This window comes from Trematomus bernacchii, unplaced genomic scaffold, assembly GCF_902827165.1.
Source record: "Trematomus bernacchii unplaced genomic scaffold, fTreBer1.1, whole genome shotgun sequence".
Classification (NCBI taxonomy): domain Eukaryota; kingdom Metazoa; phylum Chordata; class Actinopteri; order Perciformes; family Nototheniidae; genus Trematomus; species Trematomus bernacchii.
Window position 1 is genome coordinate 14,129,142 of NW_022988043.1, and position 144,179 is coordinate 14,273,320.

The following is a 144,179-nucleotide window of genomic DNA, read 5'->3' on the forward strand; positions in this document are numbered from 1 at the left end:
ATCAATATAATATTGATATCTTGCCCAGCCCTAGGAGAGGTTATTCATCTTTTTGTTTCACATGCACGTGCCTGCTGTTTAAATAGTCAGCAGATCTGTTTCCTCTATTGAACATGAATGCTCAAATTGAATATGAGATTTTATTATTACATTCTCACACCAACACTGGGTATTAATATCGCTGTGTGCACTTGGCAATAGGAGAGAAAGTTTGATTACGCCTGAGTTGTTTTTGTTCCTCTTTAATGCCAAGTCCTGGAGAGGTGCCGCCTTCAGAAGAGCCTGTCATCGTTCCCTAGAGCGCCATGCTCAGATGTGGAGCGCAGTGCAGAAAGTGACACGGTCCTGCAGCCTGATGGAGAGCCAGAGGAAGAAGAGGACACGGCCAGCCAGAGTGTTGGCAGAGAAGAGCCTGTTAGAGAACAAGACCTGCAGGCGCAGGTGTGTGTACGACACAAACTACTGTGGTGAATCTGTGTTCTTGCCAGAAAAAGTTATTGGCATTAAATCACCCCAATGGGAGCCAAATGACCCCATTCCTGCATTATGCAGCAGCGTGCATTTTCGTTAGAACTGGTGATCGAAGTGCCAAATAATAAAATAAAGTGTTAATGTAAAAAACAAGGCCTCCTTTAAAATCATACATTTTCCGTTAGTGTGAAGTAGTTACAGGCAATATTTTTGCATGATGGTCATTGAGGTGTCACCCTTATGTGATAAAACTGAAAAAGTGGAAATTGAAGATGTTATTCGTTTATATATTAAAGCAGTTTCAAAGGGATAACCAAGTATATCAGTGTCAGTATTTTAGAAATGTTTTTTTATTTAAAAAAATCTAAACAAAATAACCATTATTTGGAGGTTAACACACATAGTGGTAACAAATGGTCACTGAGTTTTATCTGGGACAGGCAGGCGTTTTCGCATCATGATGAAAAACCTTCCAATAGCCGCTGAAAAATTCCTCAAGGTCTAGCAGAGTGGCATGGTGGAGGTGGCCGACAGCCAGACCATATGTCTCTCTGTACTCTCGGCCCGTCTTTGTGTTTAGAAAACCTCCAGCACCTGCCCCGCTCACATCTCACTCTTGGCCACATTTTGGAGTTAAGCTGTTCTCACACTCAAACTATGAACTACTTAAAGGGGAACTACGCCCATTTTTCAATCACTTTTTTATTCCAAAGGCCTAAGACACTCCAAAAATATAAATACACATGAGCAAGCTTCCCCATACACGATGAATTGTGAAAAGATGATATGAATAACACTAAGAGGACACAGGGGAATGTATGTAGACATTTTCTGTTCCAGAGCTGATAACACAACAATAGGAAACTGCTCAATTGGTTATAACAAGAAAAAAAAAACATTCTGTGGGTCTCCTGATGACATCACACGTTTCAGACTAACTTCACTGGTTTCTGGCTTACTCTCACAAACATTGATTTAACTTTCCTTGGCCATGAAATCAATGTAATGGAATTCTTATTTTTCATCATATTCTCCTTTTAAGTTTTCCAATGATATTCTTGGGATCATGATGCAAAATGGATGTATCCTACAAAACTTTCTGCCTGGCAAATTAGATAAACTAGAATCTCAATAATGTACTTGCATTTATTGGTGATCCTTGCAACATCATGTGGTAGCCCATAAACCAGCAAGGTCATGCAATAGAAAATATATGTTTCACTCCTCCCTACCTTTCTCATGTTTTGCGCCCCTAGCTGGACGCCATGATGACGGTGCTGAGCACGTCCGATGAGGTGGAGCAGCTGGTACTGAGGAACACAGACCTGACAGATGACCTTCTGCTGAGCCTGGCGGGCGCCCTGAAGAGCAGCCTGTCCGAGGTCACGCTGCTAAACCTCAATCTGAACCTTATCGGCCCATACGGGGCCCACATCCTGCTGGACGTTCTGAGAGTGAAGCCTCAGGTCAGAGGCTTACAGTAAGTCCCAGGCGCCACTGATCTGCGTTACACCAAAGTCTGAGAAAGAGTGACAATCTGGTCAGTTTTTCTGTATTCAAAAAGTACGCTGAATAACAAGCAGATTCAGTAACATAATTTAAAAAAAAAGAGTTCCAATGACTTTAGAAGAGCGGTATAAAACTGACAGTAAGAAGACACAGCTATAATCCAAGGACAGCCTCATCATTGCAGAATACAATCTCAGCCTTTCACTGTTGAATTACAGAATCCATCTCTTTTATGTGAATTAGAAATGCCTCCGGTGACTTACCTTTTTGAGTTAGTATAAAAAAACTGTGAATGAACAGGCAAGAGCTCGTTATCTGCCCATCAAATATAGAGCTGCAGGTAGTTAGCCTTGCTCAGCACAGCTCTGAGCAGTTGTCAGGCAAGCAACGCACACTCCAGGAAGTTACTAGTCTGAGCCAAATATTGTCTGGCAAATAACCTGGACTGTAGTTTATATCTTTTTTGATTAAATAAACAAAAAATGTACGGCGGTTCAAACATTTTCATGAAAGGAATGAAATAATTGACCGAACCATGATCAAAATGCACATATACATCTCAACAACCTAGAAGGATATTCTCAGTAGAGTGAAAATGTTCAATCTTTTAATTTAAAAAAAGAAAACCAAATAAACAAATTATCAATATCATTTCTGATGATCAGATATCATTTTCCAATTTGAACAACCTTTGTGGCAGCCCTAGAGGAACATGGTTTAAACATTTTCTTTGTTTTCCTGTGATCGGATTACATTTGTAAAGTAGTTTACGTCATTGGTTTAAAATAACAAATGTGGTTCAGATAACAAGTTTCTCTAAATATTAATATAACTAAATGTTCTCAAGATAACAACAGTATACATTTGAGAGCACAAGAAAACTAAATTAAACGTAATAGAGAACCGCAGTGACGCGTCCTAAAACCCGGAAGTAAGTTAGCATTTTTACCACATCCGGTTCCTTCGACAACAAGCAATGCAATTTCTCCATAGGATTTTGGAAAATAGCTCCAAATAAGGTCTGTGTTTGACACAAATTGAAGAGACAGATCACGTTTTGTTTTACGACATTAAATACATCAGCAGTGACCCCGCTGGTGATTTTTGAAGAGTTTACGTGTCTGAAAAACTTGTACCATTTAGAATCTGTATGTTTGAATATGGATCTTAAGTTTGCGTGACGTTGAAGCAGCGACCCTGCTGTGGTTCGTTTATAGCATAACGTTAGCATTTAGCTTCTGGCGACTAGATTTATGATTCTAAAATTTTAAAAGTAGGGTAGACATGTGGATATTATCCGGCTGAACCAAACGTGATCCGTCTCTTAAATGTGTGTCAACTACAGACCTTATTTCGAGCTATTTTCCAAAATCCTATGGAGAAATCGCATTGTGTTTTTGACGAAGGAACCGGAAGGAGTTTACTTCCGGGTTTTAGGACGCGTCACTGCGGTTCTCTATAGGTCTAGCTTTATATCCAGTTATTAAAAATGCTTGTTATTTCTAGAAAAATATATAAATAACTTGTAATCATGGGAATTCAGGGGTAATAAAATGTTTAAACCATGGCCGAGTAGGATTTCTGTAGTTCTTAAAGCTGTGAAACATACATAATAGTGATGTGACGTTCACGAACGATCCGATTATTTTGAACGGCTCTTTGGTACGAACGAAGGGAACCAAGTCCTACTTGGTGAGAGCCGTTCTTTTTATCGTTGGTTCACTGCCTGCCATAAATCCACTCGCCTTTAAAGGAACTTGCTTTCCTGAATGCAAATTTGCCATGGATGATGGCATAACGCATGCTGCTTGAGTAGTAGTTTGGCTGGCTGAGAGATGTAGCAAGTTATATATTTTCTGTGAGTAAAAGTATATTTCTGGCAATACAGTCAATCATTATCCTGGTGATTATTTCGCAGATAAACCTATTAACCCCGCCCCCTTAAAAAAAAACCCGGCTCTTTTGAACGGCTCTCGGAAAGGAACGGAGCCATAAGATCCGGCTCCCTTCAAAGAGCCATAATTCCCATCACTAATACATAAAAAAATCGATATGAAATTGTCATACAGGGGGAAAAATGATTTTGTATCAGGGTCCAAGGGCATACTGTTAAAAGAAATGGCTTCATGGAGGAATCCACATAAATCTCCATGGTTACCATTTTATTCTCTCTTTTGCAGCTTGTTTGGAAACAAACTGCGTGACCATGGAGTGCTGACCCTGTTGAATGGAATTGCTGAGCTGCAGGAGCAAACAGCAAGAGCTGCTGCTGCCATCCAGCAGGCCATGCTCTTCCCGTCCGAGCAGAATATGCTTCTTCAGCTCCCCACTGGGTGGAGCTCTTTCAGGGTCTTTACGCTTTTAGAACTGGATATTGGAGGAAATGGCTTGAGCAGCGACGGTGTGAAGGTGTTAGCATCATACATGAAGCACCACTCATGCCTTCAGTACTTGGGGCTTGCTCAAACCAGCGGTGCTGATCTGGCGGCGTGGAAGGAGCTTTTCGACAGCCTCAAAGGAAACAGCTCCCTGTCTCAAATCATCTTAGACGAGAACAACTTGGGAGACCCAGGGGTCAGGCTGCTGGCCGACACGCTGAAAGAGAACTTGAGTCTACGACAGGTGGATCTGGACAGGAACGGCATCAGTGACGTGGGAGGAAACGACATCATGGGGGCGTTGCTTTGCAGGATACAGTTCCCACTGAGCCATCTGAGCCTTCATGAGAATGACATCAGTGCAGGATTAATGAGTAGGATACAGGAGGAGGTAAAATGGAAATGAATGGAGTGGAGGAATGCACTTAAAAACTATGAAAACCTAATACCCCTTTTCCACCTTGGCAGTTCCATGGTGAGTTTAGAGCCAGAGCCCAATTGCGAAAAACATTTTTATGTTTCCACTGTGACGGCTCTTGGCCCCAAAAATTGGTTCAACTTCACCACCAACATTTTGCCTGGCACAAAGAGTCAAGTGCTTCATATGTAGGAAACTTAAGTCCGAGCCAGGGACGGGATTTACGTGAGCAACAACAGTTCATGGCGAGTACAACAAAGAGTAGAAAGGTGTTGCAAAAGTTGTGCTTGGTATTTAATGTGGCTTTGTAAGTAAAAGAGCAAAAATAATAAACAGCTCGGAAGTAGTTTGCAATGGTTGTTGGCTTTGCTGGGAGAGCAGCGACATAAGCGGTGACGTCAGGCTCTAAAGGAAAAGCATAATGGCTCTTAAGGTGGATTGCAAGTTGAACTACAAACGAAAAATTTGACTAATTGTGGAACTGGAAAAGAGGACATGATAAACAGGGAATAAAGAACTCATAAAATTCTTTGTTTACATTTTGAGGTCAGAAAGGAATAAAAAAAGCCTGACTCACTCGACATGTTTGACCTTCAAACACACACACAAAGCTCTCGTCCTTCCTACAAGTGGGTGGCCAACAATTGCTGCATCTTAGTTTAGCCCAGGCAGGTAGTGTGGGAGGCGTGTTTGCTTTAGAGCTGCACTGTGGTCTGGATGCATTTTCAAAGACATGAACTGAACCTTTCTTCTTTGTGGTGAGGTTTCATCTTTACCTTGAGTTCTTTTTCTTCTTCTTCCCACCAGCGTTATCACTCCTTACTTCACACCTCCTACTGATTCTAGCATAGGGCTCGCTGATCGCTGTGTCATTTTATTGAATAATTTACTGACAAAAAAGAAACCAGTGATTCATTCCACCCACACTTTTTACAGGTCATGGATGACTTACCCACAACGTTTTTCTCCCCTAGAACATTTCAGTACTCCTTTCTCCACTTCTACAAATCAAAAGAGTGTTATGTACAGCTAAGCTAACGTCAACTACCCTCATTTTGTCATTCCTGTCTCTTTATGTGCTATACAGAGCTTCAATTGAGAATCCAAGCATTGGGGGGGGACAAACTAGGGCAAATGTATCTGTATTTTCAAGGCTGTCATCTCATTGTTCTATCAACACAGACATTCTGAAAATAACTGTACCTGTGATCAAAGCTTGTCAAAGGGGTAATTATCTCCTCTTCTCAAGGCTGCCAGTAGTGACTCTGCTGAAACCAATCCCTCCGTGTTTCATCTGCAGTCTTTGCAAATTCCTTGCCGTGGAACTCCGATAAAGACGAAGCCCCGGGAGGATGACAGATAAATGAGAATGGTGCACCTGAAGATTACATCTGCAGAAGCTGTATCAGTCTGTAAAAGCTTTGTGGTGTTGTGGTGCCGTACATTCAAACTCTATAGATATAGTCTAGGTCTGGGTGTGTTATTTTGTCAAATTGATTATTTGCAACTTTAGTCATGGACACAGGAGACAGGTAAGATCTTGTTATCAGCACTAAAAGAGTCCAACTTTCTTTTCTGTTTGACTTCATCCTCTAAGATCTCAACAGCTACATTTGTAGTTGGTTGAACATAAATCTAAGTGGTACACCATCATGCCTGGCTGAGCACAGGCTGGCAAACAAGAGGCTCACTGTAATTCACAGACCTCTTTCGATAAGGCCTTGGTGCTTTCTCTGTTACAAGTAAAACTCGGATCAGTGACCCCTTTGTCTGTCTGCTCATGTTATCTGTGTTTGGCCTGAAACAAATCCTGCTGTGTTGCTAGCTTCTTTCAACTGCTCTTCCAAAACACAGCCTTCAATCACAGAAGCTCAATCTGTTAGGAATTTACAGGTTTGCTTGAGAAACAGTTTCTCCTTTCAGGCCCTTGTAGGTTACTGTATCGTATCTCCTGGAGCTTTAGCTTTACAGTGAGGCCTGGCTAGTGCTGCAGTATCCACTGACGTACAGGCCAGAAATAATCAGGTCCATTCATAGGTGTTTTAATGATAAGAACAATATGGCTTAAAGGTTAACTGTTACTTATCTTGACTTGTAAAACAAGGACTTTCTTCTTCTTACAGCTGCAAAGAAGCATAGATTCATCTGATACACAGAGGAAGTTTCAGACAAATGGTGCTGGGCAGTCGGGAAGACGGAGAGAGGAAATACAGTTTCTTGGCTTTGACTTAGAAGCAAGAACAAAACAAATGAAGTGAGCAATTGTTACTTACCTTCATGGGCACTTCAGTGATTCAGACATTCTTTAAGTTTCCAGGGCAGGGCGATGCAATTTATTTCTACTTACAGTCTACAAAGGGTCAGTATCTGTTTGCAGGGCCATTAGCTTTGGATGTCTTTGCAATAATGTTGCTTCAGAAACACACAGGTAGGGTAACACTTTTACACTTTACCACAGTAAGTGAATTTGTTTTATATTGGTTGAGCAGAGCGGCTGTGGCTTGCTTCTTAATCTTATTCTGTCTGAACTAAATATAAATGAAATGTAATAAAATATTGTATTATCGATGGCCATTATGAAAGGCTGTCCTCACCAAACGGGTACAAGGTTCAGCAAGGGAGCCATCAGGTAAAAAAAGATATTAGCCAGCAATAAGTAATCGTAATGGTATTTCTTTTTTTAAATTCTAGGCTATATTGTTGTTGTCTGAGAAAAGGCCTATAGCCAATGGACAATGTTTGATTTGAAATCAGCAGCAGCATGCTATAATCAATTGCTATGATGATCCATGTAATTCAAGTCTAATAACGGCTCTTATTTTATTAAGAGTTATAATGTAAAAGCATAAGTAGCCTACTTTGTAATAAAGAATACTATACTCCTTATAAACATGGCTTGAGGATGTCATGCCTATAAATAGTTTCTAAGCTCGATAAACACAGATGATATTTGACCAGTACTGGCAGGATAATTGAAACAAACTCCAAATGCTATCTGGATCAAAGCAGCCTTAATTGAGGCAGTTTAGAGAAGTAGTATTGAAACGCATTTCAAAATAAACAACGCAAGGACATTTATGCTTCTTTGCTTCTTCATTTCCACCACCAACAAAAAGAACATCAGTGTTCTGGGACTGACTGTATCGGATACTTTTGGAGGATAATCCTCTTTGAGGATCTGAGCCATGGAACAGTCTGAGTCAGCATACGACAAGAGGGAATAGACGGGCAGGGGTGTGTATTTTGTGTATTTTCAGCCCACATTTAGAAAGCCAGGTGGTGTTTATATGTTTACGGAAGCTTGGGGGCGTTGGAGCTCTGTCGGAACAGCAATCTCTCTGTTTGGACCTTTAAAAACAGCTCTGTACGGACTGCAGGCAAACGCTTACTTGTTTCTGTCAAAATCAGATGTCTTTTTAAAACGTTTTTTGTTAATCAAATACAATTGTGTACATGTTGTATGCCCTGAAAAAAAATCTTGGCTTTGTGGCTTGCTAAATGGAATCATTGCCATGTTTATGTCAATGCTAAGATAATCAGCTCTTGAGTATACAGCTCAGTAGATTTTCTACTGTCTTTATCTTCTCAACTGTTACAGTAAACAGTGAGAAGGGAGCAGGAAGTTGATGTTGGCTCTTAGTGCATGAAGTTTAGCAGAGGATGAATGTGGAGAGGCCTGGCTGAGGATGAGAGTGAAGGTTTATTGATTTATGAGATGTAGCACTGAAGCAGGATATCTTTGTGGGGTCTCTCCATACCAGAGCCCCTATTACTGTCTGGAATAGACTGCATTCTGCTGTGATGACGCATGCATAGCTAGTTTCATTATTAGTACAGTTAGGGTTGTATTTAATATGCCAACAGCATTTAAACCAATGTTTCCCAGCCACTTAATGGGTCAAAACACAAATGTAATGGGATGATTAATGGGATAGAGAATAGAAAATGTTTCATATATATACATTGCAATGTTATAGCTTCAGTTCAATGTTCCCTTCAGGTTTCTAAAAACAATTAGGGCAACTTAATGAACCTTATTTTTTGGATTATGCAGTGCCATAAAAGGACATACAAATCCACTTAAAATGCGGAATAATGACAGTGAAATTGTAATTAAAAACGTGTAGAGAGCAGACCTTTACCAAGGCCATGAACTACCTTGCAATGTTAACACAAATGTTTAATTATACATTTAGTTTCCCCTTAACCTTTTGACAAATAGACAAACCGAACTGATAACATGACCTCTTAAAGTTAAAGTAAATAATAAAGAGAGAAAAAGGGATAAAGGGCATAGTCAGTCCATTATAATGGCAGTGGAATACATGAGAATATAAATCTAATGCCACAGTCTTTGACCTCTTCAGATGACAAACATCTGTGTGTTCAGTTCACCCTGCATTGCCCTATTCACTGCAGTATGTGACACAGCATTGTGAGGATGATGAATGAAAAGTTGTAGGGTCTGCTTTTTGAACAATGGCTCCCGCTGCTGTTTGACATTTGGCAGAAAGAGAAGCTTTTCAATATGGATTATTCATCAGCGGTTTGATCCTCCACTCAAATGTCACCCCAACAATGCCTCTGGCTTGGCAGTCGGGTCTGTATCTCTGCAGCTCCGCGGGGTAGGATCTTGGCAATAATTACCACTTATAATGTGGCCTTCAGAAAGATTCAGACTCTGCTGCTTGTTAAATTATGATTATTAACATTTTATTAAGAAGTAAGGAAATAAATTAGAATCTTGGTTAACCACATGAGTGCAGTGTTGTGCTCTGCTCTAAACTATGTGTTTTAAATAAGTTGTAAGCCACAGATGCCTAATGGAAGAAATGTTTAACTGATGCAGCAAGCCGGTGCCTCAGATGACTGATTGATGTAACAGAGCTGGCCAAAAAGGAAATATCAAATGTGTTCACTTAAAGTGGACCTATCATGCTATATTTAAATGATATATTGTAGGGCCATACCTATATAAGGTATATTTATACGTTTCTGTTTTCAAAATACCAAACAGATCATGCATTTTAGCCATGCCTCATTTCGCTCTATGTGCTGTTTGCTGTCTATGGGTCTGATTCTGTCAGCTGCAGCTGACCACGCCCCCCTGCAGGAGAGGAGAGCCGTGCTCTGATCAAGTCAAGAGGGGGAGAAAAAAAGATCTCCGTCCTCCGTGTTTTATAGAGTCGTTATTCATTTGTTTTAAAGCTCAATAAATAACAAAGAAGACCTTTGACCGGCACTTTTCAAATTTTGTCCGGAAGATTTAAACTTTAACGGACATCTTGACCGGCGAAAGAAACTGAAACTGAAACTCTGCCGCACGGTCCCCTCGTTCCTTGGAAGAGGCGGAGAGGTGGGTGTTTGTCATCTGCTGGTGGACCAACCGGAGAGAATTACAGTGCTTGCCTCGACGGGGAGGGATTGCATTGAATTAAAGCAGCAGGAGCAAACGCTTGCCTTGGGGAGGGAGAAAAAAAGCCACAGCGGAGAATAAACAGAAGGGTAACCATGGTAACTATGGGCGGGAAGTCTTCTTCGCTGCTTTTGTGGCAGACTACAGCGCCACTTACAGGCCTGGCATATGTACTACAGCGTCTCCAGCGCTTTCGAGCGGCAATGGCCGGCCGTGGCCCAACCCCACATTCCCCTGATAGGTGGAGAGTTGGCCCAATAGCCGTAGCGCCACTTCTGTGACGTCAGTGAAGTGTTCAAATCTGGATCAGTTTTTATCAGATCCGTTGCAGCCCCGTTTTTAGAGATTTGGGTATGGAGGAAAATAGAGAGGGTTGTGTTTTCTGACACTTGGTGAGTTCCCTGGAACACCGGGGACACATATTCATGTATAAAAGACGTACAAAAGTGCATTTTGCATGATAGGTCCCCTTTAACATGGAGTCTGACCACAAAGACATAACCCAAAACACACATTTTTGCATGGACAATCTAATGAAACCTGATTTGAGCAGGAAAGCTTAACGGTTCTTTGAAAGCTTTTTCACATGCACTTAAAGGAGCAACCTTTTTCTGTTTTGTGCTAAGAAGCGATTTGTCTTTTTTCTGTAAAGGCAGCATTTGTCATTTAACCTGGATTCCTAAATTGTAGGACAATTACTCAAACATATGAAAACAAACACTTGATGTAAACTTATACATATTGAATTGTTATGGTGAATTTATTTGCGGAGGATGCAGATTGATACATTGGGAAAACACAAAGAAAATGTATTTTAGTCAAATATTCAGTGTTTATTTAAATCCACTTCTCAAGGAAAATATCGTTTTTTTCTAAAATAGCCCCCCGCTGAAGTGCCAGTCAAGGTGAGAGTAGTGAGATCGAACCAAGACTGTACATTTGTGGGTTGAGAACCAAAACAATGACCTTAAAGAAGCTAAACCGCTCCATAGAGCTGAGGGGAAAATCCCTTTGCTTCACTATTCGCAACCACTGTCACATTACACATAGACAGTTGTCATATGATAATAACAAAGTATTTGTAAGAGATGCCTTAAAGAAAAACTCAATTGTTGCAAATGTCCTAGTTGTATTTGTAATGTCTAAGTCTTAGTATGTAAATAATTGAAAATAAAGAAAAGATGCATATTTAAATAACCTAGAAGCATCACATTTCTTTTGCATTTGTGTGAGAAAAATTGAATGTTTGTTTCAGCTCTTATTTATTTGTGTTCATGGTTTGTCAGTGGAGATCAGTAACAGTTATGTAAGCATTAAACCTTATCAACACAATCCCATTAGTAGAAGTTATGCAGTTCCATCCTGAGGCAGCAACATATTAAAAACAGACAGATAGTGTTATATCACTCTTATTTGGACCTTTCTGAATAGAATGAATGGAACTGTTCTCTAAATGTCCTGTTGTAATGTATGGAATGGGTAAACACAGCACCGGGGCGCGCTCTTATTGGATCCAGCTGTGGATGGACAGACGCTGCTGCATTCAGCTGGCCCCGATTCCCCACGACATGGGAGTAAACAAAAGACTCTGTGTTGATCAGATAAGAGATCCCATCACTAGAGCAGGACAAGAAAAAGAACATGTGCTATTTTCAATGTTCATTAATTTGAGACTTGGTAGAAGAAAAAAGAAGGAGGAACAACCTACAGTTATCCTAATCCCCTCTGTCTTTTGATGTTTTACCAATCTTAGAAATGACAGTCACAGGCAATGGAATACATCGCAATACTTGGACTGCACACAACCAAATGTGGCTCATAAATGTTGTGACAGCTCTATTAACTAAAGATGATTAATTGTGTATTGGGTACCCATTTAGTTTGACAATGTCTGCAGAAAGATCCTCCAATTTCCTGCAGACACTGAACATCCAATATCCAGCGTAATGTCCGAGCATCAAGGCCAGCTGACTTCCATTACCCACCACCGCTCTGGAGTGAAAACAGTCACAGCGCCTATCCACACCTGTCAATGGTTATAGACTGGGTCCAGGATGGCACTCATATGTGATGAGTGGAAGACCATTACTTTATAAAACGCCAAAAGATAAACTTGCCCCCAGATATCTTTAAACAAATACATCTTTCCTCAAGAGCTCTTTCAGGTTTTCCATGCAACAAAGAGTTATATTCCATACTTAGCAGTGTCTTCTTCATTCAGTGTCTTCTTAATTCACATCAAGTTTTGCCACTTTAGCTTTTGTAAGTATTCAACAAAAGTGTAAATTATCTTAGAGGCTCCTTTGGACAGAGCCAGGCTAGCTGTTACCAGTGTTTATGCTAAGCTAATCTATGCATCTGCTGTTTTATCAGCAAAAGTTGTATCACCTTCAACAGAAAGTGATATAAATCCTTTTATTCAACTATTGCCAAAAAAAGAACATAAGCCTATTTCCCAAAAATATTTAACCATGCCTTTAAACTATCCCTCTATTTACTCGCCCACCCCTGGTGCCTTCCACGACACTTTGCAGTCCCTGGGCCACAGTCTGTAGACCACTTCCATAGGCTGCTGCAATAATCATTACAAACCCCATGAAACTTTACACCCCAGATTGGAGATCTTCCTCTGCGCTCTTCCACAGGCTGTGGGGACATTGCCCTCCTTGTCAGTGAACTAAAACTGGTGGTAACAAAAGCTGACATCCGACGCAGCTCAGACAGGTACATGGGAAGTTGCTCTTTCAAGGTGCTGAGCTGCCTTCCTTCCTGGCCCTGCAGGACGGGCTGAGAGGGGGCTCTGTGTGAGGAGGAGGGATCCAGTTGCAGGCAGCTGAATCGCTGCTCTGTTGGGTCTCCCCTGGACACTGTCATAGCGTGTTTGCTAAAGGCGGGTCAATGAGGACTTTCTTTGGCAGAAGAATTTCACAGCACACGACAGCACACACACTGGAACCAGTGAGGCCTCCTGCAACCCTGATCTCTGCTACTCGGGTGAGAACGGAAGTGGATGTTGGTGTAGCAGGAGGTGGAGTAAAGCTGTCACAAAAAGCTAGTCTATTGGCTTAGCTTTTAGGTTGATTAAAAGGAATTAGTAATTTGTTATAAGTGAAATATGTCCATTATATTTGAATGATGGTTTTACTGTAAACGCTATACCACCTCTCACACAGGAAATAAATACATTTCAAAAAGAGCCAGTGTATTTGTTAGATGACACAAAAGGTCTTCACATTTTGAATAAGTTGACTTTGGTTGTATGTTCTTTCCAAGGTCATGAATGAACTGTCATGCTCCTCTGAATAATTTCTGTATTAACTGTAAGTTTATATATGCTATTATTGGTCAAATGAACATGCTGTATAATTGTTTTAAATTATAATTGTATTGAGGCAAAGTAACCTACAGTAGACAACTATTAATGTGCAAATTATTAAAAATATCAGCCAAGAAACATCCTGTTTCAGTAGGAGCAGAAGTATATTGTACAACAACAAAAAAACAATAAGAATTTGAAAAATGTTCAAACTAGTAAGAAATTCACATCCCCAGTTTGGTGCAGCTTCAGTTCAAGTGCATAATAATGAACATGTTGCACAACCCGCTCTAGTTTTAGAGAATAAACCATGTAGCCTATTGGATAAGATGTTCAATTTCAATAGGCTAAAACTATATTTATTGCTTTAAGGGCAATAGTATTATATTGCCCTGTTTACATTATGAAGGCCAGGAAAATGTTACAGTAGACATTTTACACAGCAGACATTTTCAACTGCAGAAAGCACAGGTGTCACTAATAACATCACCAAAGGGGGCTTCGAGAGAGATTGGACTCATAGTCAAAATGCTGTTTGTAGCTTGCACACACATTAATGTATTACCATACATGAGAACCTACTGCATGTTTGACTTACCAACAACTGCTTCCTATGAGACCCCCCTTCAGCTGAAGAAGCTGAAGCTGCACCATCTCTGCTTAAATCTGTTTCTCTCTATGTCAGCTGAGGGCGACAGAGGGAGGTGTTCCCCCTTTCCCGGTTCTCAAGATTTTCCTCAGTCCACAATAAACTTTCATTTTGGGAAGTCCACACATACACACAGTGACAACGGCGGTCGTCATCTTGTCCTGCAACAGTTCCCCGGGAAAGCCGGACTAGATTTGACTGGACGTTCATTGTACTTTTCAAAACGCGCGAAAGGAAGAAGGAACACACATTTGAAGCGCACAGGTGGAGTTCTCCGGAGCGTCTTTTTGTCAATCTGGTGTCATCTTCTGAGACTTCAGGGACATACAGAGACAAGACAATGACAGAAAGCACCATTTCCACTGCAGGTTAATCCCGCGTTTGTTGTTTTGTTTGTTTCCTTGCACGTTCAATCCTCGCGCGAGCCTTTTGAAACACCTGGAATGGAAAAACTTTTTCTGCTTCGTCTGGACTGTGGTAAAAAAACTCCCAAGAAAGAATGAAGTAACCGCAATGGAGCCGGACAATGCCCCGTACTCCAAACTCAAATGCACTGGAGTCGGGGGGTAAGTCTACACCTTTTATATTTCAAAATGAAGTATCTTTTTTCTGACCTTCTTTTATCGGGTTCAATATGGAGTCATTCATGTGCTCTTGAACATCACCTGCGACTTGATTAGTGTGCATTTGACAGTGCTAGTCCTGAAAGGTTGCTAGGACCATTTATATAAGTTACGTGTTGCAAACGATATTCTGAGACAAAACACTTATTTAATGTTATTATTTATAGGCAGTTACAGACAGGTGGTTGCAGGATAGTTAATGGAAACATATTTGATCTGCTCTTTAGACAGTTCATTGGAAGCTAGTGCAGTCTGTTCAACTGTTCTTGAGCTTGTGTCTGTGCAGCTTGTACCAGAATGAGCTGCCAAACGATCTGGGACTCATTTGAGGGAGATGTATGAGAGGAGGAGACAACCCTCTCCTCCCCCCTTTTCTCTCTCCTCCCAGCTGTGCATCTCACTCAGCTGGTTGGCCCACTGTCCCAATGGGAGGGGAAGTACAAGTCAACATGTTGCATCATATAACCACCCCTGGACATATGAGAAACTTCACAAACTGAACCCCCTCCCCCTTTCCTTTGTGTTTCTGATAATGTCAGAGTGAGGCAGTGAGTAGGATTATTTTTTTAAAAGCTCCAACCAGCAGTCAGTGTGTCAGTGGTTGACCAGTGGTTGACCACCAGTGGCTTCCTGCGGCTCTCTGCGGAAAACCACTAGTGTGATAGATTTCCCGTAAGTTGGTTCTTTTATGTCACTGACCCCGGTTCACTTTGAACATCACTTGCCCCAGTCCAGTTTCACATACTAAACAACATAAATGATTAGCTCCTAGAGTGTCAAGACCCAACAGTAAGATGTGCTAATACATTCACACTTGTCAGCGCTTGTTCAACACATTGATGTGACATTTATTTTCTTTCAATTCAGTTTGGTGTGCCTGTTGGTTCCAAAACATCTCTCTACGTGTGAGCAATCGACACTCCTGTATCACCTTTCTTCTTGAGAAATAAATGTCACAGACAAATCAATGTGCAAAAAAGCTGTTTATTGGCTGACAAGATTATACATTTCACTGTTGTCATGTGAAAACATTTGGATCTAATTCCTGTTGAAGGATACCATTTAATTTTTTTGGGTGCGCTGAGTTGTGCTTTGATTTTCAGTGCCCTTTTACTAGTCCTTCAATCAATGCAACATAAAGGCAATCAGTAATCAATACAGCAAGACATACAACATTTAATTCTGAAATATCCAAATGAAATACTAAACTTTCAGTTATCAATGATGAGCAATTAAAATAAAATGGTGTTCAGTAGCATACTTTATTATATCTAAGTGACTACACACTTGTATTTTGTACCTGCATTGTGGCCAAACATTTCACAATAACAATACTATTGCAATATAAATCAGTCATTTTCATCTAAACTTGGTTTATTGTCCGTTAAGTTTCCTCTTTTGGGACTCAAATGACAAGGTGTAGCAAGGTGGAGAGAGAGCTTGTTACCATTAAGTGTACAAAAGCATATTTATGTGGCGCTGGATTATTTGCATGATAAATTGTGGCATGGGTCAATTAAATATGTTACCTTGTCCCAATCTTTCACTTTGAATTGTATGTTTTAAGGTGATACAGTGTATATATCCTTTTTTAGAGGTGCTCTCAGGCCGCCCTGCAGAGCAGTAGCTTATCTGGGTCAGGCAGACAGGAGATAAGACACAGCTTGTTGTCTGAAAACAGATGTTAGGCTCTTTGAACACAGCAGAGACGCTGCTGCTCCTCTGTTGCAGATCTGATCACTGTGGGAGGTGCAAGTACAGGAGTTAATGGCATATGTGGGTTAAGCATTTTACTGTGCCAGTTTAATCTTTGTATGTATTAACTTAGACTTGTTCTGCAATGAAGACTTCAATAAATGAATGAGCATAAACCATTGATTGTAACGCCGGATAAAATAATGCGTACAGTTTTAGGGGCTGTGGTTACATTGGATGGAAGTGTATCATTGCTTTTGACATTTTACAGACCAAACAATCAACACATTATTGAAAGATGTATCCAAAAGCTCTCTGTACTACCTGTCATAACACCTTGTTTTGTTGTCTTTCTCTTTAGGAGATTTCTGATTCTTTGGACTATACTCTGTTGCACCTGCTCTCTAAAGCTCGCACAAGCACAAGGTAAGCAACACGCAAGGCCAACGATGGGTTCATGTTTGTTTTCCTTTTCACACAAACACATTGTCGTGTAGGTAGTGTCACAAATGGGCCTTACAGACAGTGTTGGAAAAAGGAAAATTAAAAGTGATGAATGGGAGGTATGTCCTGTGCACTACACCTCTGTGAGACTTTTCAGCTAAACTAGGTAATAAGATCATTATATTATATAAGTTCAATGGCTATAAAACACAAAATGGAAAAATAAAAGTGAAAATAAACACTGTAAGCAATTGGAATCCCCAAACACGGCCCCCATGTGAAACATAACAAATAATCTTAAAGTAGGGCATTGTTTGTACTTACCTAATTGTAAATGGACCAATGAAAACAAGTAAAGCCCCCAAAAGCCACATATCCATAAATATACAAAATGTCATAAAAAACGTTTCCAAGGTGTCACATTACCTATCTTAGATGATTCCCAAAGTATTGTCTGCAAACAATGCCCTCTTTCTCACGTAGACACACTTGTAGCTGTGCCTTGATGCCTGATGCAGTCATCCTTCTGTTACACCATTTCAAGATCTGTATGTGCATGTCTGATTTAACTGTCAATCAAAGTCTGGCAGATTTATTTCAATATGCCTTTTGATAATGTGAGCCACTTAGCTTTGTGACAGCTGTTTTTGGCAACTTCTCTCTAATCCTGCCTTCATCAGGGTATGAACAATGTCCAGAGAGACATGCTTTATATGTATGGAGGAGGGATGTGTTTATTTGCGAACTCAGATGAAGGTTGGCCCTCAATATATCAACATGATTTGTCAGATAAATAGTCTGTTTTCTACACGTTTCAGTAGAAGCAGTCAAAGTCATGCAAATGGAAAGTGACTCCAATCACAGGCTATTGTATTCTAACTGTTTCAGTGCTGGTGAGCGTACTCCAGTGTATTTAAGGCCTGACCTAGTATTGGCACACTGCACCCTTTACTCTGCAGTCATTTCTAACACAAGGGCCGCAACTCCTACATTTTGACCTCGAGAAAACAAAAGCAAACTTAACTTTAAATATGCACAGGCCTTTATAATTAGGGAAAACACATGCATAAACTGCATACACATTTTATCAGAAGCGTCATCAAGGTCAGCCACATTGCATTGATAGATATGAGAACCCCCCCCCCCCTCCCTCTAACTCTACCTTTAGGTCATCTAGGCAGAATGCAAACCATTTGAATAACAATGATGATAGTAAATAATTCACTTGCATAAAGACAAATATCCTGTTAATGCACTCACTGATGTAAGAAATGGTAATGTCCCATTGCTCACTCTTTTTCCAAAACAAATATCATTAATTTGATTGTTAGTGAGACAACTTTGGACTGGGTGTCAGCATTTTGTAATATCTGCTGGCTAGTAGATGCAACAATGTGCTGAGTCAGAGGCGGGACACTCACTCCCTGTTTCTTGAGAAAAAGAATGAAGGATGCAGAGTTCTTTGTGTCGGGATGTATCTAGTTCTCTTAAATGTTCAGAACCTGTTGTTACTAGAAATGTTCCTTAATGAATAAAGTTAAAGTTAGCTGTACTAACTGCATTGAAGGCATACTCATATTGGAAATACATGAGTCTCTTCTTCCTTTCTGAGAACAGTTGTGTTGTCTGCTTCTTGGTCTCTGGCAGTGCTTTGTCTCTTAATCTCAGTTCTTAGATTTTTTCCCCCCAGCTCATCAGGAGGTCACAAAGAGCCTTAGGCAACTGGTCTACCCGCTAAGACTTAGATATGCTGCTAAGCCCTGAAAGTAGTTCAAAATCACACAATGAAAGAACAATTTTGCTTTCTTCATACCATATTAACAATTCAAATGAGTGCTATGAATTCAGCTGAAGAAAATCTCTTCTTTTTTTCAGTTTCTATTTGATGTTTTTCTTCCATGTGTGGGTTTTTCAATTGAGCGGACCTCCCACTGCCTGCACACACTGAGCAGGGTTTCCCTTCCTAACATGTCTACAGTCTATACTTGTTGCTGCTCTGCTGGGTTGTAATTCATCTTTTAGCAGTCTATTCCAGTCTTGCCCACGTTTGTTTTGTATTAGCCTGCAAGAGGACGGATATTTGAGCTATGTATGCTTTTAGTTTTGACATTGCACATACTGAGAGGATTAATGTACTGTACTCAGGACATACTGATTGACCAGGCTGATCAAATCTTCCTTTATTCCAACCTTAGTTAACTAAACAAAGCTTTTGTTTGACATTTCCCTATGACTTGTACTGCTGCATAACAAAAGACACCAGTATGATAATGGCAACACTTTCAAGTCTATTTTGATGTTTAAACCAAAAGCGGATTTGACTTTCTAAGCGTGCTTAATGTTTTGCTTGCAAAAGTAATACCCTGGCTTATATTAGCATAACCTTGGTGGTGTTGTATCAGTGGTTCTGGGTTTTGGGTTTAGGACCACCATGCTTTGTTTAGAAGTTGCGAAAGACAATAACATGCCTTTTCTCACTACTTTTAACTTCTATTGAAATACTAAATAGTGCAAATTCTGTATCAAAATCTATTCTTTCTCTACACGTACTACACACGTTTGATTAAGGCTGAAGAATATGCAGTTATCCTAAAGAATAATCTTGAAATAAAGGATGGCTACAGTGAAATGTGGATTTGATTAAACCCTTCCACAAAACTGTGGATCCAATTAGAAGCAATATATATTTCACACAAGACTGTAATGTGTGAAAATAAGCCACATGTGCCTCCCATGAGATGCAAGTAGCAATTAAAAAGTGCAGAAAACACTGCAGTACATTGAAGGAGCTCAGGCCCCTGTCAGAGCCATCATAATCGACAGATATCACAGGATAAAGTCTGGATGGTTTTTCTGTCTGCACTAAACGCCTCCTCAAACCCCGACTCTCCTCTCCAGGGACGCGTTCAGCCTGTGTTTCCTGACATCGCGCTAATGAAGACTGATGTAACGATTACATCATTTGTGGCAATATCCAAAACTGGATGTTGATGTGTGGCCCTATCGGAAATTCAATGCGGCAGTTTCTTAAATGGCTTTCACTGCAGGATTTCCATTAGCCTAACTTCAAACTTGTGAAATCACTCCCAGCTTGGCATCACATCATAATTATTACTTATAATATTGCACTTTAGTTTTTTCTGTTCGTGCTCTTTATGCAGATCAGTGCACTTAGATGGGAGGTTGTTAATTGGTGTGTGACTTGAAGTGATGCGCTATCTCCTTAAAAATCTGCTTATTAATTGCACATAGAGTGTGATGCAATTAATTTAACATTTCTATGTTATGGTTTTCTTTTTATACCCTTGTGTAAAACCCTCTGGGGTTTGTAACATTACCAAAGAGCTAAAGTAGAAAGTTATTAAGGGGGAAAAAGCCTGATCTTGTGAAAAGTTGTTGTTCAGCATCGTTTGGTGTTTTAAGTCTTCAAAGAATCACTGACATCTCTCTTGTTTCTTGAAGATGTGGATGTTCTGCAGCAGCTCGGTCTTTCTGGGCGGAGATCAGGTGTGTCGTCATCCTCAGGCGCTCGATCCATTCCTAATGGCATCATCCCCTTCAAGTCTGGAGTTATCCTCACCCCGAGGGCACGTATCCAGGTGCCTCTGCGCACTGTTATCCCAGCTTCCTACAGCTCCACCAATCTCTCGCTGATTCTCAGCCTGTCTGTTCATCGCGTCAACAGTGCCTTCCTCTTCTCAGTTCTGTCGAAGAAAAGGAAAGTCCAGCTTGGACTGCAGTTTGTCCCGGGGAAGGTCCTGGTACACGTGGGGCCGAGGAGCTCTGTGAGCTTCGACTATGATGTCCACGATGGCCAGTGGCACAGCCTGGCTTTGGATATCCAAGGCCAGCAGGTGTTCTTATACACTTCTTGTGGAAAGAGAAGTGTACGGGCAGATTTGCGTTCGAAAAAAGAGGAGGCTCTAGACGCAGAGGGCTCTTTCCTGCTGGGCAAAATGAACCACAACTCGGTGCCGTTTGAAGGCGCCATCTGTCAGTTTGACATTTATCCCTCTGCTGAGGCAGCTCATAACTATTGTGATTACATTAAGAAACATTGCAGAGAAGCCGACACATATCGGCCCGTGTTTGAACCCCTCCTACCTCTCATTTCCCCGGATCCAAATATTACTGTCACTCGTATAACTCCTCTGTCAGTGACGGAGAAATCCAAAAAGGCTCAGAGTCCTACTTTGGCCTTGACCGAGGAAAGCACCAGGACTAAGATTTTTGGTCCAATAGAGCGCTTGCTGATGCTGAACAAATCATCTGTGAATCAGACTGCAAACACACCTAACCCTGTCGCCGTGTCTGTATCTCTGCCGCCTCATCCAGGGTTGGAAAGTCCGTATCATTTTCCGACTCAAACCTCTTCTACACCTCTTAGGACCAGTTTGACACCACCAAACCCCAAACCAACCTCCCATGGCAGTGCCGGAAATAAAACAAAGCAAGGAGATACTAATTCTCAGGAACCTCCTGGAGAAAGAATGGATTTACCTGCCTCCATCCGACCATCGGAGATGAAGCCAAACCTCCACACCACAGCTGCTGTCAGGCAGGATTCTCCGTCAAATGGCGACCTTCATCCAATAAAGCATAAGACAACCGTAGCTCCAGAGAAATCTGAGCCAAAAGTGCCCAGTTTGCAGGATGTCCAACCCACCTCACTTATTCCAGTCACTCCAGCTGCAACAGATGGCTTCCAAACATTTGACCTGGACCCGACCCAATTCTCGCTGCTGGCTGGACCACCTGGACTGAAGGGGGAACCAGGACCACCGGTGAGTGTCCACCACAGCACACACCTGCCCCTGAAACACATGCATGGGTATATATATATATCAAACCTTTAAGTAGGGCTGGGCGGTCAAATCTAGAAAACAATTACGATCAAATGTTCTACAGCAACAATGATACATGTATAAGATGTATTTAATAGCTCGTTTTGAATACGTTTTCTTCTTGTTCTACTTGATTTGGATGATAAACATTTTTGGCCATATCGTCCATCCATACTATTAAGCCACAATAAGTGCTTCTTTGTGCATGCATCGCAGAGATATTGGTTTACCTTATGACTGGTACACGAATAGCGTTCATTTTTATACATTCATTACTCATTAAATATGGCATTTGAATCATAACTGCATCATTAAGCTCAGCTGCTATATGTCTCCGTTGGTTATATTTCCTAATACATAATTGAATCCTAATGATAAACCAGTTTGACAGCTTGTTATTTAAATGTCAGTTTGCCTTCTTTGACGTCCGGAACGGCTGCTGACGTGGAAGCTGACTTGTGGTTTTGTGAAATAACCATTCATCAAGCATTGCTTTTTTTATAATGTTTTATTCATGTTCATATATGGATTCTCTTTCCTACGTTTTTTTTTGGCTTGCATGTGATGTTAAAGACTTTTCACCGTTCAGTTGTTTCATATACTGTACATGTTTAATATGCTTTTAACAGCAGTGATAGAAATAGTCAGGTTCAAAGCAGCGAGTCTGAGCGGAGGGGCTGGCAGTGAGGTGTTAGATTCCTCTGAGAGGGAGTGTGACAGCTCAGAGAAGGAATACTTTTTAAAGTAGGGTCAAAGGTAAAAACGGATAAAGATCTTGTGCACAATTAACCATTTAGAATAAGCATATAAAGGGCTATACAATATAAATGCAGTGCTTTATCAACACTTCTGAGAGCTGTAGTATGTTTCCCATTTTAAGCACTACAGACCTGTTAGCATGACTACAACCACAGTCTTTTTTCCCTTTTGAAATATTGATTTTTTAAAAGAAAGTTGAACCAAATGTATAATTCCTTGAAAATATTCTCCTGAAACTTCATCAGGCTCAAGTGTTAACAAACTTAGTAATACATTTAAAAACACATTGTTCCAATGGTGAGTGAGGTTTTGCATGTCTGTAAAACAACACTAGACCAACGAAACCACTGCTCAACCTCACTCTACAAGCTTCACTGTTAAATACATAGAAGTGTACTAATGAAGATACATTCCCAAGATCATCTGAAGACTGCAGAGTAAGACAGACATTTCTAAGCTCAGAGCAAAGCGTGATGACTGAAGTCAGAGTGTTTCATCTTGTCCTTCATCAACCAGTGTTGACTGTAGATCAGGGCTGCTTGCAAAAATCATAATCTCCATTATTTGGGTCAATAATTGATATCACGATTATTAAAAACGATTATCCATTTACTTTGAAAACATCCATTTATTGAAAAAAAAAATGTGAACAGTATGTTTTTAACAGTTGATTACCCTGAACTTTAAGTATAATTCAACTGAAAAACCAATACAAAATAAAAAAAAAAAAATAATAATAAATAAATAAATAAAAATAAATAATAATAATAATCGTTTTATTTCGATTACGTTGTTTTCGTAATCGTTGCAAGCCAAAATCGTAATTGCGATTACAATACGATTAATTGAGCAGCCCTACTGTAGATTGTATACATTCATATTGACCATGTTGTCTTTTCTGGCACTAATCCTCAGTTGAACACAAAATGGTTAGCAACATTTTCCATTGTTAAAAGGACCTCTCTGTCTTCGGTCGTGTTTAACCAACAAGAATGTTTAAAGTAAAGCTCTGCTGCTTTGGCAACCAGAGAAACCACAGTCAGCTCTGCATGCCCCTAAAGGTCGTTTTTTACGAGAGAGAAGTACTGTAATCACGCATCAGTCCCTGGTGCGTGGTGAAGCTTACTTTTCATTGCTTGTTAAAGTTTTTAGTATAATGTCGAAACAGATTGCTGAGTCAGGTATGGATTCTGAATAATTTCAGGCCATTTTATAACATTGTCTTTAGGATGACTTTAGTGAGCTACAGGCCCATTGTTGAGGTTTGACCCCCTCCCTGGGATTGGAATTGATATTAGTGGGCGATGGTCTGTTAAAGAAGCCATCACTTTCAGCTGCTTACACAAGCAGTTAAGTCTTTAAAAGTAAACACAAGTGCTGATAAAACAGGCCTTACTGCAGAAGAAGGGGAGGGTCATAATTGATGACCGGTAACTCAGCAGCAGGATTTATTGTGAAGGAATGCAGAGGATATGATAGCTGGATCATAACTTCACCAACACTAATCTTAGTGACCCGATCTGTAAACCACGTTGACCAATCTACGAGTAAATTCAGTTTCTGTGTCATTGTAATATTCAGTGTTTACATTGCTCAGTCATGGCCGGCTTCTTTTGAGTTCCACAGCAATCCAAGTCCTCGTGTTACCTTAATGTGACACACGGCCTCAAGCAGTAAGGTATACACTATACAGGCTTTTAATACAGGCTTTAATGTGGCTAAAAGAGAGCAGGGTATTGCTACAATAATGCTATTGGTTAAATACGTTGTTTCTTCAAATAGCCCAATGTGAGGATGTGTTTTGTGAGTGGAAAAGTCAGTTTGCAGAAGAGTTATTCTGAAAGTTGTGGACCACTTGGACTTGACCTTTTTGCTGCATTCAGATCATTCGATCTTTAGTCTCGTTTGTAGGTATTTGTGCCGAAAAAATCTCCAATTACAACTTGAACCTATAGTTATTGTTTATAAAGTAGGTTCTTTAAAGACGTGACTTCCTGTCCTCCCCCCCCCCCCCCCTCCAGCAGGGACTGCAGCACAAACAGCTCATGATGTGTGGACAGCCTGATGGTTACAGTCTGAAAAATGTAAAGGTTGCTGAGAGCTTTTTGGCTTTTCAGAGTGCATGCTGTCGGAGGGAGCATATTTATAGCTGTGGGTCCGGCCCAAGTCAGACACAAGTGCTCTATATATTTCACATTATAACAGAAGCCCAGTTTCAGCTGGACTGCCTTGAGCTGTTATTTAAGACCATTTCCTTTTCCTCTTACTCGAACCTTCTGGAGCCATGGGAAAATAAGTAACAATCAAACATGTCAAACTCTTCAGAATGACCCCTCATTAGATTTGACCTTTCAGAGCTTTGCCAATCCATGTATGAAATTGTTTTAAAGCTAGCTGATGCCCATCATGAATGTGATTGGCTGGAACCAGTGCTGACCTCTCTGCCAGTTTAATGCGTCAGACTTAAAGTTTGTTTGCTGTCGCGGTTTGGGGCTCGAATAATTTGGCTGCAAAGGGACAGGGACTGCTGTAACAGGACATCCCCATGCCTGCCAGCATGTCCATCAGAAGGAGCTTAACATTTATTCACTGGTTGAAAATCTAGCTGTTGTGAAGATTTCATTTTTCCTTTACACTTAGAACTCTCTCTTTTACTTCCAAGGCTGTTCCAGGCTCAAGTAGAAAAGGGCAGCAACTCTTATTTGCTCCTTTTGTACTTTTGTCACTTTATCCTTGACACATTTTCTTTTGCTTTTTAGGGCCTTCAAGGACTTCCAGGGATGCAAGGAAAGCTAGGGAAGAGAGGCCCAAGGGTGAGTTCATCCTGACATGTGACAAGTTTCCCATTTAAGTTACATTACATTACCACCTTTCTCTGATCTATATTATTGTGAAATTACTCTTCAAGCACTGATACGAAAGGCCTTTGTGCTTTTTCCTCAAGCACTCTGTAACATCTATGGATTACAGAGCATTGTTCAGCCAGCCGTTAGTTTGCTTTGGCTCTGGGTTTGATCGAGCCATGCTTCTCTGCTGCCAAGCCCCATTTGTAAAGCTGGAGAGCAAACAACCATTCGCTACAAATCTGTGGGTTGCAAATGTAAGATTAATTGTATGCATATGGTAGGCATTATATTGACATAAAAAACAAGGACACTTTTGTTCGACTATACATATATATTTATATATTTGCAGAACAAGTACTTTCTATCCCATACATAAACAGTATAGGCACTTATATTAGGCATAGCTCCTATGTTAACATCAATGAATGATTCTAGTGTATTAGACTGAGTCCTCCTGAAATATCTCCTCCTCTTTTGGGCTCCATGTCGGTCTACAACTGTGAGCTGCTGATAGAACCGAACAAAGTGAAAGCAGATGTTATTTCAAGCTCATGTTTTCAGAAGAAATTGAAGAAGATAGAAAACGCCGGGGGATGATTTGTCTCAAGGGACAGTTTGTTGTTTCAATGTCTTTCTGAGACCAACTGATGGATGTATATGCAGTCGCTGCCCCTTCACCTCCCTCATATGAAAAGGAAGCAAGCAGAAGTTGAATTTGGCATCATGGCGAGTCCTAAGCTGAAATAAATATGCCAGATCTTAAGGCAGTGAAAACATGGGGAGATATGCTTCTTGGTTGCTCTTCTGCAGAGGCCCCTGCTGAAGTGCTCCTGCAGAGGACCTACTGAGGAGTGCACGTACCTGTCGCGGCCCGTGAGACTGCCCTGCGGTCAGGCCTCAGAGGGGTGGGCTGTGGGAACCCAATCTCTTTAAACAAGGAAGAAAGAGGGCTTTGTCCCCATCTTATTAAAGGCATTTAAGACCCTGTCTGGGGCTCAGAAGCTCTGTGCAGTAGTACACTAAACTCTATAGAGTTCATTCATCATCAAGCTCTTGAGACCTAACTGCAGGCCACACTGACTCGGAGAAAGAAAAAAAAGAACCTGAGGGTGCAGTTCAGGTTTTCACAGATTGTTTTCTTGAGTGTTCCTAGTTCACGTGATCAGGAAGAAATACCTCACAGCAACACACATGATCTACAGAAAGCTCCAAAGTGCACTCTGATCTGGGTTTGCTTGGACAACCCGAAGGTATCAAAGTGACATTCACTTTAGAAATGGGTTTAATATATATTTTAAACATACTTTCATATGCAGAAAGCTGATGAACAGTCACTTCCATATATAAACTGCTCAATACGGTTTTTTTCTAGCTGGATGATTTGTTTTAAAATGTCAAAGTAAATATCTTACATAATCAAAACTTAGTACACTGTTTTTGTCCATTTTAAAAATACATTTAAAACACTTGTAGAGATAAACCAAAGTTTGTTCAAAAGAGGACTGAATGTGACTGTAAATCCAACTGATGGTTAAACTTTGAACACTGAAAGCATCCAAGTTCCTTTCTGAGTGTGAGTTAAGGACAGTCAAACATTTCCTCTTAACATTACCCTTATATATATTATATATTATAATTACCGGTATATCATATTTGGTTGTTTTGTGAATTTAAAAAGCCTTCCCAAGAGAGCACATTTAAACACATCCTCCATTTCTTGATTTTGAAGTGAGCAACTCTAATCTAATGCCCTTTTCTTGTTTTTTTCACCTTTCAAATCAGATATAGAGAAAGTTCCAACAAGACATTCTTTAAAGGTCACCTATCATGCTATTTTTAGGCAATAGCATAGGTCTCAGATATATAAAAATATATAAAAAACATGTCTATGAAGTGTTTTGCTCAAAATACCAAACAGATCACCCATTCTAGCCATGCCTCATATCCCTCTACTGTATTTCACTTCCTGTTTCAAAAGTGCTGATTTGGGGTATAAAGCTTTAAAAAAAAAAGAAAAGGAGGGGGCTGAGCTCATGCGGGAGATTCTACCGGCAGATACTGCGGTGATGAAACGCCATATAATGGATTATCAAGGATTATTTCTGAAACAGTATGGAGCTCAAAGGCTTTCTCTCTTGCCGGTTATACCACAAGGTGAGTTCCTTTTTATTTCCTGCTTCTTCACACACATGCTCTCCAGTACAGGTTAGCTCTGAGTGTTAGCGATGCTAATGTAAACACCGTCCATATTACGTCCAAAACAGTCGGCATTGTTTCTGATAGCAACGTTTCTGATAGGGCCGTGGGTGTAAAGCCAGCCTACATTTCCGATATTACATCATATCGGACGCAAATCTGGATCAGCTCCGTTGTAGCCCCGTTTTTAGAGATTTGGGTACGGAGGAAAAGAGAGAGGGTTTTATTTTCTGACGCTGCGTGAGTTCCCTGACACACCGGGGACACATATTTATGTATAAAAGACATCAAAAAGTGCATTTTGCATGATAGGTCCCCTTTAAATATATTACTGTTGAACAAAATGTGTGAGAATGCAACCTGTGTGGGGCATTGTCCCTTATCACAAAAGTTTTACAGCACTTACGCAGCAATATGGCTGTACCTCTCTGACAGTGAGGTGTCATGTCTGAAAGTCTTAGTGATCCTACACTTACACGTGACAGTGTCCACGCTCCTGAACGCAGCCATAAGCCCAAAGAGTTTCCCCCGGCCTGAAGGAGAGGCTTGAGAGCGGATCAAAGAGGCCTTTGTGCAGAGACTTGCCAGTGAGCAGTCCTTATGTGGCGCTGCCTTTCTGTAAAACTCAAAACATTTTCATAATTGCTTTAACAATGGTTGACACTATTATGACATAAAAATAAAGAGTCGATGGAGAGCTCTTTTTTTTCCAATGGTTGATTGATGCAGAAAAGTAAACTGATTTGTAAAATGTAGATTGTTCTGAAATGAATTACATGTGTAGACACAAGTGAGCAGTCTCTCAGAGGCTTGATTCAGTTCTTCCCTGTCATTACGGCATGCTTACAGTTTCCACTGTTTCTTGCTCTAAACCTAATAAAGAGCACATTTAGGGAGTTAAAGTTAAGTAGCCGCAGGTTCACCGAAAATGCTACTGAGCTTTGGCCGTTAAACTGAGAGCATAGATAAATCCATTATTTTATAGACCTTTAATTTAAACCCTGTTAACGTGCTATAACAATACCGTTGTGATGATTGATGACTACATTTAAATGTGCTGCTCTCAGTATGTGGTATCATGTACCTACCAAACTTCAACTCTGGTGCCAAAGAGATTATACATTTTATATTTCCAGCTTTAGACACACTAATTTGTTGAAAATAAGTGCATTAAATAGAAAAGCTACAGAATATAAATGCTATTCAATCACAAAAAGCAAATACAAAGGTGGACAAACTTTATACTGAAACCTTCAGTCAACTAACTGATCTACAGAAGATGTTCTAACAATCTAACAATCTTGATATCAGTTCTTATATAAGGCACAAATTCCAGACATTTTGTTGTTGAAGCTTTTCAGTTACGAGCATTTGAATCCTTTTAAAGTTTGGACTAGGAATTGGGAATGGGAATTGATTAGATGTTATGGTACCAATTCCATCTTCGGTTTATTGGTACATTTTTGTATCGGTTCTTGATAAGCTGTTGGGTGAAGCAGGATGACTTTCCGGGATACTAGTGACGCGCTGAGCAGTTTTTCTCTCCGCCATGGCTCCGGTCCCTGACAAACAGAAACATTATTCAGAGGCCGCATTGCGCTACGTCATTTCAACTATCTGAAAGCATTAGATAAGAGAAATCATCAGTTACGCATTGTCAAGGAATCAGACCACCAGGAACTGGTTCTCTATTGGGAAACAATTACTTATTCCCATTCCTGTTTTGGACTGTTGTAATTTTCAACATTTTGTGACAATTATATAATTTATAATTAAAGGTGGGGTAGGTCATTTTGGAGAAATCAGCTCGAGTGCACTGGAATTTGAAAATACACAGCCGGAGAAAATCTGCCACTTCCTTACAGAGCCCCTCCTCCAACACACACAAACGCGCACATGACCAATGAGGGCACGAGATAAGTTTGTGCACAGATGGAAGGCTGACAGGCAGGTAGGCCATCCAGCCGGGCAGGCCATTTAGCCGGGCCGGCTAAAATGATTGGTCGTGCTTTTTACAGTACTACGGCTTCCACAGATTAAAAATTGTTATGGATTTTTTGTCAAAGCACTTAAGATATTCATTGCTATCGGGATGTCAAGAGCATTCCATGGAATATAACAAAAAGTGTATCTCGAGCCGGTTTCTCAAACTTACCTACCCCACCTTTAATAGTTCAAAAAAAGAAAGCAGCTATAGTTGCAACCTGTGTCGCATTACTGGCCACACACTCTGGAAAAAGTTGAGGGAAGCCATTGGCACTTAGTTGGCACCAAGAATGCTGCCAAAAATGTTTTAACAGGAATTAAGATCCTTTAATGTATATTCAATTGACTAATTATGAGGCTAAATACCTATTTCTAATCCCATGCAGTGTGGTGAAGGTGTTAGCAGGTCTGTTCAGGGTTAAAGGCCTGTAAAAACAGTAGCACTCCACGTGTCAGTCCTGTTATTCAGTTATTCACCCACATCGTAAACCTGCCCTCAGCTCTGGCATACAGGTGCCATTCATATGCAGACCTCAGGTGTGTGTGTGTGTGTGTGTGTGTGTGTGTGTGTGTGTGTGTGTGTGTGTGTGTGTGTGTGTGTGTGTGTGTGTGTGTGTGTGTGTGTGTGTGTGTGTGTGTGTGTGTGTGTGTGTGTGTGTGTGTGTGTGTGTGTGTGTGTGTGTGTGTGTGTGTGTGTGTGTGTGTGTGTGTGTGTGTGTCTGGATGGTGCATGCTGACCTGGGTTTACATTAGCACTGATGTGTGTTGGTTATTTTTCTAGTGGTCTCTAAATGCTCTTTTCACCGACATGAAGATTGATGGATAAAGTGACTCATTCTCCCCATTATTCTGGTCTCCATCGGGATCCCGCCGCCCACCCTGTCATCAGCACTGCATGCGCCTTCTCACCTTATGCATTGTAAGAGCCCAGACCTTCCTTTTTCCCTATCTCTGCCTCCTTTTGCTTCCTATCCGAAGATAACGACTCCCATACACTTTAATATTGAGCAAGTTTAAAGGGGAATGCTCTAAATAGAGAAAGAGGAGGAAATCTGTAGATGAGCTTCTTCTTAAGTGGCTCCATATGTCCAGCAGCCAGCGCCTGCGAGGGGGAGAGCTCTGACCAGTTTGAAGGGGAGGGGGGTTGCCCGGTGTGTTTGACTCGTCTCCACAGTCTGATAAATTAGCGCTGATAAATAACAAGAGACATGCTGGATCACCCAACCGTACACTTACACCTCTTGGCCTCCTCCATCTGTTTGACTCGGAGTAATCCTATCCCTCGCTTTCACCTCCAGCTCCGGGGATGCGGTCTCTCTGCTCAAGCCATGGAAATTCTGAAAAACTCAAAGAACGGGCAGAAGTTACAGTAGCTTCCTGTTCAGGCCATCTGAACATGTTTCATTGCTTTCAGTTTTGCTTGGGAAGATTTTTCCATGCTCAGCATTTCATTCCGCTCAACACAAGTGTGCATTTGAACTGAGGCCTCTTCACTTGGATGCCTCAGGAAGTTGTGGCTTTATTTTTCCAAACAACCGCTCTCGCTTCAATTTATTGTTCCTTCAACGCTCCCGTACATCCGCCCACCTGGCCTGACTCGCAGTAAACAGTCCATTTTGATAAAGCATTTGGCACAGATGGCTCAATGAATGATATGTTAGCAGGTTATATATTAAAGATTCCTACAGTTTGTGGCGCAAAGCCATTGGGGAATATGGTGTGATGGATGAACGGCCTTCACTTTGTGGGACCCCAGAAACCAGTGGAAAAGTGTAGAGATGAGGAAAATCACATCCATATGTCATAACTTGGAGGAGCAGGCAGACAGGCAAGGCAGGAGGAGAGGCAGTATGTCTCACAGAGCACCTATACACAAACACAGAGGGACCCCGGGGCACAGCTGACCTGTCCCATAACACAGACAGGCAGTGGAAAGGGAGCGATATGTGCATACATCTGTGCAAACCTCACATTTAGCACTAACTCAACCCGCCTGTTCAATGACCCCGATGATCACCTTTACTCAGTGGCTTCCTCAATCATGTGTGTCTCTGTTTTCAGGGTCCTCCCGGCCCTCATGGAAACCCTGGTCTTCCTGGACCTCCCGGAGTGAAGGTACAAATCAATAATGTCATGTTAAATGAAAACTATTTGAAAAAAGATGAAAGAAACGTAAGCTCCTCTTAATATGTTTAGGAACAAACTCTATCATTTAAAAAAATCGTCATCCATTACTCAATGATCACAGATAGTTCAGTTTCAATTACACACATGCCAAATACACCATAACATACAACCAAGAATGTTGCAGTTAACCTAAACATTGAACTACACTTCCATATATTGCTTTTGTCAGCAAACCCGATGAAAAAACCCACACATTTGATAAAAAACTGACACTAGGTTAAAGTTAGTCCATACCATATTCACCGTCCTGTTGCTTTGAACTGTTTGACAGGGACTAACAAAAGACCTTACGATGTCCGCTGTTTTATAAATGATATCATTGTGACCTGTTTTTAACTGAGTAGGGAATGCTGAAAGTATTGAGAAATTCACTTTTCCTACTTTGTTTAGTAAAGTAAGGAATACAGAATGACTAGTGGTATGTTTAAATCAAGAACATGGTAGGGTATTTTCAGTTACAATTAACTGACATAAAGAAAAAAAACGTTTTTGTTTCTTAACTGCATAAAATGTATATATAATCGCATTTCCCCATAATTAATACCATCAGAAAGTCTTGTTAGGGCCTTTTTAGGTAAGTTTAGCTACGAAGGGGCCCTATTCTGCTTTTTGGGGTCTTCCCTTTCCTGTAATGTGTTACTGTATATAGATTTTTGTGCATTTCAAATGGTCTGCAAAGACTTCAATCCCAAAGATCCCTCCAGATAGAGTTTCTTTCCTACAACTAACTATTCTTTTGTAGTTTTGTGTTTTTTCCATCCAATGTTTGTTTGTAATTTCACTTACTTTGGATGTCTGATGTCGGACCCTCTTGGCTCATAGTACTCCTTCTCTGGCCTCTCAAAAAGCCATTTGTTTCCCGTAAAGAGAGAACAGCAGTTAAAAGTCTTCTCGACACACTCATTTGCAAGTCCTTGACATCAGTCTGTGTTCCAGCTGATTTGAATTGTCAACAGAGAGGGTTGCTTAGCTCCATAATATGCCAGTTTAAAGCCACAAAGGAGTCTGTATGTTTGCTGGAATAAAACAAAAAAAGTGCTCATATTTCAGGCCTGCACTTAATCCATTCCAATGCATTGCATTTCAGGATTTTCCACACTGTCTTTATACATTAAAAACAACCTAATTGATACCATGCGTTGGCATGCTTTTGTTAAGGAAAAAAACACAACTCCTATATCGTGCATATGTGCTACTTACCAAACTTGGCCCAGCTCAGTTAGACCCCTTTTCACACAAACCCCAACAGCGCCAGCCTGGTCTGGCACAGTTCTCTGTTTAAGAAATAGGATCAAACCAGATAAAAACATGCTGTATTATAGCTGAATTTTATTTTCAATATGTTACTTTATCTGGATGTAAAGATGATACATCGAGACGCGATAATGATCCATTACCTTCTGCTGAAAGAAGCCTACAAGTAGACTTTAAAAAAGAAATGATGTAGCCCTCAAGTATGTGTAAATTCAGTGGAAAGTACTTACTCAATTACCTCATTGATCTTCACTTTGAATAAGAACTCTTCACATGATGTAGTTGAGGTGTAAACCTTTAGACAGGGAAAAATGCAGTGTTCACAGTATGTATGTAGCTTTTGGCGTGAGTTGGACTCTTGGCTCAGAAAATTCCCACAAAGCCTTTTTAATGCCAAGTTGTACCTCTCACGAACATGTAGCTTTAAAGAGCTGATATACAGTAAATGGGAACTTTTCATCGTCATTTCACCAGTTACCCAGTCAAATAAAACCCATTCCTTTTGAGGCAGTGCATGTCTTTCCACCGTTTTTGCACTTAGGCTGGGAAAAGAATAGACACCAATATTCAAAAAGAAAATAAGTTGTATTTTTAGTTTTTGCATTGCCCAAACTTACATTTGCTAAATGAAATGGTTGTTGGATACTTCAACAGATTCAACCAACTCAGTGCTGTTTCTCCATGTACTTGTTTTTTTAATATGATAAGCTCTCAGGAAATGATCTAGTTCTCCGTGAACCTCTTGCATTATAATTGGGTAGATTTCTTGGCTGCTCTTTCACCAGTGTTGAAAGCTGACCCAGAAAGCACTGACAGGATTCCCACTGCCCGAAAAGGGAGAAGAATGTACACGATCACTTCCCATCACTTCTCTCTGGCTTGGTGTAAACCGAGTCACCGGAGGGCATACATGGACTGCACGTTAGTGTAAATACTCCTGCTAGACCCACCAATAACTAGGATGAACTCATTACTCTTTCATAGTGTAAATGCAGACTCCCCTGCGCCTTGTCAAGTGGAATGCTTTGGCAATGCTGAAAGTATGCAGAGAACGTTGGTGCAGACTAGAATACATCTCAAACCCAGTCCTGGGAAAAGTTTCTTTATAAGTAAGAATAATATGTGTTTTTTCTGTTCTAGGGACAAAAAGGAGATTATGGACTGTCACCAGGTCAATCCCCAAAAGGACTGAAAGTATGCATATTACCATTCTTCCATTAATAGTACTGTTTGATTCTTAGACAACACAGCCATGAGAGTTCTGTTGGTGAATGTAACCCACTTTGTCCTTTTTTTAGGGAGAGCCTGGTGTCATGGGACCCCCTGGAATGCATGGCCATGATGGACGAAAGGTAGAAAACGTATTTGTCTCAAAAGCTGAAACATTGTGTTTTTATGTGTAAATCTACTTGGAAGTTACTAATATCTGTTAGGTATCGCTGGCCCTGTTCCATATGTGTGAAAGTTTACATTACACATGTGTCTGCTCCATTTCCGTTCTCAAAGTGTTTTAAATCAAGTACTTTAAATGAATGAGTGGAGTTCGGTATATCAAGGAACAGTAAATCAAACGCTTACCCTCCCAACCCTGACACCCCCTTGAGAGGGAAATCTGTGAAATTGCAATGTTTAAGAGACTCCAGCCAAACAGGGATGTTTCAGCTCTTGTTTGGATAGCAGCCTAACACAATGCAGGCTTCAAGGAGCACACCTGTGTTCTGGCTCCCATGTGGGTTCGAAATACTTAAAGGTTTGAATATTTGGGTCGTTACATCATCACTATCACAGGCCTCCAAAAGGATGAAGGCCATCAAGGGGAGCTAAAGTTAACTGAGTGGAACATAAGGTTTTACACTCTTCCGCTAAACACATGTTATGTAATCCCCTCTCTGGAGAACAGTTATTTTAAACGTAGGACAAGTTGTGATTGTAATCTGGTCCTGCTCGAGATTGTTTGTCCACGTTATTTGACTGCTTTGCATGAGCTGTGTTATCCTGACAGAGAGTGATGGTTAGCAGCAGAGCCTTTTCTCTGTGGCCTTGTGCATTTTATCCTTGGCCTTTTCCCAAACCCTGTTACCCCCCCCGCCACAGTAATTGCACATCTCAAGTGGGCCAGGGCCTGTTGGATTTCCTACTACGCAGTGTGCAAATCACTTTCTAACTGACTTTGTTTGTTCACATTGTTTTTTAAGAAAATCATTTTTTGCATTAGTTGTTTTTTCCAAATAACTTGTATTTTTTCCAAATTGTTTCCTCATATCTTGGTGGAGGATTGTAAAACCTATTAATTCCACTTAAGAACAATGTTGATGATATTTGATGTTTTGTTTATAGTCATCAAATCCCATGAAAATACCATATGCAGCCATGCCGTAGCCCGTCTTCTGACATTGAGGAGCCTATGGAAGATGCAAACTATTAAACAGCTCATGGAGATTTTTAAAGTTATTATAAGGGTACATAGCAAAGACAAACTTACTAGCTATGGAACATTAAGAACACTTATCAGCAGCGTTGCCTGGTTAACCACAAATACAACTTGACAAGACCAATGCTGTTTTAATGAACTGTTTCATAATAATCTCCTTAAACAATATTTGCCACATCTTTAACAGGAAAAGTTTGCCTCCTACTACTTTGCCTTTAACCATAATGATCAGATCTATACTGTGCTACTGAGAAGCGTTGATAGTGTTTGGTCGAGTCCGAGTAGCAATAAATGATGTTCCAAACAGAGCCAGTGGACTGGAAGGGATGTTTCCCACCATGTTTGTAGTTTCACTCCTATAATCTACACCGCAACTCTAGTATACGGTTTGCTAGCTGCCTGTATGAGTAATACCCATTTAGCAGGCCTCAAAAAGTATTCCACAACTCTGCCATCTCTGCTATCAATCACCACCCAACACCGCGCAGTTGATTTCATGGCCAAAACTTTCATAAATCCCCAGATTACCCCAGATTCATCTTGTTAGCAGGGGGAAAAAGGCATAAACAGCACTTACATCATTGTGTGACACATACACTCTTCACTGAAACCTAAATGTATGATTTAATTATCAGCTTTTCAAGATGGGAGACCCACCCTGCTAACTTAGTGCTAGGGAATCCCCAAGATTTAGAAGAGGAATTGAATTATTGTAGTCTTTATATAAATGTAAATATCTTTGCAGGTTGCATAATGTTTTCATATTGTGAATAATGAGAACTAAGAACAGAAGATTTACAAAGGCAAGGGAAACTCTTCTGAGTTACCTGACAGTCTGACAGTGCAGCAACATCTGTTTGGAAAAACAAAAGCTTGTGGAAAGAAAACCTCAGACAGGGCTTTCTTAAATGACACTCAGCAGTTTATCATCACACTACAACTTTTACTGTTTGCTGTCAGAAGTATACTCTGGAGAAATGTGTTCTCAGAACAATAAAGGGTCAACGTAAGGTCAGGTTTCTAATGCTAGAGGAATGCTAATTAGAAAACAACTGTCACACAGTATGAGAATAATTTGTAAGCAACTTTCCCTCTTAGACACGTTGACAAACTTCTGTCGTCATTTGGGACACAATACTTCAATAATGCCTTGGCGGGAGCTCCAACAATCTATTATGAAATTGGACATCGCTAACTGAAAAAACATCTGTTGCACTCAAGGATCCTCCGTTCAGTGTAGTAAGGGGGAGGCCTGAGCCCGAAGGAGGAAGACCTCTTCTCGCCTTGTGAGTCATGCAACGTGGAGTCATGGGAAAAAGCTGATAGCTCTCCTGCTGATTTATGGTAATTGAGGATCTTTGCTGGGTGTGGACAGGCGTCCTGGCTGAGTTGACGCGGTTGTAACAGATCCTTTTTTCCCGTTCTGATGATCAGGTCTTTGCTAACCTTAAAACACACTCTGCTGAAAGCCATGCAAAGTTTGATTATGTAGCTTGTATCCAACTCATAAAAGCAAGACAATCAGCTTGGCTCTTCTGAAAGCCACCAGACACCTCATTGCTTGCAGCTGTTCATAACTCCCTTCGATTTTTTTTTTATCGTACTCGGCACTGGGAGCCAAAACTCCTTACAGTGCACTTTTGTATTCAAATTACAGCGAAATTCCATGTGGCACAGACGTAGCTGAAGGTTTGTTCTCTTGTCGAATCAGCCAGTAAAGCCATTACCTGCCGCTGCTTTATGGACACTTTTCTCTGAGTTTTGTGCTCAGTCTTTGGCCCGCTGCCAGAGAAAGCCTTTCTCACTGTGGGAAATGTGTAGAGATGTAATGGGGAGGTTGCCTAGGAGTCAGTCAGAGGTCTGCACTGTAAAATAAGAAGAGACTCGTGTTTGCGTGTGTCATACTAAAACACTGCGACTAAAACACTGAGTATTACCAGCCCTGGACCAGTGTGCCTTTTACACAGCCAACTCGATCATGGCACGCTGGAATAGCACCTTCCTGCTCTTCAGCTTTGTAACATAACATTCTTTCACGGTACCTTTATTTGCTGAGTGTGATTTATCCAAGGAAGCACTGTAAGGCTTGCCAGGTGGGATTAAGTTTTTGGGTTGTAATAAAACAAATAATATATGGAAAGACATTTTTTTCCGCCTGTCATGAAGTCTGTTACTTATTCTGTAAGCGAGGGAGATGCTATCGCTGCTGCACTTTGCCTGTTGGCTGCAGGGTTGATCTGGTGTTAGTTACACTAATTGAAGATGTTTGTACTTCATAAAGAGGGAGAACTAATGGAGAATGTATTCCTTTGCCATCTGTGTGAAACACAATGGATTTAGAGAACTGGGAAAGTTGTCCAATTAGTTTGAGTCCATATATATGAAACACTTGAAGATGCATGCACGCACTTACTTCCTCTTACTTTACTGTACTCTGTTGTATTGGACTTGCTGGAAGGCTCAGGCACATTCTTTTGTCTTTTTTCTTTGTTATGGCTGCAGCAGGAGATTCGTCTACTCCCCAAACCCCTGTCAGATATTTCCAACTCAAAGCACAGTGCTGTCTGTCAGTAGATAAATAGACAAATAATCATTAATAAGGACTTTGACAGAAATGGAAAATAAAAGCGTCAACTCATAGAGTTACTGTGGCCCGTGGACCAGCATCTGGCTTTACTCTATCTCCAAACACTGCAGGAGATGCAACAGAGATGTGTCATCCTAAAAAATAGGTGCCTTTCAAAGTGTGTATATGTCTTTTTCCAGTCAGGTTTTTTTTATTGGACCCAGGAACAAGCTTTGGCTTTTTGTCATAGATTAACTCATGGGATTTTTCATCTCTCTGCTGCATACTTCTGTGCAGTTTAGCTTCCTGCTGATGGTCACAGCATCAGTTCTCACATCATCATGACATCAGAGGCCTCAATCTCAGATGATATGTATGTAACTGTCGGACAGATGGGATACCATCTCTGAAATGTTCCAATGGCACCTTGTTAATGTACTCTTTTAATATGAGATGATTCACCAGACCAATATTATTCTTTTGATCAACTTGGGATGTCAGTCTGCCAGGGTGATTTCCATTAACAGCTTCAGGCATGTCAGCCTCACTCTGCCTCATCCTCTGAACCCGGCCCGACCCGCCGGGGGGTCCTTCATTATGAACTCATGTTGTACAGCCAAATGATTTTCAAACGTGGTATTAAATTTGAATCAAGGGTCCATAGTTTCCAAAGAAAACAAACATGTCAGGATCCATTATTGAAAAATATGTGTTGAACGATTCAAAGAACATGCACTTTTTAGACTGAAGACAAGACCATGTTCTAAGGACTAGTACATTTGTATTAATATTTTGGGAAATATTCACTTTCTTTTTAAAGGTCCCATGTCATGGCCATTTCTACTGATCATAATTCCATTGTTGAGGTATACTAAAATAGATTTATATTGTGCAATTTTCCAAACTCACATTGGTTTCTCATACAGCATCTCTGTATAGTATGTGTATTCACTCTCTGTCCTAAACGGCTTGTTGGAGCTCCTGCCCCCCCCCTCCCTATGAGCCCACTGTGCTCTGATGGGTCAGCTCGCCCACTCTGTTCTGATGAGTCTACCACCGTTACAGTGGAACACCAGTGATTATGTGTTACAATGGCGTTAGCAACCAGAAAATGACACCAGTAAGCAGTGGCGGCTGGTGGAAAATATTTTAGGTGGGGCTGTGGAAATCAAGGTTCAAGGTTCTTTATTGTCAATCTGACATAGCTACAGTGGTGACCAAACAATACTAGGGGGGTCCGGGGGGATGCTACCCCGGAAAAAAAATTGAGAAATGACCCCTTAAATTATGACTTCTGCACAAACTGCAGAACACCGGGGCTTTGGGAACACTCAAATGATTTAATTCCCATTTAACCTGTTAAGGGGCTTTTTCCCCCCGTTTTTTTTCTCACGAAACTGTGTCTCAGGGCTTCTTAAAATGTAATAAACTATTCATGTGTCATACTCATTTAACGGGACGAAACTCAGCTAACTGATGATATGAACCATTTTTACCGAAATAAAACACAAGTCTCACAAGAAGCTAACCTTTTGCTAAATGAGCCCTGAGCGAAAAAATGCTAACGCACTCTAGGTATAAATCGATCGATATACTTATCGGATATGCACAAACAAGCTTATGCTAACAAGCTGAGATTCCACAGATTCTAGAAATATGCCTTGGGCCGGGCGCTGATATTGTAGCCCTTGGACCATCAGATCTGACGACGCTGATTGGCTGAAATTATGTTTCGGCGGCATAGTACTTTTCAGGTAGCAACAGTCAGCACTTGGTTGGCTGCTGCTGCACTTAGGGCTCTTTTCTTAGAGCCCAGACGAGAGAGGGTAATGGAAACACATGACTTATCAGTAACTTTAGACATCGTAACACAATTTTAAACAAGATTTTATTGTAGATTATACATTTTTCTGACATTTTTTTGACTATATAATATGTACCTTGTTTATTAAAAATAAAAATAAAAATCTTTTTTTTTTTTTTTTTTTAAATATATATATATATTTTTTAATGACAATCTGAAACGTGGGAAGAGGGGGGGCGCCGCCCCTAGCGCCCCTATGGGCCGGCCGCCACTGCCAGTAAGGACAAACAGATGAGAATGCTGCGTTGGGTCTGGGTGCTCCAGGCTCCACTAGCACCCCCCCCCCCCCAGCGCGTCACAGTTTCGCCGCTGACAGAGTGTGAGGCGAGGCGTTCTGGGGCAGCATAGACAGGTCTTTTCTGTGTTAGAGTTTTACTCGCTACATGGTGTACTTTGAGGGTTTGTGACTTTGCAGACCGTTTACATGCATAAAAACCTTCATAACACACAAGGGGACAGGTAATAACCGGAAAAGCATGACATAGGACCTTTAATTTAAACGGGAGAAATAGGAGAAATCAGTGCAACGAAAGGAAAATAAATAGTCTCACCCCATTGACAAAAATGTGACAAAAAGGTGCTGATATCTGGGGTTGTAAAACTCTGGAAACAGCCAAACTTGCTGTCTCCTCCAATTGTTGTGCTAAATTAAGCTACCAAGTCCTATTAACCTAGTGTGTAATATAAATCTAATCTAACGCAAGAAATTGTATACATTTATTTTCCAAAATGTCAAACTATTCCTTTCAAGGCAGGATCTAGATGTAAGAGGTTGCCGCCCACATTTTAGAGTATTAGCCAGAGGTAAAATTGCATTATGAATTAAGTTTCAGTGATTTTAGTACACTGACAAGTTAATTACTGAATATCAACACCAAATAGAAGCCAACTGTAAAAAAAACTATCTTTAAGTTGTTGTTTCCTTTCCCATCCCAGTCAACCAGGCTTGCATAAACTCAGTAGCCTTTCTAGTGGAGCCCTGCTTTCTATCAATACTACCAAATGTCTCTCAGGATGTTAGCAGAGAGATATTTTAATCCTCATGCACACAGTCTGCAGCAGGCTAGAGAGTGCTCGGTATAGGTCTCTTGGTGGTGACTTGTTTGTTTACACCAAGACTCATTTTCGGCCTCCTGCTGAAGCTGCACGCCTCTGGTTTAGTTATTCTGTTTCCGACAGGCCAACACAACTGACGGCTAATGACTTCACACATGAGGGGATAGACGTGTTCTTCCCTCAGAGATGACCGCACACGGCTGTATCTTCTCCGCTGTAGGCCTTGATTGTGAAAAGATTAATACATTTTGCAACCAGCTGCCATGCTCATTGGAGACCACAGGGCATGAAGGTGACCATTAATTACCCTGTTGGGTCTCACTTGTGCCTGTCTAATTGGTTTGCTAGTTTAATTAATGCAGGATTGTTCTGCATTGTTTTGCCTCAGTGCATCCGTGGCAAGGATCAGAAAACTCGTGGCCAAGCTGTCGGGCTGCAACAGTAAATAGAACCGTGATTGGTCTTGTGTAGGAATCTAATTTTATTCGGCGTTAACCAGCCAATGCTGCTATGCGGTCTATTGGTTTTACAGCTATTATGTTGCTCTTTGCTATTGACCCTATCTGTAAACCTTCCTGCTCTTTTATTAGGTGATTTTATTTTCTGAGGAAACAAAGTCAAGTCCTCCTTTAGGCAATAGGAAACTTCAATGTAATTTCAGCTCCTGTTGTGTTGATCAAGATGCTATTGAACACAAGGCGATACCATTTTCTAACTAAATTCAAGATAAATGATACCTTTTCAACCAATATGGACATAATCTCTTTCTCCAAAGTGCTTCATTTAGTAGTACTTGTGGCTTTGTGAGGAAATTAGATAAGATGCCGGGATAATTTTTACTTGTTGGATATGCAAATCTCTAACCAATTATTTTTCCATCAACAGGGACAAAAAGGTCATGCCGGTCCTTCTGGTCATCCCGCTGAGCCTGTGAGTACTTCAATACTCCGTAAACATGGCTACAGTGTAATTGATATCATACCATTTCTCCGTCTCCTCACCAGTGTACCTATCAAGTTGTAATGTTGCTTTTCTTTGGCTAAATCTGTAATAACATATCATTTAATCCAATTTTACAAAATTACTATGGTAGCAGATAAAATCTTGAATGGTTACAGTAGGTGAGATACATAGTTGATTAGCATTGTCTTAGGAGAGTGTTAATGTTATAACGAGGGATGGAAACAATCATGAGGCAATCGCAGTGCATTTTCTGAACAGCAAGCCTCTGAAAACAACAAAAATGTGATTTCTCTGCCTCCTTCGACACAATCCCTCCTCCGTCTCTTTGAAGTGTTATCATGCTGACTAAATCCACTGCATGCTGTTTGTCTGTCTGCTGGCTGCACTGTTAACTGTGTGTCAATGAATGTTTACTTATCTGAAAGTAGAGCCAAGAGGCCCCAGAAACATTTCCCATGAGACTCCAGCATGTCTCTCCATTTATAGTTACAAGGGAAAGTATTAACACCGACATGTTTGTGATATTAACAAAGAGATATGGGGTGGCGGGGACATTAGACATTAGACATTAGTTGTTCGGGAATCTTGTCTGGAATAGAGAAGGAGACATTTTTGGCCGAGGTACAAGTGGGCTAAATGGTTTGGACACCCCGAGGTCATTCCTCTCCCTTCTCCCCCTCCTTCCTGAGTCCAGATCCTGTGTACTATCTTTGAGAAGAATGTGCTGTGTCACAACTTTTCCTCTTCCAATCAGTTCTCTCTCGAGACAATATGCTATTTTTTGTGGAAAATCAAATACCACATGATTAGAGCCAGTTTATTTTGATGCGTTTTCTTCATAAATCTTTTGAAATAAAAAAACTAATTATTCTTAAAGCTACATTTCACTGGTGTCAATGTAAAATATGGAATATATAGTGCCTTTATCATTTCCAGAACACATACAATAAGACTTTCCATGGCATATACACCACCTTCTGCTTACAATCCCAAAATGCAATGAATTGTATAAAAATGCGAAAAATGACTCCTGTACAACTAAACATCTGTCAGTATTGAATTTCGATCTACGGCTCCCTATAAAGTAAACTATAAAGTGTCTGTTATATACAAAGTGAATGTGTAAACGAGGGAGTGATTTTGGACACAGCTCGTATTCACGGCGGTTGGCTTTCTTCCTCTCTACCTTTAACTTGTAACATTTCTACGTTTCTTTGCTCGCTACTGCCACCAACTGTCTAACAGCGGAACAGTGTGGTTTACATCCACAAAACATTTTCATCATCACCTTCTGCAGTCTGCAGGTTTGTGTATCAGCTATGTGGCTTTTTCAACACATAAGATGGGAACCAAACATATTTCTGCTTATCAAAAAAATAAATATGGTACTCATAAAACAAATTCATAAGCGCCCATTTTTATGTCAAATGATTAGACGTAAATGGTAAGCAGACTTTTAATAAACCAGATAATGTGTGGTTATTTGCCAGAGTCCTATATTACCCTCTCTGGGCTTATTAAGCAGAAATGACCTTGCTGTTTTACAATATTCTTTTTTATTGCAGCAGTTTTTACTACAGCTGATTCTCTGTGGCATTCTACAACATTTTCCACACCATTTTTAATAATACATTACTATTTTAATCTTGTATAACACATTAATTATCTGGTTTTTGGCAGACACATAACTGTCGCCAGTGTATAATGAATGTGGCGAGCCTCAGCATGCCTTCACTAACTAATCCTGTTTTACCCTTCCCATACATGTAGAATTAAACATTCCTCTCGGGGGGGATGCATGTGGTTCGGTCTCACCACAAGGAAGGAATGACTCATGTATTATTCTCTGCGTTGATGAGGATGAACATATTAAGGCAAAACTGCTTCACAGCATGTGACTCGACCAAATTATAATAGCTCATACTGTCGATTTAATTGGTGCTAAAAGTGCTAATGTCTACAGTCTCTTTCCTTAGGCCATACTGAGGCGACCAAACAAAAGGTCTTTAATGTAAAGCTGACGGATTTAATTCTTCTTTCGGACCAATTAACTACTGTTTACTACATCTTAATATTTCTTATACTTATACTTTTTGATTCCTATTATTGCAATCAGTGGGGCTCCAACTGAAACTATGTGTGTTCAAAAGAAACATTTTTTTCCTGTAGATTACCTTTTCCCTTCCTGCATCTTGCAATGCTTTCTCCCTTCCTTTTCCCTCTCTTAGTCTCCTTCCCTCCTCTGGTGCTGATTTCTCTCCTGTCGCTCTCTCCACAGGGTGAACGGGGAGATGATGGAAGCCCCGGGGCCAAAGGCTATCCTGGCAGGCAGGTGCAGTAAATCTAGTGTTGTGGTGCTGGTTGAGCAGGGCCACACACACACACACACACACACACACGCACACACACACACACACACACACACACACACACACACACACACACACACACACACACACACACACACACACACACACACACACACACACACAACATGGAGACACAGGGACACGCATAAAAGAAAAAAAATAATAAAAGGAAGCTAGGAAATCATATTGATGGTGAATTCAGGGTTTATTAGTTGGTCTTTTTAATAAATCAAATTCAGCTTGTAGGTTTTTTTTTACTGTCAGAATGATAAATAAAATGGGATTATTGGGGGAATCACCAAATCCTTGTATGTATTCCGTAGCTAGAAAAACAATCGAATTTAAAGATATTGAATGCCGGCAGGAAATCTCAGCAATCGGCCTTTCTGTCTCAGTCTCATAAAAATCTAATTTTCTAAATCCAAATAAAGAGTTGGCTGCGCCTGAATAAAAGAAAAAAAAGCCCCCTGAGCTGTGGAGAAGTACCTGTGGTGTAATTTCAGCAACGCATGCCCCCGGTCCAGCGAAGAAATACAATATCAAAGGTTTCCATAGTAAGCGCTGCTCTGAAGAAAGTAAAGGTAATAAAAGTGTGACTAATGCCACAGCTCACGGGGACAACTTGCTTCCTGTGTCTGTCTTAAATGTGAGATTCATTCTTTGGACCACTTCTAGGAGTAGTGTTTGAGTCAAAGCTAGATTGGCATTGGCTTTTCTCTGCATTAAAAATGGGTTTCCTCTCTGCTTTAGACAAATGTAAACTCTGAAAACAGCCAGACAACATCTTGCTCACTTGTCCACTGAATGTTTATCTTAGCGTCGAGTTCAGGCACGGGTGTTTGCCTCTGTGCTTTAGCGCACTTACTGTGATCCCTATAGGCACTTAGCTGTGTGTGATGGATTAGGTTTTAGCACCCCCTACCATCTGTGGGCTGTGAATCACTGGTGCTGTAAGTTTATGTCAAGGCGGTGTACTGCTGTGGGGAGTTCTCCTGAGCTGAGAGTTGATCTCTGAAGTTGCAGAGACAGATTTTCTGCACTGCTGGAGTATCTGAGAAATCAATGTGAATGCTGCTTTAAGTATAGACACAGAAAATGCCAGCCAAGAGGCTAATTAGAAATGTGCAAATGCAAAAGTCTGGGTAAAGTCGCTCAGCATCCAGGAGCGAAAATGAATTTGTTATCTTTTATATTTGAACTTTTAAATGTTTTGTTGTTACTCAAATGAAGTTCTGCCACCGTTTGTAACCACAGACATATGTTTTGTCGTGTATTACATTCAGGGTTTACCCGGGCCTGTAGGAAAAATGGGGCCAAAAGGAGTCAGGGTAAGTAGATGTTGGAAATATTACATATTTGGCATCAATCTGTGTTATTAAACTCTTTAAAGAAGTACTGTACATTTCAGAGTGTAAGGCTCAAAGTGTTAAAAGCACTGACTTTCTCTGTTTACTTATATGTCATGTTCTTGTCATGCATCCTCACTCAGCTGCCACTGAAAGCCACAGAGAAAAGAGGCACGACTCTCCTCTCTGTATTAAAGCTTCGGAACTTTCACTCCCTTAAACGAACTGTGAAATGCCTGCTAAATGAATTTCCTAACTAATGTGGGTACATAAAATGGCCAGTGTCGTAAACGCCACTCTTCTGCCCTTGTTAACTCCATGATGATAACGACAGATGGTTTTGTTAGTAAAGTACTGTAAGAGCACTTAACTCTAGCTTTTAAAAAATCCTTTCCATGCTTTCTGTCCTTGTTAGTGTTAGCCAAATATCATAAAAACTATATTGCTCACCCGCGGAGCATAACTGTAATGCATTCAGACGTTAGCGTCTCGTTAAATGTCATGGCTGTAATTTGTGCTTGTGCCCTTTTCGCCGCTTTTCTCCAGTTTTTCCTCCTAGCAGGTTTGGCAGAGAGTTCTTCAGAGATCCCTGATGTGAGGGTATGTGCCCTTGGACTACATCGTGGAAGCCAGCACCATGCAGTCCATGGGCATATACACTTTCCTCAAGGCTTGGCTCTACAACAACACTCCACCGTAGCAGATAGCCCTCAGTGCTGTAACAAATGAATACTGCACAGCTGACATCTTTGAAGAGAGTTTTTAATACGTTAGCGTTGTTGTCATCTACCAATTCTTAATCACGTCCATCATCTCTGCTCAGTCTCATTGTCAACCTTTTTTCTGCTTTTCCATCTATCTTTGCCACATCTGTACCCCCTCTCCATCTTTTATTCATCTCTCTAGGGTCACATTGGCATCCCTGGACTTCATGGCTTTCCTGGTTCTGATGGCGAGAGTGTGAGTATTAGTGGCTGTGAGAGTAAATGACCACTGGGCTGCATTATGACTGTCCATGGGAGAAATGATCAAATAGTTTTCATTCTGGAAGTATTGCAGGCACAGTTAATCAAATTATAATTTGTATGACGAGAGTGGCAAAGGCAGGCTCCCTTATACTGTATTGGATTACATCTGGGGGTAAAGACATCCACACCCCCCTCCCACCCCACCCCTACTGTCCAGCTGGAAGGTTAACATGCAGGAGTCGGGCACTTAAACCAAGCAAAGACAAACATTCCCATGAACCTCCAGGACAGTCTTTAGCATTGCTAGTGAAGAAGTGCATTTGTTCTTTGATTAAATCATACATCACACTGTGGAATAGATTTCAATGAAATGTGTTAAAAAAAAACGTATAGCATGGGCCTCAGGGGATCAATTGCTTTGGTAGCAATAATAACAGGTCACATTTCTACTATGACATGACAGTCCTTTAACTAATGAGGACATTCTGTCAGTCTCAGCTGCCCTTTAAGTTTAATACCGACATGACATGGTACCAATCTAACATGGCAAACAAGTCATAGCGTAAGTTCATTTGAGGCTTTGGCTGAATGTACAGTTCAATCTAATGAAGGTTGACCTTAAACCTGACAAGCTGAGCCTGAACTGTCCTAAAATGACTGTTCTGTGGAGGATGAACTATTCTGATCTAGTTGAGAAACTCTCAAATCAAAATCCATTTAACAGCTGATTTTTAGATTGTATGTGACGTATCATTGGGAACTGCTGTTGCAAAGGGTAAACAGGCCACAAATGATGATCTAAAGGGATGGAAACATATTTCTATGTTTCGATTTTCGATTGTTTTATCTTACATATGGAGCATCATAGCCTCAAAGGGCTGATAGTGTCTCTGAGGAAAATATATTCATATGTTTTTTACATTTTGCACTTCTATTGCTTATGTAGCTCCTTCTCTTTTCTGTTTCCAGGGAATTCCTGGCGTTCATGGGAAGAAGGGCAAGATGGGTAGGCCGGTAAAGTTTTCTCTCAACATACTTCTCAGAGAACATTTTTAATGCAGCCTCATGAAAGTGAGGGTGTTTTGTCTTGATCTATGGACTCTTACTTCACTGAATAGCTACTGTAAGGTGCATTCAATGAGCATCACTCTGACAAAGACTGTAGTTCAGTGTGAAGCCCCTTCTGGCCCTCGTTGTAAATCTGAGAAGAAACGTTGTGCTTCCATTTTGGCAAAGTGATGCCCGAGACTAAAGGTGGGGTAGGTAATTTCGGAGAAACCAGCTTGAGTGCGCTAGAATTTGAAAATACACAGCCGGAAAAAATCTGCCACTTCCTTACAGAGCCCCTCCTCCAACACACACGAACGCGCACTTGACCAATGAGGGCACGAGATAAGTTTGTGCACAGATGGAAGGCTGACAGGCAGGTAGGCCATCCAATCATTTTAGCCGGGCCGGCTAAAATGATTGGTCGTGCTTTTTACAGTACTACGGCTTCCACAGATGACATTTTTTCATGGATTTTTGTCAAAGCACTTAAGATATTCATTGCTATCGGGATGTTAAGAGCATTCCATGGAATATAACAAAAAGTGTATCTCGAGCCGGTTTCTCAAACTTACCTACCCCACCTTTAATATATGGATTGATAAAAGAAAATAAATATGCACTTTTAATAGTTCAACAGAATGTATTGGAAACATAAATGATCACGTGTCAGCAGATTTAAATTCACAGTTGGATCCCTTTTTAAATCAGTAAGATCCTGGCCTCATATTAAAGTCAGTGACCCCTTATCTATGAATCTTGTATGGCACATTTTCTCTTGCTGAAGTTGATTAGGAAACATTGAATGTTATGGAGTGTGCTCATTACTATGCTTGTTTTGCATGAGGCTGATATAATAATGCGATGTGTCAGTTGTGGGTTTGGCTCTTCCCACAGATCAGGGAAGTATATCTTCAATGGCGCCTGGAAGGACATTTCCCATCCTTCCAGGCTGACATGGAAAATACTTCATAACCACTCGTGTAAATCTGCTTTTTTCCCAGCCCGAGTCTGGTCGTACATGTTCTCTGATGTTATTATGCAGCAGCGGTCAGTGACATAGACTGGTTCCACAAAATACAATCATAATCGCAAAGTTCAGTGGAAAACAGTTATCTTCCTCTGTGGTGAAAAGTGGCAATGATTCAGACAAGAAGTTTCTTTTTCTGTCCGGAGTCAGCAGTAATGCCGCTTAACAAAATCTGGAACAGGCAGACAAAAGGAATAGCAAATTCTGCACTGTGTGTATTTTATTGTGTTTAAACAGCTCCCTCGCTCCTCTGTTAACCTTCTGAATGGAAAGTAGGAACGTCTTCCAGTTAAAGAAACAAATGATAAAACAAAAAATGATCAACGCTATTGTTTATACATAGCCCAGTGGCATCATTTCCATCCGACTGATCACATAATGAAGTGTCTCGCTTAAAGTTGCCGTCAGTTAGAGAACTAAGGCATGTGTTTCTGATCAAACCAAGTCAGCATTGAGATTTTTCCACATTTCCTGAGGCTTCATGTTGCACCAATTACTGCTCATTACTTTGTCCACATTTGCCTAATGTCCTAAATCAGCAGTCTGCCACACAAACAATCCCATCGTTACCATCTCCTGAGGTGGTTTTACTCGATACTTCTCCTCCTCTGTCTGCAGACAGACGACAAGATATCTCTCTGCTATCTGCCATTTCTCATTTGTCCAACCACGGCTCTCCTTCTGTAGGCGAGTGCTGAGCCGTGATGTGAGTTGGTTGCATGTTGACCTTGGCCTAGTGACAAGCACACGTCGAACATGTGGCCTCGCGGCTGCATCGAGCCTCTTGTTCTGCCTCTATAATGGAATTACAAGCGCAAAGCAAAAAAAAAGGACCCAGTCATCAGTTTCTGGGCCAAGCAGCTTTGTACGCCATTTAGGCGAGTCCTGGGGGTTTTGTGCGCGTGCTGCCGAGCGCGTGCTGCCCAGCGCGTGCTGCCCAGCGCGTGCACAAACAGAAGCTTGGTCGCTCGGAAACACTCAGCCGTGGAATTTCCTGCCGGTCTCCCAGGAATGAAGCGCTGGAAGTGTGTTTTAGAGGATTTGCTTGGCTTTGCTCTGAAAACTTCTGTTTTGGGAAAAGTTTTGTTGCTCCTCTGTGCATGCTGCAATAACATTACTGACAAATCATGGGATATCTTAAAAATGCAAGTGTTTTGACAGCATGAACATGATGAAGCCACTCAGTTACCCCTCTGGTTTCATGGCCCTGCTGTTTGTTTGTGTGCTCAGGGGTTTCCTGGTGACTTTGGAGAGAGGGGACCTCCTGGCCCTGATGGGAACCCAGTAAGTTGAATTATGTACATGAATGCACTCATTTATTACACCCTTTTGCCACAGTGCACGTCTTCACATGTGGTTCAAAAAGACTGACTGAGGTTTCACCATATTTTAGACATGGCACATTTTATTTAAAAGTTGCAGTACATAAATGAAAATAAAATGAAAATAAATGGAAAGTGCATTAAGGTACAAAAAGTGGAAACAGTACATTACTTGTTAGACGCTTTTATCCAAAGCGACTTACATACTGTGGGCAATCCCCACAGGAGCAATTTGGGGATGAAGTGTCTTGCCCAGTGACACAACGACATGCTGACTGCAGTGGGGTTTGAACCTGTGCTCCCCTGATCCGAACACCAACGCACTATTCCACTGCGCCACACGCCTCCACAGTACAAATAAATAACTCGGTCCTCACCTACTGGAGAACTGTTTTACAGAAAGAACATCATATTCTTGCTCCTGACTGTCCCCCAAGTCTTTGCAGTCATTCAGTAACTCCCCCATCATAATCCATGCAGATATCTTTCAGGGCAGCATCAGCAGTTTCTGTCTTCTTCCTTCAGTCTGACCCTTACTCCTCATGATTGACAGGCTCAGTGTTGGATTTTGATTGGCTGACCTCTGAGGGCCTCCTCTAGGTCTCATTTCCTCTGCCTCCAGAGAGAAGAGTTGATTTTCCATCAGGCTGAATTCATCTCCTTTCATTCATAGAGGAATAGTAGGAAGGCGACAGGAAAGCCACACTGGGCTGTGTGTCATCCCTCTCTCCTCTGGGTGTGTAGCTGGAGAGGATGTAGTCATGCGGCTGCAGGGTAGATCATTTGGAACAAGCCTCTCTGTGTTTTCGAGTGCCAAGGGCTCTCTCACTATGCTGAAATGAGTGAGGAAACTATACAAAGGCTATAAGTGGATCAAATATTGGAATGACCTTCAATCACGCCTTAAACTGAGGGCACTTGTCTCTATTTCATGTTTTAAATTGAAGTTGTCTGAAGTCCTCACCACCAGCTGCTCTTGCAGTAACAAGTAGTGTACTTTTTTTATTGTCCTAATGTGCACAATGTAGTGACTGCTTTTTCGTCTTTTGTTTTCTTTATGTTCTCTGTATTTTATATGTTTGTGTTATGTGTTATGTGTAACGTTGCTGCCTTCTTGGCCAGGTCAGCATTGAAAATGAGATTTTATCTCAATGTTTTTTATCTGGTTAAATAAAGGTTAAATAAAAAAATAAAATAAAAAAATAAATAGAAACATACCGTCAACTTCCATGTGTACACCTCTGCATGATTGTGCTTGTGTCGCCTCTTTTCTTCATCTCTCATTCTTTGTCCTCTGCTTCCTCTCAGGGTGACCTGGGGTCTCCTGGCCCATGTGGAGTCCATGGTCTCACTGTGAGTGTTCGGGGATCCTTCTTTTTGATTTAACAACTTCATGTTTTGTGATTTTTAAACACTTTGCTAACTTTTTTTAATGTTGTGTCTCGACGTTAAGCACATGAAGTACATGTTTCTTGTCTTTTACGAGCTCCCGCAATCACAAATGAATGCATCTGGACATTTTGCCTTTTTGTTGTTGTTGTTTTAGTTTAGTTTTATCGGTTTACACATACAATACCTTTACCAATGAATGTAAACATAAACAAAATAAAACTTAAAGGTAGGGTAGATAAGTTTGAGAAACCGGCTCGAGTGCGCTAGAATTTGAAAATACACAACCGGAGAAAATCTGCCACTTCCTTACAGAGCCCCTCCTCCAACACACACGAACGCGCACATGACCAATGAGGGCACGAGATAAGTTTGTGCACAGGCAGGCTGACAGGCAGGTAGGCCATCCAGTTATTTTAGCCGGGCCGGCTAAAATGATTGGTCGTGCTTTTTACAGTACTACGGCTTCCACAGATGACATTTTGTTATGGATTTTTTGTCAAAGCACTTGAGATATTCATTGCTATCGGGATGTTAAGAGCATTCCATGGAATATAACTAAAAGCGTATCTCGAGCCGGTTTCTCAAACATACCTACCCCACCTTTAATGGAGACGTTTTAAATATTGCATACCAGGATATACCTTAGTTCATTGGAAATATAAGAAAAATATTTTTAAAAGAATAGAGAAGAGGGGAGGACGAACAGTAGCAGGCATCTATATATTCAAGTACACACATTTGTATAAGAAAGGTTCAAATGACACACACAGTTTACACACATAAGCCATAAATATAAGGAGATTAAAAAAACTTAAATTGTGAAGACGCAGAGGGCTTTACATATGTGTGTTTTATGTGTTCATGTGTGCAGGGAGACATGGGCCCAGAGGGCATTATCGGCGTTCCAGGACCACCAGGACTGAAGGTAAATGATGTGGTGTTGTAGTTATGTCTCTGTCAGGTTTTGGTATGTATCCAATATAAAGTAAGTGGGATTTGATTGGTTAACCAGAAATGTCTCCCAGTTGCGGTTGAGCTCTCTTCGATGATCAGAAGTGACAAGTGGTTGATGATTAAATTATTCCACAGCCTGAGTATGTAATTCATGTTGAACGGGAATACGCCCAGCCTGCTCATTAATCATATTGAGTCATTAATCTTGTTTTTTCCCCGAGGGAGTACCTGGAAACCCAGGGGAACCAGGACTGAAAGGTGATAAGGTGATCTGCACACGTCTTTCTCAATACTCACCTGCTATGTACAAGAATGCTAAAGGCGTCAAATCACTTAAATGTATTTCAAAGTCCTCAGAAAGCTAACACCATAAGCCACGGCTTGTGTAACGCAGCATTTCTGTGGTGCGTGATAATCAAATAACTTTTGAATAACATTCATATTTTTATTTCATGTTCTTTTGTGTTTTTTCAGGGGGATGTTGGCTTACCGGGGGAGCAAGGGGAGTACGGATTCCAAGGGGACAAGGTAAGTGTGTGTTTGTATGCGCTCAGGTGGTATGGGGGCTATTTTGGAAAACATTTGATTGATGGTTTAATACCTGGTTTCTCCTATCTGCATGTCAAATTGTCCTTTGACTCCAGATGGCTTCATATGATTAGATATGTTTTCCAACCTCAATGTCTTTAGGCAGCATGTTCATGTGTGTTTTATTTATTTTGTATGTTCTTGTTTACACTGAGCTCCCTTTTTCCCCAGGGTATTCGTGGCTTGCCCGGTTTGCCAGGTCCTTGTGGGAAACCTGGTCCGCAGGTATTTTTCCATCCCACATTAAAAATAACCCAATGAGAATGAAACCAATTTGGTTGCTTGTATGTTTTCAGTGAGTCTTTAATACATGAACATAAAGTACTGTATCTAATGGAGCTCAAAGTAGACACAGCTTCTCTAAAATGTTTTTGTGAAGTCTATTTACTTGTTTTCCCTTTGCTGCTTCAGATAATAATTGTGTTGTGAAAGGATAGTGGTGTGCTCAAAGGGCAAAGTATTCTTAGGATTCCCCCAAGAAGAAATACTGGTGCTATTGAAGAATTTCTTTTGAGAACTTCAAATGTATACACAGCAAACTTCAGGCACATGTATGAGGGGAACTTTAATCTGAGAGATGTATGCAAATCAAGCTGTGGCATAAACAATTATGCAAATAGCAGAGCTCTGGCAAATTACCAGTGCATATGCTGCCTTAGTGTTGAAAGTAATCCACCAATGTTGGCACTTTGTCCTTACATGCAAAAATACATTTTGAGTGCTCTCTGATCTGATTTGAGATTCTAGTATGGAAAACCTGCTCTCTTAATGGCTATAGTCTTTTCTACCTATCCGAATCTCTCCCTCTTACAAACAACAAGGTTGCTTTGGCAGTGTAAATACTGTAGCTTTCAGGAAATTAGATTTCCATAACATGCATGTGCAATAAATGACCTAGAAATTCACAAACAAGGTGCATTTTTACAGATGCTGTAAGGCACATTTCTTGTCATTTTCAAGGTTGGCAAATCATTTTAGTTTTCTGATCTGTGTGATAACAGTAAGATCATTTGTTGAAGGTGAGGCTTATTTGAAACCAGTATTGTAGCACCTAAAACGGTTTGGCCTTCAAAGCTAATGCACTCGCAGATTTATTGTTTGTATCTTCATGGTTGATGACACTTATTGTAAGTAGCTTCAGACTACCAAATTAAAATGAAATGTAATGGACTTTTAGGGCAAGCCTGGTGAAAAGGGCCCGGATGGTTTACCTGGCCCTCTTGGCCTAGAGGTAGGATATATACTATTACATTTTGATGCATTATATATATATTATTCCTTGCTGATGCACGGTTGAGTGCCACTGTGTGCTGACAAAGCTAGGTTTCATTTCCTGTCATTTTCATAGGGTTTCCCAGGTGACATTGGCCCACCAGGAAAAAACAGCCCTGAAGGATCCAAGGTCAGAGTGACATTAGGTCTTTACGTATTAACTGTCAGTGAGTTGAAATGAAGTGAAAGTTCACGCTGTGTTTAATCCCCAGGGAAAACAAGGGACACAAGGTTTGCCAGGTCCAAGAGGAACACCTGGACTTCAGGTGGGATTGACTTATTTTGAAAATGAATAAAAGATCACTTCAATCCCTGACCTTAAATGACAATTCTTTTTTTTTCAGGGCGATGAGGGAAGAGTTGGGCCCACTGGACCCTCTGGACTCGAGGTGAGTGCTGATTGGATAAGCCCTGCCACTCAAGACCTGTTGGAAGATACAAAAACACATTTTATTGTGTTTTCATTTAGGATCCAAACTCAACACCACAACACTTACTATGCACACATGCACCACGTGCCTCTGCCTAAATGTAGCTTTGGAGCAATAACTCTGACCTGTTATGGTCGGTTAGTCTTTTGGCAGACCGACGTCTCTATTGTTCTGAAGCTGTTTTGAAAGACTTCCTATTGGACACACATTACCAGATTGGTCAGCAAATTACTATTCTCTCTTCTAACACCAAACCAACTAAATTACAAACAATAACAAACAGATCCATCTGTCTTCTAAATGTTCTTTCAAAATACAATTGTATAATATTATTTATTGTTTTGTTGTGTTTTTTTTCAATATTTTATATTATTACCGTCTCGACATATTGGATAAAGATTCCGTTCAAGACAAACTTAAGTTTTTAGAAGAGACAAATAGGATGGCTTTCCAATGCTCTGCAGTATGACCACCAATGACCACCTCGGTCTGAAAAAACTGTTTTTGTTTGGAGTCATCCCAGGCTAAACAATAGAGAAGAGCTTTCCAATCAAACTATATATTTTTGCAACGGTTGATTCCAGTCTGTCTTCCTCCAAAAGTTAAACCCACAAGTGATTACTGCAAACAAACACAAATGACCCAATGACTTCTGTGGGTAATAGGAAGCCTTTGATGCTGCTAACGGCGCTCTGTTTTATGGATCATTAAGTTTCTTAAAAGGGATGTTTTTGTTTCGGCATCAATTGTTGGTTTGTTTAGTGCCGCGGCCTCCGGAGGGACAGAAGACTCACACACTGCACCTTTTTAAAAGAGATATAGAGAGTTTGTTGTTTATCGTGTGGAGCCGCAGCGCACTTCTTTGTGTCATTTTCGCTTTCTGTTCAGGGCAGGCCGGGGAGGCAGGGATTCCCAGGACTGACAGGCCCAGATGGACTCAAGGTCAGACCTAACATTCACACATCCACCGCCGAACACTGTCATCCTTAACAGAACATTCTCTCCACGGCTTTCTCTTATGATAATGTTTCATCAGAATATGTGTAAATTAGATGTTAATTCTTCGTTACCACAGGGGAACGAGCCTCCGAGCACATTTCAACTGATTTGAACTAAAAAAGAAAGGCTTGAATACATTTGTGATATGCTAATTGGCTGCTTTGCTGTAGGGCGAGACCGGGATAACTGGCGAGGTTGGAAAGCTTGGCGAGAGGGTAAAGGCTTTTCTCTCCTCTTTCTGCTGATTTCTGTTTGATGCTCACTGTGTGTCTGTTTAGTTGGAGTCCTAAAGCTTTACAGACTATTATGATAACTTCACTAGAGCTCCGAATAAGAGAGAGTTCAAATCAAATTTGCTTTGGTCTTTAGGGATTGCTTGGTTTTGTCGGGCCTGTTGGAGAGACTGGCATCACAGGAGAAAAGGTGAGCATGCTCGCAATTTGTCACACTTTAGTATCAGAAAGTGTTGTCAATTAACCATCTGTTAGATTTCTCTCTGTTGATGTAGCATGTTACTAGTTCAGAAACTAAAGACTAAACATCAAAGTGTTGCTGGTAGCGGCCTCTCAATTGTGCAGATGTGCTCCTTTTTTACGTATTGGTCCATTTAATAACATACATTTATGCCTGTTGGTTAGATAAAACCAAAACAAACCTTGAGGCTCTGATAAATTGTGTTTATTTTTTTTTCTCAATATTTTTTTGACTGAACATTTAAACATTATCAATTCTAAATGAATGTTTTTCTAATTGTTTTTTTTTCTTTTCAGGGGGATCGAGGCAAAACAGGAGCTCCCGGGCCTCCAGGTGAAACGGGGCCGATGGTAAGGAGTAAGTCTGGATCCCATCTCGTACCAGGAGGCATTCAATTCTACATATGTGTATATATATATATGTTATATTCTATATAAGCTGTGACATGTTTATACAAACTCAGTATGCAGTATTAATTCAACTGTACAGTATTTATTTTTACATTCTGTTTATTTGATTCTATCTTATATGTACATATTTTTTATTATTATATTTATTTCCTACTTTATGTCTTTTTAAAATTTATTTTAAAGGGGACCTATCATGCAAAATGCACTTTTGTACGTCTTTTATACATGAATATGTGTCCCCGGTGTTCCAGGGAACTCACCAAGTGTCAGAAAACACAACCCTCTCTATTTTCCTCCATACCCAAATCTCTAAAAAAGGGGCTGCAACGGATCTGATCAAAACTGATCCAGATTTGAACACTGTCCTGACGTCAGGACGGTGGCGCTACGGCTATTGGGCCAACTCCACCAATCAGGAGGAGACAGCCACGGCCATTGCCGTTCGAAAGCGCTGGAGACGCTGTAGTACATATGCCAGGCCTGTAGGTGGTGCTGTTCTCACAGAATCAGCCCTTGCAAAAACAGAGCAAAAAAATGTCAAATTGAGCGAAATGAGGCATGGCTAAAATGCATGATCTGTTTGGTATTTTGAAAAAAAAGAAGTATAAATATGCCTTATATAGGTATGGTCCTACACTATATTATTCAAATATAGCATGATAGGTCCACTTTAAGTATTTTGTATGTTACATTGTTGGAGAAGCCTACAACTAACAACCACGCTGTAGCTTTATATGACATATTACTATATAAAAAATAAGGTTATTTAACAAAGCCGTCATACAGGCAGATAGTATAAGGTCATTTATTTGATCAAATCATGTAGATATAATTTGAGTAATGTTGTGTTCCCCAGGGTCACACCGGTATACCTGGAGAGCCGGGGCCACCTGGACTGCAAGGGATCCCAGTAAGTTAACTGTTATAATTGTCACTACTATATATTTACTGAATGTAAACCATGGACTACACTGGCCTGTTGGAGGTCTACATAAACCCAAGGACTGTAGCACTTCTCTCTATTGCAGCTTACATCGTTGTCATGTTGTACTGACACACCCTAAAGTTCATATCTACATCACTGCAGCAAAGTAAAACATTGAAGATCATTAAGAATAAGACTTTTAGCTACTGTTATTAACATATCCATTATTGAATCAATATATGAGTCCAACCTCTATGAAGGCAGTTTTAAAAAAGCAGCCTTCGATAGTAGAGTTTATATCAAAAGACTAAACTGCTGGATACAGGTTCAACTTACTACCTGCAATAATATTAAAAATGACACACAGGCAACGGTCCCTCGTATTAAGAGTCAAATGTTAACAATATTTTGTAATACTTTAAGGGGCCTTCTGGTTCACCAGGATCCATCGGCATCAGAGGACCCAAAGGCAGGAGGGTAAGTAACTGAAATCTGTGATTATATGAGGTGACGTGAAACTACTGTGTGTCACAAATGAATATAAAAAACATTACAATCTACGCCCAATTTAGCAGCTTCAGTTCAACACTCCCGACAACATTTAAATATGTGAAATGCTTTTGGATGGATCTACATTTTGACATTCATGGTTCCTCTTTTGTGTCTGTTGCTAAAAAATCTAATTTTAGCTTACAGGCTTAACTAACATGGTAAACGTTACGCCTGCTAAACTTAATCATGATAGCAATATCATGGTGAGCATGTTGCCTGGCTGTAGACTGTTTTCTGTTTTGTTTTTATATTTTATACCAAAACAAATGTTGCTCTATCAGAAATCTTTTTGCAACAATACTTTATTTCACCTAATGCTGAACTAGAGATAAGATTGCTTTAGGCTTTAGGAAACAAAGTTCTATGATTGTGTCTATACTTATATTAACATATAAGTTACTTCCATGCATTTTAAAATGCTTCCTACAGATCACCCTGGTGTTTCTGTACATGTGAATGAGTGCTGCGTCTGCCATGAGCTAAGGATTCCAGTGATTGCTGGCTTTTCCATAATTGGGTTTCTACCTTGGAAAAATAGCCCATGGTTGCACAGCAGGATCATTGGACTGAATGAATAATTGATCTAACATGAATAAGTGGTATAATTAAGGCATTTCGTTCTTATTGGTTTTTACATGGCTCCCTTGATATCACAAGCTGCCACAAATGTAATATTTAATAACTTTAATTGCTGATAATTACATCAATGCTTTGGAAAATGAAATACAAATCTGCATGTTAAACTCCAGTGTCCTTATTACACTGTCTGAACTCATTCCCAGCCACATGAATGGGGAAAAACCAGTAACAACCTTTTCCTGCAGCCACATTTTTGTAATTTAAAAAAAGGAGTATACTTTGGGAGACACATTTTAAGTACGGACAGCTTTTTGGAGGATGTATCCAATCATGTTACTTCTTCTTTCTCTAATATCTTCTTATAGTTATATATTTTCAGCTTGACAAGGTTCAGTCATACTTCAGCATCATGTTACCCTGTCAATTCAATTTTAAAATCTAAATCTCATGTTGTCATCCAAACTGAATCTTTTGAATTTAAGCTCATTTTCAATGTTCTCATGCTGCATGCGTTACATATGTAAATAAGTAATTACTGTTATTTTATCTTGGGGGTTATCACTGTACTCGGAAGGAACTCCTTAAATTGCTGCACTTAAAAAAAGCAAAGGGTAACGTTGTGAGTTTCCGGCTAACGCGCCTGTTGAGTGTTCTGAAAAACTGGAGTCCGGAGGGAGGGAAGTTGAAGTTATCAATCTCAATTTAATTTTGAATTTGATTGAATGTATCAGTGAAGATGCAATTTAACATAATTCCACTACAAAGTACAAAACTACTAAATATGTGTACAGCTCTGGTTTGCTTTTAAACAGCATTTAACTCTTTCATATCGGAAATGATTCGATTTGTGTTGGTTGCGTTGCAGATTTGACATCCTTTTTATCGAGAAAAAGGTTCCATATTTAAATATTTGATCTGGCTAGTGACTCTGTTACAGCCTTATTATGGGATATATCTCAAAAGAGGCTCTGGAGCAAGAGTGTAAATACATTTGAAAACTAATTTGAAAAAATACATTTAGTAAAGCTGTTGAAAAAAAAGCAGATTGTGTCTTTTTTATATGCGACAGTGAATCCAGCAGACAAGCTTTTTATTCGTCCTTTTCAGTGCCTCGTTGTATAAAGATGTGAGATGTTTGATTGAAGACGATGCTAAAAATGAGAGAAAATCATAGAAAGCATGAATAACTTATTTCTCAGTGGGTATGTAATGGATGATATCTATATAACAACAAAAGCCAGTGAAAACAGGCAGAAGAGGTCCGCTTTATTTATTAAATTATTCGATTTACCTTTTAGATTATCAAAAAGCATATTGAATTTAATTCATATTTTTTTACTTCATGTTTATAACTGTCATTGGATGTACGCAGCGACTATCAGAAAAACTAGAGTTTCCCTCTTAACTAAACACTTGAACTAATTTGTAGGCTAATACAAAGCAGCAATGGACATTTCAAGGCCTTGTTTTGGAAGGAGCTGTATTCTTCTCTGACTAAATCTCTTTTATATACGATGCCTACATAATAAAGCTTTATTTATATAGCAAAGTGCTTTACAGAATGATGCATCACAAGTTAAAAACAAACAACAAGAAATTCCCTTCAGATTATTTACAACATGACATCGGATCCAGCAAAATACCCTTTCATGTTTTCTGACAGGGAATAGTTTGGTTCAATTTCAGAGGCTAGGATTAATCAGCTGCAGGATTTGTGACCTTTTCCAAAGGCCTCTTTACAATCACCCTACTGTGCCACAGTGTGTCATCGTGGAAAGCTGGGGGCAAAGTGTACACTGTGTGGATTGGACTAATTTCCAGATGCCAAGCTTTTGCAAAACAGCCACAATCTTTGATGGTGTCACTCTGATGTGGGCTAACCCACAGTACACAATGAAACCAAGAGAACTGCCTCCCAGGATCCACTAAATAGACAAAGATGGGGATGAAGTTCCCTGATTCATTCACCCAATATGTTAAACAATGTGTGCATCTGTTAAAGACCACATTGTCCCAAGCTTTTCATCAGTGACAACTTTCATTTCTCTCTACAGGGTCTGCGGGGTCCTGATGGCCCAGTGGGGGAGAATGGGTCCGCTGGAGTGAAGGTGAGCACATGATCAGATGAAAACATTTTCAGAGATTCAGATTTAGTTGCCGTTTGTGGCTCACTGATATAGTTCAACTTGTAATGCCAAACTGCTTGAGAGAAAGGTTTAGCCTTGAACTTCCTAATTGCTCACATCAAATATATCCCACAGAAAGCTAGGATAAACAAACTGGCTCAAGTTTCTGAAAATAGGAACAATGAAGCAGCTTTGTTGAGCAGACCTTTGTTATTTACTATTTTTAACTTCTAAAGAATCTTTAGAGGACACTCTTTGTTAGCTGCAAAATTAGCAACAGAAGCTTAAATCAAAGAGCACTGAAATATTGATGGTGCTGGTTGGTGCTCGGCAGTCGGGAACATTTTGACTCTGGGGGATTTCAGAGAGCTCAGTAAACCGAGTGTAATGTTTTCTTTCTGCAGGGCATCGATGGTCCACCAGGAAGATTGGGCCTCTCTGGGGTGATGGTAAGAACAATTTGACTTATTTAATTTCCCCTCTGAACTGAAATGACATTGTTAGCATTAAAACACCTTTTTAATGCTGGCTACATGTGGCCTTTTGAAGTCCACATGGAATTAGTATCTGGGATAAATGATGCTGATACTTATATACTCGGGAAGAGTACAACTACATCTCATTAAAGCATGCACAGAGTTAAGCTTGATGTTACATTTATAACATGATCATCTTACTGTTATTTATTGTTGCCAAACTATTCTATGCATCATCGACTCAGTAGTGGGCTTCTAGAGATAATCAGTGCAAAATTAGTCAAGAAAGTATGTTAACTATAATTTCATAATATGAACAAGGTCTATGAAGTAAAAAGTACAAATATTATTGGCAAAATATGTACAAATAAAAGTACAACAAAAAACAAAAAAGGTATTTATTACACTTAAAGGTAGGGTAGGTAAGTTTGAGAAACCGGCTCGAGATACACTTTTTGTTATATTCCATGGAATGCTCTTAACATCCCGATAGCAATGAATATCTTAAGTGCTTTGACAATAAATCCATAAATAAATGTCATCTGTGGAAGCTGTAATACTGTAAAAAGCACGACCAATCATTTTAGCCGGGCCGGCTAAAATAACTGGATGGCCTACCTGCCTGTCAGCCTTCCATCTGTGCACAAACTTATCTCGTGCCCTCATTGGTCATGTGCGCGTTCGTGTGTGTTGGAGGAGGGGCTCTGTAAGGAAGTAGCAGATTTTCTCCGGTTGTGTATTTTCAAATTCTAGCGATCTCGAGCTGGTTTCTCCGAAATTACCTACCCCACCTTTAATGTTTATTATACTTATTATTATGATTCCTAATAATTGATTAAACCATATTATACTGTTTTTGCTGATTGAAGTGCTTATTAAATCTACTTTTACATATTGTTAGGTTGCTAGAACAATGCGTTCCCATTATAGCTGACAGACAAATCATACTACAGCATCTTCCTATTAAATGTATTTGGGTAGAAAAATACAAAGTGGCACACAAAGGAAACACTTAAGTATACATATTTTCAAACTGTTCCTAATAGAGCACTTACAATGTATGTAGTTACTTTTCACTACTGATCATTTACCTTATCATTCATTAAGTAAGATGGTTAACCTTTCATCACTTGGTTAGTATTTTAAATCTTAGGGTTGACAATAGAAAGGTAACTGAGCCCTATTGTTATTCCTCTTTACCTCTCCATTAGTTTGACATGTTTTAACTCACTGTTCTCCTCCTAGAGTCCAACTAATCATTCCATTTGTGTCGTTTTGCTGCAGGGAAAGCTTGGCGCGGCAGGTGAAGCCGGGCCTAAGGGATTTCCAGTAAGTGATTGGGGCTAACAGAGGTCTTTTTTAGGTCAGTCTTGATTTTTGGGGTAGGACTCATTTTGGGGGAACAGTGGTGGATGAGCAAGGCCTGAGTGGCACTCTGTTTAGTGGGTTTTGCTGCATTTCAACAAGTTATGATAGTAACAATAGTGTTTGTGTTATAAACACCTGTGTTATTTTCAGGGTGTTCAAGGACCCTCGGGTCCTCCAGGGGCCAAAGGAATTGCAGGAGAGCCAGTGAGTTTACTATTTGTTTGCATTCATTTGGCTTCCATATTTGAGAATCAACCCCGTTCTTAAAGACCTACTGTCTTGCTATGTTTTTTTGGTGTGTTTTCAAATTCATCTGGTGTAATTATATTACATTTTAAGTAAAAAGTCTCAGAATGTGTGACGAGGATACCGGCGGTATCTCATTATCTATAATAGCCTATGGCTTTCCATCACCTGCTGTGAACTCCTCTTCCTGCACTTTGCATAAAAACTCTGAATTTCCACAATTATACACCTTTTATTCAGTGACTCCTTGAAACCCTGTATCCTGGTCAAAAAGCCCAGAACAACCTATTCCTCTTCCTCCCATTCGGCCCCAGTCTCAGACACACAAAGAGAAAGTAGTGAGTCTGAGACAATTTGATTTACAGCACCCTCTTCCTGGAGGAGCAGCTTTATTGTAGCCTGAGTGTGTCTATAGCAGCAGGCCTGTTCCCATCACTTACAGAAGCTTTGGCTCAGTGTTTTGAAGGCCCTCCAGATTAACTTATCTCCACAAGTCCACACTTTCTGCCCGGTTCTTATTTCATTTCACACTTTTCCTCCTTTACTGTCACTTTGCAGAGGCATTTATCCGAGATAAGAAAGCAGTCTTAACCTTTTCATTGGTGCCTGTGTTTTGTCACCGCAGGGACCGGCTGGGCCACCAGGAACGATCGGGCCACTGGGGGAGATGGGGCTGAGGGTGAGTTTAATCACACAGCTGGTGTGGGGGCTCCCATTGACTGTTAAGATAACACTGAAAAACTAATGGCTGTTTTGACCAGGGGCCGCTGGGGAAAGCTGGAGAGAGAGGGCTGTCTGGTGAACCCGGAGAGAAGGTGACGATGACAATGTGCCTCTGACATTTGCGTTATTGGTATTTTGGGTTGGTTGATGTACATGGTTATTGCTTCCCACTGCATGGAATTATAATTGTGCCTCTTTCCTGAGAGCAACACAAAACAAGGTACTGCATGTGACAAAGAGTTTAAATGATATTATATTATAAACTGCTTTCAGTTGGCTGTGGTGTGCCTACTGTATATGCCTGCACTCTCTAAGAAATCACCTACTTCAGTTTTCCCATTCGCTGAAATATTGGCAATTTTAAACAGCTTATTCTTACATTTCTATGTGGATATCAAATAAATACATTCTTAGTCCTTGAATATTATTGAGTCTGTACCTTAAAGCAAAAGTCATACATCAAGAGATACAACACATCCCTGATGAAGTACCCATCATGCTTTTTCTCCTGACAGGGAGCCGTCGGTCTCCACGGCAACATCGGGGAGCAGGGTTTGATTGGCCAAAGAGTGAGTATCCTGTTTTTTTAACTTTTGAAAAGTCATAATGAGTAAAAAGTGCCCTGGATGTATTTAGGCAAAACAGCAGCATATTAAAAAGGAGACGCATCACTTGAGGTGTAGACTAAACCAAGTGATACATTTGTTTTCAATATGTACTCAAATACAGCCAACATTGGCTTGTGACATTGGCTTGTGTCTCTGCTTCCAGAATTCACTGTCCTGGTGACAATAAAACATACTGCAACCATAACGTTTTTACAATGTGTCTGTCAGGGTGAGCAAGGCATTGACGGGGAGGCTGGACCAAGTGGAACAGATGGAGCCAAGGCAAGTTCAAAATAAAAAATGATTTAAAGGCTACATAAAAAGGCCCACAGTAAATGGAAAAACATTGCCTCGGCCGGTAATCAGATTGTTGTCAATAACTGCAACACAGACTAATTCTTTCCTGATTCCTATTTGTCTGTGAACCCAGGGACCTCTCCGCTTTACTGTAGCAGCTTATTGTAATTAGGGCAAGTCCAATATTGTTTGTGAAATAATGGCCTGTGTACAGTTGGAGCTGCATTGTGTTGACGCTTATTGAAAACAGATAGCGGGGCTATTTTAAGTCTGGCAAGTATTGTGACAGAAAAAAAAAAAAAGATGGAATGCAAAAAAAGCTTGTCTATTCAGCAGAGCCTCGCTGCTGCAAGTATCGCTGACTGACCCACAAACAATGTTTGGCTTAGAGAAGGTGGTAAAATGTGAGTACAGAGAAGACTGAGGATAAGAATACATTTAACCTGATAATCTGTTTTGCTAAAAGTAAACTACTTTGAGGGATTCTTGGACACAGTGCAGCTCCTGGATGGAAAACAGCAGATCAAGAGGGGTTTGCAGCTTTTACCGTCAACTGTTAAGAGACTGAAAATCAGCACATTGTCATTATTAATTGTCATATTACTTTTCTGCAAAGAAATTGAGGCTGTTGACATATTTTGTTCCAGCAGTGTGTGGTAAACATTTTTGTTTTCCAATGTTGGGAGAGTATCAATTCAGTCATAATCGTCGTTCAGAGAGAAGCCATATTGGTATCCTACTAAATCTCCATTAGATTGATCAATGGTTGGCTAAAGAAAGCTAGCAATCGGGAGGGAAAACAATGAGTTTTACAAGGTGGATACACGATTGAAATACAGCGGAAGCTACTGAGAATTGAAGTCAAAACTAAACCCATATCTTGACTGAAGATCAAACTACATGTTTGTCAGTGTGTGGTAGACTTCATGCTGTCCATTAGAATATTCATTAGGCTGGACCTCATGGCTCTGGTTTTTTTATCCTGTCTACCCCACAGGTGTTTCTCAGTTTCCGTATGAAATGTTCTTCTCTTGCACTCCTTTTATCCATGTATTCATGTTGGTGAAAGGCTCAGTTCTTTGTCCAATCTTATTTTTTATTCACATATTTCGAACAGAACATTATCCTTTTCTAGTTTTGTTTCTTACAATTTGTAACACAGACAGCCCTTGCGGTGTGTTTCTCTGAAACTGCTCTTAGTCAGTTCGACTTTATAGCCGTCTACAAAACTGCCTGTCCGCTATGAGGGTTTTGTTAGTTAGTCTGAATAGTCTGCTAGTCTGAATAATATTTGAGATTTAATTTATAATCTGTAATGCTCCCAGACTCCTTACACTAAAGACAGATAGAGTGCAATCAATGGGATAAGGCCTTACTGATTAGTCTGCTGTCATTTTCAAGAATAGAGGTAACAGAGCTTTGTTGCTTGTGTTGTTGTGCCCCCCCTCCCCCCCAGGCTTTGCAATGGCCTTTCTACAGACATTTGGTCTGTTAATTATGTTGAATATCATAGAAACCTGTAAGCACTGACAGACCTTTCATTGACATATTTAATTAAGTGAAGGTAGTTTTTGCATTTATGTATTTATTAATTTAAGTTCAACTGTCGAAAAATGTTCTAGAAAATGAATACTAACTTTTCCTTTCTGAATATTTTATTCACATATTCTAACTACATAGGGCATATCCTGACTTATGTAACTGAAAAGCATTTCATTGGCCTTGTACAACTCTCCTCAGGGAGATAAAGGGGATGCTGGTCAAGAAGGCGCTGAAGGAGACAGGGGTGAAATCGGTCTGAAAGGAAAGCAAGGAACCCCTGGGCCTCCCGGATTGGTCGGTGTAAGGGTGAGCGTCTCAGCAGCCAACTCCATATTTCATTCAATTCCCATGAAAAGACGGCTCTTTTTGTCCACTCACAACCCCGTTCGATTTCTCTCTACCAGGGTCAGGAGGGTAAACCGGGCAAAATTGGTGAAAGAGGAAAGCCAGGAGAAAAGGTTTGTCAGTCTCCCTGCCTTGGGCTTTAACACACCTTTCATTCACTAGCACAAGCGGTTGAATAGCTCTCTGCTGTAGTGGTAAACGACTGGTAACAGGTCAGTGACCTCCCTAAGCATGTCAAACAGACTCTCAGTATTAAATGTTTGAATTGTCGAACCTGTCTGCAAAACTGTTCGGGGAAGTTTGTACTCTCAGTGCATACCTGCTCAATGATGGCCTCTCTCCAGGGGAGCAAGGGTCACCAAGGTCACCTGGGGGAGAGCGGCCCAGCGGGCGAGCAGGGAGAGGTGGGCTTTGTCGGACAGAAGGCAGCGAGAGGAACCATCGGGCCAGTGGTAAGACATCTCTAGGCGCTTTGAAGGACACGCTTTGTTGTGTTGTGGATGTGTGCTAAATAAATATATTTCCCCAGGGTGCTCCGGGGAGAATGGGCCAACAAGGAGAAACCGGCATATCTGGTTACGAGGTAAGCACAGTGATGGAATAACGATTTATATTGCAGCATGTTAGTCATTCATCTGTCATCAATTCATTAAATTAGTTAAAAACCTACATTATAAATCCTCTGGAAAAAAACCTTGTTCTATATATTAAAGCATATTGTTTTATGTAAATAGGCTAGAATATATACAATATTATATCAAGTGTGTGGGTAAACAGGAAAAACAAGTTGTTTGCCTTGTTGACAGGTACCTTACCTGATAAATGTTTAAACAGTAAGCCTGCCTTGGGTCCGTTCAGTGTGTGGATATTTCTGGATATTTTCTACATTTTTCACAATCAAACGCTATCCAGTTTTTCCTTAACAATCAAAAAGCATGAATTGATTTTTGCCAGGGGTTTTATCTCAGTGTATATTTCTCACAGAACAATATTGAATGATAGTATTGACGTGCGAGTAGATACTGCGCTTGTATTGTTTTGGTGTTGATGAATCACAGGCCGAATCTCTTTAGTTTCGTTCTCCCTCTCCATTACACAGTCGGGAATCTGCAGCTCGGATCTGTAATTTTATGGTTGAGTCATATCACTGGTCTATTTACTGAAGTTTTTCTTAAGGCGAGACACTACAGGTGAATAGGGTACTTTTTTAACTTAAGGATATCAGCTAGAAATTTCTCCAGTTAATTACTTACATTAAGACAATTGTTTTTTGTATTACAAGTTTTATGAAATAGCATGTTTAAATATGCAAATGATCCATAACCTCATTAAATATGCGCATATTTTTAATACATTTGAGGACACAAATCTGAACATTGGATAAAGCCAGGTTCAAAATTCTTGTTTCATTTTGTAGTCATATTAGAATCTAAAGTTTTTTTCTCTTTTTATCACTCCATAAATCAGAAAATACTGTCAACAGCCCTACAATATCAATTTTCGCCATGTTTTTAGGTATAACATGTTATATAATTCAGGCTATGAATGATATATGAACAAACCCTTCAGAATATTGATAGGACTATAACTGGAAGGTTTGGTGTATGTAAGTGCTACTGAAGTGGACATTTCGAACTCAGAGTAGGAGAAAAAACTCATTTTGAGAAAATGACCTTTAAAGATTGCTGTGTGGCACTACCAAACCCTCCTGTTCTCTGGATGACAGCTTGCGCCTCGACACACTCCGTGAAGGTATTTAATGGCCAGGTCATTCGTTTTTTGTCTAACCTTGCTTCGTGCAAATGACAATTGTTGTCGTCTTCTCTGTGAATGTTTTTTTCGCTGTTCTTTTGCCATTTTGAGAATTAAATGTCCAGCGGAAAGCTAAACCAGGAAGTGTTTTAGCACACCACGTGACGCATCTGAACGAATCACGTTGTCAGAAATTGACACCAGCCAATGAGATTTCGTTTTTTGGTTTAAGACCCCTTTGTACTTTCACGATTGGTTGCTGATACAAAGGAAATGACCATATGTGTGCAGGAGAGACGGAGCTTTCCAACGATACCTCTGATTACATGGTGCAATCAGCGGTCGCGGTACTTTATGTTACGTTAGAATGCTAACTTTTGGTGAATTTAGGAGAAATCTACAGACGCAAATAGACAAACTATAGTCAAATAAACACCTAAATGTGTATTTTGTACGTTTTCCTTCCAAAAGCCTGAAAGAAAACATGTTATGGAATCAAAATAGCACAAAATCTCAAAATTGACCAGTGCATGAAAAACGATGTTTTTGCCTGCCGTGTCTCGCCTTAAAGTTGACCACAAGAGGGCAGAAAGTAAATACATACATAAATACAAGCAAATAAAAAAAGAATTGCAAAAAGTTGTTTCCCTTTCTAGAATGCCATGTTTCCTTGCAGCTAGCTAAATGTATTCATCTTCCATTTTCAAACTATGAAAACATTTCATGCTTGCTAGTTCAATAACGGGGTGGACTTTTCATATAAGGTGTTTTTTATACCACTAACTTTCTCAATTTTTCTTGACTAGAAAAACAGGTGAAATTAGCACGATTCCTGGTCATTACCTCTGTTGGCACATAGTAAATCCAGAATAAACACTGCGTCCTTTAAGACCAGCGTATTTAACACTCATAACCTTGACTTGGCTAATGAATCAGAAAGAATGCATTCCTCATGGCGACCAAAGATGAAGTGATCACTTCGTTGAGTTCTCATTTTACATAATCTCGACCTCGCCTCCTTCTGCTTCTCTACATCATGAACATAATATTTCACACAGTAAATTGGGAGTGAAGGTTGGGAGGTGACAGTCACAAACTATTTTTTTTGTCATAGGGTCACATGGGACCGCCGGGCCCCCTGGGACCTCCTGGACCAAAAGGTGAAAAGGTACTAAACCACACTTACTTGCCGTCTGCACTGTGATTGTGTCTAATGAGCTCTGGAGTCCTGTAATGGTTGTGTTGCTCAACAATTTGTTAACCTGTCACGCAGGTCATTGTCTTTGAGTGGTCAGCTCTTTTGAATGCATTGGTACTTCAGTTGTCCCTAATCTGCTTCCTCTGTCTCTCATGTCCTTGCAATATTCCAAAAGTCCTCTCTAATTTGATCAATGATCTGATCTAGGACGCATCCGATTAACTCAGTGCTGTCAAATGTATATAATTAGACAAGCACCTGGTCTGCTCATGATTTTGGAGACATTAGCACTATCATTTGTGTTTATTTGACAGGAGCAGCACACAAAGGAGCAGACAGCGTTAGAGTTTAGTGAGATGCTAATTTGCATTTTACTTTTAGTCCCTGGGCAGGAGCCATCTGGATGTGGATATTTGTTATATTCTCTTTGCCAATATCCACGAAATAATGGCTGCGCTTGTAATTAAATCAATATCACACTATCAAATGGGTTGTTGCAAAATGTACGATTGTCAATTATAAAAGCCAGGTAGCCCTGGCAATGAAACTTGCTGCAGATAAAATACAGATCAGTTTTATTAAATGCACTCACATTTGACTTGTACGTTTTGCTCGGCCCCTGGCCATCACTAATTATTTTCCTACTTTAGGATGCCTGATGGGCTCTGCAGTTCTTTTTTTCCTTCGACACATGCTCAACATATGACCATCAATCCTAACACACATCCGCGGTTATTGTTTAATGAATAAATACCCTGGAAGAGTCATTGGCTCCATTTATGTGAAATTGTGGGTAATAGCGCATGTAATGACTTACCATTCATTTAAGAGAGCAGGCAATGTGTTTCCATTGTTGTATTCTTTCAAACAAAACATGCATTGATTTTGCACACACTGTTTGGTTTGAAAGGAAATTCTGTTGATTGCGGTTGTTTGTCCGTGTCCATATTGCCGGTTTAGGGTGAACAGGGAGACGACAGCAAGGCAGAGGGTCTTCCAGGTCCCCAAGGTGACAGAGTGAGTACCTGTTGTTCATGTGTCCTTTGTTTGTGTCGCTCTGGGTTGTTTAATTAATTAGTCTCCATGTATACCCAGGGTCCTCATGGAAACAGAGGAGAGAGAGGAGAGCCAGGGGACCCCGGGCACATTGTGAGTGAAATAAAGAAAGATTGACACCTTTTTTGATTTGTCTTTAGGTATAATGTCAAATAAGTGATTTTCTGTGCATTGAAATGCAGAAACGTATGTTTTCCAGGGTCAAATTGGTGTTGATGGAAAGAGAGGTGCAGCTGGTGCCCCAGGGCTTCCTGTAAGTATCTTATTTATGTCTCTGAAAATGTAAAAACCCCGACATATAGATACTGTGTAAACTTGTCCGAAAGCAATCAGTGTAATTCAAATCAAACAGAAATGATCATTTCAGGGACATCCTGGGCCAAGAGGACTACCAGGGCTGAAAGGATCCAAAGGTGACCAAGTAAGGACATACATGACAGTGGCTTGATTTTTTATTTGTATTCGAAAAACTCAAAGACTTCATGCAACACGATTGGACTGTCATCCAAACTCTTGTTATACTCCAGGGTCAGGAAGGAAAATCAGGAGCCAGAGGAGCATCTGGGACCAAAGGACCACCCGTGAGTTTGATGTATTTCTGGTCCTACTATATAATCCGGCATTATTCACAGATGAGCTACATGATACTATTTAAAACCAATGCAGGCTTTTACATTTCCGCATGTCTTTTCTAAGGGTCCAGAGGGTCCTGATGGCCCACGGGGAGTTGAGGGCAGGGAAGGACTTGAGGGCCCGTCTGGCATGGATGGACTTTCTGGTAAAGATGGACCTAAAGCAGCCAAGGTGAGGACGCTGTCAGTGGTGCACATTTCTGTTTAACTAAAGAATACAAGGACTTTGGAAAATAGTCAAAAACATTATGTCTTATGTCCTAACCACCGCTCTTTGAATTTTTCGGAAATTGTCATGAAGTCAAGGAAAGATGTGAAGGAGAATTCTTAAGGACATAGGAAAAGACAACCACTGTACTCAGAGAATTTGCTTGCACTTATCACACTATCTGATGACGGATGATTTATTCTTAAAAACACTTTATTTATCACACATTCAATTTAGAATATCTGTCTTAAATAGAACCACATAATAACGTTTTCCATTGATCCACAGTGAACAATTGAACAGCTGATGTAAATGATGGCTAAATGGTTCGTTGCTTTATTGAGGGACAGCATTATCTCCTTTCCCTTGGATATAAATGTGGCATTAAAGCAGCCTTCCTTAGCATTCAGAGAAGTTGACAGCTTTTCATCATGGATGCCACTTAGATCCATCTGAATTGAAAACCTTCTTAAGCATAAAACAAGATCAACTGTAGCCCAGCTGTCATTATTTTCCACCAACCATTTTCTGTGTTCAGGGGGAGCAAGGAGAAGATGGAGAAGTGGGCTTACCTGGGAAACCTGGGCAGTGGGGGCCAACTGGTGTGACGGGGCTTCCTGGAAGTCAAGGCTCCTTTGGACCAAAGGTGAGAATGATGTGTGGAACATCTATACTAGTGTTAGCTAGGAGCTGATCTTCTTAACAGAGAAGTTAAGCTACAACCAAACATTTTTTTAAAGATCACCAATTTATTGCCAGTATCAAGTTCCAGGCAATGGTGCAGTGAAAATGAGCTCTTTAGAGAAATATCTGCCAGGGTTGCCTCCCTTGGCACCACAGTGTTCTCTTATCTCAAATGCCAAACTCTGCAAGTCTTCACACTATTTCTCTAAAGAGCTCATTTTCACTGCACCACGGCTAGGAAGTTAGAGTTGCAAATATTAATGAGTTGGATCGATCCAGATTTTCATTGCTTTGCCAATATTACATAAATTCACTTATACATAACTATGAGAAACACAGAGAGGCTTTATTAGTTAGTATAATGCAGTTTCCCCGTATACACATGGTTAGGGAATAAAGTTGCATTCATATTTAGTCATAAGATAGAGATCTAATGCAAACATGTATTTGTTTGTTATGAAGTAAACTGTCAGGGTCTGATATTCCTTTTTCTGCCAGTGTTTTTCGGAGCCACACAATATTTCTATCTGATACATTTGAAATCTATAAAGAGACTTTTAGAATTATAAACACTGCGTACTTTGTTGTACCAGGCAGTAAATAATGTTATTCATATAACTGAATCCCTGACCATTTTTCATTGGGAATTATATGTAAAATACAATATACTGTATATAGAGAACACCAGACATAAATGCAGCCATAGCCAACGTTTACCCTGGATTTGGCCGCTACTATTTTCATTCCCTGGTTGAACTTTCAAAACTGTTTTTTCACCATAGCAGTGGGGGGAAAAGGCACCAGCACACGGTTGACAGTAAGTGCAGTTTGCAGTGTCCATTGGTGGGAAGTCAGTGAGGGATCTTGAGCTTGTTGCAGCACTTATATTGGTTTGTCCTTTCAGAGGTTATTTGGTAGGAAGTGCATGTGTTTATGTGTTTATGTGTTTATGTTTGATCTTCAGGGTGAGAGGGGTCTTCCGGGCCAAACTGGTGCATCAGGAAAACAAGGCTCTGTCGGCGGGATGGGGCTGCCAGGAAAACAAGGAGAGCAGGGACCTAAAGGACAACCTGTGAGCACTGAGTTATCTATTTACTCAGAGAACAACCTTTTAGCTTGTTCAGTGATGAAGATAACCATACTTCTCTTCTCTAAGGGGGATACGGGTCAACAAGGATTTCCAGGGGTGTTCGGTCTTTTTGGACCAAAGGTACGTCAAGCGACCTATAAAGTTTTAGTTCCACATCTTATTGGCTGTGCAGATGATATGTCTCTGAGGCAGTAAAATGACCAAAAAGTCATTTCTGACTCTAACTCATCTTTGTGCACGTGCAGTGTTTTTGTGAAGTTTGAACCTCAAAATTGTCTGGAGGTACATTAAGTTATATTGTCTTCAGTAAAAATTGATATGAAAGCTGTTATGTATTACTATAACATGCCCCAGGATAACATCTGCTACACTGCGAGTCTGCTTTACTTACAACACTGCTGCACTATAGATTATTGCCAGCTGAAGAAACCGAACAGGCTTTCCTGGAGTCTCATTCTTTCATTTAAAACCCAGAGGGTGATCTCTTCCCTACTGTGGGAGTTGAACTGCAGTGTGAAGCAGATGAGCTTTGTGTTAGTGCGAGGTTTATAGTAACTGTTATTACTCAGAATCAATGAGGAGGGATAATTAGAGGAAAGTCAGCAGACAAAAGTGCAGACTCTGAAACAAAGTGTTTAAACATCTCAAGTCCTGGAGTGATGTTAAATGGTCGAACAGCAACAACATTTACCTCTTTGTAGATGAGGGGAGAGGTTACGTTATTAACACAAGTTTCTTGTAAAACTTTACCATTTACCACTTTCAATTATTACATGAATCTTTTTTTTCTTTTGAAAATGTTCTATTAAGATAAAAGCACTCTGCTGCAAACCGTGTTTTACAGTACTTTTAAACCTATAGCACATGTATCTTAAAGCAGTGAAGTTGCTGTTTGGTAGTGTGTAAAGATGTTACATCACACACAGCTCCTGAACTCAATGTTAAGGATTGGTTTGACAGCGCTCATAGAACAGGGAACATTTGAGGAGGAGAAGACGGATGAATAAATGTCAGCTCCCCCTCCTGAGAGTTAACAGGCTCAGTCCGGCTCAGAGTAAACTCAATTATCTGTCATTTGTTAAATAGCTACAACCTCACCTTAAACCAAGCATGTAGTACTGAAAGGATAAGCCAATTAATAAGAGACTTGTTTATTGATTAAGTAATTTACTGAGCACAAATCTGTTGGTGTTGCAACAAATGTTCCTCTACTAGGTGAGGACGTTCCTTCAGTATTTGAGGTGATTGTACATCGACTTCCTATTACGTTTTTTTTAATAAATCCTTTTGCAAAATGGAAATGACTAATAGAAATGTCCGTATATCGATCAATAATTATAATAGGCCCAGTCTTGTGGAAAACAATATAATATACATTTTATTTACAATGTTATTCTGTGTCCCAATCCTATTCTAAATTTGTTCTCCTTACATTGCAATCTTTTCACACCTGAACAGTGACAAGAAAATAGATTAACAGTCTGTATGCATTCTACACGTATTCTTTGGGTGTGCTCATAATCACAATGTGACACACAGGAAATGGAGTGCACAGCTATTACAAATAAGTAGTAAATGTTTTGCAGATGCATAACTGCAGAAAAACTAAAAAAATAATATTTAGCAGTCCTAAGTTGGATTTTGACCAGCATCTATCAAAGTATTGTATTTATTTTTAATACTAATTTACATTTACTTTCTGTTTACTCCCCCCCAAAAATGCACTGTGACAATTAGCATTAGCATTTAGTAAAGTTTGTAGTTGTTCTCAGAGCCACCGCTTATTCACCATTAGAGGAACAGTAGACGTCTCTGCTGTTTTACCATTCAACATGGTGCCACTAGCTATACAGAGAGACATTTATCAATGTATGAATCCAACGTGTTGCCAATAGAGGTCAACAAAGGTTATCGATTAATCAATATTGGTTCAACCTTTAAACCTACCGCATCTGATCCACTTCTATAAATAACAGCTATTTGTCTTTCCAGGGACCCATGGGCTACATTGGCCCCGCGGGGATACAGGGACCAAAAGGCCCGCGTGGTTTGTTGGTAAGATGAAGATTAATGTTAGTTTGGTAACTCTCCCCAACATTTCAGCCAATTCCAATGCTCTGAACTCTCACAAATTGCACACTTGCCATGAAAAATAAGCAGAGCTCCGTCTGATGCTCCATCATACGTGTCGTCAGTCTCTAACATGGCTCTGCTTCCCAGGGTATGGAGGGAGCTCTGGGCCCCGTTGGCATCATTGGCCCCAGCGGTCATCCTGTATGTACCTCATATCTCATCCTATCTGCCAAGCTTTATGTGACTTCTCGCTGCGTTTTGGCAGTGATGGAGTGATCCTCTGTCTCCTTTCTCTCCATCAGGGACCCAAGGGTGACAAAGGAAGTCGGGGGGAGACGGTGCGTGGCGCCTGTTTGATGAATCCTTTTTGTCTGTACCGTGAGCACAGGATAGGATACTTAGTATGGAGACGGCATGCCACTCCTTTGCCCCTCAGCACTTTTCATTTCCTATTGTACTTCACTGTTTGTTGCTACACTCACAGTGACACTTAGCTGCTGTGGAATATTCCTGTCAGGGTGATAAATGTGGGCTGCATGCTCAAAAGGCTTCTTTTTGTGTGTTTGTTGAGCGCTCATACACAGGCAGATTTCACAAGCTCACTCCCAAAACACCAACATTTATGTATGAGTTTGCTGCGTGACAATAGGATTTGCTGTGTAGAAATAGGATTCCTGAGTGTAGCTCTGCAAAGAAAAGCAAGAGGGCATTTCAACACACAATAGGTAAAGACTGTGTATTGAATTGGTAGCACAAAGATGGCGTACCACTGTGCATGATAGAATGAGTTTGAGAGAACACCGTATATTATTCTATTATTGCAGGGTTGTCCTCTGACATTGATTACTTTTTTCCTTTCATCTCTAACAGGGGTTGCAAGGACCAGGGGTGAGTAATAATTCACCTTTGTAGCTTAATCTTTATTCTTTGCACAGGCTCAGGGGCTGAGAAGAAGAAACAAATGAACCACTTTATCATCTTCAATAAAGACAAACTTCTTAATAATTTTAAGGCTAACGTGGTGATGCAATTTTTCAGGGATTTGCTGGCCCTCGTGGACCACCCGGACCACCAGTAAGTGTTACAGTCTGTATAAATCACACTTTCATTCATCGTAATCTGGTCTAGATTTGAGTGTCTAAACGTGGAGAAAGAATCAAGTTATTCTCAGTTAAAAGTATTTTTTAAAACATGTTTCTAAAAATCGAGATAGGAGAGCAGAGGGGAAAAAACTGGTGCCCACTGATTGATTATCAGTCTGTTAGAGTGCGCCGAACAGACATGGTTTGACTCTACTGTGTATTCATTGAAATCAAAATGTACAAATGCAAAAAAAACGGTGTTTTCATAATTCAGATCCCAAAATCAAATTGAAAACTACTTGGCTGTGGGTGCAGAATCTAGTCTGCTGGGAAATTATTTGAAAAGGAGAAAGTAATGTCTGCATTCAAACTCTAGTTAAACTGTGAGCAAAGTTATGTTATTGGGAAAATAGTGCAGTAACCGTACAAAACATGTTCCTCAGTCCTGACCTGACATGCCATGACATGAGTTGGGATTACACACCAAAATCGCAGCAACTGAGAAACACCAGTGAGACATGACAAAAGTTTGGTTATGATCGTATTGATAGCACTGACCAGTGGCGAGCCGTCAGGGCCCTCTAGGTCCTCTGTGAGGGCCTAAGATATTCCAAAAAATAATATTTAAAAACATTAAAAAAAAATATATTTTTTTAAAATATATATTTTTTTAATATTATTTTTGTCATATTTTTCATTAGTTTTACCGAAAAAAAACTTCATTTAATAAAATAACATTTCCAAAGAAATAAATCCTTCGAATCTGCCTGTTCAGTCTCTGTTTGAATGTCAGTTACTATAGCGGGCCTCTCTGCGATTCACAGAGGGCCCGCTATAGTAACTGAACGAGAGAGTAATGTCAAATGACAGTACAATTGACCAATCATATCTTCCCTCTAAATGGGTGGGTTTTATTATCGCGGACTTTATGACGAGTTCCTCCTGCTGTGAAACTTTTCTTGTTTCCATAGCAACAACAACTTCCTGTCAACAGCGTGAACTCGCCTTCAAAATAAAAGCATGCCAAATTACACTTAAGACATACAACTGCAACGAAAGTAACAAACACAATGCAATATCATTTTCAATGTCAAAGAACACAAATTGGGTTCACAGGTGTTGTTTTGTGTGGTAGAGGGTCGCTGTCATTGATGCGTTTTGCACCCTGGGCCGTTGTTTTGATATTCCGCTGAAGTATACGCTGTGACGTAATAACTCTTTTTTTTTCTTTTTTTCGAGGGAAGGGGTGGGGGTCAGAGGGCCTAGGTATAAAGCTCACGGCTCGCCACTGGCACTGACGTAATACACTTGGAAGATGCATTCATTTCCAAATAGGCATATGGGTCGCTTGCTTCGACATAATCACCGTGGTTATAAATGAAAGAACTTGGCCATTCACTTTAGTTATCTAGCATTTAGCTTCATAAGTGAACTGCAGGCAATGAGATGTGGTCTGCTACTGATGACATGCACGTCTCCACAGAGCCCCCAGGCCCCCCCCACTCTCAAAGTTTATTAATATTGAACGTGCTCCATTTCAAAAGTTGCAATAACTTCAACAAAGTACCCCCTCGGGTCCACAGCAATGCACCCGCCAAATGTGAAGTGGATTGGATGATATGCAAAGGACGTGCATGCACATAATCAAATCTAACTAGTTACAGACCTGCTCGTTTTCCACTGTGAGCTGATTCAAAAAGATGTTAGCCAGCGGCTTTTCCTCTCTGCATTTGACATGCCTCATTTCCTGTGCATTCATGCCTCATTTCCTGTGAATATCTCCATATTTGATTAGTGTGGCAAAACCTACCACCAACAGGGAAGATTAGGATTTACAGAACTGTTTTGTGAACAGAAATACACTGGGTGACTGTTGCTAAAAGTGCCAACACAAAAGTCTCAGTTTTCTTGGTGCCCAAAACATAACCAATAAACTCGTTGTTTACAGGGTCTTCCAAGTTCTGCCCATTTCCTTGTAAGTATGTTTCTCTTTATAGTCGAGCCAGGGTTTGGGGAATAATGAAATGTTATGGAACAAACTGAAGAGTAAAAATGTTGCGGTAACCTTATTGCCTTGCTGTCTTCTTTGGTAGAGAAATGAGGCTCTCGGTGCCACCTTTCAAGTCATCATCGATTCCCATGCTGCACTGAGGCCAGAGGTTAGTTCTGAGGAAAACTGCTCATTGCAAATAATCACTTTTGATCGTTGGGGCCCTAATGGGTGTAACTTTTGGTGTCTGAAAATTATATATTTTTAGTAAAGCCTGAGTTGTGTATTTTCTCAAAACAAAACAAAACAACAGTCAGCCACTCCCTGCTGCAATTCAATTGGACATGTACCTCACGTCAATGTTAATCAAGAGGCTGAATCCGAAATCTATATCTGAGAGAATCCAGATTCTGCATGTACGCAGCTGTATCTACGCCTCCCATGCTGATTTTGACAGAGAATCTATGCTATGGCTGTGTTCTCATGTGTATTATCTTATTAATACATTTATTTTATTAATTCAAAACAGAAACCTTATATTTGTATTCAGCATTTCTGATGCTATTGTAATGTTAAATCAATAAAATGTTTTATTTACTTTCAATAATAAAACAAGTGTTCAGTAACATAACTACATGTTCATACATCAGTAATATAGGCCTATATCTGTTTCAATGCAAAGTTGTGGTCCATGCTTATGGGTATTATTAAACCACCAAAAAGGTTGTCTGTTGTCTAACCCTAACCCTAACAGAATAAGATAGTTTTACAAATTACATGTCAACTATGCCAATATTTCTATCCAATCAGAGCGTGGAGATGCCCATGTTAGACCAGGGCACAGAGATCTTCAAGACCCTGCAGCACCTCAGCACCCTGATCCAGAGTCTGAAGAACCCTCTGGGGACCCGGGACAACCCAGCACGCATCTGCAGAGACCTGTACAACTGTGAGCAGAGGCTGCACGATGGTGAGGGGACCCTTTAAACTGCTTAGTCATTCCTGCACACATTTATATTCTCCTCTCATTATTTAAGTTGTTTCCTCCTCTGCTGCTCTCTGACAGGCACTTACTGGATCGACCCCAACCTGGGCTGCGCTGCGGACACTATAGAGGTGATGTGCAACTTCACAGCTGGAGGACAGACCTGCCTGAAACCGGTCACTGTGTCCAAGGTGTGGATCCTTTCAGAGTTCAGCCATTTGCTTCAGATAAACATGACACCCAGTATAATGTAAAGGTGTATTACGTAAATGAAGACAAGATCAATTTGGGAGCTTTCCATGCAGGAAGTGGATGATTATGTAAATCATGAATGCTTGTGTGGACACAGAATGTTCTCAAAGAAAATAAGAGAAGCTCAGAGTTTAATGTGATATAATAAGGTGCACAGCTGGTCATTTTCTGACAATGTACACTGTAGCTCTTTTGTAAAAGATAATTATTGCAATGAAAGGCAAGCCCAGCTGGCAAATTGACCTCTAGGAACTTAATCTCTCCTTTTATTGTTTTTGATTTTGAGATGTACCTAAGATTCAAACTGAATAAAACATCACAGCACAGAAATGCAGACTGACTCAATGCCTGCATAAACTGTTTACAAATCAAATAATGAGGTCAAAATCTGTGATCCAGATGTAACGTTTTGTAATTCAATACACAATTGTAGTTTTATTATATAGTTATTAGTTTGTCAGGATTTTTTTGTTTTAAGATGGGCCTGTTTTTCCAAACTATGATTACTTCAGAGACACAAATTCTTGCAGTTGGAGACAGGAGTGGGTCGTATCCAGATGAACTTCATCCACCTCTTGAGCACAGAGGCGGTGCAGCACATCACCATCCACTGCCTGAACACTCCTGTGTGGGCAGCAGGACCCTCACTGCAACCCTCCTCCAGATCTGTGAGCTTCAAGGCCTGGACGGGGGAGAAGATTCAGGCCGGGGACCTTCTAGAGCCGCTCATACCCAGGGACGACTGCTGGGTGAGCACTGATTTCAACATTTTGAGAAAATAAACATTCTGCCATTCTTGCTGAGAGTTAGATGAGAAGCTGTATACCAGATCAGTCAAACAAAGTCCTGAGTTTCCATAGATCAGCGGCTGGAATATGTATTATTTCACAGAGATGCGCACATGTGCACAATATGAGCAAAACATGGACCATATGTAGAAAAACTGCTCCTTGAAGCCACTTCAAGAAGTCAGAAACTCCACAGGGAACCGGTTAAGTATGGAGCTGTAACCAGTAGGCGATTAGCTTAGCTTAGCATAAAGACTAACAGCCATGGAAAACAGCTAGCCTAGGCTCTGTCTAGAATCTCCAACATCTGCCTGCCAGCACACCTTAAACTCCTGACCATGTATCCTGATTGTTTAATTCATACGTTTGTTTTGGATATAACAAAACAGTTTTCATGAGGAGTTAAGTCCATGTTTGTTTTGCTTAGCTAGATAGAGACATTGTGTATTCTGGCAAAAAGTCTAATAGGCCAGAATACAGTACAAAACCAAAACATAATTTTTACATTTGATTGTGCCTTAATTAAACAATTGTGACAGCAACTGTCAACTATGTATTTAAATTCAGCATCAACTTTTGAGTGAACCTTACAAGCTGTTTCTCTGCCTTTATGCCAACATTGCTAGTCATATTCTTGTGCTAGCTCCATGCATGCCCCAAAGAAAACATTTCTTCACACTAACTTTTTTGAACAAGCCCTGCAGAGGGTCATAGAAAAGTCTAGTTTAGTATGTCTGCCTCCAACCCAATACAGTGTGGCTGTTTGACGTGATCCTTTGACTAAACCACAGACCTCATGTCAGCGTTTTTGGAGGGGAGTATTTCCTAAAAGTTGCACAATAAAGTCTGGGGATTATTCAGAGTGACTGGGACTTTGTTGAAGGGCAACATTTGCTGCTGAGTGTTTTTTGTTTCTCTTTCTTTTTTATTGCTGCAAAAATACAATTCCAGATTCACCTCCATCGTATCGGGGTTGGATGCAGAAATCTTGGCTCAAGATGTTGCACCATGTTGCATCTTAATAAATCACTATTACAAAAGAATATTATGTTGTCTTCCACATCATTACACTCTGACATAATGACATCTCACTTTCAGATCAAAGATGGCCGCTGGCATCAGACCCAGTTTATCTTTCAAAGCCAGGACCCAAACTTACTCCCCATCGTGGACGTGTTGAACCTGCCGACAGCAGATGGCGGCGCTCGCTATCACCTGGAGGTCGGACCCGTGTGCTTCTTATGAGGCCATGAGGGGGGGGAGCTCCTCAAAGGAGGGACTGCATAGAGGAGGATGGAGGGGGGGAAACTGATCTTTCTTCTGTGGTTTCCCAGAACAACAGACCCCCAATTTTCTCTCCGCAAAATATGCTTGGACTGCAGAAACAGGAGGGGGGGGGTCGGAGCAAGAAGGCCCGTTGAAAATGCAGAGACTTCTAGCACAAATCAGCCTATGGAAAACAATAAGCTTTCTTTCTCAGAGACTTGTTTGTGATACAAGACCTGAATGTACTATTTTGGTGGGAAGTAATATGTCTTGCTGTCATCTCAGGCCATGTTGTATCATATTTTCTTCACGGCCTGAGTCCTGATTTTGAAAATATCGAAGAGATCTGTACAGAAATATTGAACAGCAGATGCAATGATTCCTTTTGTAATGTTTAAGTATTATTTATACATGTATATGTACTGTATATTGTAATATAAAGTGCAATGGTTATTGTTCCACACCCTTGGGAATATACAGTATGGGCATCACTCATTCAGGTATACGGCGTGCCTCAGACACTGTCTCCAGGTAAGTCTTTTTGAGCCTCCAATAACTGTCTAGTGCTGAGACACCCCCCGTTTTTTTTAAATATCCTCACACAAACAACTGCTGTGTGCTGCGCTCCATGTCAAAATGGATCGAAGCCTTCCACAGTGTGAAGCGAGAAAAGTGTGTTGATGCTACCTCGAACTGCGCGTATCATCTCGCGGCAACCGAGACGTTACCTGATATAATCTGGGGTGACACTCGGGTGATAAACTCTTCAGCAAAGCTTTGTTTGTGCTTTACGAAAAAAGGGAAGACTAAATTCATTAAATTATATTGTTACGGTAGTATTTTAACATTTCCAATATTCTTTGTACTGTCTGACACTGAGTCTGACTCTATAAGTTAAGTTTTTGTAACTGTCAATTATGCCACTTTTTATTAGCTACAGTGGATTCTTTTTAAATTCTGATTAGCTTTCCAGTTCAAAACAAGGCATCAACGTCACATTAGGAGCTTTAAAGATTTGTTCGGTCTGTACGTTTTTCTAATTACTGGTTCGAGACAATCAACTGTATTGTAGGATATTAACAAACGTGTTTATGCATTTCTCACTCAGAGGTGCAGCAATGGTGGTTGTTGCCACCAATCTATAAGCTCAGAGGATTTCCAACAATACACAACACTACCATGGCTCACAGTGTTTGCTCTGTACACACACTTTATGCTGCGTTTATGAAGTCTAATGACTCCACAGGCAATTTAATAAAAATTCTGAAACATTTGTTTATAAGCAGCTTTTCATTTGTTTCTGTCAAAGAAAGCTTCATAGCAAAGGAACTAAATAAAATGCATTTAAACTGCCTACTTGTGGCAGTGCTTTTTAGCTTCCTTCTATTCATTTCACACCTGGACCTGTCAAACCCAGACAGCAGCCGCCTCTGCAAACAGAGTGAAACATTGTGTCCTTGAAGTAATGCCTTGTTTTTCCATCAGTTTTAGTGGCAATGCGGGGATTCTTGGTACAAAGCACAGGCAGACTTGTAGGTTGAAAGCAATATATTATCAGACTGCTGTATCTCAACATGCATGATCCTATCGGGGGCACATGGCATGGCGGCCCCCGTCAACAGGAAGGTTGACTCCAGTGATGAAGCTGGCAGCATCGGACGCCAGGAAGGCGATGGCGTGGGCCACTTCCTCCACCTCCCCCGGGCGGCCCAGGGCATGGGTCTGCTTACACTTCGCTAGAAACTGGTGATGAAAGAGATAGACAGACACTAAGTGTTACTGTGATACATGGCTGATTGATTTACAATTCGGGCTGTTATCTGCTTTCCTTTTAAATGAAAGATTCTATTGAGATGTTTCAATGCAGCTTAAATTCTGTTGAAGTGTTTCATCTGAGTACAAGTTTTCAATTGAATCAACTTCCTTTAATGAATATAACTTGTCAGCAAATTTCTCTTTTAGGGTGTGAAAAGATGGAGAATGTATTGTAACTTTTTTAATACGTTTTGACATTTTAACTTTACAATGTTTTAGAGTTATGTAAAATATCAAAATGAATCCTATACAGCCACCACTGAAATCAAATTCAACAAATATATTTTAACTACAAATATCACTGTAGCCTAATATTTATCTGCATCTGTGCAGAAGAAAAAAAAGCTTTGTGGCATTTAAACGTTTTCAATTTTAGAATTGGAATAATTTTGTAATAAATTATGCTTTAAACTATTTAGTGAAGACTTACTTATAAATGTGTCCTCTGTGCTAATCAGATGCTAGGATATGATGGACCTAAACATGGAGACTAACACAGAACCTCTGAAAGAACACGTGTTGTAGAGGAAACACTCAGTTTAGACACGATGTGTTACCTGGGCATACTGCTCCTCATTCAGTCCCGCTCTCTTGTGGACATCAGTAATGATCACACCGGGGCTGAAGAGATGCCGCAGGGGAAGCGACACAACACATGGTGCATCACAGATTTTATTTCAGACAGAATGAGTGATATCCATGCTTTTTAAATCAGAAATGCATAGGATATCGTATACAATATATGAAAAGGGAACAAAATATTATGGATGAATTGCATTCACTCACCACACAGAATTCACTCTGACTTGCTTTGATGCCAGCTCTGAAATGAAATGGAGTCATGATGTTTATATTGGGAAATTCTAAAATGTCTAATATACAGAATATAAGCAGAAAAAAGAGTCTCACTCACCAAGCGCTGTACAGCTCGTGAACTGATCAATGGCTGACTTGGACATGCAATAGGCCAGCACACCAGGGAACTATGAAGAGAACATGTTTCACAATTCTCATATACATAAAGACATGATATGCAGTGGGACTAGTTTTAAAGCATGGCTAGCTGCTTAATACCCACTGATCTCTGCCCATTGACACTGGACACGTTGACGATGGAGCCTTTGGTCTCGATCAGGTGGGGCACACAAAGCTGAGTCAGGTGGTATACAGATCTGGAAGATGGATCAAAAGTTAGGGGACATTCTTACTAAAAATGTAAAATATACACTTATTGCTAAATCTCAAGTTGGGGAGTAAGTAAGTACTACTACTGTAGTCATCTGTCTTCAAGTTCTGTAAAGGACAATAACATCTGTGATCAGTGTTAAAAAATAATTTTAATTGCAGTGCTTGTCACAAAATGAATTGAAAATGTATTGCATTTTGTCAAGTTATACCATAATGTGTTGTTATGCACTTTTGTTTACTTCCATTAAGTACCTCTCCGTTATCTTTCCGCTCAAAAAATGTGTTTCTTGGCCGAAAATATCGAGTTCTGTGTTTAAAAAATGTGAAACATATTTGTCTATTCAAAATCCTTTTTGATACACATCCACGCATCACTTTAGCCAACATCCAGCTACTACACACCCTGTACTGCTGTATATCCGTTACTAAAATGTCTTTCTGATGTCAGGTGTTTGATATCCTACCTGACGTTGATGTTCATGATCCTGTCATACTGAGCCAGGTCAGTTGTCTCGATGCTGCCCATGGCCAGGATCCCAGCGCTGTTCACCAAGACGTCCAGCCGGCCAAAGTGAGAGATAGTTTGCTCCACCGTCTTCTTCACCACCTCTTCATCAGTGAGGTCTCCAGGGACAAGCAAGGGCTAATAACACATTAAATAACACTCAATGTTTCATTATGTTCTAAGGCAGCAATCTTAGGATGATAGTCACAATGTGTGCATGTTTATAATGTTATTGTATCTGTAAAACATATGGAAATGTGTGTATTGTCTTTTAGGTACTTACTAGTATTGACAACCATGCTGCTTTTGCCAATTTGACACAAAATGAATGGAAATGATGTTTACCCTAAGGTAGTATTTCTTAATATTACTACATTTAAAACATACTCGAGGACAATATGCTCATCCAGAAATGCATTGGAACTCAAAATGCCACATTTTGATACCTTGGAAACTTCAAAATCACAATAGATATGGTCAAATCTTTTTTTTCATATTCAGACTTTTCCGTCCACAATGTATTCTAAATTCAACGGATGTTTGACACCATGTCCCCATGTCTGTTCTCTGGTTAAACATGTTCTAGGTCACACAGTTCAGAATGAGAGTTACTTCGGCAGCTCCACAGTCGGTGCACTGTTTGGAGATTTTCTTCAGGTTGTCCACGTCGCGGCCGTTGAGAGCCAGCAGAGCTCCGAGTCTGGCGAACAGGACGCTGGTCCCGGCCCCGATGCCCGAGCTGGCCCCGGTGATCAGGGTCACTTTCCCCCTCAGGGAAGACACCTGAAACACAGAAAAACACACAGTCCAGCAACTTTCCACAGAATACCTTACAATCAATTATTTAACTAGAAAAACAATTATACACGCGCACAACTGCAAATGAAACAAAGCAGACTTAGCCTACTTTGAATGCATCATCTGAGGCCATGGTTTCTGTGGAGTTGTGTGGTTTGTATGAACCATATAAGTGTGAACTTGCTGTATCGGCTTGTCAGCGATACATGCCTCGTCCACTGGTGATGACGTAGTTTGACAGTTCATTTACACACATGTGTTCATTGTGAATGCTTTGAAACAATAATAAAAAAGGAAAACGGGGAAAATATTAACACGTTGGGATAAACACTACCTTACGATGAAAGATTTAACAAGAGTTACTTTCATAACAGTACTACAACAATGATAACATACATGCACACAACTGCAAATCAATCAAAACAGACTTACTTTGAATGCATCATCTGAGGCCATGGTGGAGGCTTCAGCCATTTTTGCAGAGTCAGTTTTTGTACGTATTAATTGCAGCTTACTTTGGGTGGAACTGTTATAAGGCTTTGCCTTTTGAGTATGTTTTTGAGTTTTCATGTGTTTTTTTACATCACTAAGTTTGGCGTAAAAATCAGCCTTACAATACAGGCAATATGCCCGTGTATCATCTCCAATAAATGGCTCCAACCAGCATTTGAATTCAGGGTTTGATTCCCACTCCTTCCTGTATTTTTGAGGGTAGAATTTAGACTTAGACATGATGAGCTAACTAGCTAAATGTTAAACTTATGTCACCGAGAGATGCACACACTTAACGGCGGCTTTGCGCATGCGCGTTTCATTTGCAGTCTGGACTTGGTCACGTGTTGCTGTTCTCTGCTCTGACTGCAGCTGGGACCGTGGATGTAGAATAAGAACTCGCTGATCGTTGAGGACAGTAATTGCAGAACGTTACGTGCTTTCACGTGAGTCTCCAAAACACCAGAAAAGACTTCAATAACACCAGAAAAAGTCGTTAGACATGACAGTAGTCGCTTTTGACAAGAAAGTCGCCAAGTTGACACACTAAAAATGTAATGGTTATGTGATGGGATAAATAAAGATGTGTTTTTTTTGGTACAGATGTTTCTTCTACGTCTGCCAAGAGCTAGGCTACAGCAGTATGACACCGCTTTAAAATACGTTATGAATAAGAAAGCAACAAAAAACGTGTGAATTCACTTTTTTTTTTGATGAATCCCCTTGTTTTCTTCCCCCCCACCCCCCTTTGTTGTTGTATCTGCGCACCCCTGATGTGGTGTTCATGTTTTCTTGAAATAAAAAATACATCTATACATCATTTGTATTATCTACATGTATTGGGTTGTTGAGTAGATGTATGTAATGTTCCTACATGTGGATGTTTTTTTTCAATACAAATACAAATGTATAACTGACAACCAACAACTTCAGCCTCTTGACTTTTAGACGGTGACATTTGAACAGTTATGCATGCAGAAATTGTTTTTGAAATCATGGAAAAACATATCAACTATAAAAGATTTATTCAGTACAAAACATTAAACAATTATTTACATAGCCCATCAAGAAAAAAATATTCAAAGAGAAGAACAAAGCCAGGCATATTTACCTTTTGGACTGAATTCTGAATGTGTTAAGGTTAAAAGGTGGAAAACAATCTATAATTCTTCTTTACAGCGGCTTTGTAACATACAGGGGATGCAAACCATTTCTTAAAAATCATAATCATGCCTAGCTATAAATTGTATGGCATAGCCTAACATTTGTCTTCTGAATTGAAAATGGAGCACTACTCAGTTTACAGCCCTCAACTTCCTTGTCTGAAAAGTTATAAATGAACTTTGGCAATGTACGACACCCTGTATAAATAGGCTCAGGGGACATTTCAGAGTCCAAGTTTGTGTTAAAGGCCTATTAGCATATTTGAAGAGAAAGCTGTCTATCCAGCAAAAGGGTTGGCATGTATGGTCACATCTTTTATCCGGGTTTCAGTCAGTGGTCGGAACGTCTTTTCATTGACAGGCAGCTTCTCCAGTTCATCCAGGGTCTCCAGGCCATCGATTATTCTACATGTTGAAAAGAGTATGATCAGCTGCCATTATGAGTTATATTCTAATTAATCAGTAACTGTCAAGCACATTAACCAGGTGTCAAAACAAGTTTCAACAATCATTCTCACAAAACACTTTAAAAAAGTTCCATACTTTCCAAACACGGTGTACTTCATGTCCAGATGGGGCTGTTTGGCATATGTGAAGAAAAACTGGGAGCCATTTGTGTTGGGGCCGTTGTTAGCCATTGAGACGACTCCTCTGACATTATGCTGGAATAAAAAAAAAAAAAAAATGTTTAAGACTAACATCCTGATGAAATATAAGGTTAAACTTGCTCCCCTGATGTGAAAAGCTACCCAAGTAGTACTCACTTTAAGATGTTCACTGTACTCGTCGTCAAATTTGCGACCCCATATACTTGTTCCTCCTTTGCCTGTGCCTGAATGGTTTAATCAAAATACAGAGAATAAAGAGGAAGACGTGAGGAGTGAATTCGGACATTTCAATGTTAAATTGAAGCACATGCACGGCAACACCTTACCTGTAGGATCACCAGTTTGAACCATGAAACCTTTAATGTTTCGGTGGAAGAGACTGCCGTTGTAGAATCCACTGGCACACAAAGCAAGAAAGTTCTGTAAATAGTCAAACATAGGTTAGAATATTTGATGACTGCTTTGGGGAAAATATATGTAAATCCCTGTTTAGGCCTTCAATCATTACAGTAGCATTTTTATTTACACAATTAAAAAAAAAAAAAGGTACCTTACGGTTTCATTTTTGTATTACTTTTAGAAAATATTTAAATTTTTACTGTACATCTTTAGTTTTACCAACATTAGTAACTTGTTACTTTGCAGTCAGGTTATCAATAACACAATTAATCAAGTAATACATTAGGATATATTTGTATGCATTAAGCTGCCAGTATTCACTCTACGGTACAGTTTACCTAACAATATAATAGGACTTAAATGCATTTAATTAACGCATTTGTAGCACGTCTCAAGTTTGTGCTAGTGGACTTTCAAAGCCTTTTACTTCTGAATGGACAGAAACAGGAGGCTAGGAGCATGTCATGCTAACTGTAATGTTAGTTGACTTACCTCACATGATTTTGGTGCCCGTTCACAAAACAATTCAATTTTAATTTCCCCTAGATCCGTTTGAAAGGTGACAGCCTGTAACAATTACAAAGTAAACAAAATCATTACAACTTTTAACAGGCACGGTTAAAAGTTCGTTCGTTCGTGTTAGCTAGCTAGCTTAGCCTGTTAGCCAACAAAACAAAATAAGCACATTTTCATTACAAAAAAGTACGTTTCTGGACCTGCTCCTAACAGACGTTAAAACACATTTTTCGTTGATAATTTTTCAAACACACATGTTATTTTCTATGTTGAAAAATCTACTGGAAAAGTTCACAATCAAACGTACCATTTTAAACGGTGCGTCTTTGAACAAGTGTGTCGAGAAACATGTCCGTCTGGGAGCAAGAGCTCTGCAATGAATGGTTCCGCAATTAATTTACGGTCAATTTAAAAGGACACACACCTGGCAAAACGACGGTTACTATTATTCTGGCCTATTTATATTATGTAGGTGTGACCCTATAACCATAATAGATATACACTGTTGATGCTGTTTTACTATGCCTACATTAATGGCTTGCCCAAACATTCCGGGCACTCTAGTCCCCAAAACTTCCCCTTTACGTGTAACATACAACGTTTTTTTTAGTATTTCTCTATTTGAGAATGTTAAGATTTATAATTGGATACATTGGTTAAATATAATAATTACGCAAAAAAAAAGGCAAAAACAGCCTGAAATATTTAATGTTAAAAAAATATCCTTTACCCAACAAAAATATTGAAATACCAAAATAGGAGAGAATCAATATTCACAACATTTAAAAGTTTCCCCAAAAGACACAAGGACAAATTAGGTCAACCAAGTTTATTTCGTTTTATCTGGAGGGGATGCGGTGTAGGAGATGATGGGACACATGCTCAAACAGAACACTCACTGTAACATCATTCTTGTCAATACCGATACACTGATGACATGTCTTATTAAGGAAAAATTAAGGATTAGATTAGAGTTGGGAAACATTGAAAAAAAGAATTTGTACCCAAGAACATTGAATTTAAGAGATGAACATTGTGGAGTGAGGGTCTCATCACGCCAACATACATACATACACATGGATAACACTATCATACACACTTCATCCATGCTAACCATGAATAACTCATCGTTCTGAAACACTACAGCTTACTTTGTAAATGGTCATTGAGGAAAACACAGAATCAACGTTAAACCAAGTGTCTTGAAAAACACAAACATTTAGTTTGAGCCAGCAGTCAATATTAAATACACCAAACTAGAAAAAGAATGTATAGAAATGCATATAAAACTGTAACTGTATAAAACAATTGTTTAAATTAATAAAAAATACCAGGTGTAATTAAAAATAGGCAATTAACTAAAAAAAGAAGTGAGTACTAGCTGGCTTCCTGAGAAATTTAGTTATATTGTATAATACTAATAGCTGTCAAAATAAAAAAAATAATATTAGTCCAAATCATAAAAAAGGGAGGGAAAGACAGAACAAAATATTAACAATGACCTAATCTATAAAATGTTCCTAGCAACCTACACAAAGTCCTTTTAATGTACTGACCCTTTACTTGCAGTGCTCACTGAAACACTTCACATGTAGTTGATTGTCTTAGTCTGTGGTGTATTGCCGAGTGTGCTATTTCAAATGCTCCAGCTGTGACGTAAAGGGAAATACTTTCAAATAAAATGTGAAATACCTATCTAATATCATTTCAATCTTATGACTGGCAGTTATTTAGTCAAACCTTTCCATATAGAATAATCAGAAAACATGTGTTGTATACATGAAGTTGTATACCATCGTTTGCATTTGCGTTAACATGTGGGAGAGATGCTATAGTGCAAAAGCAGGAAAAAAGAATGCACATTACAGTACTACATCACTTACTATTACATCGTTTAAATGAAGGCGATATTGCACAATATCGCATAGTGAAACATGTTAATTCAATAAATGTACATAGTTTAAAGTATTCCTATGCTTTTCAATGTAGTTATGTTACTGTATATTGCTACTCTCCAGGTTTTCTTTGCAGTTAGGTTTATTAAAACATAAACTGATTTTATATTTTGTTCTCGGGGTATACATAAGAGCCCGTATTGTGTGCTTTGCTGCGTCAGAGCTGTGCATTGATCTTGTTTTCACCATTTTTAGCAAGGTGCTGCTTACTGTGGCAAAACACAATTGCAGAAAAGTCATTATCAGGCAAAAAGTATTAAACATTTCTCAGAAAATCCACAAACTTTGAAACCAGAAAAACAATTAGATTAGTCCTGAAAAATATGGAGGCCCATGCATGACAGGACAAAACATACAATAATAATGAAAAACATTTCCCAAAACTATGAATAATATAAATCAACAGATTATGACACCAAGTTATGTCCAATCAATGACAAAATCATATTATTTTACTTTCTAGATGGTGGCAACCCAGGACTTACTTTGAGTTCAATTTTAAACAACCCATTGATGAACATTAAACAAAATAGGATATTACTTTGTAATTTCAACTTCTACCTGGTGAAGATGGTTTCCATATGAGGTGAGTTCATCTGGCACACACAATACAAAAAAAAAGCCTGGCATAAATAGTTAATTTAATTCAAATCTAAATCAAACTTAATTTCTTATAACGTGTCACTAAAACATTGAGACAACATATGTATCTTTTATCTGCCCAACTTGATTCCTGGAGTCAAGTATGGTCACAGAGAGGAAAGGAAAAGAAAGTGATGACATTTTAAAAAAACATCACCCTGCAGATGTCTCAACAAAACATAACAGAAATGGTTCACAACAGGAAGAAAGTCATGTGAAAGGGTAACTTTCACATGACTTTGTAGAAACTATCATTTATCTTTACATCTGGTGGAATGTATCTTGTTTATTAAAAGTGTTGAGCTGTTTGAGGTGAAAGCTCAAATGTAACACAGAAATGAAGTTTCAGAAATGGCCCTTTTGGACCTTATTGCATTGTTCTTTCACAAAAATAACTGGTTATTACATTTTCATCCAATATAGCAGTTTCAATAGCTTTAGATTAAATATGTAATTTAACTGCAGGGGAAACATCTACACTGAATATTGCAATACGTTTTGAATGATGCAGTTCAGTGACATTTAATTAACAGAATAACTACACACTTACACTGTTATAACAAATTAAAAATAAAATGAAGGCCAGGTGTTCATAACAGAGATTTTAGGAGATGTTTGGAAATGAACTTGCTATCTGCATAAATCTCAACTATCAGGGCATGCCAGTGGATATGTGCGTCATACCCACCACAGAAAGAGAAATAAACTAGTCTAGTGTTTCAGGTAAGCATCTGCTTCTGTTTTAAGCACATCACTTATACTTGGTGGCTCTTTTCAATGTCAATATAGTGTCATCCTGTATAAACCTCATTCAAATGATTTTGATGCAGACATAACTCATCTTATTCAAAACATCTTCAGCATGTTCCTAAGATTGGTTTGTTTTGTTCTGTGCAATTACTTACAAACAATGTGGATGCAGCATAACCATGAAATAGATGTTGTTCCCACTGAGCAGTATACTGGCAGATAGGGTTGGGTATCTGCTCGTCGATGAGAGGCTCCACAAATGTCCTTTTATGGGAGGGCTATCTTGTAATGCTAGTCAATTAGTTTGCATTAAGTAGAATAACTGATTTTGTTAGTGCTAGGTCAAACACGTTACACAACTTTCTGCAAAAAGTGGCCATCTTCAACCCCCCCCGCACGTAAACTGGCTCCATGTACGATTGCACTTTTTAGTGTTCAGTGTAGTTTACCACATGTTGTGCTGCTACCAAGACTCAGGCCAATCAAAGGCAAATCCTCAGTCTCAACAACATAAGTGACTGTTGACTGAGGGACCCTTCCACATTAAGAAATGCACTCCTGAATCCCTAAACTTTCATTATTTCAACAATTAGCAACAATATATAACATGTTTTGCTTTGATCGAAAGACTTGTAAGATATTATAAGTGAAACATTTAATTGTTTTTCCATAAAAGAATAAGAAAGCCTCCAGCTTGTCATGATTTCAAGATGAACTAAATTGATAACCGGAGAGCGCAGACGGCAAAGGGTTTATTTCCCCATCTGGAAAATATCAAAAAAGTGAAAGATAAAACTAAATATTCCTTTTGGTCCATGCCACACCCTTCTACCAAGTTAATTGGGAAATGGACAATTTGTGTATTCTATCTTGATTAAACAAAGTCTGATATTATAAACACTGTGAACGGTGGGAACTGCCTTTAGGTTTGCCCAGAGTTTTTCATACTTAAATTATCCACCATACCTGAAATGCATAACGTGTAAACTAATCTTGCTGTTCATAATGCCACTGCTACATTACTGCTGGAAAGCATCATCACTGGGTTGTTTTGTGGAGGCCTGAGGGGTTGTTTGTAAAGGAAGGAAACTCAACTGCACAGTCATGAATTAAGATAACAACCTGAAGCCATCAATATTTTGATTATGCTTACTTGTCACTGGTTCTTGATACCCAACCTTACTGGCAGTACACTGCAGCAGTACTCGTCTGCTGCAACAAGCCTTCTGGGACAGTATAGACGCTACAGCCTGTGTCAGGTCCCACTCGGACAGTATCCATTTTATCTCACAGCCACAGTTCAAGCCTGTTCTTTGTCACTTTTCCATAACTGTTCCTTGACCTCCGTGGGCAGGGTGTTGAAGAGGTCCTCCTCCACCACGAGGCCGGTTCTCTTTAGCTGTCGGCACTCGGCCAGCTCCACGGGCAGACACTCCAGACGGTTTCCTCTCAGTTCGAGCTGTGTCAGCCCGGTCAGCTCTCCAAACCGCGATGGCAAAGACTGCAGGCAGTTGTTTCCCAAGTTCAAAGTGCGAAGCTTTTTGCACTGGAACAGCTCATTAGGCAGGCTCTCGATCTATGTTTTTAAGTGAGGAAGGGGTTGTGATAGGATAGAAACGGAGAGGTTTTAGAACTTGTAACTTCAAACATTTTCCAGCAGCAAACAAGCCATAACATAATTTAAAACATGTCAAAATTACACAAGATATAAATGGATCACATTGATTATTAAAGTACTCACCCTGTTAGCGGTCACTGCCAGGTACTGGAGATTCTGGAGGAAGCCAATGTCTGCCGGGATATAGGTCAGGTTGTTATGACTCAGGTCCAAGAAGCGCAGCTTGCGGCAATAAAACAACTGGCTGGGCATCTTCTCGATCTTGTTTCTGTTCAGGTAAAGTTTCTCAAGGTTGGTCAGTGTGCCAATCTGGATGGGGATATAGGCAATCTGGTTGTACCAGAGCTTAAGGCAGACTAGCCGATGAAGGTGCTGGAAGCTGATGATCTCCTCGATGGTCTTAAGGTTGTTGTCCTTCAAATCGATCTCCTGCAAGTTGTGCAAGCTGAAGATTGAGTGTGGTATGCGTTCTAGATCACAGCGAATGAGCTCCAGCTCTGTCAGGTTAACCATCTTCTTCAAGCTGTTGAGCACCATCAGCTTGGTGCCTTCATTATTGACAGAAAGCTTCTGGAGGTGCATGCCCACATCGGTCACCACCTGAGGTAGCTTGGTGAGATTGCTCTTTAGACGAAGAACTTTGAGCCTCTTGAGCTCCCGAAGCCCATCAATGACAATGTAACGGTTGTTCTCGGCGCTGAGATTCCCTGTCAGGTGAAGCTCGCTGAGATTCTTCAGACTGTAGATCCATAAAGGAATCTCTTTGATGTCAGTGAACTTGATGTGCAGGGACTTCAAGTTCTCTCGCAAAAACGCCAAAGCAGGAGCTTCGATTTTGGCCGGTGTGTGGTACAGCCACATCTCTCGCAGGTTGATCAGCTGGGCGATGATCGGCGGGATGGTGACATCGGGGATGAGCTCCAGTTTAAGAACCTCCAGCTCCATCAGGTCAAAAACTGTGTCCGGGATGCCACTTAGCATGAAAAGGTGCAACTCCAACTTCTCCTGAGAGTTCTTGGTAATCCTCTGCCGGAGCTTGTCTAGTGTCCACTCATTGTTGAGGTTAAGTTGCCTCAACTTATTCTCGCTGACTTCCGAGAGGAAGACAGCGAATCGTTTAGAATACAGAGGGTCGTACTGATCGATCATGTGCATCATGAATGCAAAGTCATTCTTAACATCTGGTATGTCACTGTAGCTGCTCTCTTCCCGTATCGACTCAAAGGAATACTTCTTGAGAGAACGCCGAAGCATCCAGCAAAGCGTGTACATGCAGATCAAACCATACACCATTACTAAGCTAATGTAGAAACAGGCTAGGATTTTAAAAAGTGTAGCCAACGGGTGGGCACAACGGTACACACTGTAACCGGTCAGGCTCTCTATATCTACTGAACAGTCAACACTGAACTTAATGTCATGCACATAATACCCTGTATAGCAGATTATAAATATAAACTTGATGACTTTGATGATAGTCTGACGGATGTACAGTCTGTACACGATGTCTCCTTCCTCAACGTGTATTCGGAACTTCTTGACTTTTTCGAACAAGGCTTTTGCCTGTTCACCCTCTTTCTTGTCCAAAACCCCAGTTTCTGTTCTATCTACAATGCCCTGCTCAAAGCGTGTTTTTGTCCTTTGGAGCATAGGAACACTTGCTTCGACATCCTCACTGATAACGGACTCCTTGTGGTCCATTGAGCCGTTCATTTTCATTGGTTTTGGGTCACTCTCTTCAACCACAGTCTCCGACAGTGCCCTCGTCGTCCATGGAGAGTCAAAGCATTTCAGCAAGATGGATACAAAGTGCTCTAGTTTGGAACTTGTCCGTGGAAACTTAAACCAAAAGTTGCTGCAAGCTAGGAAAATAAGAGTGTGGAGTAATACTAGGTAAGGAAAATACTTGGCAAACCAGTGCAGTCTATTCTCATAGCACACAGCATCCACATAGTTGTACTGGTGGCGATCAAGATCATACTGGATTCCTTTGGGTTCCGCGAACAATGATTCGGAGAGGGTAGAATTGAAGTTCTTTTTGCAGGTCTCATTGACCACCCATTTGCAGGGCAGGCAGATCATCTTGTCCTGGGTGACCTGCAGTGTCCCCCCAAACACCGAAATCATTAGCATAACAATGGAGATGTAGTCTGTGAACACATCCCACCATGGTTTCAGGATGCGGTATGCCGGCTGTGTGTCCACAAAGTACCGAAGCTCAGTGATGGGGATCATGGTTAATCTGTGGTGGGGGAGAAAAATTGAGGACATATTCATAACAGAGGAAAGTGCTGTACTGAATTATAATGCCTTGTCAAATAACAGAACACTACTAAAAAGAAAAAGCTCCTACAGCCTAGTCTCTGAACAGCCCTTACCTGAACCACTATACAATACCAAGCCCAAAAATCAATACTACAATGCTAACTATCAAGGTCATACATCAGAACATTGCAGACAACTAATTTGCCAAAAATCTGCCAGGAATAATGAAATAGAGACTGTTGTGACAAACAATTGCCCTTACCGAGTGGGCCAACATATTATTGATTTAACTTTCTTTAAACCGACACAATCAATCTTTGTTTCAAATAGGGTGTCATAGTGGACATGGCCAAATGGCAAACCAGCTATTGATAAAACATAAAGTCAATTTGTCTGCATTTCACTTTATTCCCTATAAGATTATGGTAAATAATTCATGAAGAAAAAAACGAATCTCGCACATGATGTTGTCTTGAAAGTACATGCCGACTGTGCATATAATCAATGATTAATTTAACAGAACAATCCTTTCATATTAGCTTAATGAAGAATAACCTGTGCATCTGTTTTGTATTGGGAGGGCACCTAATTAGCAAGGCAGCATTAAGTCATTTATTTTTCTGGTGCTGTTTATGTCACCTAAACTAATGAAAAAAAGTTTTCTGATACTTAAAGAGATATTCAAAGCTGTCAGTTGTGATGGTGCCTTTACTCTAATTTAAAGAAAAAGTCCTCTAGAAAGTGAACAAATAAGTATCAACATTAGCAGTACTTGGATGGAATTTCATATAATGTGAAAATACTTTATGTGGATATTCTATTTCACTTATTAGGCCGCTGGATAGTTAGCTAACTACTTTGCTACTTCCACCGTGCTTTAATGCAGACTATTGTTATAATTTTGTTACGGGATGCATCAATTGCAAAATTCTGGTATGAAACTAGGGATGCTCCGATCGATCGGCCACCGATCGATATCGGCCGATACTCACTCTCTGCCGATCAATCGGTGCTCTCTAAAAATGCCGATCGCGAGAGCCGATCGCATGACGTAAAATACATGACACTTTTCTCTGTGCGCGGCAAAACAAGCTCGCAAAAATGGCTTCACGAGTCTGGCAGTATTTTAAGGTGTCCGAAAATGACAATAAAATAGCGGTATGCAACGTGTGTGTGAAGCAGAAATCCTGCAGCTCCACCCGCTGTGACGGACCGCTGTGACGGACCGCTGTGACGGACCGCTGAGCGGAGCGAAACACACAAGAGTTAGACCTAACACACTTAGCTATTTTATCTACCTCTGGAACTAGCTAAACTAGTTATAAATATATTTATTCTTCACTGTCGGGTCACTCATTACTGGATCAGTGAGCTGCAGGAGATACTGACAGGCTGTCAGGAGAGAGAGAGAGGGGGAGAGAGAGAGAGGGGGAGAGAGGAAAAGAGAGCGCTTCCGCTCATTTCTCCCGTGTTATTATCCAAAGTGAATGTAAACTTGAATAATGTACTTCATTTGAATGTAATAATTATGTTGGTTGTTGTTTGTGGAAGCGCCAGTGAATGAGCCCCATTAACTGAGTTTTAAACATCACTTTAAATGGAAGATCCCCACTCGATCGGTATCGGCCGATATACTGATTCCGGCGATCGGCCCCAAAATTGGCGATCGGAGCATCCCTATATGAAACTGTTGTTTAAAGTAACAATTTTGCAATAAGCCGACAGCAAGGGTTAGTTTGTCACAAAAGCTGCCTTCATATACTTCTCCTTTCTCCAAGATTAGCCAATAGCTAAATTCAATTGCAATAGTTTCAGCAGGTAGCAGGCAGTTGCTATGCCTATTTATAACACACTAAATAAAATGCATTTACTTTGAACTGAAAAGACAAGATTTGGAACTGAATCCATCAACACTACTGAATACCCATTCAAAGGTTTAGAGCTAAAAAAAAATATTTTTTAGCCTTTAAAATGATATTCTCGCACAATAACAATCAGTCATCATAGTGCCAATATATTATGTTTTAGTAACGTTGCTCTGATCCAGGGTATCACAATACCAACTAGGGCTGGGGCAATATAATAATATTTATATTTAGTAATTATATCCATTAACCATGTTTATGAATGTTCCAGAAAATGTATTGTTATGATTATATCAACATATCATAATCAAAATATTGATGATGTTGAATAAAGTTACCTATACTGGGACCTGCCATCAAACCTGGCCCAAAGGCAACAACACTAATGTTGTTGTTGGTATAAAATATAACCAATCCAAAGAAAAGAAAATCTGAAAAACATAATGTATGTGTAAGGATAGATAAAAAGGCTTTTAATGAACTCGGAAAAATAGGTTCTACTTACAAATCCGTAACGTAAAACACAACAAATCCATTCGTAAACAGTCATGAGCGATCCACAACACAACCTGTTTGGCTGCTGCACATCAGAGAAAGATAAAGAGCCCCATATCAACTCCTAGCCCTGTGTGAGTTTGACACACCCAGAGTTTAAGCTTGAGAAGTCACTCTTCTAAAGATGATGTTCCGTTTTGGCTTGTTTAACCCAAACAACACGGCCGCCAGATGAGCCACCTTTCTCCCTTGCTCTCTATTCTTAGCCATTTCCGTTAATAATACCGAGAGTATTGTCTGTGGGGGCCTTGAGAAGCACCTCCCTCGACCTTCAGGACGAGATCCTGTTTACCTTACAGAAGCTGCTGTCTCCAACTAGTGTCTCTCTGGAATACTTCACCGTCAACTTTTGCACTCCCACAGTCCCCCAAAACACACACCTACACATACACAACAAGAGTCTGGAGTTGGCATTCATCAGAGCCTGTACTTTGTTAGGAAACTATAAAGGCGAGGAGTCGGGACGCCTAGTCTGATCCTGGGCCAAATAGGCATATTTAGCCTGGCCACAGTTAAGAGACACTTAAGCACACATAACTATTACATTGATGTGGTCTAGAAGTATGGTTAGATGATAAAGAAGCACAACAAGCACACTCAGTAAATAAAATAATCACCAGTTTGGAGGTGTTATCTGTGGTCCAGTGCCTGCTGATGATCTTGGTGGACAAGCCACTCTGTGTGTAACCAAAACTCTTCATGGACCATTGCCTCTCCCATAGCCATGGGGGTGAATAGAATACCTGAAAAGGACAATGGTAGATGTTAATTTCGTCCTAGTTGTGGGAGTCCCTAACTTGGGAGTGACATGCTAAGGCAAAAGGTGTACAGAAAGTTACTTGCATGCGTACTACTAATCCAAGTTATGTTTAAACAATACTTTACAGTACATTGCGTGTACTCTTAACTGTGCAATGTATCGTGCCAGTGATATTTGTGTTGTCAGATAGATATATTTATACATTTACATGGATGTATTGAATATCTTCATCGCTCGTAATATTAGCATGGGGCGTCTTTGTCATCTGGCTAGGTAACGTTAGCTGAGCATGCACTTTTTAACAAAAAGTTAAAACCGGATGATTTGTTTGACCATATACAAATAAATAGCGTGACCAGCTGTCTTTGGTAGCTTTGAATGGTATGTGACAACAAACTACGTATCATCACGGACACAAGCAAGAACATTGTTTGATGTAAAAACACGTTAGCAAACTAAGCTAGCCTGCTGTTAGCTAATGAGCTATGTTGACCACCGGCTTTATCTCTGTCTTGGGAAGTTTACATGCCGTCCTACGTTGCAGGTAATATGACAGCGACATGTTGCTAACACGTATTTCAAACTGCTATGATGTTCAACTTACTATGTGGTATGCTGCGGTTAAATCCAACCCTACTTTAATATCAATAGTTGCTAACACATTTCGTTAGCTTTTGCAAACAGCTGCGCTAGCTATGTGTTGTTTTTTCCAGGCAGCACTTCCGCCAAGACGACGGATGGCAGTGTGGTGATTATAACAAACGTAGAAGAAGAACGCGTTTCCGCTCTCTTTCTGGGGGAGATTTGTTATGGTTTTAACTGCAAGGTGAATATCTTATGTTTTGATAGACTGGAAATCAGCTCCTAATTTTGGAAATGTTGTCATACAACTCTTTACGGATTGTGTGCCCATTCCGGGCTTTACTGCACCCAAACTGGCTGATGACAAACCGACAGAGTGTTAATAAAACTGTTACATGTTCAGCACATTGTGTGTCTACCAGCTTCCCAAAGAAGGACACATGGCAAAGACAAAATAACCTCAAACCGACGGGAAATGAAAGAAAGCTACAATACTCGACATATGCAGCCAGTTCACCCAGGAATTACTGCACAGGTCAATTCAAACTGAACTGCTGGAATTGCAAACAGCCTCTCGACCAAACACCTGCATTCTTCTGCTTGACATGCAAAGCAGTCCAGCCCCCAGAAGAAGACACATCATTATTTAACATCATGGATTGGTGAGTATCTAGTCTCATATATCACTGCCTGCTAGGCTGCTATCTTACTCATGTCAGCCTGTGAGCAAAACATTTCGTGTCACCATGTGTTGCCTCTTTTCAGTGACTACAAATTCTCACTGGACACACACAAGCTGCAGAAAAGATACTTGCATCTCCAGCGTTCTCTGCATCCAGACAACTTCAGCCAGAAATCTGTGGTAGGCACGTGGATGTGAGGAGTGATTGTGTTCTGTTAGTATGATTCATGATGAGTTGGTCAAGGGAGTCATTCTTGAAAAATTAGAAAGACGTTTTTTTTTTTAGCAATATAAAAGTCGAACAAACAGTGTTGTAAAGTAACAAGTACATTTACTCAAGTAGCCTACTGTAATTAAGTACAATTTTGACGTACTTACTTTACTTGAGTATTTCCATTTTATGCTTCTTTGTACTTCTACTCCACTACAATTCAAAGGTAAATGGTGTATTTTTACTCCACTACATTTATTTAATACCTTTAGTTATGTTGTGAAATATTATCAACAACACTTAAATAAGACGTTAGTCACACTTTGAGTAACATTCACAAGCTACCCTGCAGTATGCAAAGTAATTAAAACTAGCTGCACCTTTACCAGCTTTGATAAACACATTAAAGCATCAATAATTATAATCAAAACATAAAATATATATTATTCTGAAATGGACCAATCTGCATAATGAGTACTTTTACTTTTGGTACTTTAAGTATATTTTGATGCAATACTTCTGTACTTTTACTTCAGTTACATTTTGAATGCAGGACTTTTACTTGTAACGGAGTATTCCTACACTCTGGTACTTTTACTTTGACTTAAGTACAAGATCTGAGTACTTCTCCCGCCTCTGCGAACAAATAAAAAGAAAAAAGCATTGCTTACGAAAAGAACGAAGGAACACTACAAAACATGATATCGGAAGAAAGGAGTGTAGAACATTGTTGTATTCACAATTAAATACACCTGGGCTTTTCCTACCATGACATGTCAAGATGTTAATTGGGTTAGTTACAAAAGACTTAACATATAAATGGAAAAATAAACAAGGGTGAATTAATGATGGAATTAAGCAGTTTTAAGTGGAGAAGTCATGACAAGTTAAAGGTAGGGTAGGTAAGTTTGAGAAACCGGCTCGAGATACACTTTTTGTTATATTCCATGGAATGCTCTTAACATCCCGATAGCAATGAATATCTTAAGTGCTTTGACAAAAAATCCATTAAAAAATGTCATCTGTGGAAGCCGTAGTACTGTAAAAAGTACGACCAATCATTTTAGCCGGCCCGGCTAAAATAACTGGATGGCCTACCTGCCTGTCAGCCTTCCACAAACTTATCTCGTGCCCTCATTGGTCATGCGCGCGTTCGTGTGTGTTGGAGGAGGGGCTCTATAAGGAAGTGGCAGATTTTCTCCGGTTGTGTATTTTCAAATTCTAGCGATCTCGAGCCGGTTTCTCAAACTTACCTACCCTACCTTTAAGTAACCCAAAAGCAAAGCCAATTGTCTTACAGCTGTGAAGACTTTTTGTATTCTTCATGTACTTCATAACACCTACTGGAGCTGACCTTGGCTATAACAGCTTATTTCCAGTGAAGACTTTTTAATAGAGAAATAATAACTTAAATATCTCAAATAAGCTCTGTAGTTGCGGAAAGTAAATAATAAATTAATAATAAATTTAATTTATATAGCGCTTCTCATCTGCCAAGACAAATCTCGAAGCGCTTGTATAGGGGCTGTCATGGCAGCAACTCGATCGAAAGACCTAGGACTGTGAGTACAATGTAAAATGTCAAGGTGCTTTTTCAAGTCAGAGAAAATAACCACAATTATGTAACCGTGATTTCATCAAGGTTATTTCTCCTTTGGTTACAATACTACACATTTCTAACAGAAAGCCTGTGGAGTGCAGCTTAAAGACATGGGAAATGGGCAGGATGTTTTGGTAGCTTGACCTATACTAAGGACATAAAGTCAGGTTAACTCAGCCTTATATAGAACATCAATAAAAAGCACACAGCAAACTCATGGTGATGCTTTATCATAAGACACTGAAGGAAAAATACAGGAAATAGATCTAATGTTAGTTTGTCCTTTTATCTGGAATGGATGGAGCACTTCCTCTCTGGGAAAAACATCTCCTCATCTTTTCCCCATCAATTTTGATTTGCCACTTTTTATTTGCAGCTAAGTGTACTTTTCTAACACTAGAATCTTGTGTGGAAATCCCATCCAGCCAAATGCACAGTTGATGAGACAATTAGGCCTACATTTCACATTAAATCCTCAAGCCTCAGAAAGAAATAAGACTTGTCCATATAAATCTAAGCAGTTTAAAGTCGAATGTGTTTAAAGGTTATTTTACAAAGTGGTAAATGGTTGACTCGATTTTCACATTATCCACTTTCTCCCTTGTGGATCATTAAAAAAGATGCCTGGCAGTTTAGAAGAATAAGCATTATGAGCAGAAGGAAGACAGAACGTGTTTTGCTTTTCTAATAATTTATTCTGTACACCCAGGTGCAAAAACACAATGCAGAGTGCTGTCATGAATTATATGAAAGCCTAACTCATATTCAGCAGAATGTCAGAGAGAGGAAAGGTAGCGCCTAAATGCTTTATTCACACACAACCTGTCCAATATTGTACTGACTGTGTTTTATTTATTAGCACCTCTGGCCATTTTTTCTTAATTAGACATCTTCTAGCCTTGTGGGTCTTCATCACATATAGAGAACTCATTACTTATACAAGGCCACAAGGCAGCCACCTACTGCACTGGTTGTTATTACAGAAACAGCTCTACACGGTGGGCCCATGGGCCAGTGCTTTAGACTATTGATTTTCACAAGGGCTGACAGACCTGATAGCTGCAAAATGTACTCAGATCTGCCAAACATTTCCAAGATGTTTTCCTCCCTGTCTTGTTTCCACATGTCTGTCGTGTCAAACTTACACCTGCTTCCCTTGAAGGGTCCCAAACTGCCCGACAACAAAGGAGTAGCTGTATGTCATGCACCTAATTGTCAGTATCACCAAGGATTCGGTGTTTAACAAATTGACAGTGGTATAGATTGTTATGACAAGGTGTAAAACATATCATATGTTATTCCCTTTAGTGACAGTTTGATGTGTAACTCTGGATAACGAAACGGTTTGTTGTTCTGAATGCACAACAAACCAATTACTATGCCAATTACTCATATTTTCTTTCCCCTTTTTAAAATGAATGAATATTGATTGAACATTCTTAACTAAACAGAACCCTCTTTTGCAGGAAGAACAGGAGTATTCAGAAAGCTACTCCGCTCTTGTGAACAAAGCTTACCACACACTGCTTAAGCCTTTGAGTCGTGGCCTTTATATGGTGAGTTTTAAATCCCTGACTTAACTTCTAATGGATGGTTTATTTTCATAATGGCTCGCTCTGTCTGTCTGGACGCCTTTTCTTGAGAAACACCGTTCCATATGAAGGAGCTGTTGAGGTTGATGATCTCCCTTTATTTTTTATAGCTGGAGCTGAAGGGAATGGTTATTGAAGAGGGCACAGACTCCGGGGCTGATCCAGAGTTTCTAATGGAGCTGATGGAGATCAATGAAGCCCTTGATGAAGTTAAGACTCCAGAGGAAGCCAATAAGATCGGCCAACACACAAAAGGTAAATAAATATGCCTGTTTGATTTAATGAGTTAGTGTTCATGATTCACGAATTAGCGCAGGTGGACGACTACCAGGTTAATTGGTGCTGAAATATCACATATATTTATTTCAGATTTCTGGTCTAGGTTGACCTCTCGAGGCACTTAAAAGTTAATAAAATCCCCCTTTGGCTGAACTGCTCACTGGTTGAGACTTTCTTAGTATTTTCTTTGATTCCTTGTTATGATTACTATTTCAGTTGTGATGGATTTAGTGTGATCTGGTCACAATATGTTTGGTTTCATACAACAGCTAGCACACCTGAAGCAACTGGTGAATCTCTTTCCAGTGCAACCTAACAAACTCACGTTGTTGGTTTTCAAACTCGGAAATTTGAATCCAGGGATGGAATGGTTGGCTCCACCATTAATGAAGACCAACAGATTCACTTAATGGCTGACCAAAAAGGGCATATAGCATTAATAAATACATTTTGAAATGCCTAGTTACCCACTAGCTGTGAAATTTTAAAAAACAGTCAGTATTGGGCTTCGTAAATTACAAAACATGAAATTCAACAAGCCATTAACGTTTGTCCCCTCTTTAAATGACACATGCAGGTTAGTTAGAATTAACTCCACCAATGGCTTCATAATTACTTTTGCAAAGGTGCACCATATTTTTCTCTCAAGCCAATCAGAGAAGACTCCTCACATTGGTGGAATCTAACAGAAACTATTCTAGTAGAAACAGATACGAAACATGCCCCCCTTTTAAAAAGTAGTACTATATTCCTGACAGTGGCGAGCCGTGAGCTTTATACCTAGGCCCTCTGACCCCCACCCCTTCCCTCGAAAAAAAGAAAAAAAAATAGTTATTACGTCACAGCGTATACTTCAGCGGAATATCAAAACAACGGCCCAGGGTGCAAAACGCATCAATGACAGCGACCCTCTACCACACAAAACAACACCTGTGAACCCAATTTGTGTTCTTTGACATTGAAAATGATATTGCATTGTGTTTGTTACTTTCGTTGCAGTTGTATGTCTTAAGTGTAATTTGGCATGCTTTTATTTTGAAGGCGAGTTCACGCTGTTGACAGGAAGTTGTTGTTGCTATGGAAACAAGAAAAGTTTCACAGCGGGAGGAACTCGTCATAAAGTCCGCGATAATAAAACCCACCCATTTAGAGGGAAGATATGATTGGTCAATTGTACTGTCATTTGACATTACTCTCTCGTTCAGTTACTATAGCGGGCCCTCTGTGAATCGCAGAGAGGCCCGCTATAGTAACTGACATTCAAACAGAGACTGAACAGGCAGATTCGAAGGATTTATTTCTTTGGAAATGTTATTTTATTAAATGAAGTTTTTTTTCGGTAAAACTAATGAAAAATATAACAAAAATAATATTAAAAAAATATATATTTTACATTTTTTTTTTTTTTTTTAATGTTTTTAAATATTATTTTTTGGAATATCTTAGGCCCTCACAGAGGGCCTAGAGGGCCCTGACGGCTCGCCACTGATTCCTGAATGTATGTACAATGCAAAACAAGGGTGAAAACATCAGACAAGCGAACAAAATATACTTGACAGATTCATTTTTGTCTACATGGTTGTGCTTAATTTGTCACTTTTTTCAAACACAATTTTCCTCATATCCATGTGCTACATGGTGGGCACATCCAACTGTGTTAACACAATATGACTCTTTGATTTTTCCAATATGGTTTGTATAACTTCAAACAAAGCAGGTACTCACAGAGGCAGGAGTGCTTTTTAGCTTGTACAAATAAAAAGCACCATATGCGTCTTGTCTTGTTAACACATGCAGAACTGGCACTTTTCTCCTCCTCACTTTCAGGGAAACTGGCAGTCTTGACAGAAGAAATAGACGCTGCCCTCCTTAAAGGTATTATATTCTTTTTCTCTTCCTCCCACTCATTCCTTAGTTTGTTTTGTAGTCTATGCCAAAGCTTTTTTAAAGTAATTAAGTGAGTCAGTTATTGAACCTCCTTTTTCACTCTCTTTTTTCCTTATCAGGAGAACTTCAATCTGCCAAAGCCCTGCTTGCCCAAATGAAATACTTTGCAAACATTGAAGAGAAAGTAAAGGAAAAACTTTCTGAATTCATGTAATTGTACCCCCTATTTAATCGCTATCACTTTGTTGCTTATTTTAAACTAGTTCACAAAGTTTTGAAAAAAACACAAAAGTGAGTGTACATTTGTCATGGGAATATGTAAATATAATATTTAAATGTAATAATAAAACTACTTGTTATGCATAATACACAACTGAATTAATGGTGATTTGTGCTTAATCTTATATTATTTTATTAAAAACTCTTCAGATGTGAGGGTGTAATTGGATGTATACAGTATCTCCCTTGAATTCCAATAATTCAAGCCTAATCATATCCTCTTGTACCTAATGTATCATTCAAAATGACAGAGATATATAATTACCTCTGATTAAATGTGCTGCTCCGAGTGTTTATATGATTATCCTGCCTATCAGTTCAGCATTTTGTCACGTGGGACTGTCATTCAGTTCCTCGGGGCACCTTTAGGTGGAGACATAACACCTTGACAATTATCATGCAGAGGAGCAGGACATGTTGTACAAACTGGATATGAGACCAGAAGGAAGTCCTTTATTGAGGTAGACAACCTATTGAATTATTTATGATGGCTTCGTATGTAGCATTAAAGCTATGATAATTAGGAAGACCCCACTGAATGACTATTACTTGATGAGCCAAAGATCCATGATCTGGGTAAAGTTCCAGCTCATAAATTGATGTGCATTGACCCTGTACACCCCTGCCTGCAGCACACTGATGTGTGCATCAGAATGTAAAATCATCCATCTTCTCACCCATTTGAATCGTTTTTTCAACACCAAAGAGTCATAATCTGTAATTACTTTGCAAATTGGAGCTCCGGTCTCATCAAGGCTTCTGATCCGAGACACTGATACAGGTGTAATCTCACCGAAAAAAAGGCGCGTTGTCTTAATCTGATGGCAGAAAGTGAACCATAAGATCACATATCATGGAAAATGTTATTTGAGATACAAAGGCATCGCAGCCTAAACCATTTTGTGTGTATTAGCGGTTTTCTGTGCTCGACACCCTACTGTAACACATCCTGACTGGTTGTTTATTAAGTCTGGAACAACAATGTCATGTGTCTGAAGCTGTTTCGTTTTTTAGCGTGGAGAAGCAGTTTCCTTAATACACATGGAAAGGCATTGAATTAAACAGGGTTTCTCCCACCACAAGGAGACTAACAGGCCTGTTTATTATTCATGTCCTAATCGGAAAGCATCTACGGCGCCTTTGAATTAATGAGAAAATGTGATCGACCAACACTGAGGCCACTGCCGTCTCCCAGAACTCTTTAAAATGTAGTTTGAAAGAGACGGAAGGGGGAAAAACTCACTACAGCTAGGCTGTGAAATTGACTTGGATGGGAAAATGAACTCGGTACATACGACCACCATGAACCAGTCACGATGCACTGGGTTAATTCAAACATTACTCACAGGCTACATGACCCAGTTAATAGAATCCATATTAGCTATGTTAGTTATTAAACTAGTTTGACATACTAATTTAGCTTATTAAGTTTCCCATTGAGAGTAAGACGAGTATTGAGACCACTCATATTTATACACTTAGCTGCAACTGGTTAGCTTATCATGTTATAAAGATTGGAAATATAAATAAGCTAGCCTTGTTCCCAAGGTAAGAAAATGAGCTCAACAGCAGCTCTGCTTTACATCTAATTTGTGTTATCCAAATTAAAGGGCCCATGTCATGCTTTTCCGGTTATTACCCGTCCCCTTGTGTGTTATGAAGGTTTTTATGCATGTAAACGGTGTGCAGAGTCACAAACCCTCAAAGTACACCCTGTAGCGAGTGAAACTCTAACACAGAAAATACCTCCCCAAAACGCCTCGTTGGAGATACGTCATTGTCCATTTGATTCTTCCATTTCGTTCCGGGTACGGCATGATGTCAAGCCGTACCCGGAACGAAATGGACCAATCCGTGGAGCCGTTACGTTACGTCCGCGGAGCCGTTACGTTAAGCCCCCGCTGATTGGTCCAAATTGACCGATCCACGGACTTCCTCACACACACATCTGTGTGCAGGGAGCAGGCAGCTCAGCTGATTTCTCCTCCCTGGCTGCAGGCTGATAACAGACAGTTGGGATCGCGGCAAAATTCTCTCTGCAGACCCATTCTCACAGCGTTTATCAACCTTTTTCTTACTCAATATCAAGCCACACTTATTGTTTTTACTTCGGCTGTGAGTTTGTGTGTGCTCAGGATGAGTTTGGCTGTGTTTCGCTATGTATCCTAAACAAGGAAACAACACCTCCACGGAGCTCAGCGCGATTCACAACATCCCGACCAATCAGAGCACACTGTGCTCACAGGGAGGGTGGGGGCTGGAGCTATTGGAGCTACAACGAGCCGTTAAAGGCAGAGAGTGAAATTCAGTGAATACACGTAGTTTACAGAGATGCTGTATGAGAAACCAATGTGAGTTTGGAAAAATGCACAGTATAAATCTATTCTAGTAGACCTCAACAATGGAATTATGATCAGTAGAAATGGCCATGACATGGGCCCTTTAAAACCTAAGGGCAAAAACATTTTAAGTTTTACATAGGGTTATGTGCTGGACCTTTTCTTTGCCAGGCGCAGTGACTCTTGTTATCTTCAAACCGACCTAAGCTAGCTGTGTGCCCTTGTTTTATGCCAAGCTGTGCTAACCAGCAGCTTAATATATAGCAGTCAAAATAACCCTTCAGAAAGCGAATGAGCAAGTTTTCCAAAATGTCAAACCTTTTCTTTCAGACTATACATGCAATAATAATGTATACATATTTCCTTGCATTGATTTAGAATTACTTAGGTGAGGTCTAGTTTTCATACTGTCACAAATCCACCATTTGTTTTACAGACTTATAATATCGCCTGTAAAGATTTGTAACTTGGAAAATTACTGGAATGCAAATGTACCCTGGATTAAGCTTATAGATGAACCTAATGTGACTAATAGTGCAAGTCGTAATTGCTGTATTATTCATCACCATATGGCCTTAACGTAAATATCATAATAAGATGAATGTGTTTGCGTGACCCATATCTAAATCATAATGTTCCTTAATCACATTTAAGACTGAATTGTAGGAGGGCCACTGAAACACAAATGCAGTACTCTTGACATGAACCTAATTGAAAAGTTCCTCATTATAGACTATTTGTCTTATGATGATGGAGTACAACAATCACCAAACTAAACAAACAGTAGCTAATGAAATGTCTGATTGACAAAAGTCTAAAGCGATGGAGGATGACTCACCGGAGCTGAGCTTTTTTCTTTTACATCCAAGCAGCAGTCTTTATGATCCTCGCCCTTCTGCTCAGCTTCTGTGTGACTCAGTCGTTGAGTGTCAGTCCCATCTTCCCACTGATACCTCAAGCCTGCTGTGTGTACTTGTGTCTCACCGGGTAGTAATGCCATTATAATCTACCGCTATTAGGCTTTCTTCCCGCCCTTAATCCGTGTTTTTATGTTGTTTACCTCATCTCTTTGCCTCCCCACAAAGCTGCTGAACTACAACCTACTTTGAAACCTGTTACTCTACAAATGTGCTTTCTGAATGTTTCACTCCTGCCTTTTTCTTGTTCAGCTGTGCGTCTGCATATTTTGATACAGTTTAGAGTCTGAACCCACTCATTTGTGATGCTGTGATTTGTGTAGACAGAGGAATGTAGCTTCTCATGTCATGTCTTCCCAAAGAGCACAGCAATCTGCTATTTACATTGTCTGCCATTTGGTTGCAACACCAAAACACCTGGCATGTCCCATTTTTCTGTGTGTGATATAATACAACATACAATATGACTGTTTCCCTTTTGTGATTTAAGGTGATACACAACAAGCAAAAAGCTAGCATATCACGTCTTCTTTCAGACTAGTGGAAGGATAACATCCACATTTAGGTGTTTAACATTGACTATTTGTATCTGTAGATTTATCCTAAAATTCTTTGTGTTCTTTAAATGAGTGTAATACGATATTATTATAATTATTGTACTTAATGTGAGTAATCAACTGGGGACCTATCCTATTGACCTGAATTGTTTCCTATCAAACATGAGTACGTGGGTATCAGTTGTCTCTGAAAATCCTATTAGTTTTCTATTTAATGTTAACATCTTATCTCCAACTGTAATCAGGGATCAGCTTATTAAAGCTTTGATTGTAATATATTGCCTTCTTTTTTTCAAATGTAATGTTATTATAACTCAAATCAGAACACACTCTGACAATAAGCCCCTTTCTTCTCAGTTGCATGTCTGTGGGGAGAATTCCCAGAGGTGTTCCCACTGCAGCAGACGAGCCGCTGCTCTAAGCTTTTGATATAGGCCCTGCTGAGAGATTTCCTGGGAAATCTCTGCTCCTCTCAGCAATATGAGGAAAAGGCCGATGCATTTAGACACGGTATGTTTGTGTTTTTGCACACATGGTTGTATGTGTTTATGCAGACAGGAATGGAGAGCTGGCGTGTCTTCAAATCCCTTTGACTTCTCAGAATGGGTAATCGCCCCAGCAAAAAGCAGTTGTCAAGTAATCCCCTCACCAATTGTCTTTTCCTGAACCTCTTTTCACATGTATTCCTCTAAATTGTATTGGATTCGATTTGGTACACTGAACCAATCAAATACATTTATTGTTGTGTAGCAATTGCGTCTTGTAGCCCAAATCATGTTGCCATATATTCCAGGATAAAGAAGAAAGTGGTAGGTTTTTTAGTTATCTCTTTTCGTACTTCAGATCAGTCAGATCTGCCACTGGTGCATTGCAGGCTTTTCTTGTTTGCTAGCAAAACAATGTCACAATCCAGCTACTGGTTATGGCTGTGCAGCAGCCTGGATTGCTTCTAGATTTCAACATAATATTCTGTGGCACTCATTTCTAATAGTTTAGTCACTAATGTAACACATTTTCTACACTCATTTTTTTAAGGATTACTCAGTGTTCAACGCAAACTTTCCAGAGCCAAGTCTCTTTATTTCTAATATAATCTTTCCACCTGAAGGTGGTTATGCATAATAATGAGATTCGCTGAATTCAAATATAAATGTTGTTTGCTAGATAGTCAAATAGCTCGCAAAATTAAATATCTGACGTGTTTACAACATTTCCTCAGTTCTGAGAAGCATAATCTTCAAGGAATAAGAGAGGTCCAGATTTAATTAAACATCTATGAAGCAGCAGGATGCGGGTGGATCTGCAAGTTAAGAGGGTTTTTTGGGCGCTAAGCTGTCCCATTGAAACACTAGGAGCTATTGCTTCAAAGGGCTCCTTTGTGGTTTTTGAGTTTTGAAAGCCTTTGAAGGTGTAGAAACAGGGGTTTTAAACAAGGTGTACGCTTGTTGAAAAACAGATCAGCCATTCACTTTCAGCTGAGTTCAGTGCAAACCACTCACCTCAGTTTTCTGTCCTCACCTTATCGTTTCTCCTGTGTTGTGGATATCTCACAGCCATCGCAGGGTCCACGGTTCAGATCTGGCCTGTTTGTTTCTTTAAAACCTTTAACATATTATGGCTCTTTAATGGCTTAAGACAAAAACTCTTACCAAGTTCCAAAAACTAAGAAACCAAGTCATTCTTGGTTTAGTCCATTTTAGTGTCTCTGTAAGAGTAGCCATCTAGACCAGAGAGAAGAAACGCAGGAACCTTTCGTCAGGTTGTCCCAAAATAATTACATATTTGTTGGTTATTACAAATAACTATGTACTATTAACTTTCAAGAACTGGAAACACTGTGAAAGGATTACAGTTCTTAAAACTCTGACAACACGTAATCTGGACAAGCACAGCCTGCTTTATTGTCTATTTTGAATAAGATGCAGGTTCATTTTCTCATAGACTTCTATACAATCTGTTTTGCAACCCCCTGCTGGCCATTAGAAAAATGCAAGTTTAAGGCATCAGAGGTTGCCATCAGTTGTCACCACTACAGGTCCCCTTTCACATACACATCATTCAATGAATTGTTCTTATCAAAATATTTATATAGCAAATTTGACCCTCCAAAAGTCTTAATTTTACAACATGAGTTTCCTGTTGAAACACGACCTGGAGAGGATTTTCCATCGAATAAAATCTGGATAAACGCACCAGGAAACAAAGGGATTTCATGTGTGAAAATTACATTGTAACAACTTATAATAATAGTAATAATAATACATGTTATTTATATAGCGCTTTTCCTTATGCTCAAAGTGCTAATTGAATCATGACATAAACACTGGTTATATACAGCCTTGAAAACTACGTGTTAGAGATTGTAAGCAGTACAGGGGAGGCTGAGCATGCTCACCAGCTGGTGCGAATGCTAATGGACAATCTTTAAGTAAAGAGATATCACATCGTGCCTGAGCTTTACTGCAGGTGGGCCAGACAGGATTCATTTCTGAAGGAGGATGATTGCATTGTGGTGCAAGTACAAACCAATTCTGAGCTCTGAAAACAAAATTCTATCATTGAGATTTATTACTATGCAGGAATTCAGCCAAATCCCTGCACCTGCGTAGCAATATATTGCCTTGACTCAATATTGTCCCTGAGCCTCACCATATTTTCCTGCATTTTCACACGGGGGAAAATAATTTGCAGTCTCCGCCGCACATTAATTTGTTAGACCTTGCTTTTCAAGCACACAAAAGAAGCAACATTCCACTCGGCTTGTGCTGCTAAAATTCACATAATGATGACTCTCGTTACTCCATGCATCCTACCAAGTTCAACAACAAGCTAACCTTTTTCTACTGCAGCTGTTTCTATGACAACGCGAGCCCCTGCTGCAACTTTAAAGCGTGATGAACACAAAAGCCAGAAAATGGATTTGATTGATCTTGCTTCTCTCCACGGGATTGATATCAAGACTGATAGGGCTGTTCAGGCTAACAGGCATAGATCAAAAAGTGATAATATTTTTTGCTCTACTTACAAACTCACTGCAGTTGAATATTTATGAACCGTGTGTTCAAACTATCACTGGATTTCTTAAGCTGTCATATAGTGTTGCATTACAACACGGATATTTTTCCTTACCACATGCTTATATTGGGGTACATTTTTATCTAAAAAAGTTGCAGACCTGTCTTTTCATGTTATAAAGACATGGCTGCATTATTGCCTGCAGCAGTTATTGGCTCTTTGTGTTATATGCTGAAAAAAAAACCTCTGGCCTTTCTCTACCTTGCTTTCCTTATTGCATTTGACAGGACAGGGACCACATAACTCAATCCTGTCAAAAGCACAAATTGAGGCATTTGAAAGAGGGCTGTGTCATTGACCCTTGGGCTTGACTCAGTGCCTCTTCAGCTAAAGAAATCCCAGGAACATGTAGCCTACCACAATACAGCCCCAGCTTGCAAAGTAATATGGGATTGGTACTCTAACCCAGACTTGGCATGAGATGATGCGGGACACGATTCGGGTGCATCGTCCTGAGTTTTTGAGTCTTGCCAATCACCAGAGCAGAGATAAATTAATCACTCTTGGGGCTGTCAGTGTGTGTGAGCCAGGAGACATTTGTCTTTGAACCCATGTCACTCATTTGGCAATAACGGTTCCTTTGATTAATTTACTGCCTGAATCTCTGCCAAGAGAGCAGGAGTTCAGAGACAGAGACGGATTGATGATGCTTGTATCCTGTAATTTGGTGGCCCTCAATTTTAACAGTCACCAGGCTTGTATTAAAACACACAATACATGTAATTGCTTGCTCCTATGTGATGATGTTTTTGAATCAGTGTTTGAGTGAGGACCAGTATTCTGAGGTGTAAGCACTAGTGTGGAGGTTTTTCTGTATTTTGCAGAGGATTTCTAGACTTGTTATGGAGCGGTACTGAAGATTATTTGCAAGTGCTGTCTCACTGTGTCCTCAGATCAGCTTCATGCTGCTTAAGCAAAACTGTTGACACATCTCAAGCTAACAAAGTTCATTCTTGCACGCAAAAGAGTTGAGCCTGGAAGAGAACACATCATAATACTTTGTCAAACTCGCAGCAGAAAAAGCTCATTCAGCAGGTGTCTTATCACATATTGCCTCCTTCCCTTGATCTATATATTTTTCGGGACAAACCTGATGTTTACTTCAAGGCCTTTCAATAGGCTTTCCTGAGAGGTAAACAACACTGTAAGGATATATTACTTTTTCAGTATCAGAATACTGTCCTTTTTTCCTGGGTGTTGTTCTTTGCACTGATTTCTACACAACACGTTTTCACTAAGCTAAATGAAAATTAATGATTGTTATCTTCCACACGATTTAATTTATTAGTGGGAAACTGTGGAATCTTAATTTGAGAATCACTGGTGTTATTATTTTAAGTCATATGTCAGGATGAAGAATTGCCAACATTAAAAACAGTTAATTGGTATTTGCAAATAAAAAATTCACAATACGGTTATTATAATTTATTCAATTCAATTCTACCTTATTTATAAAGCACACTCCATATATAACAAGATGGAATACAATGTACCTTTAGAAATGCATATAATTATAAAACTCTATACACAAGCAAAACACACGTATACATAGATATACTAAGAGCACCTTTAATTCGAGCTTCAATTTTGCTCTCAAGATCATCTGTCATTTTCAGCATTTCTTTGTGAGCCTTTGCAGCAAAAATGTGTATTTTTGGTTTATCTTTGTTTTATTATAAACAGTTCCCTGACATCCATAGATGAACAACATTGATACAGTGAATAATGACATTTGTGGTTTCTAGTAAGATATAATCATCCGCATAATGATGTATTTCTGTATGACTTTATGATTAATTAATAGTGGTCCAAGAATCGCACCCTGGGGCACTCCACGTACAGTAACAAACATCTGCCTTCCCTATATTCCAGGTTTAAAACATATAATTAACAATATGTTAAAAAAGAAATAGTATGTAAAAACCAAAACCCTCTTTGGGCCTTTTTCAAAATGAATAATGAAGTAACCTCAATGTTTGCAGACAGTCTAATATAATTGGTGTCAAAGAGCAATGAGGTAAGGTAACATAAAACAGTTGTTTGTGTTGGTATCTGTCTTGTTTGTCAGTGTCACTATATCAGGTCCTATGTTAGATCTCAGTAGCGTTTTTGACAGTATGAGCGGGGGAAATACGATTTCCCCCAGCAGATTGTCTCTCATCTGGCTTATCAGAGATTCCCACCTCAATATGGATCTCTCCCCATCCCTCTTTCTCTTCCCGCAGTCCCCCATCCAACAGAACACCTCAGAAAATGTGTGTTTATTTCTCTTATCTTACCTATACATCTACCGCCTGTCTGTTTAGACAAATATCCTCCACGTATCCATCAATTACATGAACTCACACTGTGGGTTTGATTAGTGCAACTCCATCTGTTTTCTTTGCCTGACAAATACTTGCCAGAGGATGGGAGGGGGGCAGGCAATTCTGAAGTCTTAAAGCTCTGTAGTGTGCGTGGGTGTTACACTATAACTGTTCCTGACTGTAGCCATGGAAACCCAGCCGAACGGCGACCCCTCCTATGATTATACCTTATTAAAGGGAATCTTTTATAATTTAATGTAATCGCTGTAATTGGATTAGTATACTATTACAGCCATTATACTTATCTTCACAACGCTCCCTGAAATCTCTTAAATGTTCCACTTGCTGATGTACTTTCTAACACTGGTTAGTCTCCTGGCAGAGCACATGCACGTGCAAGCATATTATTCTCTCTTGTAATACAAATCACTGATAGCGACCTGTTGGACATAACTGCTCTGAAGTGACACTTCATAAAAAAAGAAATTACAGAAAAGGTATTATCTTTTGTGTGATCACTTTTTGACAATATATAAAGAGTTCTGAATGGCTGCCACTTGCTTCTCCATCTCTGGCATGTCCGCTCGGCTGATTCCAGCTGCCTGCTGGAGGAATTAAGGATTTGGAGAGCAGATGTAACAGCTGAGTTGACATTAGCCTGTATGGATCAACATGCTGCTCAGATAGAGAGAAATGCTCTGCTCTGGTAACTGGGAGGCTTAAGGATGTTGCCTGCTTCACTATGTCCGAGACAAGCTTTTGGACTTGCTGGCCCAAATGTATTTTCTGTCCACTGCCCACGTGTATTTTAAGGGATTGAGATAGTGAGTTGGTTTATCCAGGTGTGAAAACTTGCTTGAACTGCAAAATTGACAACATGTGTTGACCAGCAGCTTTACAGCACCTAACAGGGAATTGAGTAAGTTGAAGGTTTGGTTACTCAAAATATTAAGAAAACAACCACTTGGATGTCAGAATGCCTCGTTGAGATTTAGGAATTAATACACAATGTAATGTGTTACCCAATTTAGGAAAACCTCTCAAATGGATCGGTCATGCTGTCTTTATTAATTCCAGCAGCAAGAGGCGCTGCTCTTTCAAATATGCTGAGCAGGTGTAATGATAAGGAATACAATGACCTGATATTCCTCATACTGCAAGATTTATTGTCTATGTATGAAATTGCTTCAAATGCCCTAGTCAGTATTCATTCCACCTGCAATGTTCATTTTTCTTTCTCCAACCCATAACAGATCTACTGATTTTCAATATTTGCAAAGGGCAAGTTGTAGTGCACAGTTTGCCAATATTTTTCAATAGAAAACTTGAATATTCATTAAGGTTAAGGGGCCCTATGTCTCAATGTGAGAATGCAAGAGAATAAAATGTGTTCCAGTTTATCGACTCAAAAATGTTTGCTCTCTGCTCTTCTAGCTCTTCTGGGAGTGTAAACAAAATGCCACAAGCTCCCAACTATGCACTATTAAGATTTTAAATGATTTAACATATCTTTATTCATTTCCTCCCAATGGACTTTTCCATGTATGTAAAGCACTACATTTGCATTCTACCACTGCAAATGGGCACTGCAAGACCCGCAATCTTCTTGCACAATTACACAGGTTCAATTACCATATAATTGCATAACCAGATTAGAGTGAAGTATGCACAGGGACCCAAACATTTCTAATGGCCTGACTAATCGTTTTCCAGCAGATTTACAAGACTTTTAAGAGTGGAGACAGAACAGGTTTAGTGCATCTAATGGTTCTGCTGAATTTGAACAATTCCTCACATAAATTGATGAGTTCTCTGGGGCAGCGGCTGTAAAATAACTCTCTCCATCTGTGTTTGAACATACAACACAAGGTTTAATAGCACAGATGCGGGTTGATAGAGCTTTGAGTTACTCCCTTCCATCTCCCGATATGAATTTCATTGGAACCCAACAGATGCTTAAGAATTTAGAAGTGCATCCTTATGGTTAAAAACAACCTCTGAGGACGAACACAAGGAGTTTGAACGTAGGTGCCTAATCTACTTTGCTGAAAGTAAAATTATAAGTATGTCATGTTAGACAAAACAACAACAAACACATAGTTTTTCAAACAAACAAACCATTTTTGAAATGGCATGCAGTTTAATTCATGGGGCTGTAGATGTATTAGATTGTACTGGCATTGTCCAAGTGGCACCTGGAAGGTTTTCACACCATCTATATGTTGACATTATCATTTTGTGTCATTTTGATTGTCTATTGTATTTCATTATGTTTTTTTTATCTGTATTCGTGACATCTATTCCATGTCTGTCCGTCCTGGGAAGGATCCCTCTTCTGGTGCTCTCCCCGAGGTTTCCTATATTTTCCACGTTAACCGTTGAGTTTTTTTACGAAAGCTTTTCCTTGTCCACTTTGAATGTCTAAGGACAAAGGGTGTTGTGAAGCCCACTGAGACAATTGTGTAATTTGTGATATTTGGCTCAATGAAGACATTTAGGCTTTGTTCATTTGATCTAAAAAGATCTTCTTGGACAGAGAGGGGGATTATAACTGAAATAAACAGTGTGTACGATGTGCTAGTCTCTAGCATTGCACACACCCACCGCCCTTTGCCAGACTGTGTTTATGAGCTCCCTCTTGATCTTGTTACTTAGGGTTTATTTTTTGTCTTTTTGGCATTCTTGATTGGATATAATTACGTTCCTTTATGTATGATGAAGATGAATGTAGCGGTTTGCTGTAGGGGATGACTGCTAGCGCGGAGAGTAAAGCATCACAGCCGACCCTTAGCCCTTCTCAAACTCTGTAGGGACTGTGAAGCAGTTAAATTACAGATTCCTACTATATAAGTATTTAAAGCATAGATCCCACAGAGACATCACGTGAATGAATCACAATGAGAAATGAATTGACAACTATAAATAGTGTCTTCATTGACATCAGCTAGAATAAAGAATAAACCACAATATAACATCTTCAAGGTCTTGAAATACCAGTGGACTTTGGGGGATTTCAAGTTTTTGCTGTAAAACAGTGTATGACCTTATCAACCCTCTGCAGATATATCATGGTCGTTTTGTGCTATGGGGCAGTAAAAACAGTTATTGCCCCCTTAAAGGGATAGTTTGGAGTCTCTAATGAGACGCCCTCTATTTCCGTGATCTGTGAGTCTGATGAGGGAAACTTTCTTCTGTCTAATTGAGTTCTCCAAGCAAAGAAAACACTACAACCAGTTATTTAATATGCATAAACAGAGACTTTTTAATTAGATTGATAAGATTTTCCTACCAAAATTCTGGTCGACAAACACATCTGAAAATGCTAATTTGAACAATCAAACCCAACATTTCAACATCAGACCATGAAAGCTGACAAATATGAGAGACTGCAGTTGTCGCATAATCGTTGCTGATGAGATCCCTGCATACTGACGTGTTTTAATAGACACCAACCTCCTGCTTTCCCTATAGTTTTGTTTTCACACCTCTTACATACCTAACACTGTTTTATACTATATGACCAAAAAGTTTAGTCACATTACTTTTGTCTGCCTCTCAGCATTGATGATGACTGCTGTATTGCGCTGGTGTCCGTGGCTGCAGCGCTGACCTTAACTCCATTGTTTGGCGGATTAATCTGCCGGCAGGTCATGTCTCAGCCTTCCCTTTTGCTCCAGCTACACAGTGTTAACGATGCGTCAGCCGGGGCAGCGCTGTCACCATTTCTTAAGGCTACAATGCGATGATTCACTTGAGAGAGCCATTAGGAAATGGATGTTTTCATGACCCTGTGAGGAGGAAAGCGAGTGGGTTGAAAGTGCAGGCTTTCTGAAAGGCAGGCGCCCTAATAGCCCATACACCATCTCTATGTGTGCAAGGCAGATGTGGTGCACAAACACTTTGACAGATCCATCTTCTTAATTGTTTTAGGCTTCATTTAAAGTTATTAGAAAGCCCATGTCTTGTGTGTGGGACTTGTAAAGATAGAATCCATTAAACGGAAATAACACAAGAGCTGTTAGCAGGATGTTTATGCCTCACTTTTCATGAAAAAAGCCTCAGAAAATGGTTTCAATTTTCCATCTCTCGTTTGGACACCCCTGTTAGGCATTCAGGCTGTTAAGAGCTCTGTGAAAACATGAGAAACACTTAGTCCTTGAGAGGAAGGATCTGTTGTTTACAAAACGCCTGGGCTTCTACGGATGTTGTATTTTCTCTTCCTTTGACTGCTTCGAAAGCTTTGGGGAAAAAAAGGTCCAAGGAGCTAAGAGCGCGGCTCTCTGATGTTCCCCATTGAAATGCGTAAAAGGGCATCTTTAGCTCAATGTGTTTAATTCCTTACAGCCTTTCATTTTGTCTCACTTTAGTAGTATTTTCCGCCACTCTTTCCTGGTTGGCCACAACTCAGCCAAGGATTTCACATTCAGGGCCACATCTTTGGGCTGATATTCCTCCCAGGATATGGATAGCCATGGGGCCAACCCATCACACACTGGAAGAGGAGTGTTGGGGCGAAAGAGTTTATAGAAGTCCACATGGGAGATGCATGGAGGGGGGAGACTTTCCCAGCCTATCTCTGTGCTCTTGTAAGCACACTGCCTATCTTCTCTTTCCCCTCTCTGTCCCGCGCTGTAAAGGCGTGGCCGCGGAGTCCTCAGGGAACCATTTTCCTTCTATGAAGCCTATTGCTATTGAAATTGTGTGTAATTTCAGGGGCCGTTAACAGTGAGAGTGCAAGAATGCATGTAAAGCGTGACTATCATCACACTGGAGCAGAAGAACACCCAGGGCAGAATCTCAAATGTGTTAGTCCTAGTCCCGACAACATGACACGCATCACCTGCCTGGGGTCGTGAAATGTGGATTGACTAAGAGGGAACATTGAGGAGGAGGCAGGAGCACTGAGTGTGTGTCACTAAGAGAAAGAGAGGGAGTGCTTTAGATAAAAAGAGATTGGAATACTATATGAGAAAGATGGAAGCATAAGAAAAAGGGAAAAAAGTGAAAGGGGATCCGAGGAGAGTGAAGCCTGAATCAATATTTATACTGTGAGGCGAGACAATTCTGGAGCAGTAATTAAATTGGTGTGTCATATTTCATTCCATTACTGGGCCGAGCTTGCATGCAAATGATCCCAAACTCCTCCTTTTCAAGTGGATTTCATTTATTTTGTGACAGTGAATATAATCAAGCCAGGCAAAGAAAAATAAAATAGCGCTTCAGTATTCATGAGCTTATTGTTAGGAACGTGGGGACCATTCAACTGCAATTCAGCAGAGAGTAGGGGTATGGTAGAAATCCCACCGTTGTAAACTGTTTTACACTAAAACTAGGCGCAGGGGTGGGGAAACAAATCAATCTCATTTGGATAATGATTAGTGAAATGAGGCAGCGCTGTCGTTGATTGGAAACACGGTCTGATTCCCAACATCGCCTCTCCTCCCCTCCTCCCCTCTCTGGAGTCAAGGAGAATGAATAAAACATATCAAGAAAATGTTACGCTGAGACGCTGCCAGAGTAGATATTTTTGGGTCAGAGTCAGCCACTTTCAAACATTCATTAGTGACACATCCCCTGTCATTTTCCACAAATATGATAGTTTACAATCTGAATATCTGCTTTGCTAGTTAGAAAAAACACAGGAAATCGGATGACTCTAAAAGGTGGCCACCCCTCTGTTAATCCTCTCAGCAGTATTTACAGTAGGTATTGTTTTCAGGTGCTGCCTCCCTCTTACAGTGCTCTGCACCGCTGACAAATGGTATTTTAGGGACAAAACACAGCTGCTCTCTGTGAAGCCCATTAAAAGTTTCCCTTCAACCTCTTTGCCTCTCAGTATTGGCGCCTCTTCCTCAGTTTCAACTGTAGTGCGAGGAAAAGGATCAAACGATAGCAGAGTGCGACCAAAGCACAGCATCAGTGATTTCTTTTTTATAACTGACTGAAATTGCCCTGCCGTACCGTTTTCTACTCTCACCCAGCGCAGTCGATCTCTTCAGAGGCAAAGATGACCCCGACCTGCAAGTGCAGGCAGAGACACTAAATGGCAAGCGATGGAAAGCCTCTGGAAGTGTGCCATGTTCAGAGTGCAGGATCTGCCAATGGCATCTGAGGTGCTGCCAATGGGAAATTCGACATTAACGTCTGTAGCGATGGAGAGAACAGCTACTGCTGATATTGTGTGTTCATGTGCCAGCACCCATAGGGAAAATGTTGTCAGATATGTGTTCCTTAAAGTTCCTGGAATTTATGTTTGTGTTTGCTCTTGCATGCAACAATGTATTACTGGTTGCAGAAAATAACTGTAAGCAGCAGTAGATAGGTACCATATTGAACACCCTATAGAAAATGTTATGCAATTAGTTTCTCTAGGTGTTAAATAAATACAGTACAATATATACCCTAATATTTCCCTCAGAAACAATGTATTTAGTTGCATACAATGGAAATACACAGCAACAATATGTATCTCAAACTCTACTTGAGCACATTGGAGTAAATGTACTTGGTGCATGGCTATTTAACCTTAGTTTAAAAAGAATGTGATCTGCATTGTCTTACAATAGACAAGTACAGTTTGATAGAAGATAAAACATGTCACTACCAGACCAAGCAGTTTCTGATCAGACATTAGGAGAAAGAAAAGTAAGAGAGGAGATTAGCTGAGTCGGTGTGAACTCACAATGGTGCAAGCTGTTAACACCCTTCCAAAAAATGCAGAAAGAGTCAATCCATGTAACAACAGCGTTGCACTGAGGGATAATCACTCGGCTGGTGTCGACAAGCTGATAAAACTTCACGCATGGATTCTCACTTTGTCAGGAGCGGCCAGCCAGCAAGAATGACATATCTACTCATTATTGCAGAGAGAACATATGGGGAGGCCACACAGCTGCCAGACTCTGGGGCCGGTGTGTGTTGGCCCTCAGCGAGCCCTCTCTGTTTTCTAGGCCACAGCTGAGGGCGAGCAAAGAGCATAAGCGTTACCTGAAGTTGCAACATGGAAGTCATATTTCCCTGTAACAAGCTTTAATCCCGAAGATATTCAATGATTTACTTTTTTCGTACCTGCCACTTTTATATCAGAGTGAGATGAGTTTATCATTGTGATTTTTTTAACCGTCAATCACTCCTATTCACTGTCACATCATGATCTTGGTGGAAGCATGAATACTCCTTCTTTCTTGATCTGATCCACCATGACTAAAATACCTGCTAAAATCTTAATCCTAATATTAGCAATTTGTTATGCACGCTTCTGCAAACCAACTCTAGATGGCACTGGAGACCCAGTGGACTATTTCCCTGTGTGTGTGTGTGTGTGTGTGTGTGTGTGTGTGTGTGTGTGTGTGTGTGTGTGTGTGTGTGTGTGTGTGTGTGTGTGTGTGTGTGTGTGTGTGTGTGTGTGTGTGTGTGTGTGTGTGTGTGTGTGTGTGTGTGTGTGTGTGTGTGTGTGTGTGTGTGTGTGTGTGTGTGTGTGTGTGTGTGTGTGTGTGTGTGTGTGTGTGTGTGTGTGCGTGCCTCCCAGATTCAATTATTCATAATTTCCAGTGCAAATATGGTTTGGCTTGTCTATGTCTCTTCTTTTTTTTTTCTCCCAATTTATTGCGCTATGGGCTCACAATGTTTGGTTAGAATAGAAAACCGGGTAGCAATAATGTCAACGCGTGGGTGTCATAATTATGTTCTGGTACAAACACACAGAAATACGGTATTGGCCGTGTGTTGCAGTACCCTGTGCTGCCGAGTCAGACACATTTGTTTGCGTTATGGCACTGATAGCAAGCGTCTGCACACTGCATTATTTTACCAATGACATGATTTTCAAATACGCTGTCTGTGGCCTGGAATAGATATTTGTCAATATATCTTCAAACGTGTCCCCACAGCTCACCATGGCAACAATTAATTTAGCTTTTTCCGTTCATTCTTTTTTTCTATAAGGGAGATTTCCCATACAAAGAATTATTCATAATGACATATTGACTTTGGGAAGAGACTTTCTATCTATGTAATATGTATGAGTCATCCGGCACCCATGTTAAATATCAATCACAGCAGCCCACCATTGATCTTCAGGGCACAAGCAGCGATATATGAGGCTTTCCAAACACATTATGAGGAATGTTTCTCACTGTTATGAATATGATTAGGATTTTAGGGTGCAGTATTCATAACTGTTATGAGAAAACTTGCAAAGAGCTCACGACATAGCCTAAAAGAAAATCCTAGCAAGGTGTTTCAGCGTGGGAGTGATTAAGGAACTTCCTCACAGTGAGTCAGAGCAAGAATCTTGGGGAAGTTTTTTTCTTTTGAAGTCTCTGTTGATCAAGAAATCTCTGCGCGACTTCTTCAGTTCTTCATGAACGCTCACATGATTCCATTATAACATAATTTGGGCTTTATTGAATTGTGGTTTTGTGATTCCCTAACAAATAAAAATCCTTCATCAAATATTTAGTATGATTAAATATTTGGGGAAAACTGAACATGGCTCACAGCCCGACTGAAAGGGTTACATAAACAGGATTGTTTTATGCAGCAGGCTGGCAATGATGCAAATGTGTCCCGTCTGTGACCCCTAATAAAATAACAGAAGGGACGTACCATGTATCCATTAATACTCATTTGTTGGCTTGCATAAACTGGGTGAAACTGAGATAACATTCATGACAACACAGGATTATCACAGTGAGAAAGTAACAGAAATACATCTCTTAAGACATTTATAAATTGCAGTTGTTAAAAGTTTGGAGTACTTTATTCCTATATCTGCTTGCTGTAGACATTTACGTGGAAAACTCTAAAGCTCTTTGAGGATCCAGCTCCCAACTCTTAACTTACTCAAGTTTTTCACCTAAGGATAAGAGGCTTTGTGTTAGCTCTTAGTCTTGCTAGGAACTTGTTTTTTAAGGTGTAATTCTTAAAAGTTTATATTAACTTCTATATCGTTGATTTGGAAGAAGGTTTAGGTCTGGAATATTTCAAGTGCCCCAATTCCAGTTCCTTGCAAAAAGTCAAATCGGGATATTTCAAAGTGTGAAACTGTTTCATGTTGTGTTGCAAATTAAAACACCCCTTAAATGAAAATTGTTTGGTTCTTTGTTTGTTTGTAATTTGATTATTTCATTCAGCTTGTCTTTCTACCATGCTTAGCACATGGCTATAGGGATGGAAGAGTTTGTAGGCAACCAAAGGTGCCAGTGTGCTTGTAGCAAGGTCGAACAGCTTAACAACACATTAAATATATTTTGAAATATGTGGGATATGGGTGGGGTTTTGGTTTCCCACAAAACATCCACTCTCACCCACTGCACACAGTGATAGGAAAGGTATTGTGAGATGAGTAAGGCGGCAGGGTTGGATCTTTCCCAAACTCTCCTGACTTACTTTTGTCCCTTTGTATATGTACAACCAAGTGTCAGACTGTTGACAGGTGACACGTTGCACAAAGAGCAAACCCCTGCCTTGAAAGGCCAGTGTGTATGATTTGGCGGCAGGTTGCAGATTGAAACCAAGTGAAAACCCCTCTTCTTATTCCTTTCTTTTACAAGACTGTGGTAACATGTGGTACTCACTCAGAAGCCATCCTTACCAGGACACTACAGTACATTAGGAGCAGTGGAATTCAGGAAGCTTAAGGCCTTACCACTGTTTTACAAGCATACTGGAGTACTATGGTGGCCTTCAAATAAGTGAAAAAGTCAAAGGCCATATCTGGAGTCAGAGTTTGGTTTGCCATTTTGAGCTGCAGCAATAACATGGCAGTTCTACATGGGTAGAAGAGGAACAGTTCCCTATTTAGATGTCAAGTGATTATAATGAGGTTATGAAAACACTATTAAATTCGTTTCAGGAGATTATACCTAAAGTAAACATAGTTTCAAATATTTTATTCGATTTTTAAACCCCACTCAACACTACACACAGGCCCTTTAAGTACAGCCTGAGATAGACTATTGTGTTTTTCTGATAAATCCACAGATAAAGAGTGGTCCCGCTATCAACCAGTTACTCTGAATACATATTTTTCTTATGGTGCTATTTGGAATATAATGATTTATTTGGAATCTGAACATTAGGTTTCGCCACACGCTGTACACAGAAATCAAGACGTGTGTGATTGCTGAGCTGAATGCTAAAACGTTGGTTCCCTCCTGCAACCTGCCGCTTGCTGGCAGGCAGATACATGACCCCACCGAAGCCATGAGGAAGGAGAGAGGGAGAGGAAATGGCAGCCGGCCAAGGAAATGTAAGTCCTGACTGCATTTTGGTCATGGTTGGCATCGCTACATGGAGGCTGGAGATAAGATGGGAGCCAGGATCTTTGCTTAAAACTTAAAGAGGGTGGGATCGAGGGACAAGCTAAACAAGCCGGGAGAGATAGATTTAATAGAAAGCGGAGATAAAGCAGAAGGATGGAAGTGTTGGTCTGGTTGTAAGAGGCTGAGTTAGCAAGAGGAAAGGAAAAAGCCAGACAGATAGAGCATGTTTAAGCTGGCTGCTTTTAGCACACAGAGGATTTTGGTGCAAGTTCTAATTCTCATACGTTCACATTCTAACTTGAGTATGATTTTTAATATCAGAATGCATGTTTATACCATCTTCTATACATAAATACGAGTTTTTTTAATACATTATAGCACTATATTCCTTTTGTAATCAGTCATTTCTCTTCCTGACAAATGACTTGTGCCTATGACGGTAGACAACATACATTTGAGAGAGAGTTGAGTAAAGGGTTGCATCGCTGAGTCGCTTTCTCCATGGAGACACTGGGACAGAGCATTTCAGTGAACAGTAGATACAAGATCTTACAGCGGAAGCTCCCAGTGAGGCTCTCTGGTAGGAGAGTTTACTTTGAATCATGCTCATTAAAAAAACACACACAAAAAAATCTAGCACTTATTTGATTTCTCGTCCTGGAAATCTCAGCCTTGTTCTTAAAATAACAAAATTCCATGGGTAAAGTGTTAAGGCCTCAGAGGTGTTCGAAAGAAGATGAGGAGAACCACTGTATTGAGGTTTGAAATGTGTCATCTCGTCGCCCTAGGAGAGTTCAGCCTGTATTAGTGAACAGTGAGTGCTGTCTGCCATAGACAGAAACAAGAGAAAAGAGTTTGTTCCCCCTGTTATCATAGTTAATGGAGCAGCTCCAGGCTGTACATCGATATGACAATGCAGATTAGACTTTCAGCACTCCGGTTTGAAGCTTTGGAGGAAAGTTTTTCCAAAACCCTGCATGAACTTTCCAGGGCCAAACGCATAACACACATTAATTCTCAAAATCATTCTTATTTCCATTTAAGATGGCTGCTCTATATGAGTGAAAAGAAAAACAACTCTTTATAGCCTTGTTATCTTGGTGTGCAAAATAACAGCGCTGCCGGTTGTTAAGGCATGCAGAGAGTGAGAAACCATTGACAATATTGAGCAATTCCTCTGACAGTACCCAGACTGTAGTATCACTGCTGACATCCCTCACTGACATTGTGACATATGTTACAGTGTTGACAGCAAATGTCATTTGCTCCCATCTATCCTCTGTGGGGGTCCAGCCAGCTCGAGCACGCCTGTATAAGCCACAGCGGGATCACTGCAGGGACCAAAATGTGTGGAAGATATACGTTTTCTGATTCAACATGACCTAATGGAGTGTTTTCCCAGATGTGTGTTTAGACCTCTTTAAGACATTTAACACTCACAAAGTGTTTAACATGCTCATCTGTTTATCCATCATTTGAATACTAGCAGAATGTTATTTTGCAGTCGGGGTTGTTCTGTATCTCATTAATGAAAGCCATCAAAGGCAATACGAAAACAAAAGAAAATCTGTTAATGCAATTAAGTGCACTCATTGAAATCGACTGCTGGTGCAGCTGATATTAATCTTGTTTGTCAACAACAAATGACCTTACCATCCCCATCTTGAGTGTTTAAATCAATTGACAACCTCTGTGTCCTCTGCTACGAGTGAAGCCAATAAAAAGGTGCTTACAACTTCTCTCCAATATCCAGCAGCAGGCGACTCGACTACTAAGAAGTTCTGGTTGTATAGAAGTCTTTGAGAAAATGACTCCACTTTTCACTTGATTTTTTACCTCAGTAAACCTTTTCTGGCTGGGCTTTGGTCTGAGTCGCTCGGTTTAGGTCTTCATCAATACAGCATGATGTTCATTTTGAAATGTTTGGTTCCATTAAGAGTAAATTGCAACTTTTTGGTTTGGGAACTTTAACCCTTTCCCAGTGTGTTTTAAATTCCTCACACCTGGCAGTTGAATTGTTGGTGCTTGTGTCACACAAACAAGATGGTGACGGCTAAAACTAAGACGGTATCTCAAGAACCAATTGGTGGTCTCGCTGTGATTACTTCCACTTCCTTTCTACAATCTTTGGTTCAAATTAAAAGCTGAATCTTTCTTTAGCAACAAGATGTCATCATGTTGTTGTTCTTCCTCTTCTCATATATAGCATAACTGGATATTGATGTTATAGGTATATTCCAGGAAGAATCAAACAATTTCTACGAGGAGAATAGTACATTTGTCTTCACAGAAAGATCACATCATTCATTGAACCATTGTTCATTTAGATCATCATTCCTTATTAACTGCACTGTTGTGAGGTAGCGCTGTTATGTATTTTGTATGTCGGTGTAGACAGGCCACAGATTGATGGTTAGATAAGACCTGAGGCAAGATGGAGCTTCCCTTGCAAGACTCCATGTTTGCCAACTCAGCCCATCTCTCCCTGTCTACAAATCCTCCACCATTCTTATTGCTTTCATTTGAACAGGTGTTGGAAAAGTAGAGCATCATGTGTTACAGTTATTATCATATTGGGTTTATACAAATGATATCAGTGCACACAAATATAATTGAAAGAATCATAATGTCCAATACATACAGATTGTTAGGCGCAATTCAATTTATCATGGTAATAGATGATTTAATTGATCATTGGATACAATTACATACGCACAGTAATGACTTATCAACACTGCAAGCAAAGCAATGGTATAATTAAGCTTCTAACATAATCCTCCACACTGACAGCTCACTATAATAATCCTGTGTATGTAAGTGAAGTGCGTATCTTGAGAGACAGCTGAAGTAATATGAGAGAGTTTTATAAAAACAAGTAAAAAAGGCTTTGAATCCTGCTGCTATCAAATTTGATCCCAAAAAATAATTAAAGCAATGACTCTCCATGCATGCTTTTAATTCCTGTGGTTTTCCAACAGAGCTAATTTGACTACCTACCGTTCTCTTGTTAAAATGCCACCAGCATGGAGCTTGTCCAGAAGCTGCGTCACAGCCATATTTAGCAACATCTGTAATGTAAATCACATGACACTAACATCTGGCCATATCATCTTGGTCATGAACACCTGCTCAGTATAATGCAATATAATCCCACAGTACTGCAATAAACACTGTCTCTTTCAAGCTTACAAAGCTAGCATTGTTAAGGAGGTGTTGATTATTCAAGCTGAAGTTCTGATGGAATTTACTAAGGCGTAAGTATGTTTTATTTTTGCTTTCTGTTTGACAAGGATAACATTAAAATGTTGATTTTTGGGCAGTGGAAACAAAGTGTGAAAACAAACCTGCAAATTATCACCTTTTTAAGTTAATGATTTGGGTGAATTGGTTTACAAACATTTGCTAATTGCATTAATTAAGTGTGTGTGTGTGTGTGTGTGTGTGTGTGTGTGTGTGTGTGTGTGTGTGTGTGTGTGTGTGTGTGTGTGTGTGTGTGTGTGTGTGTGTGTGTGTGTGTGTGTGTGTGTGTGTGTGTGTGTGTGTGTGTGGTTGTGTGGTTGTGTCTGTTTTTGTCCACATGATACATGTAGTCAGAGTCAAATCTATCCCCAATTTCTTTGTGAAATATCTTGTTATTTATTAACTACACTCAACCGTGTTCAGATGGTTGTTTATTATGTCTACTTGCTGTTTTGTGCTTGGAACCAAGTATACAGTTGCGTTATCAAAGTTATTATATTCTCCAATAGATTAAAATAAATGTTGAAGCCACTCATTTTGGTAATTAGATTTTAGCTTAAAGTGAATGTTGTGCAACAATTTGTAAATTGAGACTTTGACCGCACACCTGTTGCTTTGGGTACTAATTGTAGATATAGTAGAGTCTATTTGGACCGGTGAACAGACAGTTTTATTGGAACAACTTAGTAGGTGTCCATTATCAAGGATCAATTGACACCCCGCAGCCAATTCAAATCGATTATTTACCCTATGGACCATGGTTTAAATATAATATAATGTCTTGTTGCTACATTCGTGTACAAGCACCATTTGAATCCTGAAAGTACCTTGAGGCATCAGTTTTGCCCGGCCATTACCCCACCAATTTTTGAAACTACCTCCATCTTGCTCTTTGAAGAACACTCTGCACTGCAGGAGGGGCTCAGGGGGCTCAGGGGGCTTGGAGGTCTGGGGTCCAGCGGCCTGTTAGTCCCTGGCAGAATGGAGAGTGAGCACCGCGCAGCTGGTGCCAGGTTCACTGACACCCTGACTGCTTGTGTGGAGTGAACAGCCTGGTGTGGGAGTAAATCTCCTCTGTGACTGGGGTCTCTCTGTCTCCTCTTGCCTTTCTCTCACTCGTCTCAGCTGCGTAATGAGCACTGCTGGCTGAGAGACCAGAGGACAGAGAAAGAGTGAGACTGAGTCAATGCGATTGTGTGTATGCATGTGTCTCTGTGAGCGATGGCTGATTGCTTGAATATAAATGGGATGTGCTCATTCACCTAAATCAAGGCCACATGCTTGGGCCTAGAGTAAAGTGCTCGGAGCGCAATGAAGCGTTGTGCTGTATCTGCCACTCAGCTCAGGAAATAATGCCGCTGCCCTACATGAAATGCTCAGGGTAACCTTCAAATAGTCTGTTGTTATAAACTGACTTCCCTGATTTTGAAAGATTTCTTCATTTTTATTTGCATTATATTTTTGTCAAAATGGGAAAAATTGTCACATTCAGGACTCTTTTCTTTATCTCATGTGTTTTTTGAATATTGGAGTCAGTTTGGCTTGGCGATATCCATGATGCAATATTTGGACCCATCTGCTTCTGTATGATGATTATTCGCTTCAAACTAGCTTATATACTGGCTAAAAGAAAGTATTTGCTCTTCTTATCTTATGGCCACACTGGAACCCTATACATATTCCCCAGAGGCGTATCGTTGTAAGAACAATAGCGGATTTCTTCTTAGATTGTATGTGTTTAAATCTTGAATGTACTCCCTGACAAAATGCCAATCTACCCATGGGGTGATATTGTTTGCTAAAACCTAAAATGCCCGACTGTTTGAGAAAAGTACACAGCCTTCTTTTAGATGTAATGAATGCTTGGGGCTGAGTGCCACAAAGACTTGAGAAGCCAAAAGGTATTGACAGGCATACAAGTCAAGTTTTCTTCTTTGCCATGTTGTGTGTGTGAAAATATGAAAATAATATTACTGCCAGCCATATTCTATTAATCCTTAGCTCTAAACAAATGTTTTTATTTTCGGTTAGCAGTCTATCCCAAGTACTTGCTTACCTTAATCGACTCTTTTCAGTTAAATAGATTGTTAACTTTAATAACTGAGTTTCTTCCAAGCAAAATGAACACTTTATGTCTGGAAAATTGCCCGCAATTATCAAAGATACAAAAAGAACCACATCTCTTGAGACTAAACCATGTTCAATGATTGACAATGATGTACTGACAAAGTTGTGTTTCCAATACTTTGTCAAACTGAATCAGCTTCTATAAACAGCAAGGGAAAAGCGACTTTGAATAATACATCACAACATCTCAGTCCACTAACAACACTCGAGATGCATATGATGTGGCAGAAATATGATAAAAGATAAAATCACACTACCATTTTTCTTATGGACAAAAAACCTTTTTTTTTCTCATGTCTTTCTAAAGATATCTGTTGAAATAAATCATTCTGCAAATATTACAAGCTGCACAACAGTTTTTGCGTATCTCAGCACAATTCAGCTTTTTCTTGCGTGGTTAAATATTGGACTCTGCATGCATAATATGGAAACTCCAGATAGAAATATGGATCTTTCTAATTTGACAGATCGTGTGCCTATGAAACTGAGAAAAGCTGAGAGTGGTAATCTGCATATTTATGTCTTATATTGGTTCAGTCAAAGTTATGTCTTCCATTCAAGAAGTCCCAATGAATGTCACAACGACAGTAAATACGTCCTACTGTATACAGGAAAAACTTGTGACTTGTTTACAGTAATATGAGCAGACATTGTGATTGATTTTACAAAATAATATGTTGCATGGAATCTGTATGAATGTGGCTATCAGGATGAAGGAAAACAATCCATAAACATTGCATGTTCATATTCCCCGCATCCCGCATGTCATCCCGCTCACAGACTGGCCCATTAATTAATTAATTTGTATATTTATTAGGGATCAATTTAGCCTCTCTGAATATCTCTGGCTGTTTAAAGTGATGTAAATATGATGGAGATGGACACATTCTCTGCCCTAGCCCTGCAAAGCAAATACTCGTCATCAAAGAAAATTAGTATCTGAGGTTGAATGATGCTTCTTCTGCTTTTTTAATCAGACTTCTGTAAAATACACATAGTGTGCAGTCGAAGCCAATTAGCAATGTGGTGAACATACACTTCTTGTAGCCCCTGGATCTAGACCTCTGAATCACTGCTTATATATACAGTACCTTATATTTTGTTTAGCTGGTAAAAAAGGCAACTTTGTTGGCCTTTTACAACAGAAACACTCATTTGAGCCTGGTAAGCAGGATTAAGAATGGGGATGCAGCTAAATCTATGAAAATGACATAAAAGTACTTTAAAAACGATTCAGAAAGTGTAAATGATTGCAGCAGTACAAGTTGTTGGAACTTGTTGTTTGATACTGCATGTCTTTAATTGCTAAAACAAAAACGCCTCTACAAACTACTACCAACGCTTTCCTTTCAAAAAACAAAACAAACCCCACACATTTAAATGAGCTAGAAGGAAATCATTCATAATAAATGTAGTTAAACAAGTCATGTCTGAATATCAGGCTCAATATGTATAGTAGTAAAACATTAAAACATGTGTGTCCTCTGTTATATCAATCTTGGACCTAGTCATAGTAACTAGGTATGTTATTGAATTACAGTTTCCATAGAATCGTCTCTTTGCTAATTATTACGTTAAGTGAGCTGACGCCGAGCTCAGTGGAAATGCAAAGAGACTACATTTAGATATAATACAGTTAAGTGTTAGTTAATGAAAAAAATGTATGTGCGTTCATGTGCAGACATATATATAGTTTGTTAATTGGATAATTCATATCCTGCAAGACTCCTAAAGAAGTCATGAGATGATGACCTTTCGACATCTGGAACATGTCCAAGTTTAGGAGACCTGACAATGTGTGTGCGTTAAACATGATTAGGGAACATGTTCGTGTGTCATTTAGAAAACCTATATCTCCCCTGTGTTTTCTTGTGTTCGTGGGAGCATTTCTGCGATTGGTTGCTGTTGAAGCAAGGTAATGTTTCCCCATTGTTGTTTGGTGGTGCGCAACTAAATAATAATGATTAATCTCAACTATTTCTGTGTTTGTGTTTCATTGATTCCTCTCTGTTTCATTCTTTCCTGTTGTGTGAGTGCTGGATCGCCACAACACCTCCAGTAGTAACAAAATAATCTGGGCACCCCTGGTGTACCTAATATCTGACCTGGGTACCACAGATCATTGGACTGAACACACACTGTAGCCTATATTTCACTCAGATTGTCTCAATTTTAATAACCAACAACTTGTGCACTCAGAATAATTTGAAGAATGCAATCACATAATAAATCTGCACATAGTTTTTATTTTTTTATTTATTCATTTATTTAACAGGGACAGTGCACATTAAGTAACGTTCCTGTAAATGAATGTTACCAGCATTCATGCTGACAAGTTAGCATGAATGTTGCTAACTTGTCAGTTAGCCAAGAGGCTATTTTTCCTCTGCAGTCCCAGGACAGATTTTATAAGTCAACCTAAAACACATTTCATTTCACACAGTGGTTTATTGTATGGTGATTGGAAAAACAATGTTTCCCTCCTAAGCTTGTTGACTAAACTAGAAGACACCGACTGTATGAGCAAATGAGGTTCAGATATGTCCACAACATTGGAGTCATTCATATGACTCCAATGTTGTGGACATAATCTGAACCTCATTTGAACTGTCAGTTCACAGAATTCAGAAGTCAGTCTTATTTAATTCAATGATTTTGTCGACCATCTAGATTCATGGTCCAACAAAGTTGATCAAAACCACTTTATTAATTACAGACACTGGCTAATACAAGGTTGGCCCAAGCTCACAACAAGAACGTTTTCTAGATCCACCAAAGGCTCTTCAAATCATGACAAAAAAAGCTCAATGGGCAAAAGAGTCCTCATTGTATCTGTTTGCAATGCACTCTGTTTAATGAGTGTTTGCTTGCCCCCTGAAATATTTCAATTTGCATATAGTGGCTTGTATTATTCATGGAGAATTATTTTTATAAAAGGCTTTTAAACATATTTTGTATTCACCGGAAAATCAAAGCTGCAGAGTGATTTATGAAAGATGTCTCTTATACAGTAATGGAAAAACTGCCTTTTTTCATCTCTCTTTCCATTTTCTCTGTTCTCGAAAACAAACTCACCAATACAGATAATACGTTTGAATACCTCTGTCCCTTAACAAGATTTCCTGAATGGATTTAGGATAGATCCATGAAGATTATTCATCCATATCACTGTTGAAAAACAAAACCACAATACTGCAATTCCTTTTTACCAGAAGAAAAGTGTTGTAGAACTCCCTAAACATAAAACATTGTGATTTGTTTCTAGCAGGTAATTAATAGGTCTAATTTAAAAGATCTTGCACACTGAGAACGGGACAGTCATGAGTGATAGGACACAGCAAACCCACTAAAATACTGCCTTAACAATGGTCTTATAAGCAGTTTAAGTAACACTCTGAATTGGTATTCATTGCTCTATGCATCTTGGCCTTGGGTAACATTTCCAAAAGGACAGAATGAGGAGGAGTGAGCTGCAATGACCTATGCAGTAGGCCAGCTGATTGTAAATAGACACACTGCTGTTGTCCTTCACAAGAGAGGCTTTTCTCTACAGTGTAATTCATTCGCGCTGTTCTCTGATTTACGAAGTGTCGCTCGCAGACAGTTGGGGTGGCGCCTTTATCTCTACCTTGTCTTGCTAAATGAATTCCAAATGGCATACTGCCCAGTTATTTGTCAGTACATTTGTTATTGCTGACAACCACACACCCCCTTTAAACAAATATAAATCAGTGGAAAACAATCGCTGAGCAAGATACAGCGTAACCTTTTGAAATATCACACTGGCCATCGGTTTCCGTAGCAGATCATTTCCCTCTGTAGACATGGAACATGAAAATAATGGCAGCATAAGTCGGCCTAGAAAATACTTGGCCGTGTCTTTTGGTAATGTCAGTAATTCAAAATATGACAGGATAAGTATGCCAGTATTATAAGACTGCTGGAGCTGCCTGGGGGTCCAGTGAAAAGTACTGCTGCCTGCTGTAGCAACAAAAGTACATTTCACATGCCACCTCCACATGACATAGGCTGACGTAGAACATTTCATATGCAGAAGATTGGGGTTGAAACAAATCTGTGGAAAATCACATTTCATTTAGAGACTCTGAGAAAGAAAAAGAAAGATGGATGAAGTGACAACTCATTTCATTTTCATACACTCTGTTGAGTACAGTTAGATGAGGTTGATGAGGAGCTGAGCTGCCTGCATGTCTGTAATTGCTTGTTGGTTTACAGAGGGTGATAATAAACTGAAACATGCTCACAGGGGGCCAAACAAACCATAAGAACATCTTACCCTTAACTGAGGCTTCCACTGATACACAAATGGGAGAGAGTAAAGATTGAGAAGAGTAAAACTCTTCTAAACTGAAAACAGATACAATGTAGCTAAACAAGTACGGACATTTTTTTCTTGCATATATGTATTATTAGAATACTACTGTTTATGTTCATGGTCCCCAGAGGATATATCATACTGATTTTGATAACCTGATTTTTTGTTTAAAGGTCAATATTATAAAAACAATTGGATGGTTTATCTTATGATAAAATCGATACAGATATCCGCTGAGGATAGATATTCAAAATGTTGGAGTTCACCTGAAATAACATTTTGTAGACATTTTCTAATATTTGTTCAACATCTCCCGGATTTATTCAGCCTAACAGAGTCTCTATCAGTTGTCAACTCAGAGTCTAATCAATACAAATACAACTTCTATTGTTCTAGGAATGGATGCATTTGTTGTTATTTTCTAACATTTAACATGAACTAAATAATTGACAACCAAAATACATAATATATGTTTATCTGTTATGAATCATTGGCTGCAGCCCAGCTAGTGAGCAGTGTAAGCGACCACTAAATGTCAGTAATACCCATATCTTGGCTCCCTAGCATGGAGCTGAACAAATATATAAACTGGGAGCACCTAGTTTTTTTCTACAGCTAAGAGAGCTAAGTCAAAAGTATTAGTCTCAGTTAAAAGCTTGTTGAATAAAAGTCTTATTTGTCACGGATGTTACATGTATTAGTGCCACTTAAGCAGCCATTTGTTGTTGATCCATCATCGTGGACAACAATATGCTGGAGATTATTTAACACCTGCGGGATTTAAAGGATTTTTACAAGTGTAGACCGTCAGCACAACGCAAAATATCAAAAAAATGATATACCGATAGGGGAGATAAGGCAGCTCAAGCCCTTAGAGGCACACTTCAGGGAGCTAGGGGAGGTGGAACTAATCCTGTGGTCCGGAGGGGGGGGGGGGGGGTCTCAGTCTAAAGCTGCAGCCACAAGGACGATAACGGTCATATCCGCTACAGTTCTCTATCAGATAGATGGTTCGGCCTCTGGGGGGCCAAACGGCTCCATGTCTACGACCCATAACGATCATTTCCTGATAACGATGACGCAATAGCCCCAGTGTTTCGAGCCAGGTCCCGGTATCTCGCAGGACAGTGCACCCAGCAGGAGCTTCCAGCTAGATTTGATCGATATGGACATAAACGCGAGTGAAGTCTAATCGGACAGGAGAAGAGACACGCAGCTCTGCATGATAACCTGCAGCTCCGCCCGCTGTGATGGAGCGATGAGCGGAACAAAACACACACTAGATAGATCATCACCCTTAGCTATTTTAATTACCTCTCAAACTACCTAAACTAGTTATAAATATGTTTATTTTTACTGTCGGGTCACTCATTACTGGATCAGCCAGCTGCATGAGACCACGGATACTGACGGGCTGTCAGGAGAGGGGGAGGAAAAGAGAGGCTCCGTCCTCCGTGTATTATTCTTATATTATTATATAGAGTCGTTATTCATTTCTTTTAAAGCTCATAAATAACAAAGAAGACATTTGACCGGCACTTTTCAAATTTTGTCCGGAAGATTTAAACTTTAACGGACATGTTGACCGGCAAAACCCCACCTCTGCTGCTAAATCCAGCGCGGAGAATAAACAGAAGGGCAACCATGGCAACCATGCATGCGCGGCAAGTCTTCTTTGCTGCTTTTGGTGTATTTTGTGGCAGAAGTACAGCGCCACTTACAGGCCCGGCATATGTACTACAGCGTCTCCAGCGGTTCGAGCTGTCTCATGTGGACGGACACATTTCTGGTGCCTATTGCGTGTGGACGGAAGACTTTTTTGATAACGTCCTTGTGTGGCTGCAGCCTAAGGGGACATCATTTACGGGCGGACACAGTTGACACACAGGAGCGTGGAGAGCAGAGGCTGTGAGACAGGTTAGCAGATAACAGTCTGGAGGGCAGATGCCGTGACATTTGTTGTCAGTGGTGTGCCACTCTTTAAGCCTCGGGCTGGAACGTCATACGCTTTCTTGGTGGTTGCATCATGAAGAATCCTAGAGATGGCAGCGAGTGATCAAACACAACAACATCAATGGTGCACTCACCCAAAGCCAGGACTGCTTTGATACGTCTCGTATAGAAGCTGCAACATCTTATATAAGCGACAATTCTTTTCTTTCTCCTCCCATCCTCTCATCACTATCAAAGAATCAGGAATCAGTCTATTTAAATATGCATAAGAGACTGAAAACGGCTCAGACTGATTGATGAGACCACACTGAAACAGATACAATTAGACGTAATGAAATCTTCCAAAGCCCATGCTGTTTGCCAGTTGCTCATTGGGAGATGATACTATTTGCCGAGGGGCTTTGGTAATGTTCGCAAACACCCAGTCAAACAAAAGAAAGGCATAATCCCCGTCTCCTTTATTGTGGGCCATTCCTCTGAATTCCATCTACCGCTTAAACAGATTTCATTTACAGCAAAACCAAATGGCAGGAACAAATTGACAGCACAGCAGGGGTGGTAAATTATTCAGCATCGTCTTGATAGGCGTTTATCAGTTCTTTTTGAGAAGCCCCCAGTCTCCTTGAGCCTTATTAGCGTAAGTCAAGTTTCCTAAAGTTCTGGAATTCACCCCCTCCCCTTATGAGACTACACCTTGACCTTGTCTAATGTGCAACAAAACAGAGCTGACTGCTAGCAATTATGGGGCAGGGTGTTTGGACATTCATGTATTCATCTCCAGAGGAGTTCAGATGCTGAGACGGTGGGATTTTTGTGAAAACGACTTCATGCAGGGAACAGACAGGGGCCGGCATGGTGCTCATTCTAATCCGAAGGAAATAAAAAAGAGAGTAAACAAGCTGACAGAAAAAGCCCCAATGAGACAAGGGGTACTTCTAAAAACTCAAACACAACATGCACGAAAGCCGAAACCAACAGGCTGAACGGAGAGGTTCAAAGCTGTTTTGAGGTTTCCCTGGCTCGAGTTTACCTCTAAAGCCCCCTACACACCAGGCAGCCACCAGAGAACTCGCCGACATCCGACACCGACAGATCCATCGACGAGTTCTCCTGCGTCTTGGCCGTGTGTACACTGAAATACACCGCTTTACTACAGCCGAGCACGTACGAACTGCGCATGCGTGAGTGGCAATAACTCTCCTTACCAGCAGCCGGCGGTAGTGTGTATTCGTCATTCAAAATAGGCAACAACCGGAAGACAGAGAAGAAGAACAGACTGATATAAACAAACAAATAGCGTGTGCGTTCCATTTTCACTCTCGTCCATCGAAAACATGTTTTAGAATATAAAAATACATGCATGATGAAATGAGCACATAAAGTGCAGACATACTATAAAATCACAGTTAATAGACCTGCATCTGATGAACGCAGTGTTCTGGCGGGTGTGTAGTTTATTGAGTCAGCAATGTAATAATGGCCACTTCTTGCTAAATTTACGATGAGATGAAAAACCGGACTTGACCAAACAAATCACGGAGCTCTCAGCAGAGGACAGCCGGGGACGCTCCCGCCGATATCAGAGATGTCCCTGCTATGTGTGGGAGGTAAGAGAGGACATTTAAGGGCTATGTTTGATGTCTTTAAGTATCACCTGCTGGGGTTTAGCTGCTGTCCTGTGCCTTAAATCGTTTGTTTACGTCCCTCACTTCCATTTCGCTTGTCATTTGCAAGCTGAACAGCTGATCAGAGTGGTTTCTTGGCCCGATAGCTTGTGTCCAACACCCGGCCGATTCAACATGTTGAATCGGCCGGGTGTCGACCGTGAAAGGCCAAATAAGGCGTGTCACGGCCGAGGGTTTGGGACACACCAAATTGAATTTGGGCGACAAGGAACCCGTTTTCGCCCAACAACGCAAGACGGCCGATATCGGCCTGGTGTGTAAGGGCCTTTAAAGTGTGACTTTTTGCCTCAATAAATGAAATATTTTCTCTACAACTATGGTGCTGTAAAGCAGGGATTCCAAAGCTGTACCTCAGTGGTACTTCTACAGTTGCCAGAGGGTAGTTTGAAAGATTTTATATTATGACTTGTTATTATTTAAGGATTTAAATAGTTAGATAATGGAAGAATTGTGCACTGCAAGTGTTAGTGAATATTGTATGTATATGTATCTTAGACCCAATTCCAACTAAGCTGTTAAAGGAAGTTTTTCCATTAATTAGCACTTCTTTATTAAATATTATGAATATGTCTTTATTATCAGGCTATGTTCCACAATCATTCAAAGTAGCAGTGATAAAACCTCTTCTTAAAAGCACAACCTCGATCCAGAGGTTTTAGCCAATTATAGACCTATTTCTAATCTTACGTTCCTCTCAAAGATTCTTGAGAAAGCAGTCGCAAAACAGTTGTGTGATTACTTAAAAAAACAATGATTTATTTGAAGATTTTCAGTCTGGCTTTAGAACACATCATAGCACAGAGACCGCTCTGGTTAAAGTCACAAATGACCTTCTAATAGCCTCAGACTCAAAATAGCCTTTGAGTCCTGGACTTCGAGTCATGGCTGAACCTATCACTGCGGTCCTGCCTGACTCTCATCATACTACTTCCCTGATGGCTCCCACAGGATTGTTGACATCCTTGTGGATTCATCTTCTTATTATAGACACATGCATTTCCAAACATTTGGTCTACCTACGCTGCAAAATGTATTATCTTTTCTCCGGAAGTTTTTCCTTGTACGATGTGAGGGTCTAAGGACAGAGGGTGTCGTATTGTCATACTGATATTCTGTACAAATGTAAAATGTGTGATATTGGGCTATATAAATAAACATTGATTGATTGATTGAATATATGACCAACAATACCTTTGACATTTCAATTGTATGTAAAGATTGTTCTCACAATATCTGCTTTCATAATATTCTCAGTTTTAAATGTTTTTATCCACTTAAAAAGTCCTTTAAATGAACACTGTTGCATCAGATAAAAGAGGCCTGGGGTGTAACATATTCAGGTTTTTACTAAAGATAAATTAACTTACTGTTTTTAATTTGCCTGATTGACCCTGAACTTTTTAAACTTCCCTTGGACTCTTGACTGTCTATCAGTGGCCTTAAAGCAGGCTCAGTTTTAAGTAAAGATTATGGAAATATATGAAACAACACAACCTTATCGTGCGGGAATGTGACCAAATAATGTTCCAAAGTTAGGCTACATTTTGTTGAGGGAAAAGCTGGGCTGGCCCAATTCACAGGTGTTTCTTGACCTCCAAATTATTTTTTCTTGTAATATAAATGTGTTGTAGAATTATAATGATTTATGTGTTTATGCATATTAAGTTTCTGGGATTTGTACACATTGCCTATGTATGGGAAGCTAAGTCTTTAAAGAGCCCCAGTTGTATTAATTTATGCTGATGTTTCATTTCTTTGTAGTGATGCGGTTGTTTGAAACTTGACCTAACTGTATAACATGAGCTGTGGTGAGTGCTAACATAATCACAGTCTCATGAAAATGTACAATTACAAACTATAGACTAAGGGCTTTGAAAGGATGTATGGCTCTCCTTACTTTAGTGACAGTAAGTGGTCTCTGATCAGTGCATTGATATTTCTATGGTGTTCCACAAGGTTTTTGTGTCTTAATAGTATTTTGAAGGGTTTCTTGACACATTTAATCAAATCCATTGCTGTTTAAAATGGTTAAATGTTATGAGACCTAATATTGCATGGGGAAGGCCATCATACACTTCCATCATAATACATTGTCACCTTCTCAAAATAGGCACCCAACCAAAACACAATGTTTATTACAGATTTATGACTAGAAAAACTTGACACACTGCGTTGAGCTGCATTGTAAATGTATCATAAAGCCCCCAGCTTTCAGATGATGAATATCACATCTATGCGGCATTTAATGTTGGCCTGGTATCTCCCCCTGAAGATCTGTTTCTCCTCCCCAAAAAAACAAAAAAGGATTTATGGTAAGAAGGGGTGGACTGGAGGAGAATTTTTATTCTTACCAATTTTGTCACTCTTGCCTCCCTTGACCTTGAGGCTCGAGGCGGTGCACTAAATCTCCTGTTTAACTATGAGAACATTTGTGGAATTTTAACCTCTGGACCTGGAGAGGAGCATTCATTCCAAACAAGCCCTCCAAGCTGTCTCTTCTGGCACTCTCAGAAACTGCCACCACTAATCAGGATACAAGCACTGTGTGGATGGGCACACTTCCTGCTGTGCCTGTTGATGCACACCGAGTGTGAGAATGTGATATAGAGACGTGGGCACAGTTTCTATGTGATCCTGTCCTTGACTGGCTGAGCATGCTGTCCCTGTGAGCAAATATATACTTCTTTGTGGCTATGTGAGGAGAAAAGGTATGTTTATCAGTTGTTGTGAGGAGGGAGCACTGTAGATTCAAATTTTAAAGACATGTCTGCTAATTATGCAGCTACCCCTTAGGCCATATTACATGAAATTGGCTCATTTAATTGCAAGTGAAGTCACGACTTATTTATTTTCTTTTGCCAGAATGCAGTGTTCAATGCATGTAGGAGTATCTTTACCCCAAGATGTTTAAAACGTATTTACCTGCATTTGCAGCTCATTTCAAAGCAGGCCCAGAGTAGTGCTTAGACTTGTTTAGAGCGCTGGACTATTGTTGAAGGCAATTTTGTGGGAGGTGATTAAAGCAAGGTCTGACACAAATTAAAGTTAGGGTCCATTGTTAATTGCATTTTGACTCCTAACAAGGCCAAGGCTTTTGGATACCGGGCATTTTCATCAAGTCTGTTTTTGAACAGAACGGAAATGGAGGAGCAAGTCTTTAACACTCAACTCGCATAATGGACTGCAAAGGAGCTGAACATTTAAGAATTGTCCCTTGGTCCCCCCAAGACCAAATATCTTCCTGCATTGCCTAGTAATTAAGAAGCACTGATTGCTGTTTTAATGACTTCCTTCCAGTGCTCAATGTAATGGCCTTGAGCGAGGGTAGCAGTGTGTGTGTGGGAGGGAGTCTGAGTATAAAACGCATATAGTGACAGGCTCTCGAGAGTCAAGGTGGCATTCTCAACCCATTATCAGACAGGATCCATTTTCATTCAGCATTCACACCTGTGCTTTCTCTCTCTCCCTCCCCACACTCTTTGAAAGAGTGATCCACAGATACATGTTGGCAACATGCCACTTACCCAGGTGGATTCCCAATATTATCTTAAAAATAAGTATTATAATAAAAAAAAGAGAAAAAAGAAAGAATCCTTTGTTTTCTAGAAATTCTCATTAACTGTGTCACCTTTTATGTTCCAGAACTTGAAAAACTTAAAAATCTATCTCTGCAACTAGGACACCCATGGGTAATGATCCAGTGCAACTTTCAGACACAACACTCCTGTGTCTGATAATTGCTGTCAGACAGGCAGCATCACTTTTGTAAGGTAGCAGGAAACTTAAGGTGTTGAGCTAGAAACCAACAGAAGTAACCCAAATGCAATACACTGCTTCATTTGGTGACTTTGTGCCCTACTAGACTTCTGAAACTCAAACACGCACGCACGCGCGCACACACACACACACACACACACACACACACACACACACACACACACACACACACACACACACACACACACACACACACACACACCACACACACACACCACACACACACACACACACACACACACACACCACACACACACACACACACACACACACACACACACACACACACACAGCTGTTCCTACATTTGGTGTTCAGTATCTTGCAAAGACACACCCGCATAAGAACCTGATGATCGAACTGCAGAGCTAATAATCTTCTAAAGTGGACAAAGCCGTTACATTTGTCTGGTTAGATAAGTTCTGAAAAGGTCTGTGGTTAACACAAGCCTTATATATATATATATAGTGACAGTGTTGAAAGGGGAACATAGAGGGGATGACATGCTTGCATATTTCCTGGTCAGATTTGAACCTTGGTCCTCCGCTCTGGAACTGAGCCCAAATACTTCCACGTTGGCCAACAAAAAATATGCCATCCCTAGTGCACTCAAACAAATAATTAATTATATTTTCATTCTGACAATAATTCAATTGTTGTCTATTGTTTTACCAGTGCTATAACACAGTACAGTTCAGAAAAGTATAGGGAACAAAATCTCTGTATCAGCAGCAGGAGTTTATTTGCAGAACTATGAATGGGCATAAGTAGGGATACCAGAACCTCCATACTCATGATATCACACTATTTGTCAAGTAACCTGCAAAAAGATCACATAAATGACTTTTTTAGTAAATGTATACCATGTGGTTGGCAGTTCAACAAACAAAAATATGTAAGGAATTTCCAGATCACTGCTATCATTGAAATTGCATTGTAGCAAAATCTTTAGTTAGATACTGTTGTGCACCGACAGAAATGCTAGAGAGATGCATGTTATTTACGTTTGCTTTCTCTCATTCCAGGCTTCCTGATTATTTTCACCTGTGTCTCCTGTGCTCATCAATGTCAGCCCCGCCCCTGATTGGTCCCACCTGTGTCTAGTTACCCTGTGCTTATATTCCCCTGTCTCCCAAGTGTTCTTTGTCAGTTCGTATTGTCTCTTGCTATGGTCAGGTCTATGCTCTTTGTACTCTTGTAAAGTTTGATTCCTCACTACGTGAGCGCTTTCATTTTGTTCCTCTATTTTTGTCATCTCGGTTAGAGATTTGATAGTTACCTT

At 40.0% G+C, this 144,179-nt stretch overlaps 5 protein-coding genes across 6 annotated transcripts; 2 read left to right on the forward strand and 3 right to left on the reverse strand.

The window, feature by feature from the left end:
- Nucleotides 1–14,340: 14,340 nt before the first annotated feature.
- On the forward strand, nt 14,341–82,589 carry col27a1b (collagen, type XXVII, alpha 1b). Its single transcript, XM_034118635.1, has 61 exons — nt 14,341–14,723; nt 16,837–16,901; nt 20,382–21,703; nt 25,282–25,335; nt 31,612–31,665; nt 34,132–34,185; nt 34,290–34,343; nt 41,794–41,838; nt 44,150–44,203; nt 45,524–45,568; nt 46,493–46,546; nt 47,524–47,568; nt 49,862–49,915; nt 51,262–51,306; nt 52,217–52,270; nt 52,521–52,565; nt 52,774–52,827; nt 53,059–53,112; nt 54,065–54,118; nt 54,236–54,289; nt 54,372–54,425; nt 54,504–54,548; nt 55,479–55,532; nt 55,760–55,804; nt 55,959–56,012; nt 56,360–56,413; nt 57,330–57,383; nt 57,822–57,875; nt 60,584–60,637; nt 61,060–61,104; nt 62,416–62,460; nt 62,650–62,703; nt 63,371–63,424; nt 63,507–63,560; nt 63,984–64,037; nt 64,305–64,358; nt 66,114–66,221; nt 66,320–66,373; nt 66,605–66,712; nt 66,790–66,843; nt 69,127–69,180; nt 70,171–70,227; nt 70,306–70,359; nt 70,466–70,519; nt 70,634–70,687; nt 70,794–70,847; nt 70,963–71,070; nt 71,645–71,752; nt 72,755–72,862; nt 72,947–73,000; nt 74,873–74,935; nt 75,101–75,154; nt 75,256–75,291; nt 75,824–75,841; nt 75,992–76,027; nt 77,984–78,010; nt 78,129–78,194; nt 78,836–78,995; nt 79,092–79,201; nt 79,793–80,011; nt 81,149–82,589. Exons 1-61 carry the CDS (start codon nt 14,671–14,673, stop codon nt 81,293–81,295), a joined length of 5,106 nt encoding a protein of 1,701 aa, XP_033974526.1. The 5' UTR covers nt 14,341–14,670; the 3' UTR covers nt 81,296–82,589.
- Nucleotides 82,386–86,388, reverse strand: zgc:101858 (uncharacterized protein LOC449555 homolog). 2 transcript variants are annotated; one of them, XM_034118646.1, is made up of 8 exons: nt 86,055–86,388; nt 85,437–85,607; nt 84,784–84,962; nt 84,210–84,303; nt 84,045–84,114; nt 83,918–83,954; nt 83,689–83,752; nt 82,386–83,059 (listed from the first exon to the last, which is right to left on the reverse strand). In XM_034118646.1, exons 1-8 carry the CDS (start codon nt 86,352–86,354, stop codon nt 82,901–82,903), a joined length of 1,074 nt encoding a protein of 357 aa, XP_033974537.1. In that variant the 5' UTR covers nt 86,355–86,388; the 3' UTR covers nt 82,386–82,900. The 2 variants fall into 2 exon arrangements, with proteins under 2 accessions (XP_033974537.1, XP_033974538.1); XM_034118647.1 differs by lacking the exon at nt 86,055–86,388 and adding an exon at nt 85,732–85,846.
- Nucleotides 86,389–87,122: 734 nt separating this feature from the next.
- Nucleotides 87,123–89,229, reverse strand: ppil3 (peptidylprolyl isomerase (cyclophilin)-like 3). The gene is made up of 6 exons (XM_034118650.1): nt 89,108–89,229; nt 88,777–88,851; nt 88,212–88,305; nt 88,042–88,109; nt 87,821–87,939; nt 87,123–87,682 (listed from the first exon to the last, which is right to left on the reverse strand). The coding sequence occupies exons 1-6, from the start codon at nt 89,108–89,110 to the stop codon at nt 87,556–87,558; spliced, it is 486 nt and encodes a 161-aa protein (XP_033974541.1). The 5' UTR covers nt 89,111–89,229; the 3' UTR covers nt 87,123–87,555.
- A 385-nt stretch (nt 89,230–89,614) lies between these two features.
- On the reverse strand, nt 89,615–99,934 carry lrrc8ab (leucine rich repeat containing 8 VRAC subunit Ab). The gene is made up of 4 exons (XM_034118642.1): nt 99,815–99,934; nt 99,068–99,193; nt 93,889–96,007; nt 89,615–93,723 (listed from the first exon to the last, which is right to left on the reverse strand). Exons 3-4 carry the CDS (start codon nt 95,998–96,000, stop codon nt 93,448–93,450), a joined length of 2,388 nt encoding a protein of 795 aa, XP_033974533.1. The 5' UTR covers nt 96,001–96,007; nt 99,068–99,193; nt 99,815–99,934; the 3' UTR covers nt 89,615–93,447.
- Nucleotides 99,935–99,955: 21 nt separating this feature from the next.
- hscb (HscB mitochondrial iron-sulfur cluster cochaperone) lies at nt 99,956–106,416 on the forward strand. Its single transcript, XM_034118648.1, has 6 exons — nt 99,956–100,454; nt 100,558–100,654; nt 103,752–103,841; nt 103,988–104,132; nt 105,984–106,031; nt 106,163–106,416. The coding sequence occupies exons 1-6, from the start codon at nt 100,087–100,089 to the stop codon at nt 106,255–106,257; spliced, it is 843 nt and encodes a 280-aa protein (XP_033974539.1). The 5' UTR covers nt 99,956–100,086; the 3' UTR covers nt 106,258–106,416.
- Nucleotides 106,417–144,179: the final 37,763 nt, after the last annotated feature.

Coding starts and splice junctions, on each gene's coding strand:
- col27a1b (XM_034118635.1), top strand. CDS start 14,671: ATGGAGCCGGACAATGCCCCGTACTCCAAACTCAAATGCACTGGAGTC. Junction 34,344..41,793: donor ATGGCCATGATGGACGAAAG/GTAGAAAACGTA, acceptor TTCCATCAACAG/GGACAAAAAGGTCATGCCGG. Junction 53,113..54,064: donor GTGGGAAACCTGGTCCGCAG/GTATTTTTCCAT, acceptor ATGGACTTTTAG/GGCAAGCCTGGTGAAAAGGG.
- zgc:101858 (XM_034118646.1), bottom strand. CDS start 86,354: ATGTCTAAGTCTAAATTCTACCCTCAAAAATACAGGAAGGAGTGGGAA. Junction 85,608..86,054: donor CCTCAGATGATGCATTCAAA/GTAAGTCTGTTT, acceptor TCTGTGTTTCAG/GTGTCTTCCCTGAGGGGGAA. Junction 84,304..84,783: donor ATCATGAACATCAACGTCAG/GTAGGATATCAA, acceptor TCCATCTTCCAG/ATCTGTATACCACCTGACTC.
- ppil3 (XM_034118650.1), bottom strand. Junction 87,940..88,041: donor AGTACAGTGAACATCTTAAA/GTGAGTACTACT, acceptor TTTTTATTCCAG/CATAATGTCAGAGGAGTCGT. Junction 87,683..87,820: donor AAGTACACCGTGTTTGGAAA/GTATGGAACTTT, acceptor TTCAACATGTAG/AATAATCGATGGCCTGGAGA.
- lrrc8ab (XM_034118642.1), bottom strand. CDS start 96,000: ATGATCCCCATCACTGAGCTTCGGTACTTTGTGGACACACAGCCGGCA. Junction 93,724..93,888: donor TGGCAGTGACCGCTAACAGG/GTGAGTACTTTA, acceptor TTAAAAACATAG/ATCGAGAGCCTGCCTAATGA.
- hscb (XM_034118648.1), top strand. CDS start 100,087: ATGTTGTCATACAACTCTTTACGGATTGTGTGCCCATTCCGGGCTTTA. Junction 104,133..105,983: donor GATCGGCCAACACACAAAAG/GTAAATAAATAT, acceptor CCTCACTTTCAG/GGAAACTGGCAGTCTTGACA. Junction 106,032..106,162: donor AGACGCTGCCCTCCTTAAAG/GTATTATATTCT, acceptor TTTCCTTATCAG/GAGAACTTCAATCTGCCAAA.